Raw genomic sequence first — 106,083 nt, forward strand, 5'->3', positions numbered from 1 at the left:
CACATTAAAAAAAACTTTTATACTAATCATATTTTATACAATTAACAAACCGTTAGTAGTAGAATTACTAATCACATGAATTTTCGTCTCTTTGACACTATCTTTGAGAATATTGTAATTTTTTTTCTTCTTTTTAGTTGGAGAGTAGGGGTTTTATTTAAGTCTTTCTCAAATGTTGCAATGATAGATTTCTCTCCTCTGAAGAATGGATAACAATCTCTTTAATTAAGGATATGTACTTTATAGTATAAATCAATTTATTGTTGAAGTACTCTTACTTCGCTTTAATGATACCCCGAACAAAAATAATTGTTATTCGTTTGATTCCAGGTATGCCTGAATACTAGCTAGATGTTGCTCGCTAGAATGTCAACACATAGGCCACAGCATACGTTTCCATTGCAAATTAATTATATCAAAGTTTCAAAAAGTGTGATTGAGCAAATCGGAAAAATATAATGTATGAGATAGTGCGATTAAGAGAATCTAGTTCCAATCTTAATTTGGGATCACAGATTGATATAAAAAATGTTAAAAAGAAGACAGCATTTAGTTTTATATGTTCATAATCAAGCTTTTGTAAAACGATTATGGCGACAAAGGTAACCAAAAGGCCAACAGAACTTGCACTAAATTTGAAAGTACTCCGTAACCTTGTCCTTTCATATCCTTTTCAGTACTGGACCTAAGCTATACAACTTTATCATCATCCGAAAGATGTGATTATTCTGGTTCATCCCTTTGCTGCTTAAATTATTTGAATGCTTTCCATCATATCATCTGTCATTCTGTCTTTTCTTGAGCAACATTTGTCATTTTTTTTTATCAAATTAATAATCTAGTAATCTCCTTCAAGAAAATTTTATCGGGACAGTCCAATTTAAAAGCTCGATGGGAGTCCATTATGACCCCGCAGCCAAACAGCTAGGCCACCATAGCACAGTGTAAGGGGTGGGCAAATTCAGATTCAGATCCATTTAATTGAATTTCAGGTTAATCAGATTGAGAAAAAAGTAATCCAAATTCAATCCGAACTTATAATTCAATTTGATTTGATCTGAATATCAGATTGAAAATTGCATCATGAATGGTTTGCATATGCACAATACTAGTTTAGTTTCTTCAAATTTTCAGATTGAATAGGTTTGACCTGATCTAATCACAATTCAATCCAATCGAGATGGAGTTTTCACCCGCATCCAATCTAAATTCAAATTTTTTAGATCGGATCGGATCGGATCGGTCAAATTATTTGTCCACCCCTATGCAACACTTCCAAACAATTTATTCATTTGGGAGCGATGCGGTGTGGCAGCAGAGCTGCTTAGCTGCTGCGAAGACACCTCGGTTTCCAACCATCCTAAGTGTATCATTTAGGAGACAGCAATGGGACCCACAATGTTAAATTTAATTATATAACTTCTCATTTTGATACTATGTAATTTTTTTTTGGTGGTACAAGAGGTATGGAGTTCGAACTGTGCTTCCATGAGTCGAAAAAGAGCCTAAATTCTACATTCGTGTAAAATACTTCCAAAAAATAATAAACAACTTAAAAAAGAGAGAGAGAAAGAAATAATGAGCCTACTGGTTTGGCTGCTATGATGTCTATTGCCCATCTATAATCAAAAGATTTTGGGATCAAATTTAACTCATGTGAAGATAGTTAAAGATTTAACCCTCTCGCCAGTTCTGAAAGATAATTAGTATAATTTATCTTGCTATCTGGTTTGGGTGGGATTTCTGTGCCTTTTTTTTTTTCCTTTTTTAATAAAGAAAAAGTTTATCTAAAGGAGGATACAAAACTATCATTTGTCAATAACAAAACTCTTGTTGATGTCCTATTATTGCTCGTAAATAATTAATAATGGATACTTACAATCTTTCCACAAAGCACCAAACACCTAAGCATCACTACTTCTCATCTTTCCATGCAAAATTGGACCACTTTATTAATTAATGAGAAAGAAGTACATAAAGTTTGGGATTGCATATGTTATTACAACCCAAATTTTCACACCATTGCATCAGTCCAAAGCTCCAGCAAAGCTGTGTTAAGAGCCTTGTCATTTGATGACCCCCAGAAAAAAAAACAGTAGTACTAGACTAATTTTAAGTCATGCAATAATTTAGCAAATTAACAAAAATAACCCAACAAAATTAACAAAATGGAGCCACTAAATTGTGGAAACTAGCTTTGCTTGTTGCACAAGCAGCAGCACCAAAATCATCCAAATTCCACAAACCGTCCCACAGAATTTCCTCATTGGAGGGCTCTGTCATAATCGCACTATTGTTGTTGCCATTAGGCATCCAATTATAAAAGAAATTATTGGCTTGTTGATCCTGATCAGTTATTGTATTAGGATGATATCCCATAAACTCTGGCCTCGGCGCCTGAGGTATATATGGCACTCTATGCTCACTTTCATCAAGCAAGAACATGATCCTTTTCAAGTCCAGTTGATTAAGTTGCATGTCTTGCTGCTGGTGCTGGTGCTGGTGCTGGTGCTGTTGTTGCTGATGAAATTGTTGCCTTTTCAGAAGGCGATTTTTCGCCTTATCAGTGTTATCAGAAGAGATTTTAGCCTTTTTCTTGAAATGGGTCCTCCAATAGTTCTTGATTTCATTATCAGTTCTTCCTGGCAAGCTTCTAGCAATTGTTGACCACCTAAAATAATATCGTTGATTTGTTAGCGTATTATTATAAACGTTAATTAACTTAAATAGAATTATAATCAAACTATTATATTTACCTGTTTCCCCATCTAGCATGCAACTCAAGAATTATGCTTTCTTCGTGTGGTGTTATTTGCCCCCTCTTGAGGTCTGGCCTCAAATAATTCACCCACCTCAATCTGCAAAATTCTAAAACTTGATGAATTTGAGAGTTTTGTCTTATAAATTAAGCTAATTAGCAATAAGAGAGCAAGTAGTTTAACGAAAAATTTGTTTCAAAAATATTATGGTTTAAGCATATTCATTCAGTCAAGGAAGAATTTTTTATTTAGTGCAACAGATAATAGAAAGTCTAAATTAAGCAAATTAAATTGTAGCTTGAAAAATTGATGCAATCATAAAAATACTTGAGCAAAATCAAATTCTTCATATAAATTAAATTTGTCTTAAGTAGGAGTAATATCTGGCTACGCTATTGATCTTAATTTCATGCAAATCTTTCAAGAACCAATTATGATCTCGGTGGGGAAATAATTTGTCATAATTTATCCTGGATTTCTTAAAACAATTCTGTTGTTTTTGTTTTGCATTATTAGATGGATTTTAATCTTATGCAACAACCCTCCAGTTTATTAATTTGCTTGTAGTCAAGATGACACTCCGAAGATATCTTGCAATAAAACTGTTGCCAAACATATTATTAAGCAGCTTCGGCTCCCAAAATGAGGTCTAGCTCAGCTCTAGTGAGGAATGTTAAAAACACTAGCCCGGCACGGATCCAGATGGACCTGGGCAATGCGGGTTGGATATTACCTGGACTCGGGCAATGTAGGCTGGATATTACCAAGTCCAAAGATGCGTTTGCCCAGACCCGAGCTTCATTTGATAAATTCAGTATCCAAGCCTAGCTGTAGCATGAAACTTGGATTTTATAAAAAATATATTATTTTAAATAACTATATTTATTTAACCCACTTATTACATATGTTTAAATTTTACATATTTAAAGTTCATATTTTTAAACCTAATTCATTAAGATAAAAAATTAAAATTTAAAAATAAACATATATAATATTCTAAAATATAAAATATAAGTTTTTTAAGTTGGAATGCAAAAATTAAGCTCGATGTTGAGCTCTTTAGGCCTAGCCTAGATGTTCAAAACAAAAAAATACCCGATCCAAATTGGAATTGCCGTACCCAAGAACAATCCGGGTTTTTAGGGTTTAGGGTGCGTTTGGGATTGGGATTAGACAATTATAGCTTAAAAGATATAGTAATAAAATATTTAGTAGACACTATTTACTATAACTTAGAAGTTATATTTATATGATTTTTCGCGTGTATGATGAAAAATTTATTATTTTTTTAATAATTTTGTATCAAAATTATTATTTAAAATTTATATTTACTGCATATCATTAACTTTTGTTTCATAATTATAACTTTTTTTTCCGCAGTAATTGTATCTTAAAAGTTACAATACTTCAATCTCAAACAGTACCTTGAATTTTTCATAAATAGAAAAACGATTAAGGTTAAAATAAATTTTTTTTATTTGAGTATTTTGATACTTTTACTTAAAAAGGATAAAATAATCAATTGGTCTTATATTAAAAGCAAAGTTAGCCGTCAAAAGATTGTCAAAAATCAAAGTCACAAGATTTAATTGAATAATTGTCCACAATTCTTCTTTATTTGATTTTTTTAAAATAATACGAAATTATGTTATTATATTTTATGAATTGGGTATATTTACAAAAATTGCGAGGTAAAATATCACCAATCCAAAAATAACTGACTATAAAAATTTTTCATAAACACAAATAAAATATTTAAAAGTATAATAGCAGAAAAGTAGTATGTGCAACTATTTCTGAAACAATGGGATTCATCGGTCCAGTGTCGTCTCTCTGAACAAAATAATTGAACAATTGTGACATTTCTAATTTTATAAGCCGCGATAAAAAATAAAATTACATTAAGGAGAATCACTAGAAAACCATGTCATCTTTCCTAGATGAGGAGAGGCAGCAGCTCCTCTCATTATTAAAATGAGATCATCCAGCATCTCGTAGATTGAAACAGAACAAGGATTTGCTTTATCAGCAACAGAAAAACAATGGGTCTTCCCATGAATGCTAATCCAACTGCACCCAGGTGACTTCTTTAAACCTCTATCTTTCATCATTGTTCTCAACTCAGCTACAGCATCCCATCTTCTAGAGGAAGCATACAAGTTTGATAGTGATACGTAGTTTGAGGGATTCTCTGGTTCTAACTGAATAAGTGACTTGTAAGCCAAATCCTGCATCTCGGAGTTCCCATGCATTACAGAAGCACTAACAAGAGCCCCCCAGATGCTTGGACTGGGTTCAACAGGCATTGTTTTAATGAAATCGAGTGCTCTATCAAGCTGACCAGCTCGACCTAACATATCAACAACACAAGCACATATCTCAGTTGTTGGCTTAATTCTGTATGTGTTTATGACTGAATTGTATATATCAAGGCCTTCGTTTATCAATCCTGACCTGCCGCAGGCAGAAAGAACCCCAACAATTGTTATAATATCTGGTTTGCTCCCAAGGCAAACCATCTTATTGTACAATAACACAGCTTCATGTCCCTTCCCATGTAATCCATATCCTGAAATAATTGAACTCCATGAGATTGCATCTTTGTTAAAAGAACTATCCTCAAATACTCGCCTTGCACAATCCAAGCTCCCACACTTAGAATACATATCTATCAAAGCATTACACAGAGACACATCATGATTCAACTCCTTTCTAATTGCAAATCCATGAATTTGTTTGCCACCACTTAAACCAATAAGTGAGCTACAAGTGGGAAGAACACTCACAAGTGAAACTTTATTAGGTTCTATTCTATCTTTCAACTGCATTTCATGAAAAAGAACCAATGCTTCATCCAAATCTCCATTCAGCACATAACCATTGATCATCGCCGTCCAGGCATAAACATTTCTACGCTTCATTTGATCAAATACTCGCCTACTCCAAACAACTTTATTATCCCTTGAATACATATCAATCAATGAACAAGCCAAATGAAAATCCGAATCAAAACCAATATCCAACTCATTCCTCACAATATAACAATGAAGCTCCCTACCATAATCCCATCTTTTAGTGTTTTCGACATTACCACCAATCAAAGTCAAAAGACTTGAAACAGTAAATGCATCAAGTTTCACTCCATCAATCTGCATAGACCAAACAATTTCACACAAATCCTTACCCAAACTAAAATCCCCCGAACTCGCATGCCCCGAAATTCGCACATTCCAAGAACCCACATTTCTTTGAGGCATTTCATCGAACAGGTTCAGACATTCACTAAATTTTCCACATTTAACATACATAGACATAAGAGAATTGGCCAAAATAACATCCACAACAAACCCAATTTTAATACTCAGCCCATGAATCAACATTCCAACATTTAAGTCCTTAATCTCACCACTTAATTTTGATATGGTTGCTAGAGTAAAATCATCTGGTGACACATTGCTATAATACATGTTACTAAACAACTCCAAAGCTTCATTTTGTCCATGGTTTTTGACATACCCATTAATCAGTGAGTTGTACAGATACACGTCCTTGTGTTGAATTGAGTTGAAAACGAGTTGAGACTGAGTTGGCTGGCCGCATAAAGCGTAAGCAGTGATGAGTTTTGTGCTTACGAATGGGTTTGAAATGTGGCCGAGCGAGAGGATTTGAGAGTGGGATTGTTTGGTGAGTTTCAGAGATCGATGGGTGGCTGAAACCTGAAGAAAATGCTGCACAGTGGCAGAAGTATAATTACGGGAGGTTACGAGGGCAAACGTGTTGCGCGCAGAGGAGAGGATCATCAGAGAACAGACAGTTTATGAATGTCCGCTGAAACGGAGTGTCCTACAAGGTTTTCGGTCATATAATTTAATTTATGATATATTATATATACCACTAATAAAATTTTTGGGAGGTTAAGAAAATTTCTTGAGGCTTTCGATAAAAGAGAAGGTAACGCTATATTCAAATGTGCTTCATTGTCGATATGATCATAGATTATTATCAAAATAAAACTCATGGATATTTAAAGTCAAGTCATAATATCCGTTAAGAGTTAAAGACCTTCAAAGTGTATCTGAGATTATAAATTATTATGTTTACAAAGATTCAAGTTTTTCAATATGGGTTGTGGAGGTTAATTAAATTTTCACTTTTAAAGATTTAGAGATAAATGAGCTAATTTTGAGTATAGATATTCAGATTATATTATCACAAAGTTGATTTAAAACGTTGTGACAGAACTTCTTAATATCAATAAATTGTAATGTGATTAAAAAAAACTTTTATACTAATCATATTTTATACAATTAACAAACCGTTAGTAGTAGAATTACTAATCACATGAATTTTCGTCTCTTTGACACTATCTTTGAGAATATTGTAATTTTTTTTCTTCTTTTTAGTTGGAGAGTAGGGGTTTTATTTAAGTCTTTCTCAAATGTTGCAATGATAGATTTCTCTCCTCTGAAGAATGGATAACAATCTCTTTAATTAAGGATATGTACTTTATAGTATAAATCAATTTATTGTTGAAGTACTCTTACTTCGCTTTAATGATACCCCGAACAAAAATAATTGTTATTCGTTTGATTCCAGGTATGCCTGAATACTAGCTAGATGTTGCTCGCTAGAATGTCAACACATAGGCCACAGCATACGTTTCCATTGCAAATTAATTATATCAAAGTTTCAAAAAGTGTGATTGAGCAAATCGGAAAAATATAATGTATGAGATAGTGCGATTAAGAGAATCTAGTTCCAATCTTAATTTGGGATCACAGATTGATATAAAAAATGTTAAAAAGAAGACAGCATTTAGTTTTATATGTTCATAATCAAGCTTTTGTAAAACGATTATGGCGACAAAGGTAACCAAAAGGCCAACAGAACTTGCACTAAATTTGAAAGTACTCCGTAACCTTGTCCTTTCATATCCTTTTCAGTACTGGACCTAAGCTATACAACTTTATCATCATCCGAAAGATGTGATTATTCTGGTTCATCCCTTTGCTGCTTAAATTATTTGAATGCTTTCCATCATATCATCTGTCATTCTGTCTTTTCTTGAGCAACATTTGTCATTTTTTTTTATCAAATTAATAATCTAGTAATCTCCTTCAAGAAAATTTTATCGGGACAGTCCAATTTAAAAGCTCGATGGGAGTCCATTATGACCCCGCAGCCAAACAGCTAGGCCACCATAGCACAGTGTAAGGGGTGGGCAAATTCAGATTCAGATCCATTTAATTGAATTTCAGGTTAATCAGATTGAGAAAAAAGTAATCCAAATTCAATCCGAACTTATAATTCAATTTGATTTGATCTGAATATCAGATTGAAAATTGCATCATGAATGGTTTGCATATGCACAATACTAGTTTAGTTTCTTCAAATTTTCAGATTGAATAGGTTTGACCTGATCTAATCACAATTCAATCCAATCGAGATGGAGTTTTCACCCGCATCCAATCTAAATTCAAATTTTTTAGATCGGATCGGATCGGATCGGTCAAATTATTTGTCCACCCCTATGCAACACTTCCAAACAATTTATTCATTTGGGAGCGATGCGGTGTGGCAGCAGAGCTGCTTAGCTGCTGCGAAGACACCTCGGTTTCCAACCATCCTAAGTGTATCATTTAGGAGACAGCAATGGGACCCACAATGTTAAATTTAATTATATAACTTCTCATTTTGATACTATGTAATTTTTTTTTGGTGGTACAAGAGGTATGGAGTTCGAACTGTGCTTCCATGAGTCGAAAAAGAGCCTAAATTCTACATTCGTGTAAAATACTTCCAAAAAATAATAAACAACTTAAAAAAGAGAGAGAGAAAGAAATAATGAGCCTACTGGTTTGGCTGCTATGATGTCTATTGCCCATCTATAATCAAAAGATTTTGGGATCAAATTTAACTCATGTGAAGATAGTTAAAGATTTAACCCTCTCGCCAGTTCTGAAAGATAATTAGTATAATTTATCTTGCTATCTGGTTTGGGTGGGATTTCTGTGCCTTTTTTTTTTTCCTTTTTTAATAAAGAAAAAGTTTATCTAAAGGAGGATACAAAACTATCATTTGTCAATAACAAAACTCTTGTTGATGTCCTATTATTGCTCGTAAATAATTAATAATGGATACTTACAATCTTTCCACAAAGCACCAAACACCTAAGCATCACTACTTCTCATCTTTCCATGCAAAATTGGACCACTTTATTAATTAATGAGAAAGAAGTACATAAAGTTTGGGATTGCATATGTTATTACAACCCAAATTTTCACACCATTGCATCAGTCCAAAGCTCCAGCAAAGCTGTGTTAAGAGCCTTGTCATTTGATGACCCCCAGAAAAAAAAACAGTAGTACTAGACTAATTTTAAGTCATGCAATAATTTAGCAAATTAACAAAAATAACCCAACAAAATTAACAAAATGGAGCCACTAAATTGTGGAAACTAGCTTTGCTTGTTGCACAAGCAGCAGCACCAAAATCATCCAAATTCCACAAACCGTCCCACAGAATTTCCTCATTGGAGGGCTCTGTCATAATCGCACTATTGTTGTTGCCATTAGGCATCCAATTATAAAAGAAATTATTGGCTTGTTGATCCTGATCAGTTATTGTATTAGGATGATATCCCATAAACTCTGGCCTCGGCGCCTGAGGTATATATGGCACTCTATGCTCACTTTCATCAAGCAAGAACATGATCCTTTTCAAGTCCAGTTGATTAAGTTGCATGTCTTGCTGCTGGTGCTGGTGCTGGTGCTGGTGCTGTTGTTGCTGATGAAATTGTTGCCTTTTCAGAAGGCGATTTTTCGCCTTATCAGTGTTATCAGAAGAGATTTTAGCCTTTTTCTTGAAATGGGTCCTCCAATAGTTCTTGATTTCATTATCAGTTCTTCCTGGCAAGCTTCTAGCAATTGTTGACCACCTAAAATAATATCGTTGATTTGTTAGCGTATTATTATAAACGTTAATTAACTTAAATAGAATTATAATCAAACTATTATATTTACCTGTTTCCCCATCTAGCATGCAACTCAAGAATTATGCTTTCTTCGTGTGGTGTTATTTGCCCCCTCTTGAGGTCTGGCCTCAAATAATTCACCCACCTCAATCTGCAGCTCTTTCCATTCCTTCTCAACCCTATACAGCCAAAAATAAGTTTTTAACATGCAAAAAGCACTTTTAGAGAAGCAGAAGCAAAAGCAGTTTACAGTTTTTTATTCACCTGCAAGCCTGGCAACAGAGTTCCATCTGCCTTCACCATGTAGCCTAACATATTCAATGAGAAGCCTATCTTCTTCAGCAGTCCAAGGACCCTTTCTCCAGCCTTCATCAATAATGCCCCAACCCATTTGTGCACCCATCATTCCCCAAGACATGTGAAATTGTCAAATGAAAAAAGCAAAAGCGTTAAGCAGCTTAAGTAGCTAGCTAGCGAAGTTATAATTATTCAAGCTTTTGCTTTGTGTTACAAGCAAAAGCTTATTTATAAGCCTAAGCTTTTTAATTGTCCTCCAAATTCTATGGCACTTCGAGGTGAGTGTGTGTGGCATATTTATATACGCACTAAAGCAATAACTTTATCATTCCATCAGTCAATTTACTGTCCTTTTCAAAATCATACATATCCTTTTCCTGTGCAAGAGCTACTTGTGATTTCTAGGATACCATCATCACTTGGTAAAATGACTAGAACAACCTTTTCATCATGCAGGGTTCTGATCGATCAACGGTTGTGATGAAGTAGGGGCAATTAGGAAGATTTCAAAGAATGTTAAGGCATTGGGTGACATGTTCTATTAAGGGATCAAATCCAATTAGAATATATTTGTTGATGCTAAAGCAAGACAAAGAGAGACACGAATCTCATAGCCTTTGGCCACGTATTAACTAGGGCTTATGCATCAAGACAATAGGAATTAGTAGCTCTGGAAAATATAGGAAATAAAATATCAACTGGGTGGTGGATTTTTTTCATTTGAAAATTACTTGAGACCAATGGGGTTTTACCAGCTGTTGTCTTTGTTTTCTTCTAAAGGGTATGAATACATTTAATCTCCATTAAATCTTAATAAAATAGAATTTGTTGGATTCCATATCGGGCATTGAGGTCATTTAAATATTCATCCTATTGATGGTTTTGGTACGTCACAAGGAGGACAGGTGGTCTCTTTGGTTATGTTCTTCCGAGAGAGGTGCTTCAGGGGACTACTCACTGTATATATTTTCATTACTCATTGCTCTTGTTTCGCCACATATGGCAAAGCATTGTATTTTTTTATTATAGGGTTTGAGAATTTAAAGAAAACTGAAAATGAAAAGTGATTAGGTGGGCTGATAATTGTATGAGTCTAGTTAGTTGATGTCATTATTATTATTATTTTTACAAGAGATCATCTAATATTCGAAAATTATATTGAATCCCAACTAATTCAGATTTAAATCGGGTAGAATTATTATGGCCGCAAAACTTTCTCAATAAGTATTTAATGTAGCTATATTCTCAAATCTCGAATCGAGAACTTTAGTTAAAGTAGAACAGAAATATTCATACCAGTTGATCTACACGCTTGTTGGATTATTTATTTATAATAGGAGAGATTTTTTTTTTAACATTTAGAAATAAATTCGGTTCATTATGAATATAATATCTGGAGTATGCTATCATATAACTAATTTATCAAATTTTTATAGACTTTTAAGTTATAAATATGAGTATTTAAAAAAAATAATACTAATTTAGCGAAATTATATAAATTGATCATATAGATCATTAGTTTATTATAAAGGATTAGGATGCCAACATTTGTTAGATATTTTGGTCAAAGAATTGGGGATGACCGGTGTTCTTAACTTTCCAATTATTTGCTACTAAGTGGTGATGAAGTGTACAGAATCAGATTTAGATGGAGCTTTAAACAATCAGGGAGCAAAATTTGGTTTACTAGACCAGTCCATTATTGCCAGCTTCAATATCAACTGCGAAATTAAAAAAAAAACAAAGAAAAGAGGAAGAAGACCACTATTGAGTATTGACCATCTGCCCTTATCTTCTCGCCTATGTGGCGTCATATGATGACCAAATTTTCTTGGGAAAGTGACTTAGTAGCACGGAACATGCATATTCTCACCTGTCACAGCATCAAATAGACAATAATAATCCTTGTTCTGTACGGAATTATTTACTAATTAAAGTGAATCTTAAAATACTTGTATTCCTTAGACATTGTTTAACAGCTAAGCATGCTGTGATCTTTAAATTAATTGATTAGCTTTCTTTTGATTAAAGAAGCCGAGTAAAGGGTGGAAGATCTCATGCTGTTCCTTGTTTGTTTCTTCCATTTGGGTGTCTTTTCGAAGTAGATTAGGATGGAGGTTTTACACGATGCTGTGGCCTGTGGGGCTACAACCAAGCATTAATTAACATTTTATATTATTTTTTTCTTAATTGCAAGGGATTGTGGTGGCATGCCTATGAGTTTCTAGAAATCCTGGGCTTTTCAATCAAAAACTTGACTTAATTTACTAGGTTATATTTGGAATTTAATTTTTGAAAAAAGGTTATATTTGGAAATTGAATATTCAAACAAACAAATAAAACACCAAACAAGTTTTCTGTGTAAGACATTTTTTATGTATTTTTCTAACTCCCCAAGAAACTCAAAAAAAAAAAAATCATCTATCAAGTGCTTTTTTGAAAATTGCAAATCTGAAAAGGGTTTTCACCTTTTTTTCAATCAAATATTACTGCATGTTAAAGGAATTTTAAAAAAAAAAATCCACTGTTTCAGGAGTACTTTGGCAGTACTTCATCAAATGCACTTTCAAAATTAATATTCTTTCAAGTGCTTTTAAAAAGATTAAAAATTATTTATAAAAAAATTGATTATCCTCTTGCAAGCACTTGTTCTAAAGACACTTTTAAAGCTATATTAAATCTTGCAAATTAAAATTGCGTATCAAAATTTTAGTTGCCTGCTTCTTTTTGAGCAGTTTCAATCAAGGAAATACATAAAGAAAGTTCACTTAGCATTATTTTTAGTCAGATTTCACTAGCAGTGGAGGACAATATATAATTAATTGTGTAAAGCTTTTTTGTTTTGATAAGATAATCTTTCGGTATTTTATTGTCTAAAACCGAAAGTAGTTCTGAAATTAGCATGATTAAAGGATCTTAATCACGCGATTACATCGAAACATAAGATTGTGATACTGAAACTAGTATGATTACGAGATCTTAATTATACGACTACTTTTATTGTGCTATCGTCTAAAGATTTGATCTTTACAGCAAGTTTGATAGATATATGATCGGTCCAAATTAATTGCTGAGCACTATTTTGTTTAATATCTTTGCATAACAGTTTTTCTCTTGTATTTTTTGTTGCATTTCTTTCATATTTGCCAAATATGTATGTATGCATATATATAGAGAGGTGCGAACATCTTTTTATTATTATTATGTAAACACATAATTAAGGCATATGATTTTATAGTTAATTAAGTAATAATTTTTTTAAATCACATGGTTTAATAGTGAATTAAACATTGACTCTATTAAATTATATGTCTTAACAGTGTGCCTACATTAAAAAAAAATGACAGCAGTCAAAATGAGAGAAGAACTATATATCTATGTGTGTGGGTGTGTATGTGTATATATATATATATATATATAGCAATTTAGATCTCAAACCTTCTTAATATCCTAAAAAAATTATTATTTCATATGATGTAATAGTGTAATGCCAGGATCCCAGATTCGATGAGAACCTATATTAGTTCAGATGAGAATGAGAAACTTCATTCATTAATTACAAACTCTTATCTTGGCCTTTATTATCACTAAAACTTAAGCGATCATAGGCACAAACAGTATTCATAACTAGTTAGTTGAATTGCGCCGAGAAATATTTATTGAATAGATTTAAATATATTAATTTGAATAAATTTTTAATATAATTACTTTTTAGAAAAAAAAAAAAAAACAGTGGAGCAAGAAGAATAGAAATCAATATCTATTGCATTGTAATTTTAGAAGAGAATTTATGTTGCTCTCAGAATGAAGCGGCGAATAAAAATTATATAATTGGATTCAGTTCTGATTTGGCTTCGTGTTTCCTTTTTTATGAGTTGTAGTTGAAAGTTATCATATAAAAATATATGTCTGATAAAATTTAATGGTAATCAATTTATAAATCCACAAGATCCCTAAAAGATACATATAGCATAATTCATATTAGCAGTAGAACTAAATTCCCAAAAAATGAAACTGAAAACACTAATATGAAATCCCTCTTTAATTTAATTTCCTAAAATACCTCGCTAGACTCGATTCATTTTTAATAACTTGCAAACAAGTTTTCTTTCTAATTATTATTGACTAAGCAGCAGTGTTAGGCCCCAAATATGTATATTTAAACTTTTGTACATCTACAATATTTATAGAAAAAACAGTCCTCAATTAGTCTTCACTATTTTGTTCTTGTACAAGGATAAAGACATAGAGAGTTGATTGATGAGACATTTTACCACAAAAATTGATAAATTCTGAAGTAAAATCTTCAATAAAATAAAATAAAATATCTACAACTTTTTTGGACTTTCACTGTAATATAATCATCGTGAACGGAAAAAATATAGCATGTTTGGATAATGTTTCCACTAAAATGGTTGGGATCAAAAATATATTTTTTAAACCAATCTCTTCATTATTTGACTGGAAATAATACTACTACTGTTCTTACCTTTACTATACTTTGACAACTATTTAACATTATGTACGTGATAAATAATAAAAAAATGTTTAAGTCGGTCATCTAATTGATCATTAGAATCGAGAAATTAAGGATAAAAAAGAATAACACCAAACTAAAGGAAACTGTTATTAAATACAAAAGTACTTTCACCATAATTATTATAAACCTGCCTCACTATTTGCCATTCCATCGCTTGGCTAAATGCTCTTTGAATTCCAACAGTTTGAACCAATTACTTAATTATTGTGTACAATTTTAGAACTTATACAAAAAGCCTATGTCATTGTGTTTGTGGTTGTTGGATATGACTTTTTAAAAGTAAATTAAGGAGAAAATGATAGATACATCGGTATGATTTAGAAAAATAGTCATGCAAACCTCAAGTTTTCAAAAAAAAAACACCTAAATTTATTTTTAATCATAATACCCTTTAAATTTATTAGTTAAAAAAATTAGCTATAAATATCAATAAATACAATATAATATGCATAATATAAAATGCCTAGAAGACTAATAAATTAAAATATTTTTAATATTAAAATAATTTTAAATATGTAAGTTATTATACTAATTTTAATAAAATATTTTTATTAAATATAAAGATTTTAAATAAATCTTTGGGTTTAATAGATTTTACAATTAACAAAATGTCTTTCCTGTTAATAACTTTTAAATTATTATTTTATATAATATTCAAAATAATTTAAATTTAATATATTTATTTTAGTATTATGTTTCTTTTTTTTATAAAATTTACTTCAATATAATAAAATATGTTTAATAGATTGTAAAAAAAAATTGAAGTATTGAAATTATTTTAAGATATATTTAATTGTAAAATTTATTTTAGTAATATTTATATGTATTATAAAATATTAGAGTCAATTTTTTTGAAGTTAATAGAGTCAAATGGGTATTATGTCAAAGCAGGGTCTTGATATCCCCTATTGAAAACTTGAGACTTTTTATGACTATTTTTTCAAACTTCAGGAGTGTAAGTGTCATTTTCCCCTAAATTAATAGTATTTTATCAAATATAACCTAAAATTTAAACAAATTTTACTTGCATTAAATGAATAATATATTATAATTAGATAAATTTTAATAGAGTTAGATGCACAATAAAAATCTTTTGAGTAATTTTGAAAATAATAAAGACTAATTAGATAATTGGTTCAAACTAGAGAGATCAAATGAGTATTCTCTGTCATTTAACGTGCAAGTTGGCCCTAAATAAAATAATACATAAATAAAGAAAACCAGTCAAGTGAGAAGAGATATGTTGTCGATAAATTACTCTTTAGTCCCTTAAGTTTAGACTAATTACCTACTTAGCTTTGGTATTTTCAAAAATAATCCAAAATGAAGTTATTTGTGATTACCATAGTTGTTGGAGCAAACTTTTGTAGCATAGAATAGTATTTTTGTCTAATATAATTACATAAAATTTAAATAAATAAGAAACACAATAGGTAAAAGTAGAGGATGAAGTAGATTTAAATAAAAATAAATTTAAAATGTGGAGGTTTTTTTAATTGTTAAAAATACAGGGACTGATTATAAAAGAGAATTTACAAATGGACTGAATTTGTAATTTTAAAAGTACATTTTAACTCTACATATTTAATTAATGGACATAGAATAAAACAGTTTAATGATATTTTGTTGTTTTGCTAGAAACTGCCTCAATATTAATTGTGAGACTTTACTATTTTTTTCTATTACTGAAATCCCAATGCAAAGAGGTTCATTACTAACATTTAGATCATTTCACATTCAATCAATTACAGTAAACAAATTGGTTGAATTTTTTTAGGCTTACTGCCATGCAGAGAGAAAAATAGTGGATCAAAATATTAGCAAAGGGAAAAATTTTAAATACATCAGGGGTACAGGAAATTATATACCCACCCAGGTTCACAAAGTTAATATATTAGGTAGAGTGCAACCATGAATAATCCTTAGGTCTTTGACTAACATTTCTCTACTATTGAGTCTACCAGCTGATAAAGCAACAAATCTCCCACAAAAATTGATTTATGACTTTTTTTGGCACTGTGGTTGGATATCTATACCTCAAAATTATAGCATTAGATTATTATGTAAACACTAACTACTGTGGCTACAAAGCTAAATTATTTTTATTCAACACTTGTATGATGAAAATCTTATAATATTTTTATTATTTCTGTCAAAATCATTTTTTTAAATTATATTTATTACACACTATTAATTTTTGTTTCATATTTAGAATTTTTTTCATCATAGATATAGCTTAAAAGATATGATATCTCAACATCAAATAGGACATATATCTTGTAATTTTCCAGATTTGAAGCTTGAAAGCTTTTAATATATAGTAAAACATTGATTAATTAATAGCATTAGAACCATGAAAAATCTATTAATTTAAAAAAAATATTAATTGATTGATTAATGAAGAAATTATATTCTCATGAAGATATTACTTATCTTGGAAATTGTGATCAAGTTTATAGTATATATATATATATATATATATATATATATATATATATTTATTTATGTATGTCTTATTTGTTTTATTTATTATGTTTTATTTGAGTAGTAGTAATTACCTTAAATTGGAGGTAATAAGATTCCTACAGAATTTTATTTTTCTATGTTAAAAGATAATAGTTCTCCACCATGGAGTTCATTGCGCTTAAAATAATTCTCAAAATGAAACTAACATTGAAATGACGACACTAGTTACGTTTGGGGCTTCTTTTCGCATCACTACCGGGTCTGCCCTCGCATTTCTTGTTATCATTTCCTAACCAAAAACAAATGTACAGCATTTACCCATGTTATGAATACTATTCCAAAGATATATGTATGGTGATGACAACTTGAGATCTTGATCAATCAATCAATTAATTAATTAATTAATTAGGTAAAGCCGGATATGAATTTGGCTGTAGAGCACAACAAAAACATTTTGAACCGACTGCTTGACTTGAGAGCGTTAGAAACGTTGACCGTTGCCATCAAGGCCGGTAAAAAGGTATTTATTAGAGACAATTAATTAATTAAAGACCAAAAAGATCATTAGTTGATGTCATTAGTGAACTCAATCAAAAACACCAATGAAGAAATTGGTCAAATTGATTCTCAAAAACCTTTGACTGTACCTGCCCAACGCCCGTTTATGTTCATAAAAGCAACCCCAAGAACATGACCAATCGCAAATGGTGCTAGTTAGGAGAATAATTTTAATGAACAAGTCTTTGCATTTCATTTTCATCACTTTTTACATTTCATTTCATTTCATTATCAACAGAAAAATATCCAATTTCAGTTTCAAACATGCATAACCCGTTTTTTAATTACGTCCCAAACTCGATCATCTCCAAAAGGTGATGTAGGAGGAACTCCTTTTTGTTACTACTAGGAGCTTAATTTTGACCAGCAGAACAGATTTCTTTATATATCAAGTGGCCCATGAAGCTTTAACTATTATGCATTTTACCCCTAAATCTACATTTTTTTTTTTAAGACTTGGCTCCTAAGAGCGTTTAACTATTTTTTTTCGCCTAAGACATCAAATTCTCTAAGGCAACCCTTGCTTGCTTGACTATAATATAAAGAAGAGACATCATTTACCCAATCACAAAGGATTTAAATTGAGATTTTTGAAACAAATTGGATAGGGTATTCGTACATCTGATGCATAACTTAAATATGATAAGCTATCCTCAAAGGAGGGAAATATTAAGTGAATTGATTGGAAATTAGGAGATATAAATATATTACTAGGATCACGAAAATTTTGAGAACGTATATAATTTATTTGTTAATTCTATTAATTGAATAAGTTTAGATATATTTATATCACATAAAATTTAATTCGTAATATTTGAGTAAAAACCTTATGTTGTGTTAATTTTATCACTATTGAACTTGTTATATTCATCTATATAAACATCATTTTCTTTCCCCCCTTGTCAATCAGTTACTAACATGATATCAAAAACAATTTTTCTATTTAACTACATTCTTGATTTAAGTTTTACTCTCTCTCTCTCTCTCTCTCTATATATATATATATATATATAATGCTGATCTAAACCAGGATCTTAGACTTTTATTAAAGTCTAGGAAAGTTATTAAATCGTGTATTAAATCATGCGATTTAATAGTATAATGCCATTATACTATTCAACTGTACAATTTAATAGTTTTTGCGGTCATTATATTTTACACTGCATGGTTTAATAATTTTTTCAGAATTTAACAAATCCAAGATCCAAAAATCTTATCAACATCATATGGTTTAATTTCTAAGAGAACATCGAACAATTTCATACTCATCAATCTCATCTGTAATGGCTTGCGTTGTTTTGCACTACCAACTAATCATCCATTTAGTGTTTCCTTTTACTTAGACAAAACACACACTTCTCCTCTTTCTTAAGTACTATCAAAACTTTTAGAGATAAAATAATTAATCTATTATTTTTTCTTGTCTTCTTTAATCCTAATCTTTCTTCACTTAACATTCATTTAATTTGATTGCCGATTTCAATCGAATTACTTTTTGGCCGCACGAGTGTGTAAAGGTGAATGACTCTCTAAGCGTCTATTATGGTCAGTCAGTCAAGTCCTAATCAAAGTTATTAATTTATTACATTTTATTATCTCTGGCTCTCTCTTTAATCTAAAGGGCCTTGGGTAGGCAAAAATTGCATGCCATCATGTTTAAAAGATCTCTCTATATGCTTGTTGCTGTGATACCAAGCAAAGCACAAAGATAGATTATTATTATTATTTTTTCCTTTTAAATCATTTCGTTTTGAAATAGATATGAATTTGATCTATCTATATATCATTGCCACAAGGTGTTTGGGTTGGATTTTTCTGAAAAGTCCAGAAATATAGTCGACCCTAATCTACTCAAAACTTATTGTTGTTGAGCTGATCTTGTAAGTACAACCTGGAGCCTATGTTGGTGATTTGGTTTACAAATACGATCTGAGATTTATGTGAATGACCTGATTTAAGAATACAACCTTAAGCCTATAGAGCGACCGGGAAAATCACTAGTCTGATCTGGAAGTGAAGAAATCCGACATTGAAATTTATTTGTCCGATCCGAGAATTAGCTTGACATAGAAAGCCATTGGTTAAGATAGCGTGGTCTAATTTCTAGGAAAGTTGTGTGCCACGATCTATTTAAACCACCTCCAACTGATAACCACGTGCAACTATTGAAGAAAGTGGGCAGAAGTTAAGGTGGTAACCACCCACGACTAAGGGCCTATTTAAGCTGGAAAGGGCAACTGAGGAGGGGGTTAGCAAAATGAACCAAAAATTTCTACAAGTGACCTATCTAAAAGCCTTAACATTCCCTATAAGATTTTTAGCTCCTCTGTCGAAAAAAATTCATTTATTTTAACTCATTCACAATTCTTTCCTCTCATTTTCTCTCTTTATACACAATTTCTAACTTAAGTATCGGAGGGTCTACGCCGAAACTCCACCAGCGTTTCCTAACCGTGTTTTCTGGTTGGCAGGTACAAAAAGTTGTGGTCAGATTGGCGTTTGAGCTTGGATTCGTACTATAATTCTCCAAAAGAAACAAATTAAGCTGTTGAGATCGTTTTTCGACATCAACACAAGGATATACAACAAATAAGTCCATGTTCACTAGCTTCTTCTTCTTTTTTTTTTTAACACCTTTTAAAGAATTTAAATATTGTTAACACTTTAACTGTTCAAACTCTTAGGATCAAGCATTCATCAACATAGAATCAGGATGTGTCATGAATGGGAAGGAAAAAAAAGTTTTATCCAAATCTTCTTCTTTTACTGATTAAATCCATTTAGTTGAGTGCGTGAAACGGTGGGCGTTGGAGCCAGTTTTCATGATTACGAAAAGACCCCTTCCAATTTGAGAGTAAACAAAATGGGCACAAGAATTATAACGGAACAGGCGTCAAGCATCGAATTAAAATTTTCTTCTGATTTAAGATTTTCGTTTGAAACAAAAATCAGCATAAGATTAGCAGTTAATATTTTTTTATTGCTATAAAAAAAACACATGATACATAATTTTAAAAAGTTCATATTAAGAGAGAATTTAAAATCTTAATTCTCTTCCAAAATGAGAAGAAAATTTCTCCCCAAACAGAAGTAAATAAGACCATTCATACGCACATAAGTTTAGCTCATACTATAAACTTATATAAATGACACTTTTATCCCTCTTGGACTTTGCTTTTATCATCGCATACGTCCCTAATAAATTTTTTATAACTCATTTTAAAGTATTGAACTAGTGATAAAAAATTACTGTTGAAGGGTAAATATTACATTTTTACGTACAAAATAATTATTTAAGCCCTCTACAAATTGAAATTAATAAATTCGTTCATTGAAATTTTATGTTTACTATTCAACTATATGTTTTTTCTGTGACATCTTTAACACGATCAATAAAATAAGATATTAAAAATTAATCAAAAACCTAAATGGTAAAAGATAATTTCTGATGGAGTGAACCATCATCCCTCTAAAAATAATAATAATAATAATAAATGCCGTGACACAAACCATTAAGCATTTATTTGGCAGAAAAGACAAAAAAAAAAAAAAAAGCCAACGTAGTCTCTGCCGGTAAAACAGTACATGTACCTATCGCTTTCAACAACTTCAATGATGACTTCGGCAATTTATCATATCTTCATAAGTGGAACCAAGTTATATATACTGGCATTTTTTATGCTTACCAAATTAAAGTTCAATATTCTCTCATAATAACTTGTCTTTTTCATCTATTTTCATTGGTAAATTTAAACAGATTTTAATTTTAAAGAGCCAAAAACAAAATACCCATCAACATTTAGAGAAGACCTGCCGGCCGGCCAAGGGCAGTCGAGATCACAAACTTGGATGACTTGACTTCATTTAGTTTTAGCATGCCTGCTTTTAACATTAATTAAGGCCGGCCTTGGTGATGTCATTTGTGTTGTGTATTTATGATGTATGTATACGTGTGATCAGATTAGGATTGTTAAAACTTACAAGATGATCCATTCTTATTTCGCTGATAAAATAATTGGCTACTGTTGAGGTGGCTTGTCTTATGATATCTAAATATCAAACTCAAAAGATGAGTTTATTGGGTGGAGTGACCTATATTCTTTATAAATTTAAGTATCTCTCTTTTATTAGTTAATATGAGACACAACTTAATAAATCCAAGTATCTTCTCTTTACTAACTAATGTGAGACACAACTCAACAATCCCTCCTTCAGATAAAACCACCACTGGACTCCAGTCCTTTTATCCAACATACATGAGCTGTTTTACCACCATATTCCGTCTAACTAGAGTCTAACTCTGATACCTATGATTTGAGGGGGGCACTTGGCCTAGGATATCTAGGTATCCAATCCAAAAGACCAATTTATTAGATGGAGTGACTTATTCTTCTTATAAACCCAATTATCTTCCCTTTACTAGCCAATGTGAAATACAACTCAACAATTACATTATGCTCACCTTTGTTTGTTTTCTTGTAAAGTTGAGGAGTAGCCGTTGGCAGAGAAACATAACCAGAAGCAATGAATGAGCCTAAATGAATGGATAATAATTGGGACGAAAGTCCAAGCTTTTCAAAGGACTACGGATCAATCATCCCAATGTATATCCTTTAATAATAATAAAAATGTAATAATAAAAATTTCATGCACTATAGGATTATAAAATTGACAAATTAGGCTATTAAGATGGGGAAATATGGATGGAAAGAGCACTATTGTTTCACACAGTATGTGTATGTTCACTCTGGGCTTATAATTTTACATGTGGATCTATCGAAAAATCTCATACTTCTTGAGAAGAAACTCATCATTATAGCCTAGTACTCAATTTTAATAAAGGATGTGAAATTATGATACCCTCCACTTAAGTGTAATAATAAATAAAATATTATTTAAAAAATATAGCATTTCTAGACTATGATCTCCACACTTTCTTGTGAATGTCAAGGTGGTCATTTTTCACATGGTAATTGTGTTTGTACAGTTAGAAATCAGTTGAATATATATTTCTCTTGTTCATGAGACCTTAACACTTCAAATACTAAAAGAAGCATAAGAAATTGTGTTAGCTGGATTACAACCAATTGAATGAATCATATTACATAAACCTTACATTATTCTCAATTTCTTCTCTGACTCTCTGTCATGACCCAACCCAGACCTAACAAGATATTAACCGCTTTGGGCCTTATTAAGGGCCGCACGATTTTGTTCTTAGGGCGCTCAGACACTCTAAAATGCGTCTTGCTAATTAAGCCGTGGATCACCTCTTATAAACCCAGCATATGTTCCGTACTTTGCCGATGTAAGATTTGTCTAGGGTGTTACATACACCCTCTTTTAGGGACTCAACGTCTTTACCGAGGTTTGCCTCATCATCACTCAAAAGAACACACGAAACCGATCTCTGATACCATTTGTTAATTGGCAAGATGTGTTTTGGGGTGTATGGGCGCCTTAGGAACAAAACAGTGCGGGCTTTGCTAAAGCCTAAAGCGGTCAATATCTTGCCAAGTGTAGGTTGGGTCATAATAAATGGTATTAGAGCAGCTCTACGTGTCCTCTTGAGCGATGGTAGGCCAAACCTCAGCGATGACACTGAGTCCCTAAAGGGGGGTGTATGTAACACCTTAGACAAATCTCACATCGGCAAAGTACGAGAAAGATGCTGGGTTTATAAAGGATGATCCACACTTTAATTGGCAAGACGCGTTTTGGGGTGTATGGGTGCCCCAACTAACAAAATCGCGCGGGTCTTGTTAAGGCTCAAAGCGGACAATATCTTATTAGGTTTGGGTTGGGTCATAACAGATGATAATAGAACGGCTTTGCATGTTCTTTTGAGAAACGGTAAGGCAAACCTCATTGTTGAGTGTTAGAAAATGTATATTTATAAAGGAGAAAATCATCATTTTACACTTCAAGTTCCACTAACATTCCTACTTTTTATGTATTTCAGTCTCTCATCATTTAATTATGTGTGTTGTATTATAATTAAGTGTTTTATGTATTTTAGGGGCATTATAGTAATTTCACAATGAACGAGAGATCGGACGGCAAAACATACATTACTTTTGAACTCAGGATGGTCGAAAACTTTAGGAGGAACATAAAAAGAAAATGATACTATTTATATGTACAGTACTATTCACACGTACGGTATTGTATATGTTACTATTCATGATACTATTCACATAAACGGATCGATGATGTGGCATTGACCGATGATGTGGCATTGACTGATGCGGTATCACGATCCTGTTGGATTAAAATTCTTATGTACTGTTGATCGGTGACGTGGCAGCATGTTAGTGGACCAAAAATTGCGCGTACGGTACATGTATATACATAGGATTATTTTCAACCAAACCGCGTCACTGTTCAAACCGCGTGGTCAAACCATGTACTATTCAAATCACGTGGTCAAACCGCGTACTTTTGACTGATGACGTGGTGCAATCCTGAGCGTCTGAAATATTTTTGATCCGATGACCATGATTTACTCAATGTATCTATAAAAAGGGGGCTCTCCTCTAATTTGGCATCTCTGAATCCATTTTTAGGCTCTATTTTCTGTAATTTCTTCTCCATCTTGTATTTTCTACGTATTTTAATAAATTTTCATTTTGCCCCTAGTTCAAAACCATGAAACTTGGGTAATAAATGAATAAGACCAGACTTTAATTCAAAATTTACCTCCAAGTCTACATATTGAATGCAGAGTGGTTGCTGATTCAAGTCTGGTTCAGCTAACTCTCTAAGAGTTCTTTCTACAGGTGCAGCTCTATCCATCACTTGTTCTTCTGAATCGCTAGATGATTCAACTAAATCAAGCACCATATCTATTTCAGAAAGCAAAGGCGACAAGGATCGTTGCTTAGCTCGCTTCGTCTGTTGTCTCAACTGGCGAGCTGTCTTCTTAATTTCAGGATCAAACGAAAGTGTACCTGTACGAGAAGAACGAACCATACACCAAGTAAAACGTAAAAAGGATTAAATAAACGGCACCAATCCCCGGCAACGACGCCAAAATTTGATGGTTGTCGAAGCCAGAAAAAATAAATACCTACTCTAAATAAATTGTGTATAGTGATTGAGCAGGGTCGTGTCCACAGAGATCGGTAATTATTTAAATCCTTTTAACCTGTAAAACGTAAAATGGGGGAATTGTTGACAATAATAAAAATCAAATTAAAATAACAAGAATGCAAATTAAAGTTGTAATTCAAATTAGAGAAAGCTCTGGTTAAAGAAATTAACTCAGCTTGATTCGACTACTGATCATTGATTCAAATATAAATTATTACTACTTATGAATAGACCGGTTATAGCTACTAAGATCCTTTAATAGCCAATCTCTCCTTAACAAGTCGATAACCAAGGTACGACCATTGGTTATTTCCCTAATCAATAGACAACCCTAGATAAGATCATATGATTTAATCAATTGACAGCCTGAAAAACCAGAGAGACCCAAATCCTAATCAACAAATACATACGATGGTTCATTTAAATTAGATTGTTTATTTTCACAACATAACTCTCTGCTATGTTATTTGTCACAAACATTAAAATCTTCATACGAGAATCCTTTAATTGATAATAGATTAAGTTGATAATTAAATAGTGGCCAATTATCTAATTAACAAATATAATCATGATAATAATTCAGAGAATAAACAAATACCCAAAAAGTAATAAAACAATTAAAGCATAAGAAAGATCTCACAGTAGTGATGAATAAAAGCTTCATTAACCTTCAACCAGAATAATAGGTTTAGTTCTTCATAGAAAGAAGAGAAAAATTTAGATCTAGGGTTTCTTTCTTTTCTCCCAAGTCTCCTTTTTCACAATAGATTCCTCCCTTAAATACTCTCTCTCTTCTCCTCTAGAATTCTATTTAAAATAAAATACTAATATCTAAAATATTAAATTCGTAATTACAAAAATAACTAAAAATACAAAACACGTTAAACTAAAAACTGCAGGTCCGTAGTTGAAGCACGCACCCATACCTTATCAACAAAGTTCTTCTGATGCTCATAATTTCTCCAAGAGAACAATCATCCTTAAACATTATCTTGTAGCTCAATTTTTTCACTAATCAATACAATTTCACCTACAAAAGTAAAACACAAGTAAATCACTATTATTAAGTGTAAAACATCGATATTAAGGGAAGTAAACAATGCAAAACTAGTGCATAAATTGCACTCTAACATTTGTACAACACTCATCATGGACGTTGAGTCTCTAAGGGGGTGTATGTAACACCATAGGCGAATCCCACATCGGTGAGGCAAACCTCAGTGAGGACGCTGAGTCCCTATAAGGGGTGTATGTCATACCTTAGGTGAATGCCACATCGGCAAAGAACAAGAGAGATGTTGGGCTATACCTCAATTGGCAAGATGCGTTTTGGGGTGTATAGGCGCCCTTGGAACAAAATCATGCGGGTCTTATTAAGGCCCAAAGCGGACAATATCTCGTTAGGTCTGAGTTAGGTCATAACACTCTCACTCTTTCTTTTCTACTTTGGGGCTTTTTCCTCTATTTCTCCTCAACATACTTTACCCAAAAGTGGCAGATCACATGAGTCTAATAGTTTATTTTATTTCATTTTTTTGTTTGATTTTACCTCAACGTTCATATCAAATCTTTCCCATTTATGTCACTATAAAATAGACTCAGCTACTTTTGAACCAAAAAATGAGATATTAGAGATAAACTAACTAACTAGTAGATAATTTAATAAGAAATTAGGGTTTAAATGAAGATTTTAACCCAGATTACACAATATCTAACCCAAACATTGCCATTGATGTCAATTAGATTTGTTGAATTTTAATGGTTGATTCAACAAGGAGCTTAACCAACTAATTGATTGAAACCAAAATGAATTAAAGAAACAGAAAAATACCAATCAGAATTAAGAATACAAAACTAGAACCAAAATGCAAGCTTTCAAATTGTAAGGAAAAATATAAATGCTTTAATTACTCAAAACTGACTACACAAAAATCATATCTCTAGAGGACATATCAAAGAATCTTTAAAACAAGAATCACACAATTATGTTAAGGAATGAAAGAGAAAATAATGATCTACCAGGCACTGCATGCTAGCTTTTTTATTGTAGAAATTTTTTAGAACCTGCATAACGACCTTAACAATCTCTAGGCCACGTCAGCATAAATTTGCAAAGTGACCCTACATTGAAGTCAATCTACACTTTAGCGACTCTTTCTCAATTGCACTTAGGTCCAAAAACTAGAATTCATGCCTTCACACTTCTCTACCTTGAAGATCTGATTCAGTTTGACTCTTAACAATAAAATTTCCACAAAAAACCTTGAAGCACATAACTTACTAACTAAAACCACTTCAATACCAATCAATTTCACATAAAACTTGAATTTGTCTATTGTAATCACCTTTGTCAGCATGTTAGCAGGATTGACATCTTTGTGGGTTTGACCCTTTTGCAACCTCGTCTTTGATAAAATGCTGCTTCATATCAATATACTTGGTCCTTTCATGATAGACCTAATTTTTAATGAGCTGAATTGCACTCTAATTATCACAAAAGATCTTAACTGTCATTTATTTCAACCAAAGTTCATTCAACAACCCTCTCAGCCACATTGACTCTTTTACAGCCTTCTCTGTTATTGCAACAAATTCAGATTCAGTAGATGATAAAGCCACTATGTACTGCCAAATTGCTTTCTAGCTTACAAGGCAACTATCCAGAATGAATGAATATTTAAAAATAGACTTTCTCCTATCAAGTACCCTTCAAAATCAGAGTCCACATAACCCTTGATTTCACTAACTTCTTACTTGGATTTTTCATTTAGCATGCCATGATTAGAAGTACTTATCGAGTACCTCATAATCGACTTTACAGTGTCTTACCAGGATTGCTCATAAATATGCTAACTACACTTACTTCATAAACTATGTTTGCTCTAGTGCATACCATAACATACACCAGGCTTGCAAAAAATTGTGAATATGGTATTTAAACCATTTAAAGCCTCTCAACTTTTGATTTTGGAGACATTTCATCGGAAAGCTTAAACTGAGCTCCCAAAAGTGTCAAAAATGGTTTTGAATTCAACATCCCAAACATATTTAACAATTTATCGACATATCTATCTTGACTTAGAAATAAAGTCCCAACAACTCTATCTATGTATATATCTATATCAAGAATTCTCTTGGCATTGCCAAGGTTTTTAATCTTAAAGTCTCCCTTGAGTAGATTCTTAAGCCTTTTAATATCATGAGAATTCTTACTAGCAATGAGCATATCATCAACATACAACAGAAGATACACAATTTCACCTAAGTTTATGTTTCCATAATAGACACAACTATCATACTTGCTCCTACAACAGCTTTTAGAGGCCATAAACTGATCAAATCTCTTGCACTACTATATAATTTCAAATACCATTGCCTTGGAGATTGCTTGAGGCCATACAAGCCCTTTTTCAACAAACACACCTTGTTCTCTGATCCTCTCTCAATGAACCCTTCTGGCTATGCCATGAAAATTTCTTTATCAAGACTGCCATGTAAGAAAGCAGTTTTAACATCCATCTGCTCCAGTTCCAGGTCATAATATACAGAGAAGGCCAACAATAGCCTAATAGAGCTGTATTTGACTATAGGTGAGAACACTTTATTGAAGTCAACTCATTCTCTTTGTGTAAATCCCTTTGCCACAAGTCTGGCCTTGTGCCTTGGTGGTTCTTTCTCTGAAGCTCCAGCCTTCAATTTGAAAATCCACTTACTACCAACAAGTTTTTTGTTATGAGGTTTTTCAACTAAGATCCATGTGTTATTCTTCTTTAGCGAGGTTATTTCATCCTGCATTGCAGCATACCACTTCAGCTTATCACCACAGCACATAGCTTCTCTAAAACTCAAAGGCTCTCCATCATTTACTTCATCAGCAACTGTCAGTGCATAGGAAATAAGGTCAGCTATGCCATATTTTCTTAGCATTTTAATAGTTCTTCTCTCCCTATCCCTATCAAGTTGGTATTTTTCTAATTCTGATGGTTTCCTCTCTTATTTGAATTATTCTGATGACTCCTCAGAAGTCTTATAACTATCAGAGTGCTCCACCTTCTGTCCAGCATTTTTTGCTTTCTTTGATTCTGTAGCTTCAATCTCAGTTTCTACCTTTGGTTAAAGCATTAACTCTTCATCAAAAGTAACATCCATGCTGATAAGTATTCTAGATGGTTTGCCATCGAGGGTCCATATTTTGTATTCCTTGGTGCCCTCTGGATATCCCAAAAAATACCCTTTGTAGCCCTTGGTTTAAACTTACTTCTATATGAGCATATGTTGGGCACCTAAAAATCCTCAGATTACTCAAGTCTGGTGGCTTCCCTGACCAAATCTCATGTGGTGTCTTAAAGCCTAGGGTTGTGGATGGACTTCTGTTTACCAATTAGGCAACTATTGTGACTGGCTCAGCCCAAAAACTTTTAGATAAACTTGCATTCAGCAGCATACATCTAACCATCTCTATTAAGGTTCTGTTCATTCTCTCTGCTAGCCCATTTTGCTGTGGAGTATATGTAACAGTTTATGCGTTGCTATGCCTTTTGATTTGCAGAAATCTTCAAACTCTCTACTGCAATATTTAAGCCCATTACTGTCCTTAGCCTCTTTACTTTCTTATCAGTTTGATTCTCCATCAGAGTTATCCACTCTTTAAACTTCTCTAATGCTTCATTTTTGTGTTTTAACACATAAATCCATACCTTCCTTAAGAAGTAATCTATAAAGGACACAAAGTACCTAACTCCACCTAAATATGGAACTTGTGATGACCCCCAAAGATATGAGTGAATGTAATCTAAGGTCTGCTTGGTTTCTTTCTTCCCCATACTGAATTTCAGTCTTGTAGCCTTCCCAAATACACATTTCTCAGAAAATTTTAAGGAAGAAATTTTGTCATTACCAAACAAGCCCTGATTGCTTAACTCCCTGAGACCTCTTTCACTGATATGAGCTAGTCTCATGTGCCAGAGCTTAGTTTTATCTCTACTCACACTTGCTAAGATTCCATGCATAGGTGAGGATTCAACAAGTATATACAGCCCATTTTTCTTAACCCCCTTATAACAATTTCACCTTTATCTATAACCTGTTCTTCTTCATTTTTAGCCTTAATTGTACACCCTGATTGATCAACCATTCCTAGGGACATTAGATTTCTTTTGAGTTCAGGAACATATCTCACATGGTACAAGTCTCTAGTGACACCATCAAACATTTTTAAGCTAATGGTTCATATTTCAGGTACCTTGCAAGCCAGATTATTCGCTAACAGTACCTTCCCACCATTCACATTTTCAAAGGTCTTACAGAAACTTTTATTTGGACACATATGGAAGGAACAACCAGAATATAATATCCACTCACCAGTTGGGTGCCTCTCTGCAGCCACCAGGACATCTGCTTCATCATAGTCACCTTCATCCTCAGAGGCTACAACATCCTTCCCATTTGACTTCTTTTGCAATTCCTCTAGGTTTTTTTTTCTCAAAACAATCCTTGATGTAGTGTTCCTCCTTTTAGTAGAAGTAACACTTCCCCTTCTTCTTCTTTTTTCTCAGCTTTATCTTTCTGATTATTGTTCTTCTTTTGCTTGTTGTTTTTCTTTTCTGGCTTTCCTTTGGCAACTAAGCCTTCTGCATTGCTTTGATCTTTCACTTCTATCATTTTCTTTAAATCCTTGGATTCCAAAGCATTTTTGACATCTTTCAACGTGAGAGATTGTCTTCTATAGAGGAGAGTATCTATAAAGTGTTCATACGATTCTGGAAGGGAACTGAATAATATGAGTGCCCTGTCTTCATCTTCAAGAATTATGTTGACATTTTCAAGATCAAGAATGATTTTATTAAACTCATCCATATAGTCCTTCACGGCTACTCCATTTTTCATTAAGAATGTGTATAATCTCCTCTTCATATACAGCCTTTTTGCTAAAGATTTCTTCAGAAACATTTCTTTAAGTTTGGCCCATAAACCAGACGCAGTTCTTTCTTTCGACACCTCTCTCAAGACTTCATCGAAGAGATGCAAGATAATCGTGTTATGGGCCTTGTTGTTAATGGCTCTCTGGTCTCCACCGAGACTTGAAGAACCTTCTCCCTTTTCTTTCTTGGCCATAGGATCTTCTTCATCATCGAGGGCACTGTCAAACCCTTGCTGAATCAGAATTGCTCTCATTTTTAAACTCTAGAGATAGAAGTCATTATCTCCATTAAACTTTTCAAGATCAACTATAGTGCTCGCCATTTTAGAATTCGATCCCAACCAACACCAAGCTCTGATACCAGTTTGTTATGCAAAACAGAGCAATATATCGGAAACACACTCAAGAAAGAATCAATCAAACACCTAAGCTTAAGAACCAATCAGTACAAGAAAAGCAAGAAGAAAGAATTGAAAAGAATCAAGAACTGTTAAACACAATAGAATAACGTGGTTCAGTTCCACAAAGGAACCTACATCCACGGTTGAAAAATACTAGCTAGGGCAGGAGCTTTTATTGACTATAATGGCTTATTACAAAGACAACTTCCCACTATAGATTAAAACCTCTATGAATTTAGCGTTTTCTCTCAGTAATGCTTAAGTAAAACTCTCTCTGTAATGCAAGCTTTGAAATAGTTTATATTCACACGTGTGCCTTAAAAATAACAGAACTCAACCGATATGGATAGCTACTTATTCTTTAGGGCCACTAACTCCAGCTCATCAGCCGCTTCAGCAACATAATATAATTAACTCGGCTTCACATAAGTGACATAGCTTTTGAGTTTTAAAGGTTGATTCAATAAGGAACTTAACCAACTAATTGATTGAGAGCAAAATGAATCAAAGAAACAAGAAAAGGTCAATTAGAAACAAGAATACATAACAAGCACCACAACACAAGCTTCAAGATTAGAAGGAAAAATGCAAATGCTTTTATTACTTCAAAACCACATAATTCTGTTAAGAAATGAAAGAGAAAACGATGATCCATTAGGCACTGCAAGCCAGTCTTTTTATTTTGGAAATTTTCCAGAACTTGCATAACGACCTTAATGATTCTAGGCCACGTCATCACATATTTGCAAAATGACCCAAAACTAAAGTCAATATGCACTTTGGCTCCCACAGCTCTCTCAATTGGACTTAGGTCCAGAAACTAGAGTTTATGCCTCCACAAGATTATTTAGTTAAGAATGCATGTGTTTTCCAATTTAGATTTTAAAAGTTTTTTTTTATATGAAAAAAATAAACACTTTCAAACCCTAAACCCTATTTGTTTTATTGCATTATAGGAACTAATTAATATTTTTCTTAATAAATATTATATTAATAACAAATAACTATAATAACATAAATAAATACCCGATAAATTAATAACCCCTATTATATAATAAATTTTCACGGTCGGACTTGGACCAATCGGTTAAATTAATAATTTCAATAAAATAATGAAATAATTCTTTTCTAAAAAAATCTTATATAACTCTGTGGTCCTATTCAAATCATAAATTAATAATTTGTTGAAATTACAAATATAGTTGAATTTAATTACATAAAATATGACTCTATTGTAACTTATTTTTCTTAAAATTTAAATTTAGTTGGATCTCATCTCTTATTTTTCTTACTGAATGTATAGCTTAATTCATATTCAATATTTGTAAAATACATTGACTGTTTAGTTACTAAATGTATGCTGATTGAATTGTAAATAACTATGTTAATTGATAAATTATTAATTTATCGATTATTTAGTATCTCTTTTAATTAATAGATTTTATATGGTTCCAACCCTATTAATTTAGAAAGCTTCTATTGTACCAATTCCATGAAAGGATTCTAATTATTCAGTATTCATCGATAGAAAGGAGAATTTAAAGCCTTTTCGTGTCCTTTATGGTATTTTAACTTGATGATCAATAATAAATAAATATATATCATAATAGCGGTTTAATAAGATTAAAAAAATGGGTATCACAGTAATAGTAACTATAGACATCCCAAAATTTCATCTCAATTAAATAATGTGATAGTAAGATAATGTAATTCATTCTGGAACTTGTGAAAAATTACAACTTATAAAATTTAACTTGGTTCCAGAATAAAGTTGAAACTAGCAATATACCAAACACATTTACAATTATGTTGTGATCAGTATCGAATGGAGCCTCAATATTGCTTCTCCAATACAATTCTTCACCTTTTAATATTTTTTCACTTTGAAATTTTGTATATATATTCAAGTGCAGAATTCGCGCTGAGGCATTCTTTTTTACAACGTTACACATATTGAGCTTCAAGTTCTTGTTATGGACGGAAAAATCCTCACCCAAGGATTTTATCATTTATCTCCTAATTCAAAAAATATAAGACTAGTTACGTCACAAACATATAGTAATATTAAAACATAAAAAAACTCAGATCATAAGATGACTTTAGTTCTCAATCTAGATTATCCAAATCTCAAAAATCTTGAATTGAATCACAACAACTAGCATACATTATGGGTGCTTTTTATACATAAGCATTCTCTTCCTGAAATATTAATTGCCTCATGCAATCCAAGTGATCTTATGTTATGAAAGAGAGTATCGATCTAAAATTTTTAACAGTAAGAATCATTCTTTTGAGAAACTAATGGCAATTAACTCGAACAAAAAAATTTAACTTGTCACATAGAGCTTAATTAATAAAGAACAAATCACCCAGAGGAAACAAGCGCCTTAGAATAATTTTGAAAGCATGCATTAATTTAGATAAATAGAAACAATGTTTTAATTATTATCAAAAGAGTTTTAAATATTCATAAAAATATGAAGGCAACATGCTAGAGACAAATTAGATCACTCTAGAGTAATGGATAGACGCAAAGCAGACCACTCTCTAATTAATAATACTAGACTTTCCAAATAATTTTCGTATATTTGTAATGAGATAAATTTGAACGAGATCAAATATCATTGCTCTCCCCCAGTACGTCTCACATTATTTAAGAAATGATTCATCATCGTAATTATTTTCAACCAAGCGATGTGGGGATTCTGTAGCGCCTCACTTAAGGTGTTGTATTACTTTAAGAAATATAGCATCACCCGTCTAGAATATCATCTTCGTAGTTTCCGTGTGAATGTGGAGTTGTCATTGTTCACATGGCAATTGTGCTTTTACAATTAGAAAGCACTTGAAAATATATTTCTCCTGTTCATGAGAGCTCCACGCTTAATCATATGAACTATATGAATTTTCATTGGTTGGGTTACCGCCAGAGTGGATTACTCACATTTTGACCAACTTTCATTTAATAAAGAACATTATTCTCAATATCTGCTCTGGCTCTTATTCTTTCCTCTCTACTTTCGGGGGGTTTTCCCTCCATTTCACCTCAACATACTTTATCAAAAAGTGGCAAATCAAATCAGTCTAATAATTTATCTCATTTACTTTTTTTAATTTGATTTTACCTCAAAGTTTAAATAAAATATTTTCATTAGAATTACCAGATCAGTCAAATTAATTTATGTGATTATAAAGATATAGTTAGCTGTACATTTCAATCGTCACATTGCTACGGTTTATTTAAAAAGAAAATGAGATATTGGAGAAGACATATCAGTAGAAAGATTGACAGAAGCCAGAAATTTCAAATTCATATTTTCCCAACATCTACAGGAAGCCCACCAACAAGCGACGGAACATATAAACACAGTTTTGCCCTACAAAATACAGCATTTAGCACAATGTCATATTGATCCTAACGTTTCAAAGTCAATATTTGTGTTACTAAGAAAAAAAATGTAATAAATTGGTGTTGACATATGATCCGAGAACTTATATAGTGCTACTGATGGCACTTAGATTGTTTAACTGAAGAATGACTAATATGTTTTGATCATATGAAATCAAAATTTTTAAAATTAATTTTTTTATACAGAAATACTAATTTGTCAAGAATAAAAATATTAATTTGTCAAGAAATAACAATAAAAGTAAGGGTAAGGATATTTCCACCCCATTGTTTTCATAAATCCACTTCGCTTTCAAAAAATAATTGTAATAAGTTCATATTATTTTTAAAATATACAGATCAATAAAAATACTTTAACAATTAATCAATTAAGTCCTTCTAATAATATTTTTTACTTAGGTATCTTTGACCACTAAGGTTATTTTAGGATAAGTTTTATTTGACTATTTTATCCTACTAATATAAAATGATCAAATTACCCTAAGAAACATGTGCTCTTCTAGGTAATAGTTTAGGTAGTAAATATTTAAATTTCTTCTTTATTTGTATTTCTTATACGTGTGTTTATTATTATTTTTTATTAGAAGTGGGGTGAATTTACAAAAAATGTGGGTGGAAATATCACTTCCCTAAAAGTAATTAAAAAGAAAATAGAATGATAAAAGTGGAAAATTGAAAATAGGCAATTTTAGGTAATTTAAGGATACAACCTTCTTCATCGAATAAAGTGCACTTTTATACCAGACATTATTGAATAAAGGGTGTTAAATAAGGGCACTCTTAAAAGTTATAGTATTCCCACACATCTCAAAATTTCATCTCAAATAATATCATAGTGAGATAACGTAATTCATTCGTGACTTGTGAGAAATTATAACTTTTAAAATTCACTTTAATTTCCAAAACAAAGTTGAAACTGGTAATACACCAAACACATTTACGACTATGCTGTGGAAGCATAGCCCCTAATGAGTATATCCCCTAATGAGTATATGGAGCCTTCAGATCAAATTTCCAATACAATTCTTCGCTTTTTAATCTTTTTCACTTTTCATTTTTATCTACCAATTATTTACTGTAGAAGAAACTCCTTGTAGCTTATAAAACATATAATAGAATATAAATGACTTGAGGTGCTTTCTTTATTTTATATTTAAAAATAATACATGTATTGATTTTTGAAGTGCCTTAATGAAGTGAAATTCTACAAATCGTACCGAGTTTTAAATATATAGATAGAGATTTCAGTAGCGTTTACTTTTTGGATTGCAGTGGGAATCCTGAGGAGTGGGAACCTTAGAATTGGGAGTGTGGAGTGGGAGTGGGAGTAGGTTTTTTACTTGCACTGGAATGGAAGTATGGAATGGATATCAGAATCAAATTTATGTGTTTACTTTGTCTTGAATTGGGAGTAAATAGTTTCAAATTACAATTTTATCCTTATGTAAAGAATTATAGTTTTTAATTACAAAGTTAATAAAAAATATATTTCATGAATAAATATTTATTTTATTATATTTGTAAATTTATAATAATTATTAATATTCTTAATTATGAACATCACATTTTTTTAATTTTAATTATATAAATTAAAAATTGTTGATAAGGGCAATATAAATGAAATATTTTTACTATTAACATAGTATGAAATTAATATTTATAAATATAATACTATTATTAGTATTAATTATTAATATTAAATAAATATAATACTATTATTTTTAAATAAATATATTAATATTATATTTTCAAATAAAGATTGTATATAGTAATATTATTAATTCTCTATTAATATAATAATATTATTTTTAAGCAAATTAAACTGAGAATCAAACCCAATTATTATTTAGTTAAATACAATAATATTATTTAAATATTTATTAAATATAGTTATAGTAAATTTAATAAAAAGAAGGGTAAATATAAAATGAAACATTATTTTATTTTATATAATTATATTAAATTTATTAATATAATATTATTTAGTACAAAATTAATATTTTCTTAGAATAAACTATTTATTATTATTAATTATTAATATTAAATAAATATAGTACTATTATTTTTAAAATAAATATAATAATATTATATTATTAAATAAAGATAGCATATATTTTTTAATTCTCTATTAATATAATAATATTATTTTTATGTAATTTTAACTTATAATCAATGTAAATTATTATTTAGTTAAATATAATAATATTATTTAAATAAATATAATTATAAATTATTTTATTTTATTAAATTAAATTAAAAACAAATGGTAGAAAAGGGAGAGGTGGGAGTGGGATGGGAGTCCCACTCCCACTCCCTACCCCCAAAAATGGGTGGGACCCACGGAGTGGGATTCCCGATCCCTCTCTATTTTGTTTAAGTAAACACTGGAGTGGGAGGAATCCACACTCCTCACTCCCACTCCAGAAAGTAAACACTGCCTTCGTGCGGACGCTTTCTTTTACAAAAATTCTATTTTCTCCTGATTCTAAAAGGTCTCTTAATTTCCTAGCGGATAAAGGTAATCATATGAAACTCTATAAAATGTTCCTAATATTTTGGAAGCCTATGAATTAATTATTTCTCATTTGCTCTTTTCCACTGTTATCAATGTTTCCCATTTGATCATCCTCCAGTTTACTTCAAATTCGATTGAATGAAGGCATTAGTTATATTATATACCTATAGCATTGTGTTTGCAAGTAATTATGGATAAGGTTTCCTCTGAGGACCAGAAAATAGATGCTTTTCTTTGGAGAATGTGGTGGCCTCAAGGCCACACGAAAGAAAGTAGATAGCTTAGCTATCAATAAAAAATACCTTGAAGTTCCTACTATAGAAATTCAACTGATTTAACCCCACAATTTTTTTTTTTTTAAAGAGAAAGTAAAGCTTTCTAATTAAACAAACTTTGACAGTAACAACATGACTTGAACTAGAAAGTCCTCCAGCCAAACTACAGGGCTTTTAAAATCTAAGGCTACTTTTGCCAATGAGTGAGCTACTACATTACAGTTTCTAGGAACGAATTGAATTGATGCTCTGCTCTGGTTCTTTAGACATGCTTGTATCTCTTCCACTGCCCAGCAAGTTTCCGCCATGCTGTTCTTCCTTTGCAGTGATAGCTTTACCACTTCTAAAGAATCTGACTCTATGATGATTGGATCACATTTTCCTTGGCAGGCAACTTGAATTCCAAACAACACAACTTCCGCTTCCATACAAGCCACATCTCCTCTGAATCCAGTGCTTTGAACTACTGTAGCCAAAATTTTCCCACTTGAATCTCTAATCACTACACCTAGCCCAGCCTTCGAATTTGCCATTTGTATTGCTGCATCCACATTCACTTTATACCAACCAATTAGAGGGGGATTCCACACCTGTTGATTATTGTTGTGTTGACTTGGAACAACTTGGACATTTGGACACTTAATTCTCAAGTACGACTCTACAATTGCTGCAGCCAGGGCTGCTGTTATTTGGGGATCTTCTTGCTTACCTTCATTTACCACTCTATTTCTTGCATACCAGATAGCCCAACAAGTTGCATTTATCAGCCCCAAATCATCTTTTTTCCTCTTCCCTGCTAATTCTTGAAGAACATTCAGCATATCCTGGTGAGCTAATATCTTTATGTCCTCATAAAATTCTGTCAACTTCCACACCTTCCTAGCAGCTCTGCATCCCACCAATGCATGAAAGACATCTTCCCTATTGCTATGGCATCTCCGGCAAACAGAATCCATCACCACTTTTTTCTTCCAGAGGTTGTCTATGGTTGGCTACAAGTTATGGGCAGCTCGCCACATAAAAATCTTAATTTTTTCAGGGATCTCATTAGCCCAAATAACTGTCCACTTTGATTTGGTGGCATCTGAACAGCCTGGGGTGTCTAGATATTTGAGCTTGACTGCTAACTGATAACTGATAACCACTTTTCACTGAATAAGCACCATGCTTATCATAACTCCAGATCATAACATCTTCTTGGGGGGTTTTTGGAAGGGGAATCTTCAGAATTCTCTCTGTGATCTCCTTAGGGAAATGTTGAGCAACCATCTCTTGCTTTCATTGGTTTTTCTCATCAATGAAATCAGCCACAACAGCATCATTAGATAACCTTGCTATAGATGTCGGGTTATAAAACTCACCTTTCTTCATCCAGTTCCTGTTGAACACTGAAATTTTATGCCCATTACTTACTCTCCACCTTAAACCCTCATGAAGCAATTGTCTACCCCATAAAATACTTCTCCAAACAAAAGAGGGATTTGACCCCAGTTTAGCCTCCATAAAATCAGTGTGCTTGAAATATTTGGCTTTGAGAATTTTAGCCATTAAAGAGTCTGGATTGTGCAGAACCCTCCACCCTTGTTTCGCAATCAAAGATTGGTTGAAGCTCAAAAATTCTCTAAAACCCAACCCACCTCTTGTTTTTGCACTACATAGTTTTTCCCACCTTGCCCAGTGTATACTCCTCCGAGTTTCTGAGGATCCCCACCAAAATCTCGCTACAACCCTTTCAATATCATCACAGAGTCCTTGAGGAATTTTGAAAACACTCATTGCAAATGTCGGAACCGCTTGACCCACAGCTTTGATAAGGACCTCCTTCTCTCCACTAGAAAATCTCCTGGTTTGCCAACTTGACAGCTTATTTAACACTCTCAGCTTAATTTCATTAAAGAAGCTGATTTTTTTTCTTCCCACCATGGATGGTAAACCCAAGTACTTCTCATGCTTAGAGACAATATTCAGCCCAAATATGTTCTTGATTTCTTCCACTTGACTTTGGTTTGTGTTGGAGCTGAAAAACATAGATGACTTGTCATAATTAAAGACTTGTCCAGAGGCGGCTGCATATCCATCAAAAATTCCCTTCAACTTTCTGCACTCAGTAGGGGAAGCCTTTGAAAAAACCAGACTGTCGTCAGCAAAAAAAAGGTGAGTGATTGACAAACTTCTGCTGAATCTCAGGCCGTGTATCAAGCTCTGACTTTCTGTATGCTTCAACAAATTTGAAAACACTTCTGCACACATTATAAAAATGTAATGGGAAATAGGGCATCCTTGTCTCAAACCTCTTTGAGGGTGGATGAGACCTTTTGCCACTCCATTAATTAACACAGAAAAGCTTGCTGTTGAAATGCAATTCATCACTAGATTCACCCATTTTTCAGAAAAGCCCAGTTTTTGCATAGTACATTTAACAAAGCTCCACTCAACTCTGTCATATGCTTTACTGATATCTAATTTTAGAGCTACTAAGCCTTTTCTTTTGCTCCTACTTTGTCTAATCTTATTCAAGCACTCATACCCTATGATAATATTGTCAGTAATGAGTCAATTGGGAACAAATGCACCTTGCGTAGGGGATATAATATCATTCAAGATATGCTTAAGCCTATTAGCCATTGTTTTTGCAATAATTCTATATATAACATTACATAGGCTAATTGGTCTAAACTCATTTGCTTTCCTAGGCTTCTGTACCTTTGGAATAAGTGCAATGTAAGTATGATTGATAGGTGCGAGATTACCTCCCTCATTCAAGATGTGTAGGCATGTCTTAACAACCCCTTTCTTCACTGAACTCCAGTGTTTTTGATAGAAAGCTGCTGGAAATCCGTCCGGGCCAGGAGCTTTCGTTGGGCACATTTGGGCTAGCGCATCTGCTATTTCTTCAGCTGTAAAAGGTTGCTCCAGGTAACTTGCCATTTCTTCCGTAATCTTGATTGGCAACTCAGATAGGACAGCACTTATTTGAGTCGAAGAAGGATTTATTGCGGTGAACATTTTTGTGAAATGCTCTCCTATCACCTACTCCACCTTCTCTGTTTCTTCAACCCAAATTCCTTTCTCATCTTCTAGGCCACAAATTCTATTCTTTTTTCTCATCGCCGAAGCTTTTGTGTAGAAGAATCTTGTATTTTTGTCCCCCTCCTTCAGCCAGTCCGTTCTTGATATTTGTTTCCAAAAACTCTCTTCATCTAAAAGGATGTTGTCAATTTGGTTTTCAATTGTTCGAACTTCAGCTCCATCATCGAAATGATTGTATCTGTTCTTTAACTCATTCAATTTGTTGTTTAACTGCTCCAGCTTCCTACTTCTTCCTTCCAGTTCGTTTTTACTCCATAGTTTCAGCTCTGCCAAAGATGATTTTAACTTCTTCTTAAACAATTCAACTGGGTTTCCATTGTTCCAGTAGCACGATTCCATCCACTCCTTTTTAATTATTTCCTTGCACTTCTCATATGGACTCCACATGTCTTCATAGTGGACCCTTTAAAAAGTTCTCTTCGTGTATCTACTACCTTTTCCTTTTTCTGTCACCTCCATCAGGATAGCGTTGTGATCTGAGCTCCACGAGATCAAATTTCGGGCTGCCTTCTCTTGGAAACAACTTCTCTAATTGCTGTTGCACAAAAATCTGTCGAGCCTCTCTTCGATTATGTGAGGTCCGAATTGTCTATTTGACCAAGTGAAAGAGTACCCGTTACTTCCTAAATCCTCCATATCACTATCCCTAATAGCTTCCCGAAAATTATTCACCAGTTCTGCCCTCCTATCTTTTCCCCCTATTTTCTCATTTAAATTCAACACTTCATTGAAATCCCCGAAACAGAGCCATGGTAGAGAAGATAAGTTAGCTAACCTCCTTAAAAGCTCCCAAGTATGCTTTTTCTGGTCTGTTTCTGGATGGTCATAGATTCCCGTGCATCTCCAATAGCTCCCATTTTCACTATGAACCACTGCATCAACATGGTGCTTGCTGTAGGATTTAATGTCCACCACTATCTCTGAATGCCACATCATTGCCAACCCTCCTCCCAGTCCTTCTCTACTAACCGCAAAGCAATTTTGAAAGTGTAATTTGTATGCATTTTCCTGCATTTGTCTAACTGTCATCTTTGTTTCACAGAAGAATAAGAGTTGAGGCTTGTGCTCCTGTAAAAGTTGCTGGGCTTCTCGGAACGTTCGGCCTTTCCCCAGCTCCCGAACATTCCAGCTTAACACTTTCATTTCTCTCGGCAGGGCTGTCTTGCAGCCTCCGCCGATATCCCATTAATCACATTCTGAAACTTCTCGCTGACTTCCATAAACTCATTTTCACAAATCAATTTAGTTGCTGCAGCTTTCTTTTTTTGGTCTCATGGTGAGTAACCATTCTTTTTTGGGCTGTTTGTTTTGTTTCTCTTCGTTTTTGGACTCTTCCACTCCATACAACAACCGGGCCTTTTTTATTTAATGAGCCTTTCGTTTGTTCCCGCCTTTACTTCCACATTGCGAGCTTGAAGCTTCAATTTCTTTTTCTTGGGCTTGCTTTTATCTCTCCTTGGTCCATCATCAATTTCCTCCATTTTCGATTCTTGTTGGACTCGGCTCTCATTTTGTTTTTGTTGACTGCCCATTCCAGCTGTGTTCCCCTTTGTTTCTGTTACTCCCCCCTTAAAAATTCTCGCGTTGCTTGTATCGAGGGATTTTGTTTTTTTTCAGTATTTCCATCTTGCACAATTATTTCCCTCTCTTCTTTTTTCCTGCCCATAGCTTCTGCTCTTTTTCCCATATCCTAATGCTCTGTGTCTTTGCCAGTAACTTTTTCATTTTCACTCCCTCTACATATTGGCTCCCTATAGTCTGTATCCCTCATCATTAATTGTGTCCCAACTACCTTCTGCAGCTTACCCATATCTCTAGTTGTACTAGCCATACCCGAGTCCAAAAGATGTCTACTGGATCCATCTTCATTGACCATATCTCTCTCTCTACCTTGTTCTATTTCTGCCGTACCTTGGTTCTTTGTATTTTTAGTTGGGGTTGCAAAATTTGCATGTGAATTGCTGGGTTGTGAATCCCACCTATCCTTCATTCTGCTCTGTTTTAGTTTTTTCGTAATGGTCATTGCTTTTAGCCATGGACCGTAAGCCATTTCATCTTTGGACTGAGATTTGTAATGGACACATTCTCTGTATTGGTGCCTTATACGCCCGCAACAAAAACAAAAATCCAGCAGTCGTTCATACATTACACGTATAAGGATATCTTCATCATCTTCCCCTTCTTGTTCTAGCATGATCTTTTTCAACAGTTTGGTAACATCCACTGAAATTCTCATTCTTAAGAATTGTCCAATATATTCCCCTGCCGCGTCAGTTTCTACTTCCTCTACCTTCCCAACCACCTCGCCCAAGACTGTTGCCATCTCCTTTGTCATGCACATAATAGGAACGTCATGAATTTGTACCCAAAATGATAAATGTCTAAAATCTTGCTTTTTCACAGCTCCTATCCCGACTGGTTCTGTAAGCACCATAAGAGCTCTATCAAAATGCCATGGCCCCCCAGCTATTATGCTTCTCTTATCTGCCTCTGAGCCGAATTTGAACATGAACACATTGTCTCCGAGGCTCTCTATCTTCACTTCCCTTGATGTTTTCCATACTCTTTGCATAGCCATCTTCAATCCTTCACTATTCACTCCCCTTGTATTGAGAACTTTTCCTATCAAGCAGCCAGCAACTATTATTTCCCTCTTTGCTTTCATTTTGCTCATGAAGGTAACCCTCCCATATTCCTCATCACTCAACCTTATAGCTCTGCACCTTTTAATTAACTCTTTTGTTTTCATCTGGTAAGAGTAACTGCTCACAAGAACCTTTTTTGGTTGGTGGCCTCACTCCCAACTACAATCTTTAAGGCCTATCTGCCCTTACTGGAGAAGCTCTATCTTAACACAACTACAGCACTACTCGATATCTAACTAGAGAACCACTCACTTAGGAATGACTTACGAGAGTCATGACAACTCTATTTGAGCCTCTCATCTTTTAAGTTTTCAGAAAAAACTTGAAAGAGAGAGAAAAAAACCTTAACCCCACATTTATGATGGCGTGGTTTGGATATTTGAGTCAAGAACAGCCGGATTTACTTCCAATTTATATCTAAGAAAATGCACAACAAGTAACTCGAATTTCTACTCACATGTGTTGAGAGGGAGGTGGTTTACTACTAAACTATGGAGTGGTTTCCAATACTGAACAAGTTCAACACAGGGCAGCTCAATGGTTTTATTTTTAATTAGGTAGGAAATTGCTGAATTATCACTCTTTAGTTTATTACAAAATAATAATAATTTGTTCCCTGTTTTTTTTATTTTAATGACTGATAAAAATTATAATTATTACTGATAGAGATACATCAGAATCAATCTCTTGACCAATTCTCTCATAATCTTGTGCTTACCGTTATAGATAATATCCGTTGTAAATGCTCCTTTATTTACTCATTCTTTCTCTCCTTGACTTATTCTCTTTAATTCAAATTGTAATCAAATCTAAGATAATTATTACCCTTTGTATTCCAACTACAGTCTGTATATATATATATATATATATATATATATATGATAACTCTACGAAATGAGAGTTATCATGGCACTTTTAGACTTAAATCAATACTACTTAGAGAGTAAATTATGTGTTTCTATTGTATTTTTGTTACATTTTGCATAAATAATCATTTTAGTCAATCTTAATAAGTTTTGCTCGATTTAAAGTAATTCGTGCTCAAATTATGTGCATAATTGTAGGTTTCTAGAAGCTTATAATTCATGGAAGGAATGCTATGCAATAGGCTTGCAAAAATAAAGAAAGAACATGGCTACAAAAGAGTTGAAACAAATCTGAAACAGTGCAATTGCTGTAGATATTACTGTAGCAATCTTGGAACAACGACAAAGAAAATTCCGCGCGGGATACTTGCAGAATTGTGATCTGTAGTTTCCTAATCTGACTTATGCGCGCCCTAGGCTTCTGTTTACCCTAATTTTCAACTATAAAAGAAGCACACATCATAAGGAAAAGGGAGAGCCGTCACCCAAGGAGAAAAACACAAAGAAACAAAAGAAAAACAAGATTCAAGAGAGAGATTAAGGGCTGCACAATAGGAGAATTTGCAGAAATCAATTGGGAGCTCAATCATTCTTATTCTTCTCTTGCTTTCTCGTTTTCTATTTATTTATGGGGATGTGTTTCATGGCTGAAACTTTGTTCTTTATTTTTATTTTGCAAACCATGAACTAAATTTATTTGTGGCTGAGTGATAAACAATCTTGATGGTTTATTGACTGAATATATGTGTTGTTGCATGTTTGCTGTAGCAGTTTGTTTTGATAATATTTATATTTATTCATTATTTTGGTTGATCACCCATTTAATGATACAAGTTAGGAGAGAACCGCAAAAGGGCCTATCTTAGTAGAACATATCAGAACAATACTTGATCTTAAATTGAGTTTCCCGGATTGAGGTTTACTTGAGTCCCAAAAGGGTCATGCTTGATTTAAGATTAGTAATGAACTAGACATAAGGATTCACCTTGTATGGTAAATAGAACCTAAGCGTGTAATACTATATCTTATGTTGGCATAACAACTGATCACTGTTAGGTTACATATAGATATAAGATATCCAACATACGACGACTGAGGATACATAAGGATTCTACCCAGTGCTGTAGCAAATACTGCAGCAGCCGAGCAAACCATTAGAAAATAGTCAAGACCATTAGGAGAGTTTATTCACTCAACTACTATATATTCCCATTAGTTTTATCCTTGAGTTTGACGTGATAGTTTACTTTGTTGCATTTATTTATTGCGTTTTTATTTTAATTAGTACATTAGTTTCATTAATTGTTTATTTTATTTTAGCACAAAATCTGCACTGTTAAGATTGTTGTAGCAAATCTGATAATATCAATCCCTGTGGAGACGATCTTGAATACTCATCACTTTATTACTAGTTGTGTACACTTGCACATGGACACCAATAGCATTAGTATTTATACACCAACAATATACGACTAACATCAATAATAAAAATACAACTTCACTTTCATTCACAATTGATATAATTTCCCTTTATAATTACTACTTTCGTAAACATCCCCAAGGAGACGCTAATTGTCAATATGAAGATTAGCAAAAACAAATCATATATACTTGACAATTAAATAGTAACAATAACAATTTTGATTTTTTTTAAAGAAAAAAATATAGAAATAGGGTTCTTTGGAGTAATAAGAGTATTGGAATAAAATTACTCGGTGGAAAAAGAACCAAGATTTTGAGGCAAAAAATGGGTAAACTTAGGACACTGTAATTCAAATAAAAATGTGTCTTTTGACATGATCAGGAAATTATTGAATTTCAAAATGTGAGGGAATTAAACTTCTTTCCAACAAAACACCCTTCTAGTTTCCTTGTTGGAAAGGTAATGCTTAATCCCTTCAAACCCTGTTTATTTTTGGAAGCCTCTTTCCTTTCTTGAAAAAGCTTTTAAAATTATTATCAACCTCGTTTCCACTGTTGGTATCTTGGAAAATCTTGTAAGATTGGCAAGGGAGAAGGCAAGAGACGCCGCAGAAGAATACTTCAAGATTCAGAATATTAACATGGCCATCAAAATCTTGAAACCTGCCAAAGAATTTAATCCAGATTTGGCCAGCATCGATAATTACTTCACTGCCTACAAAGCCTACACTGTGTGACATTCTCGCCGCTACTGATAATCCTGAAGTGGACACGAGCGTAATCAAGAAATAGTACAAAAAATTGGCGCTAATGTTGCATTCTGAGAAGACCCATCAATTGTCGTCGGTGGTGCTTTCAAGATTGTCCAATCTGCCATGGAGGGTTCTAGCAAATCCTGAAAGAAGAGAAGCTCACGATAGCAGTTTCATTAAGAATAAAAATAAAACAGGTTCTTCATCAAGTTCAAATCATCCTCAGCCTCCAGAAGATCATGTTTATAATAATTTCTCAAGACCTCGGAAGCCTTCATCTAGGTCCAAATCTGCAACCCACCACCAGAGTAACAAAACATCAGGTAGGAGCAAATAGAACACCTTTTAGGAGTACTATCAATATACCATCACATAAATTGTAAATACATGTGTTAAGTATATTATTTATAGAGTCGGCATCTCACGGTCAAGTTTAGTTAAATTAAAATTTTATTTATTGATTATCCTATAATAAATTTTAATTTATTAAATCCTTAATTTAGTGAAATTCTAATTTATTAGAAATATTTGTTTCCTAGTTTAATTAAATATTTAATTTAACAAGTCAATTAGTGACGAGATTCTACAATTGGTGCATAGGATTTATTATAGAAAGAAGTTGGTTCAAATATGAAGTTTATTAAATACTCTAAATATTTCTTAGGAGACAAGAAAGATAAGAATATCAAATTTATTCATGTCCAAATTTATTGGTATTATAAAAGGAAAAAAACTCTTATTTGGAAATAATTGAAGTCTTTTAAGACTTGTGACTTTTGTAAAACCCTAGTGCCTATATAAAGAGAAGTATTTCACAACTGAAAAAACACAATACAAAACAAAAAGTAGAGAAGCAAAATTTGGTCTCCTATATCTTGAGAATCCGAATTTGGTGCATGATGTTGTACTAAACATTGAAGAATTGATATTGATCACTTTAAAATGGTCAAAATTGGAGATAAAGATTATAAGATTAGTTTGATCAACAGTGTGCTTTTATATTTGAAATTTTGACCATGAATATTGATTAATTTTTGGGAAAAAAGTCTTGATTGAATTGTTTGCACACACACAGACACACACAAGCTCACATTTCTCTAATATTTAATTATTTGAGGAACTAGAGTCTTGACTTCATGGATTAATGTTTGTTGTGAAAAATTCTTTGATACATTGATTTTCACTTGTTCAAGTTTGTTATTAATGCATAAAAATTCATTTTTTTAATTCTTGAAAATTTTGTTCATGATGCATGTGCATTATCAAGTTCTTACATATTGGTATAATTTTAAGGTTTAAGAGTTACACATTCTTGAAGCAAAACCCTAATTTTGTTTTCGAAAGTGCATTAAATCATTTTTGCTCATAAAAAATGAACAATTGCATTCTTTTGGTCATAACTTTGTCCACAAAACTCCAAATTCAGTTCTATATGGATTTGCACTCTAAATCTACCTTGTTCATTCCTAGCTAAATTTCAAAGTTCATTCATTTGCACTGTGTTTTTTATTCGAAAAACTATCATGCAACTCTTTTTTTTTTCACATTTTACTTGGTATTCATGACTTTTTGCTTTGGATTATGCTTGCTATTGTTCTACTACATGATTTAAGATTGTTGGCGTCTTACATTGGATCAAAATCTTATTTCGCAATCCTTTCCTTATGAAAGCATGATTTTTAATCCTCTTCGAATCAGGCTAGCCACCTCATGTTTATAAGGAAGCCTCTAGGATAATTATTTTTCACTCAATTTTCTTGGCTTCTTCTTCATAATTTCAGTTGCTTCAAATTCTTTTCTTCTTTTTGTTAATTTCTTTTTGCTTTTATTACTTTTCTTTAATGGCTCCAAGTATATCTAAGCTTAAGGAAGGTAAGAGCTCGCATGCTCAATCTAACTCTAATCATTGTCACACTCTTCCACCATATCTTTGTTCAAATTGTGGATAACTTGATGTGATCTATGTTCTTAATGATGATGAGGATTCTGGTCCCAAATTTGGTCAAGTATCTACTCGAGAATCCATGAGTTCAATGACTATGACTCCATAGAAAGTGATCCCAGCGAAGATAGTCTTAGTTTTGGCCTTTAGCCTCTGACTCGAAGACAACAGCCACTGCTACTACCATTCCTTCTGTCGTCGCCGACCAGCAGCTGTCATTACATGCTACCTCATACGTTGTCGATAGTGAAGCATGTCCGAGTGCTCTTCATGATCTTCACATCTATTTTACTGCATATGTTTGTCCTTCTCCTCAATCTAATCCTATTCTTTTTCATGATCTCTTGATTATGCTTTTAATTATTTTGCTATCAACCTTAGTTGATCTTGAGGCTAAAATTTTGAAACAAGGCCCTAAGTACTAGAAGTCAGAAGATCTAAAAATTCTTTAATAAAATAAAATTATCTCCCTAAAATTTAAATACCATTCTCCTAATTGATTGAATCATGTAGTTAAAAACTTTTTTTAAAAAAAAAATCTCTTGCTTTTGCCAAAAGGTTATAAAAGTGAGGATCTTGGCATGCAAATTTCTAAAATGAGTAGTAGTGAGGATAACTATGTCACGACCTTGTTTCAAAATTTTAACCTAAAGATGGACAAGGGCAGGAGCAAAATAATTAAGAGGAAAATGAATATAATCAGATTGGGTAAAAGGATTAACAGGGACTACAAAATATGTAGAAAGATCACAAACAGTCGTGCTTCATTATCGGCGGTGCGGGAGGCTGCATGCAGTAATGGCTGCTGCTAATCGTCGAACATAGAAGGAATGATGGTGGTGGTGGCTGTTGTCCTAGAGTAAAAGGCTAAAGGTCTAGAGCTAAGACTATCCACACTGGGATCACTTTCGATGGAGTCGTCGTCACTTGAACTCATGGATTCTCTATAGGGGTGTCAAAAAAGCCTGCCCAGACCTGGCCAATCCAGTCTGGGAAAAATTAAGACCACATACACATAAAAACTGGACCTGGGTTTGAAATTCTCAAACCCGGACATTTCAGGGCCCGGGTCCGGGTTTAACACCAAAAACTCAGAACCCGGACTGGACCCGATTTTTTAATAAATTAAAAATATATTATATATAAATATATAATTATGAATTTATGATATGCGGGATATTATTTAAATTTATTGTGTGATTGTTGTGTTGTTGAATTTAATTTATTTTTTTAATATATAGATTGAATGAGTTTAAGTTAGAAATTAGATGAATTTAGGTATTAGAAAGTAGATTGAAATAATTTTTATTTATCATTTGTGCAAAATTTGCATTGTTAGTATGTTATATATTTGTATTTGACTATTTTTGTAATACCCCAATTCTCCTCAGGGTATTTTAGTCTTTTTAGTTTTTAATAATCCTTTTTACCCTAGTATAAATAGAATAAGATGTATTTCGCCATTATAAGAGAGAGGGAAAGAGAAATCGGTTGAGGAAAAAAAAAACAGAAAAAAAGAGAGAGAGAGAAAGATGGAGAGAAAGAGAGAAAAGAAAAGAAAAAGAGAAGAAGAAAGTCTTCTTCTTTATTCTAGTATAAGATGTCTTTCGCCATTATAAGAGAGAGGGAAAGAGAAATCGGTTGAGGAAAAAAAATAACAGAAAAAAAGAGAGAGAGAAAGATGGAGAGAAAAGAGAGAAAAGAAAAGAAAAAGAGAAGAAGAAAGTCTTCTTCTTTATTCTGCCATGACCAACATATGAGATCAAGTTGCATAAATTGAATTAGGTATTGTTGAGAGAAGATTTGGATTTGGAGGTAAGTTTTAGTTCTTGGTTTTTATTGATTTGTTGTGGAGAAACATGATTTCAATAGAAGTAGAAACCTAAGATTTTGCAGAAATATGCTGACAGTACATTATTACAAAAATCATAGTAATTTGCACAAATTGATTTTGATTCCTATTTTGGATATGGTAAACTAGACATCGTCTAGAATGTTTTGAAACTTGTTTCAAGTTAATCGGATAAGATTTCAATTAATTATGATTTTTCAAAGTCAAGTCTGAAAACCTGGAAATTTATGATTTCAGTGAATAACGTGAATTACGAAATTATTTTTACCATAGCTAGACTTCTTCAAAAATTACGAAATTTGGACCAATTATTTTTATATATGTCTAGTATGATTTTGGAAATTTTCATGATTTTATGATAAAGCAATAAATTGTTTTGTATTTTCAAAGCAAGTGTGTTCAAAACAGAAAACTGTTTGACAATATTGATGATGTCTGAAACGTTAATTATTTTCAATAGGTTTTGAAGGAATTATGTTACAAAATATTTGTCAATGAACTTTCAATATGTCAGCATATGGTCTGCAAAATTTTAGATTTTTCCAATGAGGGAATAATTTATTAAAAATCGGAGAATATAGACCGTTCTGTTTTGAGGGCCGGTTATTGAGGACATTGAGGTTGAGCTTATGAGATGTTTAAATTGAGATAGTTAAGGACATTAGTGTTTATGATTGAGACTTGATTATATCTTATCAAATATTTATTGATGATTTTTGGTTGATGAAATCAGTACGCATGTGTTACATAAGGATGCCAATAGGTAAGTAAACTAGACTTCAAAACGAATCACAATAAACAATATATATGTTTGACTTGTGTGAAAAGCCTATTTTGATATGTACTAATATGGATCTATATGTCTTTGCCCATATGTTTATGTAATATGTTGTTATATGTTGAGCGTGATTATGTACATGGGCATATGTATGTGTGATGGTTCATTAGCATGAGCACGAAAATGCATTGAGTTTTCTATGAATGAGAAAGTGGATTTTAACAAATGAGATTTCTGTTTTATGAGATTTTGCATTGGGGGCCACCTCTTGAGACTATGCGGGGGCCACCTCTGGAGGGTTAGAGCGCCGCAAAGTGCCACGCATGGTGCAAAGTGCCACGCACAGAACAAAATGTTACAATTGCAGAATATGTATTTCATTGAAAGTAGAGGTGGCAAAAATACCCGCCCGATCCGGACCCGGACCGTACCCGGGCATTGCGGACCGGGTAATACCTGGCCCGGGTATGAAGTCGAGTCGGTCTTGGGCATCACTTGATAAACCCGGAACCAGGATTTTATTAAAAAAATTATAAAATATATATTATTTTAAATGTTTTATATTTATTTAACTCATTTATTATACATATATAAAGTTTTAAACACTTTATGTTTATATTTTCATGTCAAATTTTATTGAAATAAATTTAAAACTGATAAAATTACCAAAAAATAAAAAATATATACACATAAAATATTAAAAAATATAAATTTGGGTACGCAGATTAAAACCCAGCCAGGACTCGGACCCGGACCGGTTGCATCCGAGCAGGGTCCAGTCATGGCAATACCCGGACCCGGCCCGGGGTTTTGCCATCTCTAATTGAAAGAAAATGAGAAAGTTTGAAAGCGACAAAAAGAGATTTTGATGAATTTGTTTTACAGTATTTCCAAAAGATCATGACATATCATCCATTTGCATTATGTATAAATATGTATGTATTTCTGTATAAGAAAAACTAGTTTGGTTACTAGGTTTTGTACTCATTATAGTTTATTGTAATTCAGTATTCAGAAGTCATGATTGATTCGTGATGAGTGAGAAGATAGATTTGGATTGAGGATGGTAGATGGTTTGGCTAAATTTTTAAGTTATTCCGCTGGCTTTTGTATTTGAGGCTCGAATTTTATCGTTTGTAAGAGTTACTTAAATTCATATGTGAGTTATGGTCAGATTTGCCCTCGGAGTTCGGGCTGGGGTGCTACAATTTTCTTTTTTAAAGCATGAGATTGAATGAGTTTATTTGATTATTTTCTTTTTTTAAAATTTGCATTGTTAGAGAAATGAAAGAAAAAATTGAAGAAAAAAAATTGAAGTTATCACATGCGGGTTTAGAAGCCCAGATAAAAACCCGAACCCGGAAGGTGCCGAGCTCGAGCCCGGACCACACCTGAAAAATCTGAGTTTTAACCCGAGTCTGGTCTTGCATTTCACTCATCCGGTCTGGTCCCGGGCAACACCAAAACCCGAATCGGACTCGGATTTTGCCAAGCCTAATTTTCTAGGAGGTACTGGACCAAATTTGGGACCAGAATCCTCATCTTCATTAAGAATAAGGATCACATGAGGTCGTCCACAACCTGAACAAAGGTAGGGTGGAAGAGTGCGACAATGCTTAGAATTAGGTTGATCATGAGAGCTTTCACCTTGCTTAAGCTTAGAGATGCTTGAAGTCATGCAAGAAAAGTAATGAAAGCACAAAAAGTTAGCAAGAAAAAGAAATGAATCTTGAACAACTAAAATTATGAGGAAAAAGCCAAGAAAATTGAGTGAAGAATAATGATTCTAGAGACTTCTTTGTCCAGAGGAGCTAGCCTAATTCAAAGAGGATTAAAAATCCTACTTTCATAAGGATTGAGAAATAAGATTTTGATCCAATGTAAGACACCATAAATCCTAAATCACGTAGTAGAAAGATAATCAAGTATAATCCAATGCAAATAAGTCATGAATATAAAGTAAAATGCAAAAAAAAAAGTGATGCATGATAATTTTTCGAAATAAGAACACTGTGTAGATGAATGAATTTCAAAACTAAACTAGGAACAAATTGGATAGAACTAGAATGCAATCCATAACTATTGGATAGTTCTTTGAATCATCTTTTCAAAGAATTTTATAGAACCGAATTTTGATTCTGTCAAAAAAGTTAGGACCAAAAGAGTACAACCTGTTCAGTTTTGACAGGCAAAAATGGTTTAATGCATTTTATAAAATAAAATTAGGGTTTTTCTTTAAAAAATGTGCAACTCTTAAATCCTAAAATTATATCAATATTTAAGAACATGATAATGCACATGCATCATAAACAAAATTCTCAAAAATAAAAAAAAAATTATGGATTAATAACAAACTTGAACAAGTGAAAAATCAATGTACGAAGGAATTTTTCATAACAAGCATTAATACATGAAATCAAAACTCTAATTTCCTCAAATAAGTAATGATAAGAGAAATTTCAACTTGTTTGTGTGCAAGCAATTCAATCAATACCTTTTTCCCAAAAATTCATCAATACTCATAATCAAAGTTTCAAATATAAAATATACAATTGGTCAAACTAACCTTATTGTTTTCATTTCCAATTTTGAATATTTTAAATATGACAAAGATGTGTGTAAAGTGAACCTTTGTATCCATTTGGATTTTGCAATTTAGCACAAGTGTTTTTCTCATTGGGAAATAATTTAGCTCATTGATAATTAAAAAGTGTCTATAATCAGTAGTTTTCACTCCATCTCTGAATATAGCCTTCTTCTCATGGTAGATTTTCCTCTATATAGTTTTTGCTACTTAGTATCAAATTACTCAAGAATAATTTTACTATTAAATGTTATAGGTAGCTATTTCTGTCCATAGTATCTGTACATATTAGAGGTCCTACGACAAGATAAGAATTAAGGCAAACAATCATAACTCAAGTCAAATATTCACAACAAAGATCATGTCAATATCAAAACCTTGTCAAAGTAAACACGGAATTGAAATAACATTGAATTGAAATTCATGTGCTTTTGAAGAAAGATCAAATAACTCTAATCAAAACATGTTCAAAGCTTTCAAGTCTTTAAAAACATGAAAAATTATTTGTCTTTTATTAATCCAATAACTCATCAATTTTTCACAAACAAAACACAAAAACAAAGACTTAAAATTAAAAACACATAAATGCATACGTTATATCTAAAGCAAAAAATGCATGACATAATCTAAAGATAAAACATTTTGACTTACATAGAATATACACCCAAAGTTTCCTTCAAGATCAAATCATTTAGAATCTAAAGCTTTTATAAAAATAATCAACAAGTTGTTTTTTAGTATCAATGTATTCTAAGGACACAATCTTGCTCTTAACTAAATCTCTAATAAAATGATGATGAATATCAATATGCTTAGTCTTAGAATGTTGAATAAGACTTTTGGAAATATCAATAACACTAGTGTTATCCCAAAACACAGTCAGATTATCCTCAAACATACTATAATCCTCAAGCATTTGTTTCATCGAGAGTAATTGGGTGCAACAACTTCCAGCTGCAATATATTCAGCTTTAGTTGTGAGAGAGAAATTAAATTCTATTTTTTACTATGCTATGTGACCAGCTTGTTTCCAAGATAAAAATATCCTCCAGTGATGCTTTTTTTATCATCAGTATTTCCAACCTAATTTGCATCTCGATATCTTACAAGACTTGAATTAGTGTCATTAATACATGTTGGTAAATTTTATAATCAAATGCTATTGATGCCAATGTGTAAGTGTACACAACAAGTAATAAAGTGATGAATATTCAAGATCGTCTCCACATGGATTGATGTCACTAGAAATGCTACAGCAATCACAATAGTGTAATCTACCTTAAGTCCGAAGTTAACAAATGTAAAGTAGGTTCTATTGAAATTGATAATTGTGAGATAATAAAATAAAACAATGCAGTAATGAATTAAATTAAATTAAATGCTTCTAAGAATCAATTGAGAATATGGTAGTTGAATGATCAAACTCTCTTTATGGGCTGACTGCTTTTCATCAAATTAACACCAGTTGTTACAGTAATTGCTACAATACTGGGCAAAATTATTCTGCATCCTCAATTGTCGCGTGTTGGAACTCTCACACCCTTAAGTATATTAGCAATGACTAGTTACTATTCTACATGACCTTATGAACCTTTATTCTCTTCATCCTACAAGGTGAGTACTTATGTCTAGTTTGTCACAAATCTTAACTTCAAGTATAGCTCTTATGAGATTCAAGATAACTTAATCCAGGAAACTTAAATTAAGATAATGTATTACTCTAATAATATCCACTAAGACATGTCCTTCTGCGTCTCTATCTTAACTTAAACTATTAAATGGGTGGTCAACCGAAATAACAGTTATAATAATAATTACTAAAGTAAAATGCTACAACAATAATATAGCAACTCATAAGAATAGTCAAAAACCCATTAGATTATTTGTCACTCAACTACAAGCAAATCTAGTTCATATTCTGAAATAGAAAAAAAAAACATCAACATATTGTTCACGAGATACTTAGATTAGTCAAAGAAAGAAGAAATGTATAAGTTGATAACGGCAAAAAATAAATCTAAATAACTCTACAGGATTTTTCAATGCTGCTGAAGCCGTCCTCTTGAATTCTGATCTTCTTCTTCTTTTTCTCTCTAATGTGTTTGATGATAATTCCTTACTGTCGTTTTATGTGGTCCGCACCTCCTTTTATAACTAAAAACTAGGGTAAATAAAAGTTTCGGGCGTGCATGAGTTAAATTAGGAAACTACAGATCGCGATTCTACAGCTGACTCATGCTATGTTTTCTCCCTCAGTGCTCCAGGATTGCTAAAGCAATGGTTACTCTAACAATGGCTAACGCTGCACTGTTCTCGGTTGTGATTTACTTCTTTTGTGGCCATATTCTTTTCTCCTCTTGCTAGTCTAATATCTCAGCATCCCTTCATGAATTATAAACTTCTAAAAACCTACAATTATGCACACATTTTGAGCACAAATTACTTTAATTCAAGCAAAACTTATTAAGACTCACTAAAATGAATGTTTATGCAAAATATAATAAAAACACCTCATTTACTCTCTAAGTGATCTTGATTTAAGTCTAGAATTGTTGTAATAACTCTCATTTCATAGAGTTATCAATATACCAAATACCATCATCGACTGTCCCACTAATGAAACGAATGATTCATTTAACAGTTGCTAAGTGTTACTCCTTCGGATTCCCTTGGTAACTAGCATATACACCAACACTAAAACATATGTTAGGTCTACTTTTAGTCAAATAAAGTTAGCTGCCAATCATGCTTTATAAAGACTAGGAACAACACTATAACTATTATTATTATCAATATTTAACTTGTTATTAGTATCAATAGGAGTTCTCATTGTTTTGCTAAGTTTAAACCAAACCTCTTAACTAAGTTCTTGGCATACTTACTTTGTTTGATAAAAATTTCATTCTTCACTTGTTTCACTTGCAAACCTAAAAAGTAAGTCAATTCATCCACCACACTCATCTCAAACTTCTTTTTCATTTGACTCACAGATTCTTGCACATGATCAGAAGTAAAACCAAACACTATATCATCAACATAAAGTTGAATAATTAAAATCCCTATATTAAGTTGCTTAACAAATAGTGTTCTATTTACTGCGCCTCGCTTATAGCTTTTTCAAGCAAGAATTTAGTCAAACTTTCATACCAAGCACAAGGAGTTTGCTTTAAACGTACAAAGTCTTTTTTAATTTAAAAACATGGTTTGGGAAATGGGGGTCAAAACCTTTAGGTTGTTTAACATAGGCTTCTTCATTTAAGACGCCACCAAAAAATGCGCTCTCGACATCCATTTGAAATAAATTAAAGTCTATTAGACAAGCAACTACAAGAAGCAAACGAATAGACTGTAATCTAGCAATTAGTGCAAAGGTTTCATCAAAATCAATACCTTGGATTTGTGTGTAATATTGTGCTATCAACCTAGCCTTATTTCTCACTATGTTACACAATTCATCAGTCTTGTTCTTAAAAATCCATTTGGTTCCTATAACATTAGTGTGACTAGGTCTATGTACTAGCATCCATACATTATTTTTGTTCAAATTATTATAATTCTTCTTCCATAGATCTAACCTAGACTTCATCAAGTAAGGCTTTTTAAGCCTTCTTAGGTTCAATCAACGATGTAAAGCAAATAAATCTTACCATATTTGCACACCTTTTTCTTATGACTAATTGTTCATCAAGATTACTTAAGACAATGTCAGACGGGTTATTCTTTTTACCTTTTGATGATGGTTCTTTTCTAATTGGGTAATGCAAGTTTATGATTGCTTGATGCTTTGAAACTTTTCCTTTACAATCCTTAGAGTTTCTCGAGTTTCCTTAGTTATGTCTTCTACAATTGTTCTTTTTCTTTCAAAGAAGATTCACTAGATTGACATTTCTCAATGATTCAATCTGCGAGAGCAGCTAACAACCTTTGTTGTTTCTAAAAGACTGATTATTTCTTCCTCAATAGAGTAATTTGCAAAATCTTGATAGTGATCAATAACTATATTCGTAGATTCAATAATACTATAGGTCCTTATAGTATAAACATGAAATGCTCTATTATCATTACAATACTCAGGAAAAACACATGTGTCAACTTTTGAATCAAATATACCGATGTGGTCATGATAATTCAATATAAACACGTACTCTCCAAAATATGAAAGTAACGTAGATTAGGTTTCTTACCTTTCTAAAACTCATAAGGAGGTTTTTTTTAGTATTTGGACAAAGATAAACACGATTAATGGTGTAGTAAATAACTTTAAGCACTTCAGTCCTTAATCTCTTTAATAGTTTCTTCGAGTTCAACATCACTCGAGCCATTTCCTATTAGGTCCTATTCTTTCTTTCTACAGCATCATTTTGTTATGGATTAATAGATGAGGAAAATTCATGTGAAATTCCATGTAAATTATAATATTCCTCAAAACTAAAGTTTTCAAATTATTTTCCATAATCACTCCTAATTCTAACAATATTGCAATCTCGTTCATTTTTAACCTTTTCACGTTGCTTTTTGAACACATCCAATATATCTAATTTTTCTCTAATAAATCAACCCATGTATATCTATAAAAATCATCTACACACATAAATACATACCTTTTTCAAGTTGAACATTTAACTTGCATTGTTCCCATAATGTCCATATGAAGTAGCTGAAGTACCTTAGACATTGTTCTATCTTGAATGGCTTTATGTGACGCCCTTTGATATTTGCCAGATTGACATAATCCACGTACTCCTATTGTCTCTTTTTAAGCATTGGAACTCATTTGACAGTATTTATTTTTATAATTTTAGTTAATAGCTTTTAGTTCCAATGACCAAGCTTTTGATGTTATAAGTCTGTTTCATCAAAAGTGGTCTTATGAAAAATAATTAAACTAGTCAATTTATAATAATGATTAGATAATCGATGCCTTTCCAAAATGCAATTTCCATTAACATCGAGAACACAACATTTGTTCCTGTCAAAATTTACAACAAGTTCTAGTCACAAATTTGATCAATGCATTTGCTTTAAGACCCTTACATACATAGATATTGTCATGTTTTGTGGAACCTTCCATATTCAGTGTTCTTTTTCCAAGCAAATGACTTTTCACACCATCAGTAAAAGTCACATTTTCTCGACTAACTTCTTGATAATTGATCGAGGCACTTTTATCACCTCTCATGTTTAGAGCAACCACTATCAACGTACCAAAAGTCAGTAGTACAAGCTCTTAAGGAATTAAAAGAAAGATAAGCATTATAATTAAACTTACTGATCCAAGTGGTTCTAGATTTATTACCATTTGTCCCAAACTTAGGTCTAGCTGTCATCCTAGGTTTCCCAAAAGAATAATTAAAAAAAATAACACTTTTCATATATTTCATAAGCTTGAAGCAACTAAGTCTTGTATGTCCTTTAACATGGCAATAGAAATAAGCATGTTGTTCTTACTTTGATGAACTGGTGAAGAATATGCAATAGCTTTACCTTTTTAAAGATATGGAATTTTAGCTACAGGTGGAGAAGTTGTCGGTGGAGAAGCTTTAACAAGCACACCTTGACTATTTAAGTCTTCACCATGTTGCTATCTAAGACTATGATGATCCGAGCTAGATTTGCCAATTGACAAGACATGATCTAACTTTTGATTTCCAAAATTCATCATCCGAAGTAACTTTTGATATTCTCTAATTTAGTAGTCACTGCAAGCAATTGGTTCTCTTTGTCAGTAAGTAAAAACTTGTAATGAATTAACTCACTCTCAAGTTTTGCCCTATCATCCAAAAGATTGGATACTTGAGTCATTAAAGTCATATTCTTATTGTAGACTTATTTCCATTTAGCGAGCATCATCTTATAAGCTTTCATGAAAAGTTTTATTGTCATTTATATCAATTAACATGCTAAATTATTTTGGTTCGTCATTTGTTGTTGTTTATACTTGTTTCAAATTCATGTTTTAGCTCCAAGATTTCATTGAAGACTTGTGTTGGTTTGCTTTTACCAAAGAATGCCAAAGGGGGAGATTGTTAAGTCCATTATTTGTAGAGTTGGCATCTTATAACAAGTCTAGTTAAATTGAAATTTTATTTATTGAACATCTTGTAATAGGATTTAATTTATTTAATCCCTAATTTAGTGAAATTCTAATTTATGAGGAATATTTATTTCTTAGTTTAATTAAATGTCTAATTTAGAAAGTCAATTGGCGACGAGATTCTATAATTGATGCAGAGGATTTATCTGAAGCAAGAAGTTGGTTCAAACAAGTAGTTTACTACATGCTTTAGATATTTCTTAGAAGATAAGCAAGACAGCAATATCAGATTTATTCTTATTCAAATTCATAATAATTACAAGAGGAAAAAAAACTCTTAATTAGAAAGAATTCAAATCTTTTAAGAATTGTGATTTTAGTAAAACCTTAGTGCTTATATAAAGAAAGATATTTCAAAATTAAAGAAACACAACATAAAGCACAAAGTAGAGAAGCAAAATTCAGCTTCCTCCCTAGAGAAATTGAAATCAGAATAAGTTGTTTACTTGAGATATAAAAATTGAAGTTGGAATGAACTGCATTCCCATTAATGTGTTTCTTTTTTTACAATCGGAATTGACTGTTATAAGTTACTAAAATACCTTAGTTAATTATTGTCTCTAGTGTTATTAGAATATATAATAAGAATAACAATAATAAAACTGCAAATAATAATAACGATGACAATAACATTAATTAAACTAATTAATTTAATTAATAATAATGAAATAACGACAATAATAATAATAATAATTAAAATGATAAAGTTAATATATCTAAATACTAATACCAACAACAACAACAACAGTAGCAACATGAATGACAATAATAATAATAATTAATAAAATTAAAAAATAATATTATTAATAGATTTTGACAATGATAATATTAATAAAAATAATAATAATGTTCACTAATAATAATTAAAATAATAAAGTTAATATATTTTAATAAAATAATAATAATGACAATTATAATAATATAAATATAAATTTTGATGATGATGACAATAATTAGAATAATTAAAATAATAATATTATTATTATTATCATCATCATCATCATTAATTATCGTTATTATTATTATCATCATCATCATCATTATAATAATAAAGGACCCATTTGCAAATAATACAAAACATTTGAGTATTTTCATAAATTCTTTAGGGATCAAAATGAAAAAAATGACATAATTTGATTGAGGGTGCTTTTTGGGAATTATGAAAATTTAATGGGGGCAAAGTAGGTAGTTTTGGGAACCAAAATTTGATTCCCAACTCTCCTTGGGAATGATTTCCAAATTTGTGGGTCTTTCATGATTTCAATTTCGATTCCCACTCTTATTTTGTGAAGTAAACATTGTTAATAATTTTGATTCTAGATTTCGATTTCTTAATTAGGGAAGCAAACACACCCTTAATGAATTGGGATGTATACTTTTCTTCATGTGTTGGGTGAAATTTATTGAAAGAATTCAAGTGAAAGCTTAGCCGTTGATTTCAGGATCACGGAAGAGTTGCAAAGTACTTCAATCATATAATGTTTACCACCCATTTCAGAATGTCGATTGCGCTCTCAGTTCTATAGTATATGATTTAATATTACTTAATAACAAAGACACAAAGAGAGTAGTAGGAGCCTTCATTATTTTTTTTCCCAGAATTTTGGGAGCATGACCAGCTGCCATATGTGATTTGGGAATGGATTGTGTAGAAATGCCTGAAAATGGGATACACAAACATGCAACCAATACCTCTCTGATTGGTGGGGTAATCTTTTGGTATTGTAGAAAAAAATCATTCTATTCATGGATTTGGAAATGGGTATTGAAGATTGTTAGCATCGCAACTGGGATCGAAGTGTTCAAGTTAGCATTCCATTCATAGCTTCCTAGGTTCCTCTTCAGTGCAGATATAGAGATCAAAGTGTTCGAGTTAGCATTGAAACTTCTAAGATATTCCTGGAAATTTCAATTACATTTCCTTAAGTTTATCAAACCCTCCCTAAAGTAGTTAAAAATTATTCATGGTTAAGTTACAAATAGTCTAGAAAGACTTAAATTAGACAATGATTATGTGACTCATAAGTAATTTTTTTTTTCTTCACTCGAAACTTGTTTTTTCCCTTATCAATATTTTAATTTATCTAATACAAAAGAGCAAGTTGGCAATCATTAGGTTAGGATCAAGTACTTTGCAAATTTTTTGTTTTGGAACTGAGCGGATGTTGATGCCCTAAATATTCAATAGTAACTAAGTTTTGTTGTAATTGAAAATTATTGCTCACATAGAGGTTTCTGAACAAGCTGCGAAAAAAAAAAAATAACAATGGAAAAATTATCTATCCACCATCTTTGTTTTGTCATAAGTACATATAATCACTATAAAATTTTCATTGTTTTTGTTTTTAAACTTGTATCAATCAATTACTTTGATACTAACAAAAATTAGAATTTGGTAAATAATTTAAATAAAATGACATTTTTAGCCCTAAATCAATTAAAAGATCATTTTATCCTACAAAATTTTGAAAAATAAAAAATTATAATTACAAGAATACCTCTAAATTTAATAAAATAGATAAATCTCAAAGTACAACATATTAAGTTTTGTAATTATAATTTTTTAATTATTTAAAGTTGACTTAGACTATTATCATTTTGGTAATAAATTTAACAATGAAAATCATTTGATAATTGTGATTGTATGATTCATAATTTTTTATTAGTTTGAGATACTACTAAAAACCCAAAAAAGAAAAGGAAAATATTTGAGATGAGTATTATACGTTTTTAGGTCAAAAGGATTTTAAAATTTTAAAATTTTTTTATCTATTAATTAAATGCTATTCACACACCCATTTTATCAATAATATTTTATTAATTAAATAAATGGTAATTACAATATTCTTATTTTTCAAAATTTTATAGGATACAATGATCTTTTAATTCATTTACATTTTACAGTAAAATAGTCATTTTATTTAAATTCTCTAATGGATTTTAATTTTATTAGTGTAAAAGTAAATAATTGATACAATATTAAAAAATTTTGTGATGGTTAAATGTATATATAATAAAATTAATTGGTATAAAGATAATTTTCATAAAATAATAAGATTAAGATGAGTGGTAAATTGAAAGAAGTTGGAGCTCAGAGTGTTAGATTAATTTTATATTAATCTAATATATTTGGGGCCACACATGAAATAAATAAAATGTGTGTGCTATTATTTAATAAGCCAAGAATTAAGTGATCTAATTGAAGTTCATTAAATGGTTAAGGGTATAATTATTGTGGATTAAATGCATAGATACCAGAATTTAATCATCACTTTAATGAGGGGCTGAAGTGATTATTATCATAAATACGTGACTGTTGGGTTTTCTAAAAGAAAACTAATAGTCACGATATTTATATAAAAAGGGGTTATGGTCCCCAATCTCTCGAATAATCTTTTGTAATTCTCTAATCCTCTCAAAGAGAATTCTAAACTCAAGAAAAAGAGAAGATTGGAAGTCCATCTCCTACACTCAAGAACCACTACGAATCACCATGGATTCAGGTACGCTTCTGCTTTCGTATTTCTCAGTAATTTAATATGGATGTTATGAAGATTAAGAGGACAACACAGAGAGATAAAGTAAAAAGTCAGGGTAGCACTTAACCCTCTGGTGACTGGCCGGCGTACTTGAGACAGAAATTTAGTGACAGGTATGACATTCAGATTATACCAGTAAAGGGTAATATTTCTTCCATCTACAAGAAGAGAAATATATTATATAAAAAAAAAAAAAAAATGCTTTCCGCTGCACAATGTCAATTCCAATAAGGTTAAAAGGGTACGTGAACAAACAACAAGGCAGTACTCTGACTATAAGAAGGATGCGGTGCCCAGCATTACAGATGATAAGTATGAGTTGGAAGGATACTCTTCAGATAATGACAAGACATCATTTTATAGATCAATAGAAAATGGGGAGGAATCTGGGGATGAAGGATTTTTGTTTGTGAGTTGATCGAATAGAATGGTTATTCGTTTAGGTCAACGATTTAAAGATGTATGTCAGTTTCGACGAGCTCTTGAAGTAATTGCAATACGTGAAGGGTTCAAAATCTGCATTGTGTAGAATGGCAGCAAGTTTGTAATTTGTGAGTGTGCCGCCCTGTGCTGTGACTAGAAAATCAGTGTCAAATCATTCCAATGGCAAAGGTTTTCAGGTAGCACAGCTTGTGCAACATCATACCGGGAAGAGAAAAGCTATAGAACTTCAGATGAGTTCAGAGAGGATTGCTACTATGTACCTTCATTTACGGAAATTTTAACGAGATATACCACCTTTATCGAAGAACGGATTGCTGCCACGTACGCTATGAAATGCCCTCCGTGCGTTATACTAGAAGATGAAAAGAGAACAAAGAATCTGCTTGGAATTGATCAAGCTGATGGATATTCTTATCTATTAAAGTACATACAGGGGATGAAACATATCAACCGTTAGAATTTCGTCATATTAAAGAGGGATAGTGAAGTAGATGGTGATGAAGATATTTTCAAAAGAATGTTTGTTCTCTTACATGAACCTGCTTATGCTTTCAAGTGTCATCTGAGGAGATTCCTTGCTATTGATACTTGGGAAATCAAGGGCCATATAGAAGTGTTATGATGGTGGCAGCAGGAATTGATGCAATTAATGGGATTCTGCCCATTAAAATAAGAAGCTATGGAGATACCATTGAAGATAAAAGAATTGTTTAAAAAATATTAAGAATGTATTCCTTCAAAATTTGATCATATGTTGTTGCTGCTATCGAAGAAGCCAAAAACTTATCTCAGTTCTCCTTGCCTGAAACCAATGAGTTATTTCGAGGCACATGAGCCAAGAATGAGTAGATTTACTGAATAGTCAACTGAACAGGTTTTGCAGTCAAAGCTAAAATCAAAGGACGAAAGGGTGGAAAGTTTGAAAGAGGCAGCAAGAAAGAGGGGGCTTCATCAAACAATGGCGGTGACAGGAGAAATTTCAAAAATCACAGGCAGTAGAAAAATGTCGTTATAAATACACAACTTGCAATAAATTAAATTATATGGATATAGAATGCTGATAAAGGCCAAAAAAGGGAAGCAAATTTTTTAAAAGACAAAACTGAAGATCAAATGTCGTGTACTTGCTTGAATGGTCAAAAATAATCCAATAATGTTTGGTATGTAGATAGTGGATGCAGTAATCGTATGACAGGAGATCGAGATTGTTCTGTTAGTTTGGATGAAAAAGTGACTTCACAGGTGAAGCTTGGAGATAGCAAACTACAAAGCTTCCAAGGCAAGGGGATTACTTCGGTGCCGAAAAATAATGGTAAATCTAAACTAATTCCATATGTTATGTGTGTTCCTGGACTGACTCAAAATTTATTAAGTGTTGGCTAGCTTATTAGAAAAGAATACATGGTGAAATTTGATAGTGATTACTGTATAATTGATAGAAGAGATAATCAATTGGTGGCAAAAGTACAGATGTCTCTAAATAAAGTCTTCCCATTAATTATGCCAGCAAAAGAAGAGCAAGGCCTACAAGCAGAAAAAATTAATGAGTCATTTTTATGGCATTGGAGTTATGGACATCTGAATCATAGATCTTTAAAGGTCCTAAAAGAGAAAATTTTGGTGATTAGCCTTCCATCTATCTGAAATGAAGAAAATGTCCGTATGTGAAGGATGTATCTCAGGCAAACTCCGCAGGATTCTATTCACTAGTGTTGAAATGTTAAAAACTGAGCTGATAGATTTGTTTGGATATTGAGAAAATGAAAGAAAATGAATATTCCAGATCTCTGTTATTTTCCTTATTATTTCAAGACTAAAAAACTTAGTTACAAATCTCAGTTGAAATGATTATATACACATACAACTAACACAGAGCATAACCAAAACGATATTAACAGAATACAGAGAGTACATAACAAACTTTGCTGAGTTGTCACTCTAACTCTTAATTGCTAAGCTGAATGGATATCAAATCACACGTGCCAAATGTGTGGTTTCTCTGTATGCTTGGTGAGCTTCCTTAACAGCCCCCCTCAAACTCAAGGGACATGGATGCACCTTGAGTTTGGCTCTAAAATAATTGAAATGAGTAAATGTGAGGGGCTTTATCAAGATGTCTGCAATCTGCTCTTCACTTGGAATATAGTTGATTTCTAGTTCTCTTGCCAGCACTTTATCTCTAACAAAGTGCATGTCTAACTCAATGTGTTTTGTTCTTGAGTGATAAACAGGATTCTTAGCCAACTCTGTTGCACTCACATTGTCACACCAAATTATTGGTAAAGATGTGCATTCAATCTTAAGCTCTTTAAGTAATGATTGTATCCAGGTGATTTCTGCACTTGCAGAGGCAAGAACTCTATACTCACTTTCTGCACTTGACCTTGTGACCACAGTTTGTTTCTTTGATGACCAAGACACCAGGTTGTTTCCAAAGTAAATGCAATAGGCTCCTATCGATTTTCTATCATCAACATCACATGCCCAATCTGTATCAGTGTAACCTGTAATTCTCATTTCTCCTCCAGCTGAAAATTTTAGCCCATAATCTTCTGTTGCTTTCAAATATCTTAGGACTCTTTTGCAAGCTAATATATGTGGAAGTGTTGGTGCTGCCACATATTGACTCAGTTCATGAACTGCAAAAGCAATTTCTGGTCTTGTTAAAACCAGATATTGCAGGCCTCCAACTAAGCTTCTGTAGCTTGTTGCATCTTCAATATACTGGCCTAGATGACCTTTAACTTCCCTTTGAAGTTTATAACCTGTAACCATTGGAGTGTCACAACTCTCACATTCCAACATGTCAGCTTTAATCAGTAGATCTCTAATGTATTTCTTCTGTGACAAATACATACTATCTTGGGCGTAAGCAACTTCTATCCCGAGAAAGTATGACAGTGTTCCCAAATCTTTTAAAGCAAACATTCTACTGAACTCTTATATGAATCTTTCTAACTCCTTACTATTTGCACCAATAATTAAAATATCATCGACATATATCAGAATCAATATTATTGACCCATGTATCTCCTTAAAGAAAAGAGATGTATCAGCTTTAGAGTTTTGAAAATCCCAGGTTGTGATTAAAGAGTTCTTCAGCTTGTCATACCAGGCCCTATGGGCTTGTTTCAAACCATACAAAGCTTTCCTCAACTTACATACATGACCAAGTTTTTGCACATCAACAAACCCCTCTGGCTAACACATATATACATCTTCAGTCAACTCTCTATTTAGAAAAGCATTATTCACGTCAACTTGTCTTGCCACCCACGTGTTCATCATAACTAAACTCAACACAATCCTCACAGTACATGGTTTCACAACAGGACTAAATGTCTCAAAATAATCAACTCCTTTAGTTTGCTGAAAACCTTTGGCAATTAGCCTAGCTTTGTACTTAGCTATGCTACCATTAGTGTTCTGCTTAACTCTAAATACCCATTTATTGCCAACAATTTTATGCTTAGCTGAATGTGGAACTAGTGACCAAGTTTTATTTTTTATCAAGGCTTCATACTCATCTCTCATTGCTTGGTACCAATTCTAATCACAAAGAGCTTCTTGAATTGTATCAGGTTCTTTATTGGCTAAAGTTGCAGTATACAGCTTGGGTTTGAAGATTCCAGATTTTGATCTGGTAGTCATTCTATGAGAAGGTTGTGGAGTAAGATTTCTATTTGTGATATATTCTGTGTTTTGTTGAATGATTGTTTGGTTTTCAGGCTGTGTTTGAATTGGTTCTGGATTTTGTGAAGGTAAAGTAAATGATGATGATTCTGATAAAGTATAGTTATCTTGCTCTTGTTGACATGGAATGTCTGTATGTACAGGCATAGAAGGTGTTTGTTGATGTCCTGCTGAGCTTGCTGAGTAAACATCTTCAAAGCTGCTGTGAGGTAAGGATAGTGTGGATAAATGATAGACTTGCTGTGGAGAAAATTTTGACATTAATACTGGTGTTTCAGAATCTTTATTTTGTTGAGACAAATTGAAAGTATTATCAGTTAAGTAAGGAAACATTGTTTCATCAAATATCACATGTCTGAGTATATGAATTTGACCAGAGCTGGTTAGACATTTATAGCCTTTATGAGAAAGACTATAGCTAATAAAAATACATTTGCTTGTATGGAAATCAAACTTGTGTTTATTGAAGTCTCTTAAATATGGATAGCATAGACATCCAAAACACTTCAAAAAGGTATAGTTTGGTTTATGATTAAACAATTTTTCATAAGGAGAGATTAGGTTTAGTATAGGTGTTGGGAGTCTGTTTATATGATATACAGTTGTATGGACAGCATCCCACCAAAATTTGAAAGGGAGAGTTGCCTGAGCTAAAAGAGTTAATCCTAGCTCAACTATATGTCTATGTTTCCTTTCAACCAAAACATTTTGATGATAAGTGTATGGACATGGGTGTTTAAAGAGAATACCATTTTAGTTAAGAAAATCATTAAACACTCTATATTCCCCCCCCCCCCCCCCAGTCAGATTGCAACATCTTGATTTGAGTATTGAACCGATTTTCTACTTGAATTTTAAAGAGCTTGAAAACCTCAAAGGCCTCTAATTTGAGTTTAAGTGAGTAAATCCAAGTATATCTATTGTAATCATCAATGAAACTGATATAGTACTTATAGCCATTCCTTGACACAGTAGGTGATGGCCCCCATAGATCAGTGTGTATTAGTTCTAACACCTTTTTGGTTTTTGTTTCAGTAGTCGAAAAATGATGTTTATGAACTTTACCTAATTGACAAGCTTCACACAAAGAATGTGCAGAAGATATAACAGACTTTTGAGAGACTTTAAGCTTAGGACAAGATTTAAGCAAATGCATCAATATGATAGAACTCGGATGTCCAAACCTTCTATGTAATACTGTCATATCATCAGGTTTCTGGTTACAATTATTTTGAACAGCATGATAACAAGTTTTATTAAGAGCTGTACAATTTGGAGAAGTTAAAGAAACATTCAAAAAGAACAACATAGACACTGGTTTATTCAATTAAAAGTAAGACAAATGAGATGCAGGTGAGGAGTATTTGGGTTTCAACAGCAGCTTGTATAGACCTTTCTCAACAAAGCCCTGCAGAAGAACTTGTCCATTCATGTCCTTTACAAGACAAACATTACCACAAAATTCAACAGATAGAGGGTTGTCAGATGTTGATTTAGAAATGCTCAACAGATTTTTGGTGATTGATGGAACAAGTAACATGTCTTTAAGTGCTATAGTGGTGTGTGTAGGCTGTATGGATGAATATGATGAAGCTCTATATGACAGAAAAGCATTTCCAATATGAGAGATGTGCAAACCTTGGCCATTTCCAATAATAAGCTGATCCATACCTTTATATTCCTCCTTGAGATGCAGATTATCCATATTGTTGGTCAAATAATGAGTAGCTCCACTATCCAAGTACCAACCATCATCAGCAGTTCATTCACAGTTGGCTACAAATGCTGCTGCAGGAGTATAAGAATCAACTCCAGGGTAACAGTTAGTAGTGGAGAAAGGATAACATTTGGTGTTATGTAATTGAGATTATCATAGTCTTAATATCCTTGATGAGGAATAAAACCATCAAAATTACTAAAATAAGCTGCTCTTGGTCATTTACCCTTTCCAAATCCCTTTGGTGTAGGCATATAATCTTCAACAAACCTATGCCAGCAAACATCAGCAGTATGACCAGTCTTAAAGCATATTTGACATGTTATCTCTTCTATATTTTAAGAACTTCCTTGTACTCCATTTGAACCAATAAATCCACCTCTAACAACTTGTGATGGATTCCTAGGTGCTTGAAAAGAATTGAAAGCATTAGTTTGTCCAAGAGAGAATCCTCTACCATATCCTCCTCTGAAACTTCCAGAATGTAATCTCTGAGGATGAATGTTGCCTTTACCAAAGAAATGATTTCTACCAAAAATTTCCAAAACTACCACCAGTATATCCTCCTCTTCTAAAGTTACCTCTGGATTGAGCATAAAACACCTTGGGATAGTATGCATAATTTGCATTAAACATACCTTTATCATCTCGTTCTTGCTCTAGCCTAGTTTCATGTGTAAGTAACAATGCTTATGCATCATCATACTCCATTTTAGATCCAGTTATGAAGGTAGTAATATCACGAAAACCTGATCCTAGTCCATTCAATATGGTTAACATAAGATCCTTTTTTGTTATAGGACTTCCAGCACTAGCAAGTTTGTCAGCTATAGATTTCATTTTGATGCAGTAATCTTCAACATTTAATGACTCATTTTTAAGAGTATTCAATTCATATCTAAGCTAAAGAACCCTAGCTTCAGACTGAACACCAAATTTCTTTTATAGAGTTTTCCAAACATCAAATGAACTTGCACAACTTATAACAAGACTTAGAGTACCTTCATTTATTGATGATAACAACCATCCGAGTAAAGTTTGATCTAGTGATCTCCAATTCTGATATTCTGGATTATCAATCTTCTGAGTAGATCCATTAGCTCCAGCAAGAAGGAGATATTTCTCAGGTGTTGGTTTGTCTCCTGTGATGAAGTCCTCCAGTCGATTTCCTCTAATTGAAGCTAGAACTTGTGAACGCCATAGTAGATAGTTTGAGCAATCTAATTTGATTGGATTCGTGAAAGAGAAATTGATTTGAGTGTATTGATTTGCGTTAGGTGTTTGCTGATTACTAGAGCTTGCTCTGTTTAGCTCTAATACCATGTTGAAATGTTAAAAACTGAGCTGATAGATTTGTTTGGATATCGAGAAAATGAAAGAAAATGAATATTCCAGATCTCTGTTATTTTCCTTATTATTTCAAGACTAAAAAACTTAGTTACAAATCTCAGTTGAAATGATTATATACACATACAACTAACACAGAGCATTACCAAAACGATACTAACAGAATACAGAGAGTACATAACAAACTTAGCTGAGCTGTCACTCTAACTCCTAACTGCTAAGCTGACTGAATATCAAATCACATGTGCCAAATATGTGGTTTCTCTGTATGCTTGGTGAGCCTCCTTAACAACCAGTCTTCCTGGAGAGCCAAGGCCCTACTTGAGTCAGTTCACGCAGATATCTGCAGATGAGCTCAAACTCCATCAATTAATCAAAAAGATATTTTCTACTTTTTGTAGATGATTACAGCAGGCACATGTGGGTGTACTTTCTAAGCTAGAAGTCAGAAGCCTTTACCATTTTTTGACTGTTCAAGGCATTAGCTGAAAAGCAGAGTACAGAAGAGCTGAAGGTGTTCAGAACAGATCATGATAGAGAATTTACTCCTAAGGAGTTCACAAGTTACTGCCAAGAGCATGGAATTAAAAGAGAACTGACCGTCCGTTGTACCCCTCAGCAAAATGGTGTTGTAGACTGAATGAATAGAACGATCGTTGAGATGGCTAGAACCACATTAAAGGCGAAAAGACTGCCCAACAAGCTTTGGGAAGAAGCTGTCCACACAACAGTCAACGTGCTCAATAGATCTCCTACAAAAATAGTAGTAAACAAGATTCCATTTAAAGCGTGGATGAAAACCAAAAGTAAGCTGTTTCGGAGTATTGTACGTGCTCACACTCCGTCATAGCAGAGAGAGAAGTTTGATGAGAACTGAGAAAAATATTCGTTCATTGGGTATAGTGATGTATCCAAATGATACAGGCTGTTGAGTCCAAAAACAGAGGCTGGTGATTTCCAGAGATGTCATATTTGATGAAATGAAGACTTGGAGTTGAGAAACTAATGGTTCTGAAGTTTCAACAGTACTTGAAGAAAAAGCCATAGTTCCCATAATTGAGGAAGCAAGCACTTACAGCAGCTACAGCAGAAGTAAGTCCTGCAAGCTCAAGGTCTCCATCACCCAGGAGAATGTGCTCCCTCAGAGAGATGTATGATGTATGTGACATGGCACTCATTATAATCGAACCACAAAAACTTGAAGTCGCCATCAAAGAATATAAATGGGTTACGGACAGTCTTTGCCATAGGCCATAGCCGCATAGTTAAATATTAAAGTTTATTAGCTAGATGTGAAATCAGCCTTTCTAAATTGAGAGCTGCAAGAAGAGGTCTACGTGGAGCAACCATAAGGCTACATACAGAAGGATAAAGAAGAAAAAATGTATCGCCTGAAAAAGGCACTGTACAAGCTAAAGCAGGCACCATGGGCCTGGAACAATAAAATTGATCAATACTTTTGTCAGCATGGGTTCAAGAGAAGTTCAGTGAACCATCACTCTATCTGGATATCTACAAGAGCACAAATCCAAAACTTGCAGAGGAGTTCAAGAATGCTATGATGCAAGAGTACGAGATGAACGATCTTAGTCTCATGAGATATTTTCTGGGCATATAGGTAACTCAGTCAGAAGAAGACATTTTTAATTCACAAGGAAAATATGTTGAAGACTTGTTGAAGAAATACAAAATGACTGACTGCAATCTGGCAGAAACTACAATGGGAACCAATGAAAAAATTTTAAAGGAATATGGTGCTGAGAAGGTCAATGCATCAACTTATCGCAGCCTTGCTGGATTGCTGATTTATCTAATCGACACAAGGCCTGACGTAGTGAATGCAGTAAGCATAGTGTCGAGGTATATGCATGAGCCAAGCAAGCTTCATTCCGCAGGAGCTAAAAAGATCTCTTATGATATGTCAAAGGAACCAAGGATTTTGGAATTAAATACGTTCAGGAGGCGAAAAGTAACGTGACTGGCTACACCGACAGCGATTGGGCCGGATCTGTTGATGACAGGAAAAGTACTTCTGGGTTTGTATTCTGTCTGGGATCAAATTAACAGGATGTGTTGAAATATTAATTTGTAATCTAGAGAAATATTTAGGTATCTACAAAATATCTTCAAAAAAATATCTACGGATGTTAGAAATATCTAAGCATCTAAAAAATATTTTTAACAATACTTGTATATTATTGAGGCATCTATAAATATCTAAACAAAAGTTGTAGTTAAAAATTAGCTATAGAGAAAAATGTAAATGTGTGGTGATGTGTGGTGAGTGTTTGTCCTAAGGCCTATGAATACATGACCATGTCTCCAATTGAAGCAATGAAGCAAAGAACAAAAAAAAAATTCCACTTGTAAACTCTTTCCAACTTCCCATCATCTTTAATCAAATATTCTTGATAAAAAATAATTTTCACTTTTAGTTATTCTAGCCCACTATCTTCCCCTGCTTCAGCATTAGTTATTCTATACCACCTACTACTTGAGGATTATTTTTCCAAGAATTTAATGCTTTTTTGAACTTGAAAGAATGTTGTGGTACTCTGTGATAATTAAAATGTCTGCCGAACTTATATTGTAGCTTTGTTAAGTATGTGATGACATCGTAGCTAACTTATTTCGTTCCCCACCTAGTAAGTAATGAAGTTGTAAGCACCTTAATGACTATAAAAATATCACACTATAATAGATTTCATTGATGAGCACTGAGCAGTTGTTATATGCTGCAAGTCGTAGTATGGCATTTCATGCGTACGTCGGTATGTGAAGTTTGGGGAAGCTAGGCCGTGCAGAAGACGCTGGTTAATGGGCGTTAGTCGAAGGAAGCAAAAACCTTTTTTGACTTGAAACATAATTCGTTTCCCATTTGTGTGATTAATGAAATTTCTCCTTTGACTAAACAAATAAATTTATTACTGAAATTAAACAAAAGTAATTTCTGATCACTTATTTGATTGCCATGACTGTCTGCGTTTGACACCAAGAGGACCAATTTGTTGTTATTTATGACCTTCTTACTACTACAACATCTTTTATGTTGGAATTGACCCAAAAAAAAAAAAAAAAATTGATACTGATGTCAGATTTGTTGTTTCTAACAAATCAGTTGCTTTATCGTAGTTGCTGTTCCCAGTAACATACATGCTGATGCTGTAGATAAATATAATTCTTGCTGCTGACATCATACATTCTTGCTAAAAAACAGTTACCCTTTCTTCACCGCCATCCTTGGTACGTTTAGTGCGTCACATGACCACTTAATCACCGCAAGATCGAGATGCTTTTCATCTAACGGTTAGGCCGCTAAAAGAGGTGCCCGGCAAAAAGCGGGCTTGAGATAGGCTTTTGCAAGTCTAGACTCAAGCCCACTTTAAGATAAGCGTGAGGGTCGGATTTGAGATTTTATTTATTTTTTTAATTTTTTTAAAATTATTATAAATTTAAAATGAATTAATAATCAATAAATTATTATAATTATAAATAAATTAAAGAAAATAACTATTTCAAAGTAAAATAATAAATAAAATAAATAAAGGTTTATAAATTTATTTTTTTTAATATTGAATTCTCTAATTCAAATACTTTCTTAATTAATTAAAGAATAAGAGAGAGTTTTGTATTATAATTTTAATTTTTTTGAATCATCGTTGATTTATATATTAAGAATTTAATTTTTTAATTTTTATGTTATTTTTTTAATTTTAATTTATAAATTTATTTTTTAAAAAAAAAGAATAGATTTAGACGTGGCCCATATTTTTTTTTCTTGACCCTTTGTTTAATCCCTCATGTGTGAGGACCGGTGTAGACTTTTTTGTCACCCTACCTAGAGGACGCATAATAGACATGACCTACAAGTTAGCTAACAAATGCATTTTAATATTAATAAAAGAAGTTTTTGGTACTTTTATATGTCTGTTAATTTTTATTTTACAACAACGCAAAATAAGAAAATGTGTTTGTTAAGGACTAAACAAGACCTTTTTCAATTTTCTAATGAAAATCAAACCATCACCTTGTTTTTCACTTCACTTTAACAAAGGAAAGTGAAAACAACTTTTTAACGTTTTCTTATTTTTGTTTTTTCTGGATCCCACTAAAGTTACAACTTTCATGCTTTTTGTTTGTGAACAATAGTGCATAGGTCTCACAATCTACTCACTTGGTTAATAGTATATTATTTATTTATGTTATAATTTAACTTTTTCTTTTTATAATATGCTAATAAATTTTAAAAATAGTACGCCAATATTATTTTAATTCTTTACTGATAATAATAATTAGTGTTTGAACGAATATCCAATCACTATAATTATATATCATCTATAATTTATGCATATAAATTATCCAATATTATAATTAAATAAAATATGCCCTTTTGTAACTGTTTTAGTTGTTTATGTTATTTGTTAAAATTAACATCTATAATTATAATAATGAAAAACCATTTAAATAATTAGATATTGAAAAAGGTTTCATTAAATTATTTTATCATTCTATTTCATTATCTCTAAATCGTCAGACAAACAACCAAATGCACTTATACTGCTTTATTTTCATATACTATTTTATAACAATTTTTTAAATTCACCAAAAACTAAACATTCTTGTTCTATAATGTAATTTATGAAAACTTATGTTATGCATGTGGCGTGGATTTATAAAAATAGTTGGGTAGAAATATCCACACCCAATAATTAAACGGTCTATTAAATAATTAAATGAAAACTTATTTAAAACTCAAACTCCGACAAAGGCAAAGGAAGTACTTTGATTATTTCTTAAACCATTAAATAGTAAACTTTTTGGGACATTATTCTTTGAATTACATAACATTTAAATTTGCATTTATTTCTTAGATTGGGAAATTGAAATGGAGGAATGAAAATGATTCTATTGTTTGCTTACTTATTTTACATTTAAAAAATAAAATGGAATTAGTGAGACTCACCAAATTTGAGATCGAGAAATGAGAATTTCATCTATATGAAGGAGTGGGAATGTTATTTCCATTCCTTAAATTTACCATGTTGCCCTTTTTTAAATTTTGAAATTTCAATTTTGTCTGTATTACAAAATTAAATAATTACTCTTATAAATGTTTAATTATAATAATTATTATAATTAGTTACACTAATAATAATACTAATAATAACAATTAAAAGTGCAGTGCCATAGGAAATTACTAGATATAAACTTTTTTTTCTAAAAAAGTTATTATTTTTTAATATTTAATTTATAATTGCATAATTGTATTATTTAGATGAAAACCCGCGTGGCTGCTGAGCGATTGTACCCAGCGGCGATAGCATTTTAAAATAAAATCTAGTCATCATAAGATAGTTGACCTTTCCCAGTTCCTTCCAGTTTCCCGCCAAAACAAAGCACTTCCCGCCAAAACAGAGCACTTTACCCGCGCACTTCTCCCGCCAGAAATGGAACTAGGCCCTACCGAAACCTATCTCCGCATTCTTTCGCGCCAGGTTAAATCTTTCTGACCGTGTGTGACTGTACGTCTCTCTCTCTGCGGTACTGAACCCAGCAATCCATGGCCGAAGAACGAAAGCTGAGCTCCATGAAACGTGCTGCTACGGCCAATGATCTTCATCCGACGGTGGGGATGTTCACTCGCAGCAAATCCGAAATGTGCCTTCATCGCAACCGCTCCGGCCGGGTCCGCTTCGATTCTTTTCCTCTACCGGTTTCCGAGAAACGCAGAAGAACAGCTCTGCGTCAAGATTCTTCCAGTAGTGTCGACGGTGGTGATGACGACGTGTCTTGCATTTTAATCAAAGATCTACGCACAAAACGTGTTTTCTCAAAGAGGTTCCCAATGAATTCTTTTTTCGAGCCCAAAAAGGTCGAAGAGGGTTCGGTTGAAGAATCTGCTCAATCAACACCGCCAGATATTGACTTTTTTGTTGATACCAAAGTGGCGGAGGAAGATGGAAACCCTAATGTGGGATCTGTTCCGGAGAAGCAATCAAATGAAATCGATCAGAAGAATTCTAGGATCAAATCAGTAAGAGCTGACATTTTATGTTATTTATTTTTTTCATAATAATAATTATTCATTTGGCATAGAATGATTTGATTTGTTCTGGGTTTGTTAAATGTATCCAGTTTCTTAGGCCGTGCTCTCGAGTTAAGCTTTTTAAAGCACCAGGTTCGGTCAGTTATAGAAGACTGCTCCCCTTTCTGATGGATATCTCAGAAGAAAATTCTGGTAATTTCTAAGCTTCTCTATATTCTATATTATTAAATTTCTGTAACAATTTGTTTGCACATATTATGTTTTACTAAAAGATTCATGAACTTTCTTTTAAATAGTGTCTGTAGGTGGTGAAAAAATGGTTGTAGAAGAAAAGACACTTTTAACTTCTCACGGTCGTGAAAATTTGATAAATAAACCGACGACAGAAATTGGTCCCGCCAAAAGTAATAATCTGGATTCTGGTAATCGATCGAACTCAACTCCCTTTGAGTGCATTGAAGAACCCTGCAAGGCTCAACAATTTTCTCATGCCTTGATTTCAATGGTTGATGAGTGGTCAAAGCCAATTCTGAAAGGAGGAATTGAGAAATTAAACTTCAAGAATAACTCGGTCTTGTTTAGTTCCTGCGACGGAAAGTTGATGGCTACTGAGGAAACAGAAAATATTGGTGTTGCTAATCCTGAAAATATGAACAATTTGATCTGTGGTGAGTCCTTGGCCATGGAGGAGAAGTGCAATTCTGGTAAAGATAATGAGGATGGGAAGCGTTTTGATGACACAATGCAGTCTGAAATTGAAGATGTTCATAAATTTGATCTAGGTGGTTCTTCTGCAGTTAGCATTCCAAATGATGGAGATTCAAACCTGTCTGATGGGGAGCTGAATGAGAGCTTAAGTAATGCAGAGCAAAAAGATTATCACAATGGTGAGGTTCTGGACCAGATTGACAACACAAATAAAGATTACACCCCAAGGACATCACCAGATGGTGACATCTTTGGTAAGCCTGAAGTGGCTCAAAATGGTGGTATTAAAAAATGTATGCATAATGAGGATGATATTCCTGGGAAGCCTTCAATTGGAAGTAGCCATAGAAGCAATATCCCTGCTAATGACAAAGCAACTGGCTCCAGCCGCAGGAGAAAACAGGTAAGATACTTTTATCCTTTTAAATATTACGATCTTATAGCTCATTTGAAGAAATCAGTATTATTTTGGCTGGATATTATCACGGAGGATATATCAATTAGGCAATACTGTTTTACTTTCATTATTAGGCTGAGAATATACCATCTTATGTGCTAAATTGTTCTTGTTCTGTTGATAGGGTATCAAGCAACTCTCACGGTTGAAGTTATTCAGAACTCCAGGTTCAGTGAGTTATAGAAGGATGCTTCCGTTTTTGAAAGATGTTGCAGAAGCTAGTTCCTGTAAGTTCTGTTTTTATTTCTTATGATTGGGGCTGTATTCTAGGAAGCTAACGTTTCATCTATTTATCTTTTAGGTGTTTCTAGAAAGGACCATGTTCTGAAACTTGAGAAAAAATTAGAAGCAAATCCTCCTTCACCATCTTTTGTTTCTGATTATCAAGAAATACCCTGTGGAAATCCTAAAGGTAATGATTGCCATGCCGCGCATTGCACTGGTCACTGTAATGCTTTGCCAATCTTAGCAGCAGATGCTTCTTCAAATGATCAAGAAATAAATTCAAAACTATTAAAAGATGTTAATGAATCTCTGAATCCACTTAATAAGCAGCAGGAGCAGGATGTTCATTTTGAACAGGATATATCAGATACAGGTAGGAAGTTGGAGAGTGGCCCTGAAATCATGGATATAAATCATGAAATTATTCTGTCAGGCACCCAATTACGTCCTCATTCTACTTCTGGATCTTTCTGGACAAAAGATGATAAAGAGGCATCATCACCTCCATCATCTTTGAGTATCGAAGAGGATTGCAGTAATCCAGCAATAGAAGTTAGCGATGATGCAAAGCCAATTGAAGCAGATAGCTTGCATCAGAAATCATCCCTCCATGCAACTTCTTTTTGTTTGAATACTTCTGCTCCTGTTTTTAAGAAAGGGATTCTTAAAAGAAATCCCCGAGGATGCAGAGGGCTCTGCACTTGCTTGAACTGTTCTTCCTTTCGCCTGCACGCAGAGAAGGCATTTGAGTTCTCAAGAAATCAGATGCAAGATGCTGAAGAAGTGTGTTTAGATCTGATTAAGGAACTATCATACATACGGAATATGTTGGAAAAATCTCCTTTCAGCACCGATGGTCATGCTCTTGTCAGTGGCAGTCAGGTTAGTACTGTATAAACATTAGATACAGTTTTCTTCTGTAACTTCTCTGTCTATTATAGCGGGCTACTTTCGATTATTTTCAGTGACTGCTTCATGGTTGGTACTCTAGCTTCTTTTTTTTTTAAGAAATATTGGCATAATTAGTACAAACTTATCAAAGTTCTGTTTACAAACACATCATGGCGTGCTCTGGATTATTCTATGCTAGTAGACACAAAACATAGGTAGACTTGGATTCTCAACTAATATTTCCTACAAACTGGCCTACATTTGAAGTAGCTTGGTTAGATAATGAGAAAGGTTACTCGTTCATATCCAGGAGTGAACCTTCAGCTTTAGTCCGTGAAAACATGCAATTGAATATTAAAAGAGCTTTATCTTATAAAATTCAGACTAAGGTCAGTGACATTAATTGTGATTTGATCATTCACTGGATGTCTAGCATATGATTACACATTACTCTTGTTCCAAGCTCTTGAATCTTGCTTTGGATGCCCAATGTACCATTTTAATCTGTATTTGCTGAAAATTATTGTTGTTTAATTTGAATCCAGATCTATTAGAAATTTTTCTAATTGAAAATTTTGGCACGTCGGATACTTGAAATTTCTTATTTGAAGTTCATATGTTTTTGAAATCAGATAAAAGAAGTTTGTAAAAGAGCATCTGAAGTGGAAGCACTGGCACAAAACCGCCTTAGCGAAATGAATTTTGATCTCAACATTCATTGCAGGGTCACTGTAAGTTTACCTTCAATTTTCTTCTAGCATTAATCAGTTCCTTTTTAATATTCACTTTGATCTCAACATGTAACAACAGCATTCATCTTGTTTCTTGTAGTGCACTCAGGGACCAAGGGTGAGATTTGCCAATTATGTCGAAGAAAAAGTGATTACAAAGCCAGACTTGCCAAGAAAATATTCTGGATTAGGAAAGACAAAGAGAAAAATAATGTTGGCCGAAAGAGAGATATGATGGAAACGTGGTGAAAATTTGACGGTTTGTAGGCATGTTTCTATGCGCATCCAAGGAGTTTCTATCTTCAAACACAGATCTTCCTTTCACAGATAACTTGTTGGAACATGTAGATAAGGAACTTGCTCACAGTTTCGCCCGTTCTTGCATTTAAACGTACTTGCATCCAATGTTATTGGAATGCTTGGACGCTCAAGTATGAGATCTTATTTTAGTTGTGCCGTGTGCATTGCATTGTGACAGGAAAAAATGTGCTCAAATTCTTAGAGAAAAATTCTTGACATTCATATGTGATATGTACCAAATATTATCAATTGTTGACAATTGTTTTTAGTTAAAGTTTGAAATATATAAAAGACAATTAAAAAAAATTATTCCTGGGATAGTAATACAATACCTAAAAAAGAGTGAAAAATTACTATGCTTTTGCATCATTTCTCTTTGTAGTATCATATTGCTGCCTCAGGTCCGAATTTGAATACTGGAAGTGGAAAGTCATTTGCTGAATTAGAGGAAGTGGTATGTTCTGTTTCTGTCCATTCAAATGAGGAAGACGTTACGCTCTTGGTCAATAATTCTATTCTTAAACTAATTAATGGGAGACATACACAGAAAGTATGCATTTTCATAATAATTCTGATTTCAAACATTCATTTTATTCAACAACGTACATCGGTACATGCTGCTTTCCTCAACAGTTCAGAAAATAGTCATTTTGGCACTAACTGAGCTGCTGAACTAACCACTGATCCCTCAGTATTGGAATTGGCTACCAAATTAACTGATATCGAGGAACAATCGCTAAATGGGTTTATTTACAAACACTATCAGAAAAATTCAGAAACTGTAATCTCTGAATGATGAGCATCGCAACTATCCTAAAGAATAACTAGAACTCTATCTTAAGATGGAATCATCAAAAGACCAAAAAAAAAGGGAAATTCTCCTGACAAAATAAATTTGAACATAAAAGATTTGAATTGATGCGGGTACCAAGAAGCTGTTTGTACCAAGGAACTGAAACCCAGCAAATGATAAGTACTCAATGAACAGTGGTTATCAGCCTATCCGAGCCAATTAGATGTTTAGTCTACATGAGCTTGTAGTAGCAGTTCCCTTCTAAGAGAAGAATCTGATATCCAGTGCCACATGGGCACTTGAAATGAAGGATCAAGGCCTCCCCTTTCTTCTGCACACTCACAGCTTCAACACATCCTTCCTCAGAATTGTCCTACAGAACACAAAGTCACTTACAGTTAAGAGCTTTTTGATCATTGCACATCAAACTGGCAGTGGCAAATTTCTTAAAGAATATCAGAAATAGTACTAAGACACAAATTTTCTTTCTTCAGTTTCATCAGCATTTAAAGAAAATCAGTAATAGTACTAAAGACCCGTTTGGCGCGCAGCTGCCCCAAACAGGTCTTAAGACACGAATTTTCTTTCATCAGTTTCATCAGCATTTAAACACTGAATAGCAAGGACAATAGCATGAAAGAAATTGATACCATAATTGCATTATTGTTGCTCTCCTTGTTTACGCCATGACTGCTGTTATCGTTGTTTATGTCTTCATTGGCAGTATCTTCCTCATCACCCAAAAGTTCAACACACTTGCGGCTCATTTCCCTCATGCAATCCCTCATCTTCCTTACCCACTACCATAAACAAAGCACATAACAGTTTCAATCGCAGAATTAAGATCACTCATGAACTATCATCCACAGAGACAACAAAGAAGTGAAAATCTTTAAGCACGTAAACAACCAAGAAAATCAGAATTGAGATCAAACCACTGTATTACCACCCTCTTCACATTTGACCCATAAAATAGCATCAGTACCAAATATAAAATCACATGATAATTAGTCTCTAAACACCAGAATCAAGTTTACAATTGAAAAGCTTTACCCAATAGCCAGAACATAAAAACACATTTATAAATGACAAGAACTCTTAACCTGCAACGTCAAACAGAGACCTTTAAACTTCAACAAGCCCAGTAATCTTCATCCAATTACACAATCAGTAAATACAAAATCATAAGATAGAGCGAGAATCTTGACATAATTATACACCGCAAAAGAACAAAAGAAAGAAAGAAAGAGACCTCGGCATGAGGGTTATCTGAAGAAGAGCTGGAAACAGTCTTGGCCGGAGATGGCAAAAGTTCAGACACGGATCTCCTTAAAGTTGGTGGGCGAGGAGGCAACTTGTTCGAAGCAATGGCATTCGACAACGGAGTTCCAGGGCACTCCGGTTCCGCATTTAGCCGCGGCGAAAGCGGAGGCTCCTCCACCACCGGAGGAAGAGGCGGAATGTAGGGATCAGAGGAGCAGCGGCGGAGCAAGGGAGGAGGAGAAAGTGGTATCTTTGAAAATCCAAAGAGAGAGTGGGTGGTGGTGGTGTTGGGTTTCTTGGGGTTTGGTTGGAGGTGGGTGATGGGGTTTTCAGAAGAGGGGCGTTTGTTGGAGCCACAGCAGGTGCATGGAGGTCGATGGTGGTTATTGAGGTGGAGGTGGGTGAAGCGGTCGGTGGTGGCGGCCGGTTCGTTAAAGAATGAAGAGGATGCATTCATGGCGGCGGTTTCTTGGAGGAGAAGGAGCTCTTCTTCTTCAAGAACTTGTTCTTGCGGGTGATTGATGGTGGCCATTTCTTGATTCATTGTTCTTATTTCTTCTCGTTCTTTCCTTGGTTTTGATTTCTTTCGCTTTAGGAAGGAAAGACAGGGGAGGGATTACAATGGGGGTTTAGAGATTTATATAGAGAGAGAGGCGCGTGGTGCTTTTACACGTAACGGATTTAGTTTACAACGGCTTTACGCGCCAAATAGAATCTGCTTTTTTTTTTATATTTATATATATATTGATTAAAAATAGTTTAGCAAACACGATAGAAAATGGCCCGTCTAGCTCAGTCGGTAGAGCGCAAGGCTCTTAACCTTGTGGTCGTGGGTTCGAGCCCCACGGTGGGCGCGATATAGCTTTATCACCTTCTTATTTTTTTTCTTCCTTGATTTTAGACTTTATGCATTCAAAACAAGAGAGTACGAGGCTGTATTAGTTTTCTTCAACCTCATCACAGCATTTGGTACAAGGGAAAAATTAAGAATCCCGTAAACAAGAGGCTTACATGTACAACAATGTGGCCTTCATTGCCAAAGCTAACAAACACGAGATTTGAAATCGTACACAACGCAAAATAGCAGAAAAAATCTACATAATCGACATATGTCCCCTCTGTTATTTCATATTGTTGCTATTTTGTCAGCCAATAATCCCACCAGAAAACAAAATCCTAATTCCCCGACTTTAAGCCAGATTATAGAGTGGGCACCGTCCTTTGTTTAAGAATTGAATTCAATAATTCCTACCTAATTCTTCCCATTAATGGGATTTCTTCTATTTTCAATTTTTCAAGGGAGCTTAGTCTGAGTCTTCCCTGGATAAAGCACAATCTGTCATGATTGTCCACTAAAGGGCCCATCATTCACCAACAATTGAGTTTCAAAATCATGGAATCAGGTCAAAGTTTGCTTCCAATATTGACAGAACCTCAGTCAGTGAAGACACCCGGAAATCCGGTTGTAGATTTGACTTTGTGAAATCATCAGCGCTATACCTCCCTGTTTCATCAAGCAAGCATGTGAATGCTCCTGCTCGTTTTCCGCAAGCTACCTGAATGTGTTAAAAACAACATCAATCTGTGAAAACAAGAAACGGGGAAATTAGAGGTCCAAAATTTATCTAATCGTTACTTTAAGGGGAAAACAAGAAAATCTTTTGATGCTATGTGAAGCCAATTGAGACCTAATCATCTAAATGCATACCATTTAGAATACCGCTAGTATAAACGAAGGAAGAAAGCAAATGAACCAAAAAAAAAAAAAACATTTGTTCAGCATGAATAAGACCTTACATCATCTTTAAGGCTATCACCAACCATCATGACTTCATTGGGTTGAACTTCCCACGTTGAACAGATATGAAGTAGTGGACCAGGGTCTGGTTTATAAGGACGAAACTCCCTGCTTAGTGCTGGAGAAAATGTTATCTGCAGCAATGACAGATATTACAAAAGATATAAAGCCAACCTTTACAGAATATTAATTTTGCAAAAGCAAAGATCATGACAAAAACTCCCTCACAGAAAGTGTGGATACTTAAGATAGAGAATCAGCAGATAATTAAAGCCAATTACAGCTTAGACAAAGCTCAGTCAAGAGGGATGCATGGAGTGAAATTTACACAACCCTCACATCAGTTTTGAGCTATCCTACCTATAGATAACACATAATGGGAAAGGGCAAAAGAATCTGACTAGCTTTGAAGTCTAACAACACTGAATAAGGTTACATTATTCTATTTTAACATCACAGAACAGTTTAAACCTATCATAAGTAGTTACCCACCAATAATGCATATGGGGTAATAGTGCCATTATTGCGGAATCCAGGTTAAACAGTCACAAAAATCATGGTGATGTGGACAGTAGAGAAATAGATGGCAATACAAATACAAACAAAATCACTGTTTTTTTTTTTTTTTTTTTTTTTTTACTATTCAACCCAGCTTCTACAGCAATAAACCATTTTCTTTGGCATGTATGTTGGTCCCCTTTAGAACTGCATGAAAAAATATAATATATCCAACCTACCACATTGAAGAGGACAATTCAGATACATTCATGGACCCATAGCATTTTGTGCATATTGGTAAGCCACATAGGAAAAATGACTAATTCCAGAACATACTCATGAAATGCTAGACTTCTCTCTTGATATTCCCATCACATTTCAAATACAATAAGAAGAATTCCATGCAGAACAGCTCTAGTGAATAATTTCATGTGAAATTCAACAAAACTGATACACAAATTATCTCTCATGCTTTGCAAAAATTACCCCAAATTGGTTATGAAAAAGATCAACTGCTTCCTTAATATTGCGAGTTATTAATCCTCTTCTGCAAAAAGGAAATAAAGAAATTGTCAGCATAGCTAAAATCAAGTTTAAGTGAGCACATAACATTATCAGAAACAAAGTGAACAGTCAATAAAAGGAGAACTCCATACAGTCTAACAAAAAGCACTCCAATTCAAGCAGCCACAAACCATATAGTCTATTTATGTACGACGAAAAAAGGAAACCTTAAACACGATGGAACTTGACCTTATTTTCTTTGAATCAAGAAACCCACAAAGTTGCGCTGTACCTGCACCATCATTAACCGCATAATAGAACCTTAATTAATTATAATGTCTATGAAAAATTGGAAAAACTTATCAAATTAACTAAGGTAGGGCGCCATTGGGAGTGGAGAACTTTTAGCATTACCAGATACTTTGACACGAAATCATAACTTTTGGCTCTATTGGTCAAAATTTCACTTTGGGTTTGAATGAGAAGTGTCTAATACAAACTTGTTTTCCGAAGTTCTTTTCCGAAGAGCACTTCTATTTGGAAGTACTTTGCCCAAATGCGCTCTTAAACACTAATAATCTAAAGCATTCATGCTTAACTTCAAATTTAAATTCTTATAATCACATAACTAGAATAGAAGCATCAGAAGAGAGCTTTCTAAATAACCCATAAAATTAAAAAAATAAATGTAAAATATACATTAAAAAAAAAAAAAACAACCCACCAGGCATAATTTGAAGGCGATCAAGGCCCTGGCGTTCAAAGTCGGCGATAGTTTGATACGCATGGCGCTGCAAATCGGGGCTCCAGCTCTCAATATGGTGAAGAATATCAATCCCAGTCGGATTCTCAGCTTTAACGCGCTTGTACTCGTCTTCTCCAAGCACGGCCCGGTACATTGCGGGGAAGTCGATGACGGGGACCGTTAGGGTTCCGTCCATGTCGAAAACGACACCCCGAAGGCGCGTCTTGGGTTTGGGAGGTGAAAATGATGACATCATGTACGAAGTGAAGTTGGAGATTGAGGAAAAGGGTCTTGTGGGGAGGAAGAGGAATGATTTTGAGAGAAATAAAGGCATGAATTTGTGATGATTTTGATATTTTGAGAGGAAATGTGAAGGAATTTGAAGTGAGAGTGAGTGATGGGAAAGCGTGGAGCATAAGAGCATTTGATGGAGATATTTGTGGGAAATGAAAATATGAAATAAATTTAGGGGACCAAAAAAAAAAAAAAGGAAATAAAACAAAAGTCCATTATTTTTTTGTAATTTTACTAAAATATTTAAAAACTGTTTTGAAATTAACCGTTAATTCCCCCATGGTTTGAATAAGCAACAAATTAGTTAAGAGTAAATGGACTTCCCCGCTTAATTAAGGGTGGGCTAAAGCCTAAAGGACCGGTCGGGCCGGGGATTTTTGTGAGTCGGGTTGAACTTTCTTACAAAATTTTAGTTTTTGGTTTATTGATTAATAATTTTTTTAACTCTCAAATTGAAAATTGCTTTGGTTCAAATTACTTTGGCTTACAAATTTTACTGATTTAGAGTTGTAAGCTATAGAAACTTCATAACTCTACTTTTGCAAGGTTATATATATATAATTTTTAGAGTGTTTTGTTAAAATAATTTTTTTGTAAATCTATAAAAATAATTTTATAAAACTATGTTAAAAATATTGTATAAAAATTTTTTGGATGACAAGTAATTTTAAATATTTTTTTGATTTTGAGATTGATATACAGAAGGGGATTTTAATTTTCTTTCAAACTAACTAATTAGAAAATTTCTCAAAAATAGGCAAAAATGCTACCAAAATCCTACGGGGAAAAATCACCAAAAAAAAAAAAAAAAAAACAATCAAAAACGTCCTATGCCCAATCCACTAGTACCCAAAAATTATGGCATGAAATTATTTGATACTAATCATATTTTCGGAGTAAGTCAGAAAGAGTTTGTTTGCTAAGAAAAAAAATTATTTCAGGGTATGTATGTTAATGTCAGTATGTGTACTAGAGCTGGCAAAATTTGACACGACCCGATTACCCGACACGAACACGACATAAATAAATGGATATGGGTCGTCAAATTTAACACGATTATTAAATGGGTCGGGTCCGGGTCAACACGATTTTTTTCCGTGTCGGGTTTGGGTTAAAATTCTTGACCCATTTACCCGATCAATGACCCGATTATATTTTTTATTTTAAAATAATTTACATATTCTTATAATTAAAACTCAAATATTAGAGATGATTTTCTTTTTTTTTTATTCTTTAAAAGGGTGAATATAAACACAATGTTTTATTTATAAAATTTTACATACATTTAGAGCTTCAATAGTATAAATGTGTAAAAATTGATAGATATGTATATTTTATAATATTGATATATAATATTATATATATATATATATATAATTAAAACCTCAATAGTATACATGTGTAATATATTGGTAGATATGTATATTTTATAATATTGATAAATTATGTATGTATGTATGTACATACGTATGTATGATAGTGTGTAAATATTTGATGTAACTTTTGTTCAATATATAGATATTAAACGGATTATTGGGTAACCCGATTATTTTTCCGTGTCGGGTTTGGGTCTCAATATTTTGACACGATTATTAAATGGGTCGGGTTTGGGTCGACCTAAATTTGACACGACACGAAGCTGACACGACACGAACACGACCCGATGACCCGTTTTGCCAGCTCTAATGTGTACGAGTGTGAGTATTCAACGCCAATCAGAACATTTAAAAAAAGAAAAAGAAATTGTTTTTTAAATATTATGCCCGGTCTGGCGGTGTTCCTGCCAAGCCCGGTCCGGTCTCGAAATCAAAACCATGGGCCCGTGTGGCTTCGTCGGTTTGTCCGGCCATATTTTGCAGACAGAAATAACTTGACAAAGTTGGTTTCGGGAAACAAGGGTATTTTGGTAGTTTTGTGGATTTTTCAGCGGTCGAATACGAAGGGAGATGAGTTTTATTTTATTTTTCAACATTCTAGTTACAGTCTAAACTTTAAACCAGCCTCATTCTTCTGAATTTATCTTCTCCCGAAAGACCAAACCCAAACTTTAAACATGATTTTAATCACCAATATCAGTGTCTAGAACTAAATTATTGTTATTATTTTTACTATATTATTTATTAATGTTAGACAAGCAGAATATTAAGATTATCCTTCGTTTAGTTTTATTTTAAAAAATTTGTTTTGTGCATTGTTATGTGTTTTAAACTAAAAATATATTGTATTTTAAATTTATTAAAAAGAACAGGTTGAAAATGTCGGTTCGGATAATACAATAATAATAATGAATAGGTTCAATATTTTTATATTTCTTTCAACCCAAATAAATTAATGAAAGGTTTCGGATGTATAAAATTTAACATAATATTGTAAGAACATGACATGAAAGTGCCTGAATATGACTCATCACAAGTCTAGTTATCTCTCAAAAGAAAAATTATGTGTGTTTAATAAACATTATTATGTAAGGCTTAATATGTAATATTTTGTTTCAAAAATGGATCATAGAACTTAAGAAATGAAAAATAAATAAAACACAACTGCTACCGTTAAGTGGGGAGATTCTTGTAAATTTTGCACAATTTATCAACTAATTTTGTTGTTTATTCAAACCTTAAGGGAGCTATACGGTTGATTGCAAAACAATAGTTTTAAATGTATTGAGCTTCAATGTTGCATCAAGTTTCAGAGGATGTTGGATTATAAACTCGGTACAACATTTAAATCATAGAACTATGTAATATTTGTGTATTCATCATTGATAATTTCAGATTTATTTTTTTTTCAAAAGCTGTGGAGATTAGCTTTCCACATATGGTCCAACAATGGCGTGTTAGTTGAGTTATGTTTGTGGTTACATATTTTTATGTATTTAATATTTTATGGTTTGTGTTAAGCTATCTCCGGTATAAATACTTCCTTATGTATTCAGTTCAGCAATCAAGTAGAAAGAAATCTTCTCAATTCATAAAATATAGTTTTAGTGTTATTGAGAATAGTTGTTTATTAATTAAATTCTGTAACAAAGTAGTATCATGTCATCATGATGGGTTATAAACTTGATTAGACATTGAAATCTCATCCATTTAAGGCCCAAATCATAAAACAATCTAGTAACATGTGATTCATCATTGATATCCAGGAGCTTCATCATTGATATCCAGAAGCTTTTGGATATTAATGATAAAACACACAAGACTAGATCACCAAAATAAAAAAATTTTAAAAAAAATTAAGAAAAAGTAATTATTTTTAAATCGGTTGGTAATCAGTTCGAGATAACTATCATTTTCCTGACATAATCTAAAATAGTCCTAAGCCCTGTTTGTTAAAGTTTCATAGTTTTGTACTTTCAAATTGAAATCGGTTTTGTTCAAAACATTTTGGCTTGTAAATATGGAGTTGTTGTGAGTTATGGTAACTTCAAAACTTTAATTTTGCAAGGTCTGATAATTATTAAATACAAAATAATTATTGTGAGACCAAAATAAGGAAGGGACCAAAATGGCTCAAGAGATAAAGCATACATCAAGCCATGCGACAGCCATAATTTAAGCATCGTGTTTTTTTTTTTTTTTACTTTTTTAAATAGAGAGAATTTCTATGTTAGAAGAAATATTCTACTCGGTGCCAGTCAAAATAAATTAAAATAAGATATTAATTTGTTTTAATTTTACGGCCGGTCTGGCCGGCGGTCTTCTTCCCGAGCCCGGTCGGGTCTCAAAATTAAGAAAATGCCCAGACAGAAGTTATAACCATGGCAAAGTTGGTTCTGGTAAGCAAGGGTAGTTTCGTAGTTTTGTAGATTTGTCCAACGGTCAACTGCTTGTTCAACTTGAGGGGAGGAGATGAGTTTTACTTTTTCAACATTCTCTGGTTACTGTTTAAACTTTGAACCGGCCTCATTCGTTCTTCTGAGTTCTGAATCCATCTTCTTTCGAAAGACCCAAATCATGCCGGTGGCGGAGCTCTTTCTTGCAGCTTTCCTTCAGGTCTTGTTCGAGAGACTAATGTCTTCTGACTTACTAAAGCTAGCCGGTCGAGAGGGTGTCCGTTCAAAGCTGAAAGCGTGGGAGAAAACGCTCAAGACCATCGAGGCAGTGCTGATAGAGGCAGAGGAGAAGCAGCTCACTAACAGGGCTGTGAAAATATGGCTGGATGATCTCCGAGACTTGGCTTACGATGCAGAGGACATACTCGATGAGTTTGCCAGCAGCTCTGGTACTAGCAAGCTACGTAGCATTATCCATTCTGGTTGTTATTTCTCTGGTGTAACTAGTGTTAAGTACAATATTCGTATAAGCTCTAAGATTGGAGAAATCAGTAGGCGGTTGGAGGAATTGTGTAATCGGAGAATAGATCTGAGATTGGATAAGATTGATGGAGGAGGGTCATTGAACAATGTTGCTGTTGGTGGTGGGCAAAGACCACCAGCCAAAAGACCACCAGCCACTACTTGTTTACCGAATGAACCTGCTGTTTATGGGAGAGATGAAGATAAGGCCAGGGTACTTAAGATTGTGTTAAAGATTGACCCAAATGATGATTCCAGCTTTCGATTGATACCCATTGTGGGTATGGGAGGTATTGGGAAAACAACTCTTGCTCGTGAGGTGTATAATGACAAGTCAGTGGAAGATTTTGATCCAAAAGCTTGGGTTTGTGTTTCCGATGACTTTGATGTTCTCAGGATCTCCAAGGTGATTCTTGAGTCAATTACGCTGTCTCCTTGTGAGCTGAAGGATTTGAATTCGGTGCAGCTTAAGTTGAAGGAAGCTTTGTTTAAGAAGAAGTATTTGATTGTCTTGGATGATGTTTGGAGCAAGAGCTATGACTTGTGGCAGGCTCTTAAGTCTCCATTCATGGCGGGGGCACCTGGTAGCAGGATAATTGTGACCACTCGCAGCGTGGATGTAGCCCTAACAATGGGATCTGGTGGATATTATGAGCTGAAGCTTTTGTCTGATGATGATTGCTGGTCGGTGTTCGTGAAACATGCATTTGAGAGTAGAGATGCTGGCACACATGAAAATCTTGAGTCTATCCGTCAGAAAGTTGTTGAGAAGTGCAAAGGTTTACCTCTCGCAGCAAGGGCTCTTGGTGGTCTTCTACGATCTAGGCAGAGATTTGTTGAGTGGGACGATATATTGGACAGTAAAATATGGGCTTTACATGATGAAATTGAGATTCCTTCTGTTCTGAAGTTAAGCTATCACCATCTTCCTTCACATTTAAAAAGATGCTTTGCTTATTGCGCAATTTTACCAAAGGATTATGAATTTGAAGAGGAGGAACTCGTTCTTTTATGGATTGCAGAAGGTCTTATTCAACCGTCTAAAGACAGTAAACAACTAGAAGACTTGGGCAGTGAGTATTTCCGTGATCTCTTGTCGAGATCTATGCTCCAGAAATCAAGTAGTAGCGAATACAAATATGTGATGCACGACCTTGTACATGATTTGGCTCAATGGGCTTCTGGAGAGACATGCTTTAGACTGGAGGATGAATTTTCGGGGGATAGACAGTCAAATGTATTTGGAAAGGTTCGCTATTCTTCTTACATGTCTAGTGGTCATTGTGATGGGATGGATAAATTTAAAGTTCTTGATAAATTTGAGAATCTGAGAACATTCTTGCCAATATTCATAGAAGGTCTTATTCCTTCTTACATAAGTCTCATGGTTTTATCTGATTTGCTACCAAAGTTCAAAAAGTTGAGGGTGTTATCTCTGAGAAGATACTACATCACTGAGGTTCCTATATCAATTGGATGTTTAAGACATCTAAGGTATCTAAACTTTTCTGACACTAAGATCAAATGCTTACCTGAGTCAGTTACCTCTCTGTTAAATTTGGAAATTTTGATCTTAAGAGATTGCTTGCATCTTTTGAAGCTGCCATCAAGTATAGGAAATTTGGTTAAGTTACTTCATCTTGATATTGAAGGTGCAAATCTTTTAAGTGAGTTACCACTACGAATGAAAGAATTAAAATGTCTTCAGACTTTGACTAATTTTATTGTCAGCAAAGGCAGTGGATGTACTTTGAAAGATTTGAAGAATTGGAAGTTTCTTCGAGGAAGACTTTGCATTTCAGGGCTAGAGAATGTCATCGATTCACAAGAAGCAAATGAAGCTATGTTAAGAGAGAAGAAAGGCCTAAAATTCTTGCAGTTAGAATGGGGAGCAGAACTTGATGACTCGCGAGATAAGGCTAGAGAAATGAATATACTCGACATGCTACAGCCTCACAGAAATGTAAAAGGGCTAGCAGTTAATTTTTATGGTGGTGCAAAGTTCCCATCTTGGGTAGGAGATCCATCATTTTCCAATATAGTGTTCCTAATCCTGCAAAATTGTAAGAGATGCACATCCTTGCCCACGCTGGGACAATTATGCTCGCTTAAAGATCTCACCATTGTAGGCATGTCGGGATTAAGAAGTGTAGGTTCAGAGATTTATGGGGAAGGTTGCTCAAAACCTTTTGAATCATTGCAGTCTTTATATTTTGAGGATTTGCAAGAATGGGAGCACTGGGAACCTAACAGAGAAAATGACGAGCATCTTCAGACATTCCCTCATCTCCGAAAGCTTTCCATCAAGAAATGCCCCAAACTCTCTGGACGACTTCCTAATCATCTTCCTTCTTTGGAGAAAATTGTGATTACTGAATGCATGCAGTTGGTGGTATCATTACCAAGCCTTCCAGCTGCCTGCAAATTGAAAATTGATGGATGCAAAAGGTTGGTGTGTGATGGTCCATCTGAGTCCAATTCACTAAGCAATATGACTCTTTACAATATTTCAGAGTTCGAAAATTGGTCGAGTCAGAAGTTTCAGAAAGTAGAACATCTGAAGATTGTTGGCTGTGAAGGGTTTATAAATGAGATTTGTCTGGGGAAGCCACTAGAGGGGCTGCAAAGCCTAACCTGCCTAAAAGACCTACTTATCGGGAATTGTCCAACTCTTGTTTCGCTTCCGAAGGCCTGCTTTCTTTCCAATTTGAGTGAAATTACCATCGAGGATTGCAATGCTCTAACATCCTTAACTGATGGAATGATACACAACAATGCACGACTTGAAGTCTTGCGAATTAAAGGTTGTCATTCTTTAACATCCATTTCAAGAGGGCAGCTACCTTCATCTCTGAAAGCAATTGAGATCAACAATTGTCAAATACTGCAGTGCGTGTTGGATGACACAGAGGATAGTTGTACTTCTTCTTCATCTTCTTCTTCAATAATACAGGAGAAAAGCATCAACAGCACCAGCACATATCTTGATCTTGAGAGCTTATGTGTTTACAACTGCCCATCTGCCTATCTTCAAGATACCAGTTACCTGTCACACTCAAACGCCTTGATATTCAGATGTGTTCAAATTTCATGGTGTTGACATCAGAATGCCAATTACCTGAGGTGCTTGAAGAGCTGAAAATTGTGAGTTGTCCAAAATTAGAGTCAATAGCAGAAACATTTTTTGATAATGCTCGTCTTAGATCTATTCAGATCAAGGATTGTGATAATCTTAGGTCCATACCCAAAGGCTTACACAATCTTAGCTATCTTCATTGCATTAGTATAGAACACTGTCAAAATCTTGTTTCTTTCCCAGAGGATTTGCTTCCTGGTGCCATCATAGAATTTTCAGTCCAGAACTGTGCTAAGCTTAAAGGCCTACGGGTTGGCATGTTCAACTCTCTTCAAGATTTACTCCTGTGGCAATGTCCGGGCATTCAATTCTTCCCAGAAGAGGGTTTATCCGCCAACGTAGCTTACCTTGGAATTTCTGGTGATAATATTTATAAGCCACTTGTTACGTGGGGCTTTCACAAGTTCACTTCTCTTACAGCTCTCTGCATTAATGGTTGCTCAGATGCAGTATCCTTTCCTGACGAAGAGAAGGGAATGATATTGCCCACTTCTCTGACTTGGATTATAATTTCGGATTTCCCAAAACTGGAACGCCTATCTTCCAAGGGCTTCCAGAACCTCACATCTCTTGAAAGTTTAACTGTCATGTCTAGCCCAAATTTTAATTCCTTCCCGGAAGTGGGCTTTCCGTCCTCTCTTTTGTCTCTATCGATTGAAGGTTGTCCTTTATTGAAAAACAAATGCAAAAAGGGCAAGGGCAAGGGACAAGAGTGGCCAAAGATAGCGCATGCTCCTTATGTTAACATAGATGGAAAATTCATTTACGATCCGGAAGAGGAAGCATTATGTCCATTTTGATGTCAGAAATAATAGAAGAGCGAAAAACCAGATCATGATTTTGGCAACCATTTATTCTATGTCAGGTCTGTCGACTTCTATCCCCTCAACCATTATTCAGGTTGATATGAATTCATTTAAGTTGTTTTCAGTTTCACAGAAAATACTTATCTTAGAATTCAGGTGTATGTTCTATTTTGCATGAATTCGAGTGTATGTTATGCACTGTTTTAACAGTAACTCTGGGATGCCCATGTGCAGATTTTTGGTTGAATGCAGCAGTAATCATCACAAAAATAGCTTAGATCAGAAAGTATCATCTGGTCTTATTGTCAAGAGGACAGTCAAGCTGGATATTCCTATCTAAATGTATCAATAAAATTCTTGCCCTTCCACATATGCTGAGATTAATGGAAAGTGATACTTTTGAGGATGGCAGTGGATAATCTGGTGAAGGGACTTTTGTTGGAACTGAAAGAAAGTTAAAGGCCTGTCACAGGAGCTTGTTGCAATGTCTTCTTACTTCTCAGTAAGTCCTATCTTCATAATGAATTGTATGTTACATGTTGTCCTAGGAATTAAAAGACTAATAACATTTTACTTTCAAGATTTTTGAAAAATAATTTTCTGTATTTGTTCAGGACTAAGTTATCAGATTTCTTGTTATGCATTGGATCTATATAATTCATTGCAATGTTTGTATGACAGCTGCGCACTGCACATATCCTGGTCTGCCATGTCACATTTGAGTCTTCAATGGCAGGGTACCTGTCTAGCAGCTCATGCATGTGTTGGCATCATCAAAAAACGAATGTAGTTGCTGATTTTCATGTTTTCAGAAAGGTAAAAGGGCTGCTCATTTTTGCTTTCCTTGTCTGGAATTTTCAGATTTACACAGTTAATTTCGTGATTCTAGGCCCATAGAGATTAGTGCCTTGCTCTCTTTGAATCATAATGACTGCCTTGCTATTAGTTATTTGATCCTCTTAAAATGTGGTTCATGAGTTTCCTTAGTTTGTTTTTCTTTGAAAATTTTACTACTGTTTCTGTGTGTCAGTTGTTAGTTGGTGAGAGTGAGGCTCATTACAATGCTACTATTTTTTTCTTTTAATTCTTAATTGAAGCTATACAAAATTATTTTCCGTTAAAAGAAATAGAAATTGCCTTCCAGTGCTTATGTTTTTTTTTTGCTCTCCCTGCGTCTTATTGTAAATAATGCAAGTAAAAGTTTTCCAGATGCCTATAGTTCCTAAAGTTAAAGTCTCTGATCTTGCAAGAGGAAGCCCTATGGATCAAGCAATAGTGCTTTTGTTTCATTTTTTTCATCTATCAAGCAATAGGCTTAAATGTTTCTGCTTTTGATAAGACCAGAAATAACTTTTTTTTTCTTCTTTTTTTGTTTTTTTAAATAGAGATACAAGATAGCACCAGTTAACCATACAATGAGCTTCTAAATGTACTACACAAGTACCTGTTGGAACAGTGGATAGTAGTGCAATTCACATACTCTTGCTGATTTCCTGAAGGTTGCAGTAACAAACCACTTAATCTATGCTGCTTTATGTTTTGGACGAATCTTAGGAATTTTGAAACGAATTGTGTTTCAGAGAGTTAGTGATACTCAATGATGCAAATAAGGACTCGTATCATCTCTGGTTGTGTGCATTCTTCTAACAACAACCTTATGAAGAGATTGGCTTTTGGATCTTCTTACTGTTTCAGACTTGTATCTATTATTGGCATAGCACCACTATTATATAATGTCAGTTTGTTGAGGTCTGCTTTGTGGGGGCTTGTTTTATCTCCTGCTCTTGAATGTGCTTGTAAAGTAAAGATCCATCATTTGTTGCCTCCTCGATGGGTTTGATTAAAAGCTAAACTGATGGTGTTTAAGGGAAATCCAGGCCTTACAGCAAATGGGGCGATTTTCTCCAGACCATGCTGGTAAATTCTTTTGTGTTAATTTTCACAATCTTTAGACCTTCAATACAGTTTATTATGCGGAAATTATGGGAGTGGTTGATTTAATCTCCAAAGCAGCTTTTGATCAAGGACTGATGAATCTTTGGCTCCTGGCTAGTTTGTCAATGAATTTTAGATTTTCTCAAGCTTTAGAAAAGCTAACTTCTATAGCAGATTTAATTGGCCAATGTTGGTCTTCCATGTGATGATTTCACTTAATTAGGAGAGCATCCTGATACTATCGGAGACTCCCAATTCCCAAATGATTCAAATGATTTTTATTGAATAGGTTTAATTAATGGTTGCACTTTTTTTTTTTAAATATTTGAGGCATGTTCTCTTTGACACATCTGGACAGAAATCAGGGCATGAATTTTGCGATGAGTTTGAGATTTTGAGAGAAACTAAAGGAAATGGGACATAAACGATCATGAGACTAAGTTCAATTTATTTACCGGTTCAACTTCAATAAACAAGTGCTGATATTATATGAAATCTGTAGTTTCAAACTTCTTCCCCCCCCCCCAAAAAAAAAAAACTGCTTAATTGTTGTCACATTCTACAAATTGTAATTGCTTTTAAAGCTCTTGAGATCGTATATTCTTGATTCCTCGAGCTACTTTGTTAACAAGGATTTCACCAATTTTTTTTTTCCCCGGCAAAATGCATAGAACCAGAGTCTCAAAGCATCAATAGAATTACTCTTTCACTGATGGTACAAACAATTAATTAATCCTGACCCATGCTAGAAAATCATTTGAACTATGAAGGAGTTTCTTGATAGCATGTGCATCAGGATGCTCTTCTCACTAACAGAAATCAGAGCAAATCAGCAAATGAATGTGCAATAGCATTAGCATACATCTATTAAAACTGGAGAAATCTGAAATTCATTGAAGAAATCTTGTTGCAAAGGTTCAACAATCTACTCAAAGGATGACAATTGGCAGGGAGTCTCATTGATACAACTAACTGTATTGTGGACTAAAGACTGCCGAAAGCTACCCAAAGAAATTTATCAATATGATCTTGGAAAAGCGCCCTACTTGCTGCCAGTCCAAGACCAGGATTTCCTTTCAAATTAGCACTAAATCGAATCCACAGAGGAGACCGTCACAGACCATGCCTCAACAGCTGATGTAAATCCCATCAAACTAGATATTTCAAGCTCGTAGGATTGCCTGTTGATAAAACTGCCGTGGCCATAGTTACCAGCCCAAAAGCCAATCACTTCGTAAGGATGTTGTTGGAAAGAGGCACATAACCAGCACACTTTGTATCATTGAGTATTCCAACTCTTGGAATCTCTGTTTCATTTAATGATCCTGAGATTCATCCAAACCATAGAGAAAAACAGATTAAATGGATATTGCATCCAAGAAAGAAGAAAAACGATGCTGGAAAAATAGAACACAAGTCAAGTTTAGATTAGGAAACAAGGTTAATCACTCACCACAAGCTTGAGCAAATAAGCTAGTGACCACTGTTTTGGCAGATAATTCTTCCTCAATAACGATATGCAGATGATGCAGATGCTCTTTGCATCGTTGATTGGTGATTAAAGATTAATTAGCAGCTCCAGATATATAGATGAGATCAGCTGTCGGTATTTTCCATCTCGATAAGAATGAACAGAAAGTTTTTTCTGGCATTATCAAATTCTAGACCCTTAATACCGCCAGCAGCTCTGACTAGAAAGCGAATAGCAGTCCCTTATGCCTTCTCTTGCACGCGACTCAAAACTCTTGGACCTAAGAGGCATCTGTGAAACTTTTACGGCAGAATTAAATTACAATAAGATGCTTGGGATACCATACTGGAAGGCAAATTCTATTTTTATCCTAAAAAAATACTTTTTTTTGCATATTAAAAATAAAGAAGAATAAAACAAAATATGTGAGAACATCATAAGCCTTGCACCTTAACAACTGAAAAGACGTGAGCCAAAATGAAAAAAGTTAAAAAAATAACAAAAGCTCAAAAACCACATAAAAGAATAACCAATAAGAGGGAAGTCATTATGAATTTATGAATCAAATAAAAGCAAAGCAATAATCTCTATGGGCTGCGATTCTCAATATTAATTGTAAATCTGATTATTGATTATTCCAATTGAGGCTAACCAAAATATCAGCGGTCCTATTACCTTCTTTGAAAGTATGAGAAATCAGTGACTGAATTCCTTTCTTAGCGATGCTGATACCTGCATGAGCACCCCGAAAAGACCCCGCCGTTGAAGACTCGCGTAGCAGATCAAAATGTGCATGGCCATCATATTAAATTGCAATGAGTGATATAAATCCAGGACATCACTAGAACCTGATAATATAGTCCTGAACACAAACTGAATTATATTTCAAATTTCTTGGAAGAAAAATGTTATTAATCTTTTAATTCCAAGGTTAACATGTACTTTACAGTATACTTATTTATCTTCATTCTGGAGTTTGGACTTAGAGAGAGGTAGATGACATTGCAACAAGATCCTGTGAGCTTTTCAACTTTCAGCTGCAACTTCAGTCCCTTCACCAGATTGTCCACTGCCAACCTCCAACTATCCCCTTTCATTAACTTCAGAATATAAGGAAGGGCAAGAACTTCATTTGTACATTCAGATGCTATGAAATAAGACAAGATGAGCTGCCTTGTGGTCTAAGCCAGTTTGTGCAGATCACTGCTGCATTCAACCGAAAATTTGTAACATTGAATTGCCGATTGGTGGTTAAATTTAATTAGCAGCTGCAGACATGTAGATAGTATCAGTTACTGGCATCCTCTGTCTACACAAGAAAGGAAAAAAAAAAATGCTATTTTTGGTCTTATCAAATTCAGTAACATTTATAGTTGAAAAGAAACTGAAACAAAAGAGCTATTGCTAGATCCTTTATTATTAAATATACCTGCCATTTTCACTACAGCATTAAATTAAAATAAGATGCTGTGAGACCAAAATTGTAAAAGAAATGGAAGGCAAATTCTTTTCCTTGTTTAGAGGAAAATATTTTTTAATAGCTTTTAATAAGCACAAAGAAGAATGAACAAAAATTAGCAGTAAACAAATGAGGCTTATTCTTTAACAACTCACAGAGCCCGAAAACCAGAGCTAAAACTTAAAAAGAAAACCAAACTAACTCAAGCTCATAAACCACACATCTAAACAACCAATAATAGGTCAGTCGTTATCAATCAAATGAAAAGCAAAACACTGATCTTCTGGGCCAATGTTGTAAGTCTGAATACTGCAATCTAAGGTCAGCCAAAACATGAGAGGCACTAGTACCTTCTTGGAAAGTACGAGATATCTGAATTCATTCCTTGGCGAAGCCAACACCACCATGAGCCATCTGACGGCGACACCTATTGAATATTCATATGGCGGATCAAGATAACAAAATACTGATAACTTTGATCTGAACACATAAACTGAAAGTTATTTTTCAAACATCTTACAAGTTAAAATGTCACTTCTGGTAAGTTACTAATGATTTAACCTTTTGGGTAACATGTAATGCATAGCTTACTTCTATATACTCATTCTGGAGATAGCACTTACAGAGAGGTAAGATAATACTGCAACAGCAGTCCCTTCTCCATCCTCAACGCATCACATTCCATTAAACTCGGCAAATATCGAAGAGCAAGAATTTTATTTTTACGTTGAGATAATTGTCAAACAGATAAACAGCTTGATTATCCTCTTGATAGTCATATCAGGCAAGCTACCTCGTGATGAAAGCTCATTCTGTGCTAATTAGTGCTGCATTCAGCCAAAATCTGCACATCAACATTCCAGGAATTACTGTTAAAATAGAGGATAACAGATTAATGCCCCTTCATGTATTGTCTAATTTCATGCATAAGAGAAAATGAAACTGATTTTCGGAAAATATTTAAATGAATTCATAACAGTAATCTGAATTGTTCAGGGGATAGAAGTTGACAGACCTGGCATAGAACACAAGATTGGGGACAGCATTTTCTGGTTCTGCGCTGTTCTTTTCTTTTGAAGATCAAAATAGACCTTATGCTACCTCTTGTTGATGGCGAATGAATTTGGGATCTATCACAACGTAAGGAATGTGGGCTATCTTTGGCCACTCTTGTCCTTTGTCCTTTCTGCATTTGTTTCCCAATAAAGGACAACCTATAATTTTTAGAGACAAAAGAGAGGATGGAAAGCCCGCCTCCGGGAAGGAAGTGAAATTTGGGCAAGAGAAGACTTCTAAACTCTCAAGAGATACGAGGTAATGAAAGCCCTTGGAAGATAGGCGTTCCAATTTTGGGAAATCTGAAATTCTAATCCAAGTCAGAGAGGTCGGCAATATCACTCCCTTCTCTACCTCAGGAAAAGACGCAGCATCTGAGCATCCATTAATGCAGAGTTTCCTAAGAGAGGTCAACTTGTGCAAGCCCCAGTTGACGAGTGGCTTATAGATATTAGCACCTGAAATTTCAAGGTACGTTAGGTTGGTGGATAAACCCTCTTCCGGAAAGAATACAATGCCTGGACATTTCTTTAGGGATAATTCTTGAAGAGAGCTGATTTTGCCGGTTAGTAGAGGGCCTTTAAGTTTATCACACTCTTCGATTGAAACGTCTACGACACTGCTGGGAAGCGCATCTTCTGGCAGAGAAACTAGATTATGACAACCTTCGATACTTATCCGATGAAGATGGCTAAGATTGTTCAAGCCTATTGGTAACGATTTAAGATTATCACAACTCGATATCAAAATAGATCTAAGACACGCATCATCATAGAATCTCTCCGCTATAGACTCTAGATTTGAACAATTAGAAATTGTCAGCGCTTCGATCGCCACAGGTAATTGGCATTCTGATGTCAGCACCTTGAAATTATAACAACACCAAATTTCAAGGCGTTTGAGTGTAACGGGTAACCGGCCTCCGGTCCATAAGCAAGTGAGCAATGGGCAGCGGAAGACGGATAAGCTCTCAAGATCAAGACATGTGCTGCTGCTGTTGATGGTTTTCTCCAGCACCGAAGAAGAAGTACAACTATTTTCTCTATCATCCAACACACACTGCAGTGTCTCACAATGTCGTATATCAATTGATTTCAGAGATGAAGGTAGCTGCCCTCTTGAAATGGATGTTAGAGAATGACAACCTTTGATTCGCAGGACTTCAAGTCGTACATTGTTGTGTATCATTCCATCAGTTAAGGATGTTAGAGCACAGCAATCTTCGATGGTAATTTTTCTCAAATTGGAAAGAAAGCAGACCTTCGGAAGCGAAACAAAAGTTGGACAATTCCCGATAAGTAGGTCTTTAAGGCAGGTGAGGCTGTGCAGCCCTTGTAGTGGCTTCCCCAGGCAAATCTCATTTACAAACCCTTCGCAACCAACAATCTCCAGATGCTCTACATTCTGAAACTTTTGACTCGACCAATTTTCGAACTCAGAAATATTCCAAAGAGTCATTTTGTTCAGTGACTTGGACTCAGATAGACCATCGCACACCAGCCTTTTGCATCCATCAATTTTCAATTTGCAGAGAGCTGGAACGCTTGGTAATGATATCACCAACTGCCTGCATTCAGTAATCACAATTTTCTCCAAAGAAGGAAGATGATTAGGTAGTCGTCCAGAGAGTTTGGGGCATTTATGTATGAAAAGCTTTCGGAGATGAGGGAATGCCTGAACATGCTCATCATTTTCGGTGTTAGGTTCCCATTTCTCCCAAACTTGCAAATCCTCAAAATATAAAGTCTGCAATGATGGAAAAGGTTTTGAGCAACATTCCCCATAAATCTCCGAACCTATGCCTTTTAATGCCGACATGCGTACGATGGTGAGATCTTTTAGCGAGCACAATTGTCCTAGCGAGGGCAAGGATGTGCTTCTTCGGCAATTTTTCAATATTAGGACCGCAACATTGGAAAACGATGGATCTCCTATCCAAGATGGAAACCTTGTACCACCGTAAGAATTGATTACAAGCCTTTTAATATTACCGTGAGGCTTCAGCATGTCAAGAATATTCTTTTCTCTAAGCTCATCTACTGAGTCGCCATCACGTCGTGCCCTCCATTCTAGCTTCAAGACTTCTAGGTCTTTCTTCACTCTTAACATAGCCTCATTTGCTTCTTGTGAATCGATGACATTCTCCAGTCCTGAAATGCAAAGTCTTCCTCGAAGAAACTTCCAATTCTTCAAATCTTTCAAAGCACATCCACTATCTTTGCCAACAATAAAATTAGTCAAAGTCCGAAGACATTTTAATTCTTTCATTCCTAATGGTAACTCACATAACCGATTTGCACCATCAATATCAAGATGATATAAATTAACCAAATTTCCGATACTTGATGGCAACTTCAAGAGAAGCCGGCAATCGCTCAAGATCAAAATTTCTAAATTGAAAAGTGAGGTAATTGCCTCGGGCAAACATTTGATCCAACTCTCAGAAAAGTTGAGATACCGTAGATGTTTTAAACATCCAATTGATGTGGGAACCTCAGATATACGGTATCTTCCCAAAGATAACACCCTCAACTTTTTACACTTCGGTAACAAATCAGATATAACCATGGGACTAATGTAGCCAGCAGGAGAAAAAAAGCATTCTTCTACAAATATTGGCAAGAATGTCCTCAAATTCTCAACTTTGTCGAGAACTTTAAATTTATTCATCCCATCACAACGAACGCCCATCCCATCACAATCACCACTGCGGACGTACGAAGAATGACGAACCTTTTCAAATACATTTGACTGTCTATCCACCGAAAATTGATCGTCCAATCTAAAGCATGTTTCACCAGAAGCCCATTGGGCCAAATCATGTACAAGGTCATGCATCACAAATTTAGATCCGCTGTTACTTGATTTTTGGAACAAGGATCTTGACAAGAGATCATGAAAATACTCACTGCCCAAATCATCTGCTTGTTTACGGTCCTTAGATTGTTGAATAAGGCCTTCTGCAATCCATAAAAGAACGAGTTCCTCCTCTGGGAATTCATAATCCTTCGGCAAAATTGCACAATAGGCAAAACATCTTTTTAAATGCGAAGGAAGATGGTGATAGCTTAACTTCAAAACAGAAGGAACCTCAGTTTCATCCTCTAAGTCCCATATTTTGCTGTCCAATATAGCTCTCCACTCATCAACTCTCTGCTTAGATCCAAGAAGACCACCGAGAGCCCTTGCTGCCAGAGGTAGACCTTTGCATTTCTCAACAACCCTTTGACGAGTTGACTCGAAATTTCCATGTGTGCCAGCATCTCTGCTGTCAAATGCATGAGCTACGAACACCGACCAGCAATCATCATCAGACAGAAGCTTCAGCCCATAATATTTAACAGGTCCCATTTTTGAGGCGACATCCCGGCTTCGAGTAGTCACAATTATCCTGCTGCCGGGTGCTCCAGCCATGAAGGGAGATTTTAGAGCATGCCACAATTCATACTTCTTGTCCCAAACATCATCCAAGACAATCAAAAACTTCTTCTTAAGCAGAGCTTCCTTCAGCTTAAGCTGCACCGAATTCAAATCCTTCAGATCACAAGAGGAGAGCGTGATCGACTCCAGAATAGCCTTGGAGATCCTGAGAACATCGAAGTCATCAGAAACACAAACCCAAGCTTTGGGTTTGAAATCTTCCACTCTCTTGTCGTTGTACACCTCCTGAGCAAGTGTTGTTTTCCCGATACCTCCCATACCCACAAGGGCTATTACTCGAAAGTTGGCAGCATCACAAGGATCATTCTTTAACACCATATCAAGTACCCTGGCTTTCTCTGTATCTCTCCCATAAACAGCAGGTTCGCTTGTTAAGCAGGTGGTGGGTGGTCTTTGCCTTACTGCAGCAGTATGCGCTGACCCTCCAGCAATCTTTTCCAATCCAAGATCAGTTCTCCTTTCACAGAGTTCTTCAAGCCTGCTACTGATTTCTTCCATCTTAGACCTCGTGCTAATACCGGCCATAATACTACTTGCACCAGAGGAAAAGCCTTGGATGAGGCTACGAAACGTGCTAGAGCTGGCTTCATGTTTCTTCAACAATCTCAGCCCGGCTTCAGCAGCAAACTCATCGAGTATGTCCTCTGCATCGTAAGCCAAGTCTCGGAGATCATCCAGCCACAGCTTCACAGCCCTGTCACTCAGCTGCTTCTCCTCTGCATCGATCAGCACTGCCTCAATTGTCTTGAGTGTTTCCTCCCACTTTTTCAGCTTTGCACGGACACCCTCTTGGCCAGCTAACTTCAGCAACTGAGGGGACATTAATTTTTGGAACAACGCCTGAAGAAAGGCAGAAAGAAAGAGCTCCGCCACAGGCATGGCTTCTTTTTTTTGGGGGGAGGGGGGGTGCTTTTGCAAGTCCAAAAAGAGAGAAAATCAGAAGAATTCAGACGGGTTATCACACAAAAGAGAAGAACGAAAGCAATAAGCAAAATGATAATATTTAAGATTCTAATATTTAAATACTAAATTAATTCTTAATATTATATATCACTCACGTATTATTTATTATTTATTATTTTATTCTACTATGTAATTAATGAGTATCACATCAATTAGAATATAACTCAAATATTGAATTTCTATTATTACCCTTTGCAAAATGGCATCACTGGACAATCTAACCAATAATTTATAAAGTTAAATTAAATATTTAAAAGCTGCACAAAGAGGATCAAGTTAATGTCATTACAACATTCTAAGCAACTTTATATGCCATACTAATATTTTTTACAAATAAATACAAAATTATTTAATTCAACTTTTTTTTAATAATGATACACAATAAAAATCTATTTATATTTCTATTCGCGGGCTGGATATTTCTAACCCATTGATATTCATGAATATATCTATTTTACTCATTTTAGTGAGATATAGCCAAATAATAAGATGTTATATTGAGTAGAACAAGGCACCATACTCCTATCATCCCATGTTAAATGTTTAGGAAATTTATAAAAATAACTCAAAAACTTTTACAATTTTCACAATTAACTCTCCAATTTTTTTTCCTATCAACATTAGCCAAACACAAGGTTTTCACTAAATTATCCTTGTTTGCAAACCAAAAACAACTTTCATTCTCCACTTTTATCAAACCAAATGCAGCCTTACACTCTTGAATTATCACCGACGACGGCGAACAGTAAAAGTGAACTCCAATCAAATACAGTATAATCCATCTGGATCCAACACCAATCCGTATCACGAGTGGTAAGAGATATTTTCTCAACTTGTGAGAGTTTCAGTGCGTTTGCATCTTAGTGCGACAGGCACCTGTCGCACGATTTTGGTGCGACAGACAACATGCAGATTTACCCGAATCCGCCTCTTCATGCGACGGCCATGCGTGTCACACCAAAATCGCACCAAGGGGAAGATTCATTGTAACTCACTCTTGGTGCGACAGTGCGACAAGCAACCTATCGCACCAACATACAATTATTATTTTTATAATGTTATATATAAAAATTTATTCCCTTTATTAGTTTGATAGTGCGTAATTAATTTTTTTTAATAATTTCAGGCTTAATGGATTCAATTTTTTGACTCTCCTTTGCATCCGGCTCAAGGGTTTGTAAAATGTCCCCCTACCATGAATTCAACCCAAAATTTTAAGTGTACAGAACTCGAATTTAGAAATGTCAAAAATAGTACTATATGTCTACCAATACATATTACTTACAAGACGAGATTCGTCATTCAAGAACGAATAAACTTCAGCAAAGTTTATTTTAGAAGAAGCCATCTGGTTCCATTGCACGATACGGGGAATATTTTTCTTCGTTTTCACACCCATGCTGACAGCAGACCTCCGATTGCTTCGTAAATCCAAGCCTACAATAACCAAAGTGAGAAAACTATTAAAACTACCATTAAATATTTAATGTTACGAAACTTATTAATAAAAAAAACAATGCACCTGAACCCCGGATGTAAAGCCGTAAACATTGTACTTTTCTATTTTATGATTTGGCTTTCCAACTAAGTTGTCTTAAATTTCTCATATTTCTCATTCAGTGCATTGTCAAGACTCTCGTATATCGTTTCCCACGACAAACGAGTCCATGGACGATTTCGGAAATGATCTATATCATCTACTTCGTTAAGCCATGAGAAATAGATTTGAAAGTGGTCTTTTCTTCAATTTAAACTCTATCCGCAAAATAAAAGAGCGCAATCTTTAATGCGTCAATGTCGTCCATAGCCTCAAAGTCCAACTCCTTAAATAATGCATCGAATTGCTTAAGATTAATGTTGTGAAACAAACCATCAAAATACTTATTCAGTAGCCTATGCACCGTTTTATTATTTGTTAGTGCGGTATGTACACCATAGGAAAGTCCAGTAATCAGGCACCATTCTCCAATTGACAAGCGTATCAAATGCTCACCAGTTTGAAACCATAACTGATCCTCCCCCCAGTATTCTCCATGGGCCACTTGTCAAAGCAAAACATTGTGCAAAATTAGACCACTGAACGGAAAGCTTCGGCACTCCAAGAAATGTCCAGATATGTCGTCCTTGAATATATGCAACTACCATTTTGTTAATTTTCGCTCAATGGCTTTTACGACTGTAGAAACGTTACACATGCTCGAAATTCACCCCGGGAAGTGATCGGCATAAGCTAACTCCATCCTACCTAGTTCGTTTCTCGATACTTCTGATTTTGCCATGTATCTGTAATATTTATAAT

General features: G+C 33.9%; 10 protein-coding genes and 1 non-coding gene across 16 annotated transcripts; 3 read left to right on the forward strand and 8 right to left on the reverse strand.

Annotated features, from left to right (window-relative positions):
• Positions 1–2,160: 2,160 nt before the first annotated feature.
• LOC18032427 (transcription factor MYB120) lies at positions 2,161–3,109 on the reverse strand. Its single transcript, XM_006420336.2, has 3 exons — positions 3,087–3,109; positions 2,757–2,858; positions 2,161–2,671 (listed from the first exon to the last, which is right to left on the reverse strand). The coding sequence occupies exons 1-3, from the start codon at positions 3,107–3,109 to the stop codon at positions 2,161–2,163; spliced, it is 636 nt and encodes a 211-aa protein (XP_006420399.2).
• A 1,532-nt stretch (positions 3,110–4,641) lies between these two features.
• LOC18032487 (pentatricopeptide repeat-containing protein At3g12770) lies at positions 4,642–6,655 on the reverse strand. Its single transcript, XM_006420337.2, has one exon. The coding sequence runs from the start codon at positions 6,557–6,559 to the stop codon at positions 4,661–4,663; it is 1,899 nt and encodes a 632-aa protein (XP_006420400.1). The 5' UTR covers positions 6,560–6,655; the 3' UTR covers positions 4,642–4,660.
• Positions 6,656–9,185: 2,530 nt separating this feature from the next.
• On the reverse strand, positions 9,186–10,150 carry LOC18032378 (transcription factor MYB2). The gene is made up of 3 exons (XM_006420338.2): positions 9,997–10,150; positions 9,782–9,911; positions 9,186–9,696 (listed from the first exon to the last, which is right to left on the reverse strand). Exons 1-3 carry the CDS (start codon positions 10,148–10,150, stop codon positions 9,186–9,188), a joined length of 795 nt encoding a protein of 264 aa, XP_006420401.2.
• Positions 10,151–40,235: 30,085 nt separating this feature from the next.
• On the reverse strand, positions 40,236–40,682 carry LOC112098885. The gene has a single exon (XM_024185510.1). It carries the CDS (start codon positions 40,680–40,682, stop codon positions 40,236–40,238), a length of 447 nt encoding a protein of 148 aa, XP_024041278.1.
• A 1,303-nt stretch (positions 40,683–41,985) lies between these two features.
• Positions 41,986–43,044, reverse strand: LOC112098886. Its single transcript, XM_024185514.1, has one exon. The coding sequence runs from the start codon at positions 43,042–43,044 to the stop codon at positions 41,986–41,988; it is 1,059 nt and encodes a 352-aa protein (XP_024041282.1).
• Positions 43,045–75,345: 32,301 nt separating this feature from the next.
• Positions 75,346–79,600, forward strand: LOC18032938. Its single transcript, XM_024180745.1, has 7 exons — positions 75,346–76,004; positions 76,106–76,208; positions 76,313–77,127; positions 77,306–77,408; positions 77,483–78,288; positions 78,930–79,028; positions 79,129–79,600. Exons 1-7 carry the CDS (start codon positions 75,531–75,533, stop codon positions 79,261–79,263), a joined length of 2,535 nt encoding a protein of 844 aa, XP_024036513.1. The 5' UTR covers positions 75,346–75,530; the 3' UTR covers positions 79,264–79,600.
• A 350-nt stretch (positions 79,601–79,950) lies between these two features.
• On the reverse strand, positions 79,951–82,162 carry LOC18032201. Its single transcript, XM_006420341.2, has 3 exons — positions 81,374–82,162; positions 80,772–80,921; positions 79,951–80,494 (listed from the first exon to the last, which is right to left on the reverse strand). Exons 1-3 carry the CDS (start codon positions 81,926–81,928, stop codon positions 80,354–80,356), a joined length of 846 nt encoding a protein of 281 aa, XP_006420404.2. The 5' UTR covers positions 81,929–82,162; the 3' UTR covers positions 79,951–80,353.
• A 3-nt stretch (positions 82,163–82,165) lies between these two features.
• TRNAK-CUU lies at positions 82,166–82,238 on the forward strand. Its single transcript has one exon. It is a non-coding gene; the product is annotated as a tRNA-Lys (tRNA).
• A 113-nt stretch (positions 82,239–82,351) lies between these two features.
• On the reverse strand, positions 82,352–85,344 carry LOC18032704 (haloacid dehalogenase-like hydrolase domain-containing protein At2g33255). The gene is made up of 5 exons (XM_006420342.2): positions 84,909–85,344; positions 84,434–84,476; positions 84,167–84,227; positions 83,182–83,316; positions 82,352–82,940 (listed from the first exon to the last, which is right to left on the reverse strand). The coding sequence occupies exons 1-5, from the start codon at positions 85,261–85,263 to the stop codon at positions 82,776–82,778; spliced, it is 759 nt and encodes a 252-aa protein (XP_006420405.2). The 5' UTR covers positions 85,264–85,344; the 3' UTR covers positions 82,352–82,775.
• A 3,767-nt stretch (positions 85,345–89,111) lies between these two features.
• On the forward strand, positions 89,112–95,909 carry LOC18033131 (putative disease resistance RPP13-like protein 1). Of its 3 annotated transcripts, XM_024182063.1 has the most exons (5): positions 89,112–93,518; positions 93,694–93,801; positions 93,872–93,961; positions 94,141–94,275; positions 94,845–95,140. In XM_024182063.1, exon 1 carries the CDS (start codon positions 89,177–89,179, stop codon positions 92,615–92,617), a length of 3,441 nt encoding a protein of 1,146 aa, XP_024037831.1. In that variant the 5' UTR covers positions 89,112–89,176; the 3' UTR covers positions 92,618–93,518; positions 93,694–93,801; positions 93,872–93,961; positions 94,141–94,275; positions 94,845–95,140. The 3 variants fall into 3 exon arrangements, with proteins under 3 accessions (XP_024037831.1, XP_024037827.1, XP_006420407.1); XM_024182059.1 differs by lacking the exon at positions 94,845–95,140 and adding an exon at positions 95,725–95,909 and having other exon boundaries at positions 93,694–93,961; XM_006420344.2 differs by having other exon boundaries at positions 93,694–93,961.
• A 364-nt stretch (positions 95,910–96,273) lies between these two features.
• On the reverse strand, positions 96,274–103,789 carry LOC18032422 (putative disease resistance RPP13-like protein 1). Of its 4 annotated transcripts, none has more exons than XM_024182052.1 (7): positions 99,340–103,789; positions 98,948–99,168; positions 98,675–98,751; positions 97,820–98,133; positions 97,541–97,727; positions 96,848–97,164; positions 96,274–96,719 (listed from the first exon to the last, which is right to left on the reverse strand). In XM_024182052.1, the coding sequence occupies exon 1, from the start codon at positions 103,698–103,700 to the stop codon at positions 99,417–99,419; it is 4,284 nt and encodes a 1,427-aa protein (XP_024037820.1). In that variant the 5' UTR covers positions 103,701–103,789; the 3' UTR covers positions 96,274–96,719; positions 96,848–97,164; positions 97,541–97,727; positions 97,820–98,133; positions 98,675–98,751; positions 98,948–99,168; positions 99,340–99,416. The 4 variants fall into 4 exon arrangements, with proteins under 4 accessions (XP_024037820.1, XP_024037817.1, XP_024037814.1 ...); XM_024182049.1 differs by having other exon boundaries at positions 97,813–98,133; XM_024182046.1 differs by having other exon boundaries at positions 96,848–97,156; positions 97,541–98,133.
• Positions 103,790–106,083: the final 2,294 nt, after the last annotated feature.

Source organism: Citrus clementina, unplaced genomic scaffold (genome assembly GCF_000493195.1).
Source record: "Citrus clementina cultivar Clemenules unplaced genomic scaffold, Citrus_clementina_v1.0 scaffold_9, whole genome shotgun sequence".
NCBI lineage: Eukaryota > Viridiplantae > Streptophyta > Magnoliopsida > Sapindales > Rutaceae > Citrus > Citrus x clementina.

Bases quoted from the DNA above. Each gene is read 5' to 3' on its own strand.
- LOC18032427 (XM_006420336.2), bottom strand. From the start codon at position 3,109: ATGAAGAATTTGATTTTGCTCAA. The intron at 2,859-3,086 runs GTATTTTTATGA...AGAATTTTGCAG, and splicing joins AAGAATTTGATTTTGCTCAA to ATTGAGGTGGGTGAATTATT. The intron at 2,672-2,756 runs GTAAATATAATA...ATATTATTTTAG, and splicing joins CATGCTAGATGGGGAAACAG to GTGGTCAACAATTGCTAGAA.
- LOC18032487 (XM_006420337.2), bottom strand. From the start codon at position 6,559: ATGATCCTCTCCTCTGCGCGCAACACGTTTGCCCTCGTAACCTCCCGT.
- LOC18032378 (XM_006420338.2), bottom strand. From the start codon at position 10,150: ATGTCTTGGGGAATGATGGGTGCACAAATGGGTTGGGGCATTATTGAT. The intron at 9,912-9,996 runs GTGAATAAAAAA...TTGGCTGTATAG, and splicing joins CTCTGTTGCCAGGCTTGCAG to GGTTGAGAAGGAATGGAAAG. The intron at 9,697-9,781 runs GTAAATATAATA...ATATTATTTTAG, and splicing joins CATGCTAGATGGGGAAACAG to GTGGTCAACAATTGCTAGAA.
- LOC112098885 (XM_024185510.1), bottom strand. From the start codon at position 40,682: ATGTGGAGTCCATATGAGAAGTGCAAGGAAATAATTAAAAAGGAGTGG.
- LOC112098886 (XM_024185514.1), bottom strand. From the start codon at position 43,044: ATGAAAACAAAAGAGTTAATTAAAAGGTGCAGAGCTATAAGGTTGAGT.
- LOC18032938 (XM_024180745.1), top strand. From the start codon at position 75,531: ATGGCCGAAGAACGAAAGCTGAGCTCCATGAAACGTGCTGCTACGGCC. The intron at 77,409-77,482 runs GTAAGTTCTGTT...TTTATCTTTTAG, and splicing joins TGTTGCAGAAGCTAGTTCCT to GTGTTTCTAGAAAGGACCAT. The intron at 79,029-79,128 runs GTAAGTTTACCT...TGTTTCTTGTAG, and splicing joins ACATTCATTGCAGGGTCACT to TGCACTCAGGGACCAAGGGT.
- LOC18032201 (XM_006420341.2), bottom strand. From the start codon at position 81,928: ATGAATCAAGAAATGGCCACCATCAATCACCCGCAAGAACAAGTTCTT. The intron at 80,922-81,373 runs GTCTCTTTCTTT...TGTTTATGGTAG, and splicing joins CAGATAACCCTCATGCCGAG to TGGGTAAGGAAGATGAGGGA. The intron at 80,495-80,771 runs GTATCAATTTCT...TGTGTTCTGTAG, and splicing joins GCAACAATAATGCAATTATG to GACAATTCTGAGGAAGGATG.
- LOC18032704 (XM_006420342.2), bottom strand. From the start codon at position 85,263: ATGCCTTTATTTCTCTCAAAATCATTCCTCTTCCTCCCCACAAGACCC. The intron at 84,228-84,433 runs GTCAAGTTCCAT...TCCTTTTTGCAG, and splicing joins CTTGATTCAAAGAAAATAAG to AAGAGGATTAATAACTCGCA. The intron at 82,941-83,181 runs GTAAGGTCTTAT...TAACACATTCAG, and splicing joins GTGATAGCCTTAAAGATGAT to GTAGCTTGCGGAAAACGAGC.
- LOC18033131 (XM_024182059.1), top strand. From the start codon at position 89,177: ATGCCGGTGGCGGAGCTCTTTCTTGCAGCTTTCCTTCAGGTCTTGTTC.
- LOC18032422 (XM_024182052.1), bottom strand. From the start codon at position 103,700: ATGCCTGTGGCGGAGCTCTTTCTTTCTGCCTTTCTTCAGGCGTTGTTC.